The 144,179-nt window shown below is 36.9% G+C and overlaps 1 protein-coding gene across 3 annotated transcripts; it reads left to right on the top strand.

Annotated features, from left to right (window-relative positions):
* Positions 1-9,350: 9,350 nt before the first annotated feature.
* On the top strand, positions 9,351-115,570 carry LOC149822635 (primase-helicase Twinkle, chloroplastic/mitochondrial-like). Of its 3 annotated transcripts, none has more exons than XM_089979934.1 (22): positions 9,351-9,817; positions 10,037-10,170; positions 34,754-34,809; positions 34,918-34,975; positions 35,114-35,215; positions 61,385-61,468; positions 61,541-61,621; positions 61,725-61,790; positions 61,871-61,987; positions 74,144-74,191; positions 74,281-74,366; positions 74,457-74,517; positions 79,145-79,327; positions 105,693-105,824; positions 105,908-105,969; positions 107,194-107,277; positions 107,474-107,605; positions 108,100-108,196; positions 108,293-108,427; positions 108,494-108,561; positions 114,862-114,977; positions 115,240-115,570. In XM_089979934.1, the coding sequence occupies exons 1-21, from the start codon at positions 9,547-9,549 to the stop codon at positions 114,905-114,907; spliced, it is 2,103 nt and encodes a 700-aa protein (XP_089836060.1). In that variant the 5' UTR covers positions 9,351-9,546; the 3' UTR covers positions 114,908-114,977; positions 115,240-115,570. The 3 variants fall into 3 exon arrangements, with proteins under 3 accessions (XP_089836060.1, XP_089836061.1, XP_089836062.1); XM_089979935.1 differs by having other exon boundaries at positions 114,862-115,032; positions 115,240-115,302; XM_089979936.1 differs by lacking the exons at positions 108,494-108,561; positions 114,862-114,977; positions 115,240-115,570 and having other exon boundaries at positions 108,105-108,196; positions 108,293-108,339.
* The last annotated feature ends 28,609 nt before the right edge of the window (positions 115,571-144,179 follow it).

Below are 144,179 nucleotides of genomic sequence, written 5' to 3' on the forward strand. Positions count from 1 at the left end.
GTTTGTTGCTTGTCAATATTTAATGCTTTTGTTAATATTTATCTATATTTGATTGGAGTTGGGATTGACTGTGCACAAACATTTGATAGGGGTTGGTTGTGTAGGGTATTATGGTTTATTATGGATTGTTAGTTTTCATAGTTGCTAACTGAGTGATACATTGTGTGGTTGGTGTAGGCAGTTATGATAGTTGCTGAAATGGTATTTGTAAATTATTGTAGTACTGAGCAACCATTTTGGAGATCGATAATGGTCTCTAAAAATAACAACTTTAAGGAATTTACAGTATTAATGTCTCATAAAACTAGATATATGAAAGAGTTAATGGTCCTCCAGTATAAGTGCACTCCGAAATTAGATGGTAAAGATATATGGATACATCTCTTGGATGACGTCAATGTTATATAGAAGCAACATTTACTTAGTTGCTAGTAAAGCTATATGAATTGACAATGTTGCAAAGTTAAACAAGTTAAAGGATGCATAGTTAAATATCAAGTGGGAGTCTGAAGTGATATACAAGAATGGAATGATGAAAATCTTGTGAATTATTTGCATTTATCTCAGCCACCAGCTATTGAGCTCACTCCTCTAGCGAACATTCCACCATTCTCAACAGTTAATGATGAGAGGATCACTGCAAATGATGTGAAACCACTGGAACAAACCAGTGTTGGCAATCTTCATCGCAGGATGTTGTATAAAACCCAACCTTCCAATGCAGATAACAAATCTAGGTAAAGGATGAAACTCTTTCTAATTTATGCTTGAACTGAAGGTGTTATTTTTTTGGTTAATTTTGATAGTTGGGATTGCATGAATGTTGCATTTTTTTAAGCAAAGAGAGCCATAGATACTATGAGTTTTGATTTACTTTGTGCAGTCAATCAGTCATTTTGAGCTAGCAGCGATGACAAACACAATGTAGACTCAGATGATAGCAATGATTTTGAGTATACCATGTCGGTTGAGTCAAACTTAGAAATAATAGGGGGGGACTAAATTAGTGATGATTTGGAATAAGTATTGGTGGGTGAGAACGATGTGCTAATGTCATTTGGAAAGTCAAATCCTTGGTCCTCAATGAACGGATTCTCATTCAATAAAGAGCAATTAAAAATAATTGATGCAATGGATTCTCAGTTGTATGATGAGTTGCACAACAAAAAACTTAACAAAGACAAACAGTTTCAACACCTAACTACAGAGTCAAACGATCATGAAATGCTTGCGGCAAAAGGTTTACTGATCTTGTGCAATGTCGCGAGTTTTTGAGAGATCATGTAGTTAGGAATAACCTTAAAACAAAATTTGTGAAGAGCTACAGTAACAGAGTTACTCTTGTATGTACGAGAAAAAGCCTATGGACTATGGTAGATTGCCCTTGAAAGATCCACTGTACAAAGATGTGTGGAGCAACATTCTTTAAAGTGAAGAGGTATCAAAGCAAGCATACATGTAGTGGATCAGTGGGCAACCTTGTTGCGAGAAAAAAGCCTTTGAAGTGAATTTCATGTGTTATTCATGGATGCTTGCACGATAACCCGAAGATGACTCCAAGACAAATCATGAACGAATGTAGGTGTGGAGGTTTCTTACAAACATGCATGGCGTTGACGTGAATTGACTGGGTTGATGTTATGTGGTTCATTCTAGGAGTCTTCCAGGAAGCTTTCCATTTATTGTCATCATTTAATGATGGCTAACCCTGGATCCATAGTGTTCATTGAGACTGATACAAACAATAGTTTTTTGTACATATTCATGTCCTTCTGGCCATGCATTGATGGGTTTGTCAAAGGATGCCATTCACTTATGTAGATGGCACTTTTCTAAAAGAAAAATACAAGGTTATTTTGTTGTTTGCCCACACTATTGATGCTTCTAGTAATATATTTCTTGTAGGATTTAGAGTGGCGGATAAGGAGTAGAAGAATTCATGAAAATGGTTTTTGAGGCATTTAAAGAACCAAATAAATATCTACAACAATGATAAGTCCAAGGTTAAAAATAGTTGATAGTTATCGCAGATAGGCACAAAGGGCTTTTGTATGTTGTCCCTCGCATGTGACGTAATTGTCATTATGGATATTACGTAAAGCACCTGATTGGTAACTTTTCAAAAAAAAATTGGTGCATCACTTAGTGCATAGTAGTGGTGGCTGCCAAAGCACCCACGATATGATGTCATTTTTATATTTCCACGATATTTGAGCAAAGTGAAGAAGCATATAAATATGTTGATGATAAGATAAAACCATTACATTGCTCTAACTTTCAGTTTCTTGCTAAAAGGTATGAGTGCTTAACCTTTAATATAGAGGAGTGCCTTAATTCATGGATTCTCTCTAACCAGATCTTAATTATCAAAAACAATAATGCATAAATAGGAAATATGCCTATCTTGGGCCCCTTAACAAAATTAAGAAAGTGGGAAAGATGGGAAGATGCTCCCGACTTTTTTTTTCATTCTTGTTCCTTCCAAGTTGGCGTCCCACCCTATGGGCCCCATGGGTCTTCCTCTCCTTCAAAATGGTTGGGACATGTGCCCTTTGACTTTTTTTTATGGAGAGAAACAACATCAACAACCACATCACCTCCTTGGGCCCCACTTTAACTTGGGAGACTCCCTTGACTGGATGAGATGTTATTTGAATCATAGAGCAATGAATCTAACATTTTTTCTGATATGATTATATACTTGCATGATATTATGATATGCAGGATGATGATATGCCTACATTCAACATGACATGATATATGTGAAGCATGGTGATATGCTTGTGTACATTGAATGCATGATTGAATGACTATTGTAATACATACACAAAGTAACTTACGTGTTGATGTTATGTTTATTGTATGTGTAAGAAATTATGATGTGACCTATCTGAACATGAAAATGCATGTGTAAATTATATTTATGAAAACTCAATTGGATTGGATTAACTGTTGAATAAGGCCTAATTGAACTTATGCATGCTTGAGTCCGGATGGTGTCTATGCCTATGCTCGATCAAAATGACCCTTGTCATAGATCTGCTTCATCCGTTCTAGACATTCGTAATATTTTGCCTCAATGTAGCGAGAATCTCATCTCACATTTTCAAGTCACGATCAACATCGAGAGATACAATACTCTTGTCCTCATATGCAGCCACAAATAGGGGAGAAAACCTGTACAATGCCTCGAACGGAGTCATCTCGATGGAGGAGTGATAATTCATGTTATATGCATACTTCACTCATGACAAAAAGTGGTGTCACTTGTTCAGGTGGTTTACTATGAAACAAAAGAGGTAAGTCTCTACTGCTTTATTCATGATCTCTGTCTACCCATCCATCTGAGGGTGGTGAGAGGTACTATAATTCAGTTTGGTGCCAATTAACTTGAAGTATGTGGTCTAGAACTGTTTAAAAAAGATCGAATCTCGATCACTCACTATGCTTCTTGGCACACCGTGGAGTTTCACCACATGGCTCAAAAATTGTTTGACTAACATTTCGACAGAATACTTTTGTGGCAATCTGATGAAATGAGCATACTTGGAAAACATATTCAACACGATCATGATGACCACTTTTCGCTCACATGAGAGTAGGGCTTCCACAAAACCCATGAAGATATCTTGTCACACTTTCATAGATCATCAAAGGTCGTAGCAACCCAGGCAATTTCATTGCCTTATATTTGTTAGCCTGATGGACCATGCATTGGTGCACATATTCCCAGATATATCCCTTCTTGCTCAGCCAATAAAAGAAGGTTTTCAGCCTTTGGTAAGTCTTGGACACACCTTTGTGTTCTCCACTTGAAGTGCTATGCACCTCATGCAACAGATTCTAGATCATGTAGCTTCCTGACAACATGTAGATATGTCCTTTATAGAACATGACCACACCTCTAACTGTGTGGTTAGGGTGGCTTTTTGGTTTCTTAGCCAACTCACACACTACCATTTGGATTCTACTATGGCTTGTTTGGGAATTACATACCTTACTTCAAACATCACATTCAACAATGGTGAGTGTGTGTAAATTCAGTACATCCTCAAATTGTTAGGACGGTGCATTGGCCGCTTTATTCTCCATGCCCTTCTTGTATCAGATCTTGAAGTTATATCCCATGAACTTTGCAACCCACCTTTGTTGGCCGACAGTGGTGATCTGTTACCCTAATAAGTACTTAAGGCTTTGGAGGTCAGTTTGCATAATAAACTTGCACCCAAGGAGGTAGGAGCACCATTTCTCCACCACAAGAACCGTTGCAAGCATTTTCTTGGCATAAGTGGATAAGACACAGTTTTGGTTATGCAAATCCTTGCTTATAAATGCAATGGGGGTGTTCCTCTTGAGAGAGGACAACACTATCATAGCCAAGCTAATCTAAAAAGAGTCAAAGTATACTTTTGCCAAAGTCTATCACACTAGTCAAAAATTTGAAGCCCCAAAATAAGTTAGATTAGAAAAGTTATTTCTTATTTGTGATTTTGTTTTTTTTATCAGCGTCAAATGGTCGCACGTCAGCCACAGGGTTAGGCTGCTCAAAGAGATTTTCTACTAGGAGCTCTTAATACTCTGACTGAGACGTGTCAACACCTTGCCAATAATAGAGATAATGGCAATGGGAACCATGAAGGAAACCATAACAAAAACCAAGGAGGAAGAGTTAGCTATAAGAAGTTTATGGATCCCTCATCGTTCAATTGTTTTTGTTCTAAAAATATGGAGACATTATCTGTATGGAGAATAATATGAAGTCTTATTAGACCACAAAAGCCTTAAGTATATCTTCTCGCAGAAGGAGTTTAATATGAGGAAACATAGGTGGTTAGAACTTCTGAAAGACTATGATTTCTCTATCTCTTATCACTCTGAAAAAGCTAATGTAGTTGCAGATGCCCTAAGCAGAAAAGAGAATAAAATATCATATCTCATTTGTAGTGAGTGAGTGAAAGCTTTTAGAAGATTTCATTCAATGGAGTCCTTTTAGATCTGAGCAAGGCAAGATCAAGATCACTAGTATGGTTGTTAGAATTGATATTATGGATCATATCATATTTAAGTAGAAGGACGATCCACAATTTAACAAGATTATAGCAGTCTATCAGTAGGATGAGTTAAATCTCCACCGAGAAAAAGATGGCAGTATATGGTATGGACAGAGATTATGGGTGCCAGAAGATTCATAATTAAAGAAAGAGCTATTAGATAAAGCACATTGATCCAAGTATACTATTAATCTTGGCAACACCGAGGTGTTCAAAGATATACAGAGAAATTTTTTATGGAATAGAATGAAAAGAGAGATTGCAAAGTATGTTGTCAGATGCTTAGTGTGCTAGCCGGTCAAAATTGCGCACCAAAAATCAGGAGGACCAATGCAGACTATAGAGATACCCTAGTGAAAATGGGATGATATTACCATAGACTTTATGACGGGACTACCCAAGACTAAGCATTAGTACAATGATATATGGTTGATTGTAGACTGCCTTACAAAGTCGATGCACTTCTTACCGATCAGGATAAGTCAGACCTTAGCGAGTCTCACAGATCTATATATAGATGAGATCATCAGGTTACATGGTGTACCTGTACCAATCATTTCTATTAAAGATCCGAGGTTTACGTCAAAGTTCTGGGGACAGTTATAGAAGGCATTGGGGACAAAGTTAAAGTTTAGTACGATGTTTCATTCTAGGACAAATAGACAGTCAGAGAAAACGATCTAGACATTAGAAGATATGTTGCAGGCTTATGAATTGGACTGAAAAGGTGATTGGAGTAAACATTTGAAATTAGCAGAAATTGCGTATACCAATAGCTATCATTCAAACATAGGTATGGCTCCGTATGAGGCATTGTATGGACGACTCTGCAGATCGTCTGGTTGTTGGAGTGTGGTTGGTGATCGATCTATCGAATCCCCGATAGTGCTAAAATACTATATCGATCATGTATAGTTGATTTTTAAGAAGCTTTTGATCTCTCAGAGTTGTCAGAAAAAGTTATGCAGATACAAAACAATGTGAACTTACTTTAGAAGTTAAGGATCATGTATTCATCAAGGTTTCGCCAACTAAGAGTGTGTTATGATTCGACAAGAAAAGAAAGCTTAACTTGAGGTATGTGAGACCTTTTAAGAGGATTTGGTTGGCTTAAACATTTTGTTTGGGGATAGTTTTGAATCTGGACTATTATAGATGATTTGAACTTTTATTCAATTCAATTTAATTTATAAAGATGTACTTTCACTTTTGCAATTTAGTTAGTAAATAGTTTGGTACAACAACTATGACAATCCCAATTTGCATGTTTACGCTAAGTTTTAAAAAAAAATCACAAAAAAAATCTAATTATAAATTAGGGTCATTACATTCATGATTATCAAACCTCACTAAAAAGTCATTATCCATAAGAGAAGAGATGATAGACATGGAGCTTAGCTTCCAAAGCTTTGAAATATAAAAATCACACTTCTTAGGATGGGTTTCCCACTTGCAAACTAGAGAATTTGTGAACTTCATCTTCTCATCATCATATGAGCTTTAAGGAATATTAATAGATTTCTTGTTGTCTTCCTCAATCATTGGAGGCAAGTCTAGATTTGACTCTATCAAACTCTATCAAGGAGCAGAAAAAAAATTGCACCCAAGACTGTCTTTAGTATCTTGGTCATTCAACTGATTATGACAACCACCAACTTGGGAGCTTGGTCCATCACCACCACCATCAAAACCATCTTCCGTCAACAAGAGTTGGGTCCAAGCTCAACTTCATGAAGGCCGCTCAACCATGCTCCAATAACAAAAGAACAACCAACCTTTACCACCAGACTTCACTTCCTTGAACCCTAGAGAGGAAGTAGCTGGCGGAAAGGAGCATACTTGAGGGCAAGCTGTGGTTAGGCATACCCCTACTAGTTATACAACTATACCATTGGCTCATGAACCTCTGACGTGCACTAGCTGCTCCTACCAGACAAGACAAGCTGAGCGCCCCACCCCGTTGGTACTCAAGAGGGACCTTCACCAGAAAGCAAAAACTGATGACAAAATTGTCAGCGCAAAGCCAAATCTCTAAGGATAGCCAACAGAAGAGAAAGCCTAACAAGTGCTAGGTCTTAGCCTTTGTAATATTTATAAACACTATATTTTAGAAAAAAATTCATTTAGGGCCCAATCTTTTGATTCTAAATATGGGCCTCACGTTTCAAAACATTTCATGAAAACATTCAAATAAGGACCTAGGTCAACATCCATCATATTGGAAAATGTGAGTCCATTTTGGTTTATTATATTGTCCTTTGAAAAATGAAAAGCACTCATTCATCTTCATAAAAAAAGAAAAAGTAAATAGTTTAAACTCTTAATGCACTATTGTAATTTGACTTATGATTTAACTTGGGTATATATGCAAGTCCTTGTTTGGTAGTTTCCTGAAAAAACAGAGGCCCATCTTTTTTTTGGATTTATAACTCAAAGAAAACGCACCAAACACAGAGACCTGGTCTCACTGCTCAGCTTGCCATACCGACAGTCATCGTGTCTACAACACGTAAAACTACGAGGCTAGGACCCCTACCCCAGGGCCAACGCTACGTATTGGCTTGTACGGAGGGGCGACACCCATGAAAATGGAACCTTGACTGCCTGTCTAGCAGCCAATGCCCCACCCCACTAAGCCAACCCCCCATTGGGGCAATGGCTCATCTTTTGAATTTGAAAAACATGTGGCTCATTTTTTAAATTATGGGCAAAAGGTCCCTAAATGAAAATTTCCTTTTTTTTAAATGAATTACAAAACTAAAACAAAATTACCAAAAAAAGAGAAGTATGCGGTCACAAAGACACGTGATGTGGATTCCACACGTAAGTTTATTTTTGTTTGAAAATCATGATACGAGGAGATGAATTTTTTGAATTTTTAATCAATAAAACAATAATTTGTTGATACTTTAATATAAAAATGGGATTTTATGGAAATAGTACCCAAAATAATGAAAATAATATTAAAATATTAGCTGTACGTGATAGAGAATGTGTCTGATCATGTACACTCGTGTCAGGGTGACACTACCAAAATACAGCGTGCCTGTCGCATAAGAATTATGTAATTGAAAGAAAAAAAAAAGGAATAAAGAAAAGAAACAGTGCTAAACTTTATTTTTCAAATTTAGTGCATAAAAAAAAGTCTCCAAGATATTTGCAACATAGATCCTATGAAGTGTAAGAGTGGCATAGCAACTCAGACTAAGGGCACATTTGAAAGCGCAAAAGATGTAAATAAAATGATGCAAAATAAAAAAATTGTTTGTATTTTCTTACCCTTTCAAGTAAGAGACTTTTTCGCTGAGCTTTTCTAAAAAGTATACACTTTGATAAGAAACATTTCTCCACGAGGGGACAGAGGAATGTTCCCTATCAAGAGAAAATTTATTTTACACTCCCACAGCCCATCTCACACATCTCACCAACATAACTACCACCCACCATCTCACCGTCACCACAACCGCCCATCTCACTACCACCCACCATCTCACCATCACCTTCCTCTCTCATTTTTTTTACGTTTTCTCACTTTGTTTTTCTCATGCTACACAAACAATCAAAAAACTTTTTTGAAATATAAAAGACTCTCGTGGGCAAAACTTTCTTTTTCTACGAGACTTTTTGTCTCTTCCAAACGTACCCTAAAGTTGATTTCATTCTATCAGGTAATCAAACCCAAAACTCATCTCCCTCGGAACGACGATCAACTATCTTGCATTAACACTGCACACTAAAAGTGCTGCTGCACCTGGGAGAGCCCACCAACTTGTTGTTGGGCCTCACAGCCTATCCCAAGATGGTGGTTCTCAAGTGCAAAGATGTAGGAAAAGTGATGCAAAATAAAAAAGAAATCCTTACAGATTTTCCCAATCCTACCAAATGAGAGACTATTTCACTAAAAGAGTTTTTCTAAAAAGTACAATTTTTCATAGAAAACATTCTTTCACAAGAGAAAACATGTTTTCTACCAAGAGAAAATTTATTTTTACACTCCCCACCACCACCATCTCACCATCACCACCACCATCTATCCAAACACCACCCTCCTCCTCTCTCATTTTTTCATATTTTCTCACTTTATTTTTTTATGTTATACAAACAAGCAAAAAAAAAAAACTTTCTTTTAAAAAACTTTTCTCATATGAAAAACTCTCATAGGTAAAACTTTCTTTTATTATGTGAGTTTTTCTAAACTCCAAACACAGGTGTGCTATGCGATACACCCGACTTGTAAGTTGCAACATCTGAGAGAGGAGAGGAAACTTAGACCATACAGATCCTTTCCCTTCCTACTGCCCGAGGGAAAATGGGAGGCAAATCCCCACTTTCTTAAACCCTGAACTTCTCTCTCTCTGAACAGCCCTTTCAAAAACTGCCCAGCCGACAGTACAGTAGCCCTCCTCTTCCTTCCCTCCTCCCACTCCTTACTTCTGAAACAGACCACTGCTTCCTCGCCTTCTTTTGATAACCACCCTCTACTACCAACTCCCAAATGCTCCTACCCTCTCTCGTATCCTCCAGCATAGCGATGAGCTCCAAGTTTTTCCTCAAGACCACACCTCACGGACCCATCCCACCACCATCCTTCCTCCTCCTCCATCACATACACTCCTCGCTCATCCACACCCTCAGTATGGACAACCACCATCTTGGGGCAGTCTCAGCGTTGGGGTGTACTACCTTGAACCCGCAAAAGCTCACCCTCTCAGTTCATCACTCGCCCACCAGAAGGCCCCTCACTACTTTCATGGTGGCTAGGCCGGGTATGCCCAGCTCTCTCTCAGAAACCGCACACACCCACCCGTCTCTTTCTCTCTCTAGAAACTCAACACATACATCTCTTTCTTTCTCTAGAAACGCTAGAAACTCATGCACCCATCTCTTTCTTTCTCTAAAACCACGCTGACCCGTTTATCTCTCTCTCGCTCAAAATGGTCCATTTTCGACTTAATTTTTTTTCTAATTTTGTTTTAGTGTTTTAGTTCATTTGCTAGCTAGGAAAGCGGTTATGGTTGAGTCGGAAAACTTGCGAGCATTGAATGATAAATTGGAGAGTGAAGGAATTCCATTAAACGAGTGCAAGATAGGGAAGTACAACAGAATACTCTGCCCCAAGGTAGTGCTTTTTCTCCAGTTGAGTATTTTCTATTTTCTTTTTATTCGACTAACTTTTGTTGGTGTTTGATACGTGACTCTGGAATACTGGTTTGCTTCTGTGGAGACTTGCTTGAAGATGTTAATATGAGCAGGGTGTTTTTGGTTCTTGGTGTTTGATTCATGGAAATTGCTGAAAAGTGCAGTTTTAGAGTTCGGATTGAGGAATTGCAGTTCTCTAGCATGTTTCTGTGTTTTGTGTAGGTTATGGACGTTTATTATTATTAATATTTCTTTTTTTTTTTGTTGGGGATATTTGATGCATTTGCTTGGTCTAGGTTCTGCGGAGTTTCATAGTTCGTTCATTATGTTCTATGATCTTTTATTTATGAAGATTCTGTGATCGTTAATGAATCATATTGTATCCCTGGATTTTGCCAATTGGTAGTGGAGTTACCTAGCTAAGTAAGAATTAGAATCTCTGTTTGATTACCAGGTATCAGATACTGTATTCTCTGCGATGGTGATTTGTTTGCTTTGAAGGAAGAAACATGCTTTTCTTGTAGTTCTGATGAAACAAATACTTATTTTGAAGCTAAACACAACACATCGCTTCTCTATCTCTCTGCACAAGTGTTCATCGAAAACTGGCACAAACCAGCCGTTTACTTCCATGTTCATTCTTCTGTTGTCTAGATGTTTGCATTCATCCATCTAACTGGAATTTCAATGCATATGATCCTCTTAAGTTTCACGAGAATATAGATTATTGGCCCTTGAGAGCTTCAATTACAAATGATGTATTCACAGTCAATATTGATTAGTGTTGGCTCTAGCATTATGGATTCCATTTGCAAATTTTGGAATCTATTACTGTGAATAATATTTCATTGAGATTCATATTGTTAAATAATATTTGTTTTCATCCTTCTTTTTCCAGATCTTCCTTGATGTCACTTGTTTCCATTCTTCACATGATTCATAGGTATTCTCAACAAAAATGCTACTCTCAACTTTACATACAACATCTTTGTGACATGTTGATCCACAATGTGAACAATAAGAAATCATATAATCATATTCAATAACCTGTCAATAGCGTGGACATTGGGTCGGGCTGGGCCGGCCTGATAACCGGTCCATAAAGGCCCGACTGACCTGACTGGTCAGAGGAGCTCCCTAAAGCGACTCGACTATTATTGGGTCGGGCTTGGTCTGACTTTAATTGTGTCGGGCTTCCAAGCTGGCATCCGTCACCTACCCAATAGGCCCGAGTCTGGCTGACTGGGCGGTTGGTATATATATATAGGTGCTGGTGCGGATGCAGTGATGCGGCACTTTAAAAAAACTTGGATGCGGGGGTGCGGGGAGGGTATATATATATATATATAATTTTTAATAGTTTTAAGTTAACACGTGTATGTGTGTGCATATATATATATATACATATATATAACTGGACTTGGTTAGGGTTAACTGAATCTACTTTTGGACAGAAATGGACCTCAGTGTGGTTGACTTCACCAGACACAAAGGCAGTCATGTGCAAGTGTTGCACCTGCATGGGTGCGGGTGCGATGCTGGTGTGGTGCCCTATTAGAAGAGTCCATGTTACATGGTATATATATATATATATATATATATAGAGAGAGAGAGAGAGAGAGAGAGAGAGAGAGAGAGAGAGAGGCAAGCGTACCATATCTTGATAGATAGAGAAGGGGAGTGTATTAAGTCTGCGCAAAAAAAGAGAAAGAAAACACTTATCACACACTTCACCCCTCATGTCAGATCTCACCTCATATCAGCCTGCCAAAGTCATTGATGAGGCTAGATCTCAAAAAAATGTTCACTTTTTTTCGATTTTCAAACTCAAAATGTGCATGGGCAGATAACAAATATATTTTACATTTTTAAGGCATTTTGAGAGGGTTTTAGGGTTTCTATTTTTCTTTCTTAAATCTTAACATCTACTTTTTTTTAAGGAACCCATAAGGGATCGATTCGGGCTGGCACCTGTGCCCAAGCTGTAATGGAATGAAAATTACACAATAAGGTGCCTCTTATGGGCTTACAATCATACACAGAGAGAACAAGCAAAGACCACTTATGGGTCAATACAAATCACAAGCACAATAGCCTCTAATGGGCTTGAAGCACAACATAAAAATATAAGATTTTATATATTCAAATGTGCTTGAAAACAACCATACATAATAAAGGGAAAGACACCCTTTATATAGACAATAACTATAAATATAGTTGTTGGGATGCTCCCAACAACTATAATGGTCAATGACTATTAAGCCCTTACAAGGAAAATAAAAGACAAAAATAAAGAAAATAAAAATAAGAACATACGAAGGACTAAAGTGCCCCCAGTGGACATAGTCTATTACATGATTTAAAAGACCAAAATATCCCTAATGGGTATGACCTATTACAATGATATATATATATATATATATATATATATATATATATATATATATATACAAATCCTAATATATACAATTTAACACCCCCCTTAACTTATTGTATAATCACCGAAAGTTTGTCAAGTAAGAAATGAAACCATGGAGAAGGAAGTGCCTTGGTGAATAAGTCGGCTAACTAAAACTCAGATGCTACGCAGGGCAAGATGATAATCCTCTTGAGATACTTGTCACAAACATAATGACAATCCATCTCAATATGCTTGGTCCGTTCATGGAATGTATGGTTGCTAGTGATGTAGATGACACTTTTATTATCACAACAAAATCTTGAGGGTGACTTCATATATACCCCCATGTCTTCTAATAATCTCTTCAACCATACGATTTCAGAAGTCGTGGCGGCCATGACACAATATTCAGCTTTAGTCGACAACATGGATACTTTTTTTTGTTTCTTGCATTTCTAGGACACCAACGAGTCACTTATAAATACACAAAAACCAGTGGTTGAGCGTCTATCATTGGGATCCTCTGCTCAATCAGAATCATTATAAGCAATTAATTCAAGTGGAGAGGAAGAGGATAATATTAGCCCTCTTGAAACAAAGGTTTGCAAATATCTAATAATGCGCATACCAACGCTCATGTGCACAGTCGTAGGAGAATCCTGAAATTGGCTTGCTATGTGCATGATATGAGAAATGTCAAGTCAGTTGATAGTCAAATATGTAAGAGCTCCAATCATTTGTCGATAAGGAGTAGGGTCGTTTAAAAGGGTGCCATCATCAATTTTTATCTTAGCGTTCACCATTCAAAAAGCCATTTTTAACATTCATTTGATAAACAAACCAATTCTTAATGGCAACTACAACAATGAGAGTCCTAATCGAGGTCATCCTAGCCACAAGTGCGGAAGTCTCATAATAGTCTATATCGTATTCTTGCGAATAGCCTTTGGGGACTAGCTTAGCCTTATACCGTTCTAGGGAGCCATCACTCTTAGTTTTAACCTTGTAATCCCACCTAGAACCTATAGACTTTTTTTCTTGTGGTAGATCTCCTATTTGCAAAGTGTTAGATTTTTCTAAGGCTTCAAGCTCATGGTTCATTGGCTTCTATCCATTCGGGATGACTTTTGGCTTGTTTGTAGGAAGTGGGTTCGAAATGAGAAAAGATTTTAGCTAGACATGCTCGGTACTGAGTAGAAAATGAGTCATAGGAGACAAATCTACTTGGTGAGTCTAGATTCCCTAGTAGATCTCCTAATACTTTGTCGCTTAAGGTTAGAGTATTGATCTAAAACATTAAGTTGACTTTCATTGCCTCTTCTTCTATATTGAATTATAGGAGGTTCACTTATATCTATATCATGATCCACATCACAAGGGGTATGAATAATAGGTTCTTCTTTATTAATATTCAAAGAATCTTCCTTAGGAAGCAGCGTTGTGAAAAACGTTGAGGCGTAGCGAGGCGCTCCACCAAACATGAAATAAAAAATCTCAAATAAATACTGAAAAAATATGAGATTAACATGTAAAAGTAACATTAATCCAACAACTTAATCTATGTAAGTATCTAAAAAATAAAACATGGGCATTCATTAAATTTAAAATTAACCTTAACAACGAAATGCATCTTAGCATTAACAATACAATGTCATAATTAGAAAATGCATGTCAACATTAACAACCAAATGTTAATATATTTGTCTAAAACTCTTCAAAATGAGAGTGTTAACATTCGCAATTGCAATTGAAAGACCTAAAAAAATATATAAATGGCCATAGCTATTGTTAAAATGTAGCTCCTAAAATCATTGTAAATATAAATATATATATTTATATACATAGAGATATATTTACATATAATATATTATATGTACATATATCTCTATATATATAAATATATATATTTATATATTTTTACCCGAAAGGGCATTTCTGTCATTTCCTGTTTTGCGCATATTCACTTTTAGAATATGCTGTAATTTTCTTTTTATTTTTACTTTTGTAATTTCTTTTTTTCTTTTTTATTTTTTGATTTTATGTGCATTGGGGGTCCCCCAATAGAGTCGTTGGGGGCCCCAACGGTCACAAATGTGACCGTTGGGGGCTCCCAACGACTCCTTTGGGAGCCCCCTTGCACCTTCTAACATTTGTATAAATAGGGGTGTTCCCCCCTTGTATTTTCTAAGCTTGAGAGTCTCAAGCATTTGCTTTTATATATTGAAATACATGCATTATTGCATGTTTATTATTTATACACTTTTTGTGTATTTTGTTCAAGTGTTGTGAGAGTGCTCTTGTGCACTTCTTTTATAAAGTTTTTATGCTTGTTTATGGATTGTCTCTTCGTAGACAATTTCACATGGTATCAGAGCTCGGTTGGTGATTGAAGATCGTGAGATCCGCCTTTGTTCGAGTGCCTTGAAAACCGTGCCTTCGGATTTTTTGAGATTGAAGTGGTGGATCTTGCTTCTCAAATATTTTAGAAGGATCTTGTGCTAAGAAGAAGTTGAAACATCGTATTGGTACGTCTTTTTTCTTCTTCTCTCCACGTCTTAATGGGTGAGAAAGAGTCTCACTTTGCCCTTGGCTTCAAATTGAATGGGTCCAACTATCATATTTGGGCCGGGAATATGGAGGCCCACATAAAAGGAAAAGGATTGTGGGGTTATGTGCAAGGAACGATTCCGGAGCCGGAACCCAAGATAACCATAATGAATGGAAGTGAAATCAAGATTCTTGAGGGAGAGGAAAGGATCAAAGCTCTTGAAGAATACTCAAAGAAACACGACGAATGGGAAATGAAGAACTTCAAGATTCTTTCTTGGTTCTTCGCATCCGTCGAAACAAAGATTAATGCCAACATTATCAAATTCAAAAAGGCATCGGAAGCTTGGCATTATCTCGAGAAGATGTATACATCAAGAGACCTATCTCATAAGTATTACCTTCAAAAGAAGGCCCTCTCCCTTACTCAAGGTGAAATGTCTATTAGGGAATATTTTGCCGATCTTTCCTCTATTTGGGATGAGCTCTCTATGCTTGAACCGAAATGGAGTGGAGAGGCAATTGAACTCCGCCACAAGCAACTTGAAGAAGATCGTTTCTTCAATTTTTTGAATGGGTTGAGACCGGAATTTGAGCAAATAAGGTCATCACTTCTATCCTCATTTTCTCCTCCCTCTCTTGAAGATGTTCTCACCAAATTAAGTGGTGAGGAGACTCGTATGAATTTATGTAAACAAGGACCAAGTGTTCTTATGGTTCCTTGTAATTATGAAGAAAATAATGAGGTTAATGCCGTATCAAGACCCGGAAATAATGTAAAGACCTATCGTCCTCCTCACTTTAAATTCCAAAATCAAGGAGGAGATGGTGGACAAAGAGGGAAGCGGGACTATAGCAAGACTATATGTCACTTTTGTAAAGAACCGGGGCATATCAAGCCAGTATGTCCCAAATGGAAGAAGCTTCTTGCTATGGCCACCACCGGCGCACCACAAAAGGAAGAGGCATCATCAAGTGGGTCACTCTCGTTGAACCAAATAATGGAAGCCCTTCAACCTCTTCTCAAGGGAGCTACATCCGGTGCCGCCGTGTCTACTTCTTCCATTCCAGGTAAAGTCCCTTGGCTTTTGGACTCAGGTGCATCCTTTCATATGTCCCCAAACATGTTTTCACTTTCCGATTATTCAAAAAATGCTTCTCCATCCTTTGTTTCCACTGCGGATGGAACTTCTCTTGAAATTAAAGGAATAGGTAATTTTGAAACTCAAGATTTTTTTATTCCAAAAATTAGATTTATACCTAAACTTAATTTAAATCTTCTTTCTGTTTCTCAACTCTCGGATCATGGTTGTGATATTAAATTTTCATGTGATAAATGTTCAATACAGGATCGCCTGTCCGGGAAATTGATTGGGGAAGGCTTTAGAAAAGGCGATTTATACTACATGGAATCTCTTCGAGTTCCAAAATCTTTTTGTAATGTTGCCCGAAACAAAGATATAAACATGTGGCACAAAAGACTTGGTCATCCTAATATCACCAAGTTGTCTTACTTACATTTTGCAAAAGACCTATGTAAAAGTTCTTTTTCTTGTAATGACTGTATTCTCGGAAAAATGAAAAGTTTACCTTTTGAGCAAAGAACTATGTTCTCATCAAAACCTTTTGAAATTATGCATTCCGATGTTTGGGGACCAGCACCTGTTGTCTCAAAAGGAGGTTTTTCTTATTATGTTATTTTTGTGGATGATTTCTCTAGATATTCATGGATCTTTTTTCTTAAATTCAAACATGAAGTCTTTTCATGCTTTAGAACTTTCCATTCGATGATCAAGAATCAATTTAATAGTAACATAAAGATTTTTAGAAGTGATTCTGGAGGAGAATATCTCTCCAACCAATTTAAAATATATCTTGAAGATCAAGGAATCATTCACCAAAGATCTTGTCCTAAAACCCCCCAACAGAATGGGTTGGCCGAAAGAAAACATAGACATATTATTGAGACCACTAGAACCCTTCTTATCTCTCAAAACATACCAAAAAATTTTTGGGCTGAAGCTGCTCTTGCTTCTGTTTATCTAATAAATCGTTTGCCTTCTAGAATATTAGGAAAAATATCCCCTTTTGAGATCTTGTATAAACTCGAACCAGATTATAATAGGTTACGAGTCTTCGGGTGTAAGTGTTTCATTCTTACGGATAAGAATGACAAACTCTCTCCCAAGGCTATCCCCTGCGCTTTTCTTGGATATTCCGAAACTCAAAAGGGATTTCGATGCTATGATCTTCGAGAAGATAAATTATATGTTTCTAGAAATGTAACTTTTTTGGAAAATGAAAGTGGATTTGAAAAAAATGTTTCTCAACAAGAAAATTTTGATTATTCCTTCCTTTTTGACTTATTATCTAGTAATGATGATACATCCAGTGATGATGATATGTCATCAAACCATGATGAGAACATTGAAAGTAATATCGAAGAGCATAACCAACAAGAAGACAGGATTTCTAATGATCCTATAACATACTCTCGTAGAAACCAAGACACCTTTAGAAGTGCTATTGACCAATATAGTGAACTCACTCCTGTTCTCGATCACCGAAGGTCTGAGAGGAATAGGAGACCTCCCACTCGTTTTGTCTCCTTTGATTCCTTTTCGCCCCGGTATAGGGCTTGTCTTAGTGCCATTCATTCTTATTTTGAACCAAGAAACTTTGAAGAAGCAAAGAAATGTATAGAATGGCAAGAAGCTATGCAAAATGAACTTAGTGCTCTTAAAAGGGCTGAAACGTGGGATTTTCAATCTCTACCTATAGGAAAGAAAACTATAGGTTGTCGATGGGTATTTAAAGTTAAAACTAAGAGTGACGGATCACTTGAAAGGTATAAGGCTCGCTTAGTTGCAAAAGGGTATGGACAAGAGTATGGGACTGATTATGAAGAAACTTTTGCTCCTGTAGCCCGAATGGTTACAGTTAGGTGTCTTATCACTATTGCATCTATCAAAAATTGGAATATCTTTCAAATGGATGTGAAAAATGCCTTTTTAAATGGTGATCTTAATGAAGAAGTGTATATGGATGCTCCACCTGGCATGGAGATCCCTAAAAATAAAGTCCTTCGTCTTCGAAAGGCCCTTTATGGTTTGAAACAAGCTCCCAAAGCCTGGTATGACAGATTTACCAGTGTAATGCTGGAAAATGGTTTCTCCTCATGTTATACTGATACTGCTCTATTTACTAGAAAATCTAAAGCAGGGATTGTAATATTGTTATTATATGTTGATGACATGTTAATCACAGGTGATGATATACAAGGAGTCAAGGGTATTAAGTCCGTCTTGACTTCAAAATTTGAGATGTCAGACTTAGGTTTTCTGACATATTTTCTTGGAATTGAGGTTGCCTATTCGCAACGTGGTTATTTTCTATCTCAGTCTAAACTTGCTTGTGAGATTATTGACAGATCAGGGATTTCTGATGACAAAGTATGTGAAACTTCTGAAGTTGTGGGAGCCAAAATGAAGATTGACGACGGTGTTCCTCTAACTGATCCTACTCCTTACAGACAGTTGGTAGGTTCTTTAATGTATCTGAGCATTACTCGACCCGATTTGTCACATGCTATACACATCGCCAGTCAGTTTCAACATGCTCCTACAACCGTCCATATGGGTGCTGTACTTCGCATCATCAGATACTTGAAGGGAACAGTGAATAAGGGAGTATTCCTATCCTCTTCTTCTGAATTAAAATTGCTTGCTTATACTGACTCAGATTGGGGAGGTGACCCTAGTAACCGTCACTCCACCACTGGTTTTTGTATTTTTTTAGGAGAATCCTTGATTTCGTGGCGATGTAAAAAGCAACAGAAGGTCTCCTTATCATCCACTGAAGCCGAATACAGAGCCATGGCATCTACCACCATGGAAATAGTATGGATTCGACGTCTTTTGGAAGATATGGGAGTAGTTGTCAAAGAACCAACAAAGCTATGCTGTGACAATAAAAGTGCCATCTACATTGCCAAGAATCACACATTTCACGAGCGAACAAAGCATATAGAGATGGATTGTCATTATGTCCGAGAGGAATACTTGAAGAAGGTCATTGATCTGCCATATGTGACATCTGAGTATCAACTTGCCGACTTCTTCACAAAAGCTCTATGTTCGCCCAGATTTCATTTCCTTCTTGACAAACTTGCGGTTATCACACCGTAAGTTTGAGGGGGGGTGTTAAAATGTAGCTCCTAAAATCATTGTAAATATAAATATATATATTTATATACATAGAGATATATTTACATATAATATATTATATGTACATATATCTCTATATATATAAATATATATATTTATATATTTTTACCCGAAAGGGCATTTCTGTCATTTCCTGTTTTGCGCATATTCACTTTTAGAATATGCTGTAATTTTCTTTTTATTTTTACTTTTGTAATTTCTTTTTTTCTTTTTTATTTTTTGATTTTATGTGCATTGGGGGTCCCCCAATAGAGTCGTTGGGGGCCCCCAACGGTCACAAATGTGACCGTTGGGGGCTCCCAACGACTCCTTTGGGAGCCCCCTTGCACCTTCTAACATTTGTATAAATAGGGGTGTTCCCCCCTTGTATTTTCTAAGCTTGAGAGTCTCAAGCATTTGCTTTTATATATTGAAATACATGCATTATTGCATGTTTATTATTTATACACTTTTTGTGTATTTTGTTCAAGTGTTGTGAGAGTGCTCTTGTGCACTTCTTTTATAAAGTTTTTATGCTTGTTTATGGATTGTCTCTTCGTAGACAATTTCACAGCTATATAATATAAATTAGGGCCTAGACTCTTCTTGTGTCTCATCATCATCAATATCTAAGTCTTCAATGTCATCATCTGAGGAATCCATATAAATAGGTTCTCCTTCATCTTCATTCTCTGACTCTTCATCATCTGCACTTTCTTCCTCCACATCCTCGATCACTTCTTTTATTTTATTTTTCCTGCAATAAAAAATCATGTATTAAATACTTATTTTATGTAATTAAAAAAATATATTTATATTCATAGCAAGGTCAAATGAATTTAGCTTTACCTCGATCTCTTGAAGACCTGTCTTGCCTAGAACCAGTTTGTGAATCATGAGTTAAAATAACTTTTTCAATAGGCACATGCTCAATGGCATTTATGGCGAAGTTCGGATCCAACCATGAATCTTCAAACCAATTGGGATCACTAGGCAACACTGGATCTTCCTTCTCCACAATCCACTCATCGTCTGAGTGTATATGATTTAGACATATAGGGTCTTTGGTAGCCTTCCTCCTTATATTTCTCTCTCTTAATTTCATATTGTACATTACAAAAACCAATGCATTCATCTTCTCTTGTTCAAGTCTATTCCTCCGTTTTATATGCACCTATAATTTCAAATAATTGATAATCAATTATAAGATAATTACACTTATAAAAATATATTTCGCAAATAAAATACAAAGTCATAAACCAATGAGAAAGTACTCCAATTCCTCTCATAGCCCGATGCACTGCATGTCAAACTTAGAATTCAAATTGCAAAATTCATCAACTCAGGATTTTTGTGCCCAAATGAACTCCACCAATCAACTGCATTCAAATAAAACAATACAAAATTGATGAAAACATTAAGAATGTCACAATTAACCAAAACATAAAAATATTAACAAATAACAAAATAATTGCAAACTTACCAGGACTTTTTAATTTTCTTGTTGTAACAACTGGCTCTCTACCAAACAACCCCTTTGCCTTTTTAAATGCATCAATTTGTGTTATAATTTTCAACCAAACATTTGCATCAAAAACCAATTTCTCAACACAATCATAAAAGCCACTCATAACTTATTCATTCGGATTGAAGTTATCAACATAATGAAAATGTGGATTTAAATAATAGACAGCTGCATGCAAAGGCTTATGAAATTGCAAGTGCCATTGTCTATCAATGATATCCCAAATAGGTTTATATTTTCTTTCAACCTTGTCAAGGTTTGAAGTAATTTTCTCCTTTGCTCTATCCATTGCTTCGTACAAAAATCCCATAGCAGGTTCATCTGCATCAACTAATCGTATCACTTTCACGAGAGACAATGTAGCTTTAATTGCATATGACATGGTAGACCGAAACTTATGATTATTAAGAACAATATAAGAAATGTTCTTAGCATCTGATTTCTTATAATAATTAGATGATCTAAAATTTGAAGATAAGAACATCGACTTATAACATCCAATACTATGAAACGTGAGATATATTGTGGCAAAACGAGCGACGACTGAACGTAGAAGTTCTTTCTTCTTTGTGAACTTTCTCATCAAATTTAATACCCATGCATGACTATAAATATATATTGTATTTTTTTTGCCTTTTTCACTGTATCTTTAAAAATTAATATCTTTTCAATATCTTCTAACATAAGATCCAAGCAATGCGTCGCATATGGTGTCCAAAAACATGTTTTTCCTGCTGTTAACATATTCCCGCCATATAATTTGGTGCATTATCTGTAATGAATTGCACCACATTACTTTCACCAACTTCTTCAAACAACTTACACAAATTTGCACCAGTTTTTTCCATGTCGCTAATGTCAACGGACTTTAAAAATACTGTCCCAGATGAGCTGTTCACAAGAAAATTAATTAAGCTTTTTCCTTTTCTGTCTGTCCAACCATCTGTCATAGTGCTACAACCAACATTTGACCATTCTTTTTTGAACTCTTTTAAAATTTCGTGAGTACAATCTACCTCATCCTTCAAAATCTACGTTTTAATCTCGTGATAAGAAGGCGGTTTGAACCTTTGCCCATAATTTGTAATAACTTCTACCATTGCACCAAAATATGGATTGTTGCAAAGATTAAATGATGAGGCATTTGATTAAAAAAATTTATCAATGACCCAACATACATTTTTTATTTCATTCCTTTTGAAAGCAGTGTTTATTGTGGTTTGCGTGTTTCTTTGTTCACAAAGAGGTCCATAGGACTACCTGTGCTTGTTTTTGCATTACTATCTGATCCACTGATTTCTTTGTTCACATTATCGCCTGTTGATGATCCAAAATAAACACTCCTCCCAATATCCAACTTGTTTTGTTCTTTTTCTTATTTTTTTGCTTCTGATCCCTTAGATGATTCTGAAAAAATCTTTTCACATCAGGTGAGACCGATTCGCACATGCTTACACCATGTTTTGTGCCAGCTAAGTGATGCTTTAACCTATAGATGTCTCCTGTAGTCTGTTTATGACAGTAATTGTAAATTACATGTCCTACGAGTTTGGGATCTTTAGTGGGATTTAGAACTTTAGTTTTATGATCCCATCTTACATCTTTTCCCATTGTTCAACTGTAAAAATGCATATAAAAAAATATATATTAACACAAAAAATTAGATTTATATTCAATAAGAATCAACATATACAACTTGAAAACTAATAAAATAACTTGGAAATTATTAAGAAAACCATCCCATTATGCAAATAACATTTAAAAGAGTGCTAATTACTTGCACAAACACAACATAACTTATTTATTGCTAACCATGTTCTAGTGACAGGGCTTTCTAGCAGATCATGAACTCCTGATTGAAATCCACAACTCTAAGTTTATGAAACCAAATGCTTTTGGCTTTGACAATACATATTTTATACATGAATTTCATTAATGGAGAAAAGACCTATATTTAAAATGTCCTATGTGACAGTGCTAGGTTCAAGCAGGCCAATATATCTCAAATCTGATGAGAGATATCTTTGCTATATCTGTTAAACAAGGATGCATTCATCCAGTTCTGCCATTACAATATCACTATTATACATCTGCAGAAGTTGGTTTGATGTCAGCTGATTGAGGGTCTTCTGCTTCCACCACTTGTATGGTATTGCGTGGGTTCAAAATGATGAGTTGTGGAGCCTGATTCAGAGTTTTTTCCCTTGCAGAAAGGGGAGTCTGGGGGGCTCCCCCCGACGCGGGCCCCGCAGCGCGTTCAACGGGCGGGGGTCCAGGGGGGGCCGCCCCTGGCAGGGGGTCGTGGGGGGCAGTGCCCCCCCGGACGATTTTTTTTTCTTGGGCTTATGTTTGAGACCCGATTATACTTTCTACATTGACAATACTGTCTCTTTTGTCCTTCCATGAAGGGTATAGTATATAATGCTGGACAATAAACAGAAGATCAAAGAAAACTACTTCCGGCAAAAATTATCATTTAAGTACACCAGCAAAGTCAAGCAAGTGATCGTCCATAACATAAAATGGAAATGGTTTTCCACATTAACTGAAAAAAAAAGAATAAATAGACCCAAGAATTATACTGGTTAACTATGATACATTTATACAACATTACCGAACAACCAAATTATCATTTTCAAGCAAGTTTATTAACAACAAAAGTAGAATCATTCCACTTTCTACAGCTGCATGCTTTCTTGAATTAAAAAAAAACAGAAAAAATAAAAAAAGATAAACATCGTACATCTGTGCATGAACTGCAACATTTTTTTAATTAGAATAGTTGAATGCATCGTATGAAAACAAAGAGAGACAAAATCCATCACATGCCATCATAAAAATGAGAAAAAAACAAAGGGGTGAAAAAAACAAAAATGAAAAAAGAGAGAGGGGCGACTGGATCACACACGCGCGAGAGAGAATGTTGTATCACGCGAGAGACGAGAGAAGAGATAAGAAGAAGAAGAAGAAGAGGCGAACGAGAGAGCAAAAAAATCTGTACCTGTTTCAGGGCTCCACCACGCGAGAGAGAATGTTGTAAGCCTGTGAGAGCTGTGAGGGAAAGAAGGCTTTGAGAAAAAAACAGAGATAGGGGGTGAGAAAAAAAATAAAAGCACATAAAGGGGTCGGTAGGGCTTTGTTTAAGCCCTAATTTTTTGGTCGAATGAGGGTTTTGACCCTCATTTGACCAAATAAATTGAGGCGTGTATGCCTCAGTCCGAGGCGCGCCTCGCCTCGAGGCGTGCACCTCAAGGCCTATGAGGCGCACGCCTCAAGGGTATTGCGCTTTACACATGCGCATCAAGGCATGAAGCCCCTTGCCTTGAGGCGAGGCGCGTTTTTTGTGCCTTGAGGCGCATTTTTAATAACACTGTTAGGAAGTAATTAAAAAAAGGAATACTTGTTAGCTTTCTTAGGCACATCATGATAAAAAAAACTTTATTTCTCTAAAAAAGTAACATTTCTAGAAATATATAATTTATTATTTTTGAGATTATAACACCTAAAACCTTCTTGGGTTTCACCATACCCAAGAAACACACATAACATAGCCCGAGAAGATAATTTTATCATTTTTATTAGTGAGAACCAAACATTTACATCCAAAAGTTCTTAATCTATAGTAATTCAGGGAGATTTTGCAAAGTTTTTCAATAGGTGTAATGTTTTGAAGTTTGACGAAAGGGATTCTATTTATAAGATAAACAACAGTAAGGGTGGCTTCGGCCCAAAACTCTTTTGGAACATTTTTTGAGATTAGTAAGGTACAGGTAGTTTCAACAATATGCCTATGTTTTCTTTATGTCAAACCATTTTGTTGAAGAGTATGAGCACAAGATCTTTGGTGGACAATTCCATTTAGTTCTAAATATTTTTTAAACTCATTTGACATAAATTCTCCCCCTGAATCAAATCGAAAAGTAGTTATATTAAATTGAAATAAATTTTTGACTAAGTTGTGAAAAGACTTAAATATCTCAAAAACTTCACTTTTGTGCCTAAGAAAGTAAGTCCATGTATAACGAGAATAATCGTCAACAAAAATCATATAATAAGCAAAACCACCCTTAGATATAATAGGTGTCACACCCCATACGTTCGAGTGATTTAACTCAAGTGGGTTAGAGGCAAAAAAGGTCCTTTCTTGAAAGGGAATGACCTTTCTTTCAATAATACAATCAGAACAATCAAAATTTTCATTACAAAATTTTCGTAAATGAGGTACATTGGATAATTTAGATATGCTAGGATGACCTAGCCTTTAATGCCACAAAACAATATCCAAATCTTGTACATTATAACAAAAAGGAGTTTTTGAAAGAATCAATTGATCCATGTAGTGGAGGTTTCATTCTCTATGGCCTTCTCAAATATGCATCTCAAACTGAAGATCCTTTACCAAACATTGGTTCGATGAAAAAAAGATTCTACAACCATGATGGACAATTTGAGAGACAAAAAAAAGATTTAAATTTAGTTTTGGAGCAAATCTGATTTTTTGTATGAAATTTTAAAAAAATTTTCAATACCTTTTATATCAAGAGAAGAGCCATCTGCAGTAAAAACATTAGATACACTTTGGTTTGTCATGCATTCAGAAAGCAAAGCATTATTAGGGGTCATATGAAACGATGCAGCAGAGTCCAAGAGCCAAGCAATTTTACCTCGAGGGGATGATGACGAAACCGTGACACCCGTGATAGAAGAGGAAGATCCCTTGAGAAAGAGTTGTAGAGCCTACACCAGTTGACACAATGACATAATTTCAATGGATTTAAAATCTCCTTTAACTATGCTCTTGTCATCATGTGATGGTTATACGCTCTTCGCTCTTTGCTCATCTCTTCCTTTGAACTTAGGGCAATAGGGCTTGATGTGCCTCGATTCTCCACAATTGTGACATAATTTTCTTACTCCATTGCTACAGTGCCTCTCAAAGTTTGATTTGGTGAAATGAGGAGGCTTGTAGGTATTACTAGTGTTGGCTCCGGGTCTTGAGACGACAAACACATTATCCTTAATTTCCTTGGGCTCGGACATGGTTTTTAACTTCGTCTCTTCCATACAAACTTCGGCCAAGACTTCATGTAGAGGTGGTGGCTCATCTTTGTTACAGTGAGTGATGGTGACCCTTGTTCATATTCGGATCTAAGGCCTTGCATAATTTGGAAGAATTGCTCTTCTAAGAGTTTTTTCTTCCTTAGACGAGCCATCATTAAATGTATCCCAAATAGGCTCAAAGTTAGCCATTTGGTCCTGAAGTCTTTTTAAAGATCCATAGTATTCTCTAACACTCTTGTCACCTTGTTTACAATTATGGATCCTGTTGCGATTTTTTCATTTATGGACACCATCCTTTTAAGTGTAGGTTTGTTTGATAAATGTCCAAGCCTCATCCACTCCCTCAAATTCAAGAATGTTCTCACATCGTTCCTCACACATGCTTCCCATAAATAGAGAGAAAACTTTGGCATGACCTACTTCACATGCCTTATATTCATTTTTATAATTCGAGAGAGCCTGTTCTCTCTCTTTCCCCTTAAAAGATCCCTCTTTAGTCTCACCATCTTCTCCCACAATATTTTTGGTGAAATTAGGTTGAGGTTCCGGTGTGAAACCATCAACTAAGCGCCATAGTTTTTTTCACTAGGATTCTTTTTACCGCGGTGGCCCACATGTTGTAGTTGGTCCCATCAAATTTGATGAGAACAGGGGTTGCAACTTCTTTGTCGGCCATGGAGGTAAAGAGAAAGAGAGAAAAAAGAGAATACAAGGAGAGAAAAAGAAAAGATGAAGAAACTTGATGGCACACTCTCCGAAGCAACGAACTGACGTTCCTCGGATCTTCACGATCCACCACGCAATCTTCAAGAACACAATACAATGATAAAGCACCAAGGCTTTGATACCATGTAATGAAATGAAAACTACACAATAAGGTGCCTCTTATGAGCTTACAATCATACAAAGAGAGAACAAACAAAGACCACTTATGGGTCAATACTAAGCACAAGCACAATAGCCTCTTATGGGCTTGGAATACGACATAAAAATATAAGATTTTATATATTCAAATGTGCTTGAGATCAAGCATACATAATAAAGGGAGAGACACCCTTTATATAGACAAAGGAGACTGCTGTTGCGATGCTCCCATCGCCCATCGGCTATAAATATAGTTGTTGGGAGCTCCCAACAACTATAATGCTCAATGACTATTAAGCCCTTACAAGGAAAATAAAAGACAGAAATAAAGAAAATAAAAATAAGAACATACAAAGGACTAAAGTGCCCCTAATGGACATGGTCTATTCATGGACTGAAAGACCAAAATAGCTCTAATGGGTATAACCTATTACAATGACAGAAAATATATATATATTATATACATATTTATATGTATATATATATATATGTATAAATCCTAATATATACAATTTAACACGAGCCTGACCCGATTAGTTATCAAGTAGGGCCCGACCTGATGTCCACCCGTACTTGTGAAAAGAGTTGGGCCCTCTTAATCTAAGCCTCGGTCTCCGTAATTGGCTTGAAATTGATTGTAACCTGAATACAAATTTCGAGCAAGAAGTAACTGATGAAGATATGCTGTCATCCCCATGAAAAAGTCCACTGTTGTAGCTCGGTTGATAGCTTTGGAAGTCTGAACCAGAGTTACCGGAAACTTCTTAGGTAGGTGGGAAACACGCTCCCTGGAAACTCACTTTGGAAGCGCAGTACTCCTCGCTTTCGAAACTTCATGAGAATCTCGATTACCCCACGCTTCTTTTATGCTTCCCAAATGCATGGTCTATGCTTTCTATATGTTTTCTCAAATTTCTTTCCATGTTTTCATGTATTTTCTCTCACACTTCCACTCACTTCCCATGTACTTTCTCTAAATTGGTAACCATCATTGTTAGATTTTAACAAAAATTTAACTCTTTTACTAAAAAAATATGAAATATAAGGACAATGATTTATTTTAGTTTTTATTTGTTTCTTGTTCATTTCCTATTCCGTTACCATATTGCTTCATTTTTTATTCCTATTTTGCTTTCAAATTGATATTTTGCTTCCCGCTTCCTAGAAATTTTAAAATGCTTTGCTTCTTGCTTCCGCTTCCCATATCGTTTCCCGCTTCCGCTTCCTAGTTTGACAACCTTGTTCTGAACCATAATGGGATATAATATGGTTTTTAGTTTCCATTACACCTGGTTGACTATCAAAGTGCATCCAACAACCTTCTTAACACTCTTTTCCATGATGTGCTTCATATCTACTTCCTTCTTGACATTGATGAAGAACAAATGGCAGATTGGAAACTTAATATTTAAATTTCTTACCATAGATCACATAAATGAAGGAACAACTTCAAGTTAATATTTAAACTTAATATTTAAATCTCTTATGTTTAGAACCTCCTTCAAGTCTCACAAGCATCATCCATTGTAGCGGTTGAACCATTTGCTGGTAATGATCCTTAGGAAGGAACAACTTCGGTCCGCCATCTATTAGTTTTTGTTCCAAATCCGATTGCTTCTTTAGTTGGGCTCCAAATCAAATCTAATGTACTTTTATCTTCAGTCACTAAGAGAAAACTGACCTCATCATTTGATTGTGCAATACTAGCTTCTTCTGTGGTGTCATTCTCTTTCTGAACTTTACTATTATCTTTCTGCTGCTTGTTTTATCTTCAGTCACTAAGAGAAAACTGACCTCATCATCTGATTGTGCAATACTAGCTTCTGCAGTGGTGTCATTCTTTTTCTGAACTTTACTATTATCTTTCTGCTGCTTGTTTTTCAACTTAAAACATTCATACTTGATGTGCTCCTTGTGGCAATAGTTAGAGGTCAAGTTCTTATGTTTTGACTTGGATCATGACTTATGTTTGCTCTCTCTCTTTAGTCCTTCCCCTAGCAACCAAGCCCATTGAATGATCTTCACTTTCATTAACTGTTAACTCTTTATCAATTTTGTCTTTGTTCATAAGCTTGGTCTTAACCTCATCTATTGTGAGGGATTCCCTTCTGTAACTCACGGTACTTCTAAATTTCTTATATGAGAAAGGCAAAGAACACAATCACAAAAGGGCTTGATCCTCCTCATCAATCTTAACATCAATATTTTTCAACTCCATGTTAATAGAACTAAATTTATTGATGTGAGATTTAATGGCCATACCTTTAAACATGCAAATCATATACAATCGTTGCTTTAAGACCAAATGATTTGCGAGGCATTTTATCAAATATAACTCCGCTAACTTCTCCCAAGGAACAACAACCGTCTTCTTCATAAGAACCTCTTGGAGAACATCATTCGTTAAACAAAGCTAAATAGCGCTTAGGGCTTTGTCATCCAACTAGTTCCAATCATCATTGGTCATGGTGGGACTCTTCTTTCGCCTTTCGAAACAACGCCTTCTTTAAACCGGTTAGAATCAGAATAACAAGCATCCTCACTTGCCACAAATTGAAGTTCATGACACTATCTAACTTCTTAATATCATACTTCATTATCGACATTGTGGATGCCCCAATGTGTAATACAACTCTGAAACCAGTTTGTTATGCAAACCACAACCAAATACGAAGCAAACTACAAGATAGAGAGAAGAACGAAAACAAGAGAAGACACAAAATTTATGTGGTTCAACACTCAGGCCTATGTCCACAGGCGAAACGAGGAGCAAAATTCACTAGCAAGATGTGAGAAAATACAAAGGTGAGATACAAAGCTCTCAAAACCCTAATCCTCAGTACACTCGAAACTCATGCCCAACTCTCAAAAGGAGGCGACTATACATATATGACAAAGTACATAAAACCCTAGTCAGTACAAAGGGAAAATTATGAAATTGGACAGGTCCATACTGTGGGAACTCTGCCCGGCACCCCAAATGATTTGTGGTGGGCTCCGATCTTAGACTAATTGTAATATCGTGTATTTTCCATGATTTTTAAAATTGAAAAATATAATTTTTAAATTTTATATTTATTTAAAATTGATAAAATCATGGGAAAATAATTAACATATAGGTGGCGTCAGTTGGGTCTTTACATGGCCCAGAGCCCTCTGCCATAAGCTATTTGAGTTAGTTATAATTTGAGAAAATTTTCATTTTTAACCTTTAAATTCCAGCGAAAATCAAGTTAAACCGAAATCAGATTACGGTTGGCCCAAAAAATGCATTTTTAAAAAATGAGGAGCCTCTATTTTGAAACTTTTTCTGGATTGGATTGGATCCGCTTCGCTTGATCTAAGTTAATATAGATCTGGACCCAGTCTAGGATCTATATTGACTAGGATCTCGTCCAAGTAAGATCCATGTAGATTTGAATCTTGGATCTAGATCCGAAATCCATCCATAGCCATTTTAAAACTTTAAAATAAACTTTTAAATTAAAGATAGGATGAGGTAGAGTTCTACCTGGGGCAGAACTCTACCCCCATAAAGAGTCTTTCAGAGGGGGCGCCACCCTCTGGAATATTCTTTAAAATATTAATTAAAATAAAATAATTAAATAAAATAATAAAAAGAAAGGTATCTAGAAGAGGTAGAGTTCTACCTTCGGTAGAACTCTACTCTCTAAAGAGAGCTCTAGAGGGGACATCACCCCTATCTAGAAACAACTTAAAAAAAACAAAACATAATATAAAAGGGGTTATGATCTCTCTCTCTCTAGAATTCATATTCTAGAGAGAGAGAGAGAGAGAGAGAAATCGTGAAAAATTGTGTGAGGGCTTAGAGAAGAAAAAAAAGAAAGAAAGAAAGAAAGAAAGAAAGAAAGAAAGAAAAGAAGAAAAATAGTTTTTTTTTCAAATCATCCATCTATTTTCTATCTTTTTACGATCTTCGATTCAAGGTACGAGTTCCTCTCTAATTTCTCACGGGAAGGAATTGGTATAATCTGATTTAGGCATAGGTCTAGAGGGGAAAATCTAAATCTAAAAGCGATATATATAAAGAAATATATTGTCGATTATATATATATATATATATTTAATGTTTTTTTTATGATTGATGATTTTCCCTTGTGCATCGAAATCTGATAATATGCATGTCGATACATATATGCTGATTTTCTTGGCCCTACATCTAAAGATATGCATATAGTTTCAGGCCTGTCGATTTAATATTCATGCATCCGATTATGTAATGGTTGTTTTCAGATTTGTCGATTTTCTCATGTTCATGCAAATCTGAATATATATATATATATATATATATATATATATATATATATATATATATATATATATATATATATATATATATATATGTGTGTGTGTGTGTGTGTGTGTGTGTGTGTGTGTGTGTGTGTGTGTGTGTGTGTATTCCAGGCTTGTTGATTCTTATAAATCTGAATATGTTTTGTGATTTAGATTTATAGATCGTGCATATGAATATTTTTATTTATGATTTAGGTGTGTCGAACATGCATATGAATTTATATTATGGTTCAGATTTGTTAAATTTCTTTTTGCTCATGCATATATATATATATGTTCAGGTTTGTTATTTTTTTTAGATATGTACGCATCTGAATATGTTTTACTGTTTCAAACTTAACAAGTTGCATACACAAGAATCTAAAAATATATTTTCGGTTCAGATCTGCCGAGTACATGTACATGTAGTTTTGATTCAGATCTGCCGAGCACATATTCATATAGTTTTGATCTAGATCTGTCGAGCGCATGTACATGTAGTTTTGATTCAGATCTGCTGATCACATGTAGTTTTGATTCAGATTTGTCGAGTACATTTACATATTGTTTTGGTTCAGATTTGTTGAGTTCATGCTCATTATTTTGATTCACATCTGTCTAATTACATGTCTAAGCATCAAATTATTTTGTCTTGATTCAGATTTAGTCGAATCACATGCTCATGCATCTGCATCTCATGTATATGTGTAGCCAATATGCTGTACATGTTGTACACATGACTTCTTTTGGTATGGCTGACCCATGTACATGGATTAGTATGGTACAGGTCTGGCCGACCCATGTACATGATTAAGATCATGTATATGGACCAGCCATCAGGCTGTATATATGATTGTTTTGGTCTGGCCGACCCATGTATATGATTATGATCATGTACATGGATCAACTAGAATGTTGAATACGGGTTGTTTCAGTTCTGGTCGACTCATATACATGTTTACGATCATGTACATGGATCAGCCAACATGTTGTTAACACGTATTTTTCAGCTTTGCCGAACCATGTACATGATTTTGATAATGTACATGGATCAACCTGAGCTATTGGATTGATTATCGGACCAACAGAGGTGAAATTTCTGCATAGTTGATTTGAGTACATGAAATTGGTCATGTACATGTTAAAGATTGATATATGTATTCTTTTTGAGATGATACATAAACCTGATCTTGATTTGACCAATTTGCAATTATGGATATCATACGCATTAACCAGAAAATGAATTGATGTTTGCATGACTATGATCATATGCATGTTTGGTTGTTTATGCATGAAATTGATCATGAATGGTGTGTTCCTCTAGCATCTATTTGCATGCGTATGTGCTTGGCTTAATGTGCATTCATATTTTGTGTATTTTAAATGTGCATTTTGAATATGTTTGGAAACCGTGTGTGTGTTACATGTTCACCGAAATTTTGCAAGTTTGCATAAATCACTTTTGAGATGTGTTGGTGGTTAGATGTGAACTACTGCAGGCCATAAAGGTCAGGAGCATGTGTTGTTCCAACTGTTGTTGATTTTATTTATTCATGCAAAATTTATTTCTAGAAATTATTGGTTTTTCAAATTTAATTACACTATTAAATTGTGAGGGCTAGAGCCCCGAAGTTGTTTTTGCATGTTGATTTGCAAAATGACTATTATGTAAAGAACTTGAAAATTTATTTGAAATGGTAAAAGATACCACATAATGTAATTAATCTCTTTCTTGATGTCCCTTCTATAGTGTTGGAATCTTGGATGCTAGTCATGGGGGACCGTGAGGATACTAAAACTTTGTGTGTGATTGTGCCTCTAAACTCGATATGGTAGTTCACCTTCTGGCCACAGTTTTAGGGAGATTTCAACCACTTTGATTGGGGGTGTTGTTGTTGACTCAGTTGTAGTTATTGGTATACCACGAAAGTAGCGTCAATGAATGTTGATTTTCCTGATATCCCGGCATTAGATGTTGATGTTTAATGTTCTGATGGATGATGTTGATTCCTGATATCAGTTGAGGAATACAAGTGAAACCTAATAATAAAATACAAATTGTGTGTTAAGCTATAACTGAAAACCTAACTTGAATTTTGAGAATTTATGCCCGTTTTGAGTATCTGGGGGTTTAAAAAGAAGTGAAAATTAAATTTGTGTGCATTTAAATAGGGACATGCATGCAAAAACAAGTCTAATAAATAACTTAATAAGTTATTTATGCATGTGCATTAAATCATGCATATTTTACTGTTCAACATTAGTTCATGCATTCATGCTTATTTGATTTTGCATGATGTTTGTTTCTGCATGATATTTGGTTGAATGCTTGAATGATAAAGTAATTGTGGTAAGTTATTGATTCTGATATTCCTCAGAAATTTATGCATAAATTGGTTCATGCTATTTTCTTTACTGTTTAAATTTTTAGAGGAATTCGTACGAGGACTTCTGTTCTTCTCCGTTTTCTTAAAACTGTTTTACAGGCTCGAATGCTCAGTGATGTCTCAGATTGGCTAGCTAGAGGCTACGAGAGTTGTGACTGGTTTCTAGGTTCTAACAGGATGGCTCGAGTGATATAGATGACTTTTGTATCTTAGACTATTTGATAGTTTGATTAAATTAATAAAGTTTGATTTATTCTTTTGTTGATTTAATGCATGATATGATTTATGGTTTGGTATATTAAATCTGTGATGCCCTAGATCCTTGGGTGAGTTTCCATAATTGTTTTTAAAAATTCCACTATTTTTATGAGGGTCAGTTGGGGTCATTACACTAATGGTCCGAACCCGTCACTCCCACTACAAACCCCATCGAAAATCCCCATTGTACGATCAAAATATTTCAGATCCGATCATTGATCAGAATACTACCACAACCCCATTGAAAATTCCCATTGTACGATCACCGAAAGATTTCAGATCGGGTAATGGATCAGAACATGCCCAAAATTCAAGACACTCAACAGTTTGCATTACATGCATGTTGACACACTACTACTTAATGTGTTAAACTTTTATGAAGACACTCCGACACTTGAGATTTTCACCTATTGTATGTCCACTCAGTTGGTTGAAGTGTAAAATTTTTCATATTTATTGACATTATAATATAAATATTATTTATATTTTTTTCTCTTTATAGCCATCTCCTGCAATACTTGGACAAAAAAGGGTCTTGGTTTGACTTTTACAAAAGAGCTAGTGTAACAAAATGAAGTATGTTACAACTTTAGCAGATTATATGTAAGATGTTATCTAATGCTAGAACTCTTTTTCGTAAATAGTTTTTCTTCATATAAGTTGCAATTTATTTTTTCTTGAATCAACACTTCTAATGCATTGTTTGATTCTAAGGTTTGTGTTTAGTATCTTACCATCATCATATGTGGCACATGTGCATCCTATTGCTTTCCACTTTTCATTGTATTAAAGAATCATTTATTTATTTTTAAAAATTTCATACTACAGTTATAGTTTTAAACTGGATTACAAGAATTAAGATATGTTGCATCATAACTATTTATATTACATTTTGACTTATAATTTATTCCTTTCATCTGTTTAAAATCATTGTTTGATTTAGATGACCTTCTGGTACATTGTAAGCTGTCAATCTGTATGTGTATCTTCAGCTAGTGTCTCATGCTTTCTTGCCTTAATAGTGTCGAGGTGGGCAATCAAGTGAAAGGAGTTTTTCTGTTTTCATTCATGAAGATGGGTCAGTTTTTTTTTCTTCCTCTCTCTCTCTCTCTCTCTCTCTCTTTTGTCCATTAATGTTATAGACTAGTCCTCAACCATCTAATTTTTGTTTTTCCTTGTTGTACAGATCTTTGGCAACCTGGTCATGCTTTAGAGCTAAATGTGGTTGGAGAGGTCATGTTCGAGTAAGCACATTTATAGATTTCAAAGTTCAAACAGTGTCATGTCATCCGTTTTCCTGTCTTTCTGAATTTGTTTATTCAACCACATGTAGTGAGTTGATCTTTTTTGTAGTTTCCCATGCTTGTGTTTTTTATTTACAGGCTTCTACAAGCTTGAGCCATGATGGTGAGCTGCCACTCAAAGCAAAGCAGAATAGGGTATTCACAAAAGAGAGCCTTGGTCTAGAATCACCTGGTGATGAGGTTGGTTTGCTATTGGCAATGCATTCTATAATAAAGAGAGTGAAACTGCTGTCTATTCTTTGAGAAGCCTTATTTTATATGGGCATTGTTGTTGACAAAGGATATCTTTTTCCATTTCATGTATATTTTATATATGCTTATTTTCTGTATCTCTTTTGTATTAGGCTCTTGTATTACCAGTAACAAATGGAAGAATTCCACAAATAACCATCCTATTTTTCTGTTCTCTTCGTTCTTCTCTTTTTCATTGCTTCTTTCCTTTCCTGTTTTTGGCATAGTACCATGTCTTTAGCCAGCTTCCTGCAATCAAATTGGATGCATTATTAGGCTGAGCCTGATACTATCCCTTACTCATGAGGTCCTAAACTGAAGGTTCTATTATTAGTGGTGATTGATAGCATTCATCGGAACATGCCAAATGAGTTCTTTCAAAAGCACTATTAGTCTGGGAGTTGAAAGATCGGGCTTCTGGAAAAGATTTGCTCCTCCTGGTTTTCTCGATATGATCATATAAAGTTGGTGGATTAACTATTCAGGGTAGAGACACTGAAAAGAAAGTGAAGGTGCCTTCACTATGAGTGTGTTGTACAGAGTGTACCATGTCAGCATGCTTTTATTGTAATAGGAGAATTTCAAGTAGTCCACCCTAATGAATCTGCTGAGTAGCTGCATGTCTCCTTAACTACATGATTGATGTCTTCTGGAGGGTTAACCCTACAAACAAATTTTCAGAAGTGTTGTTAATTCCTGTTAATCAGGGGCAAATGTACGCCCATTCTGTTTTCCTGTTAGGTCAATGGGGACCTGTGACCTCTGCCAAGGGATTGGAGCTTTGCTCTCACGTTTATTTAGGGCAAAGTGTGTTCTCAGGTCAGCCTCTGAAGCCATACAACTGGACACATGCATGTGGTTTATGATCCCATTCATCATATTTTCTACAGCTGCCCTTTCATAAACTGGCTCTTCTGATTAGCGTGGTCAGTGAAGAGAAATTCTTGGACTTGTTAAGGATTGTGGATCTCTCTTACCTAGCAAGATCGCATGAAGAGAAAGAGTTGGGCCAGAATTGGGATCTGGTGGCTTCAGTCAGCCTGGTGGTACATGTGGCTGGAAAGAACACATGTCAAGAAGGTTATTTTCTCTGTGAGTGCTATAAAATCAAATTCAGAGGGTCATTGAGGATCTGGCCTCTATTGCTTAGCCTGATGTTGATGTTGGCTGGATTGGGATTACCTGTGTGGGATCCTTTTGATTTCGTTCTTTTTCCCTCTTTGTTTACCACATATCACCTTCTCTCTTTCCTCCTTTGAACTCTTTCTTTGTTTCTTATGTTATTGTCAATGCATCAAATTTTTTATTGCCTCAAAATGAAAAAACACCTGAAGAGGGTTATACATTATAAATCTAAAAGTCTAAGCTACAGTTTTATAGGAACGAGATTGGTTGTTTTGATTATTTTGTCAACATAGGTATGATAAACTTCTTCCATTCGGTTATAAACCTTCCTAGATAGAACCTATTTAGGAAAAGCTAATTATGGATGAAGGCGAGAAGGAAGGTGTTCACTGGCCTATGCAACAATCCTATTGGATCATGGTGAATCTGGGTGGGGACTGGGGAGAACATGGACCTTTTGTATCTGCAGGCTGACGTTTCTTTATCAAATGATTGTTCACAGCGGATATTGTCAGAGAACCAAAACAGACTAAAAAATGAAAACATAATCTGTTTTCAAGGGTTACAGTTGGAGAAAAAAAATGTTTATTTCTCAAGATAGATACAAGGAAATACTTAGGCCCTTTGTTTGGATGGTAGGATTCTTGAGAGGGGAAAACCACAAAAAGATTGTTTGTTCCTTGAGGCAGATATAAGGAAATGCTTAGGCTCTTTGCATGGACCTTGTTGGCAGGATTCATGGGAGGGGAAGATCGTCAAAGTGTGGAGTTTTCTTTCATCTTCAAAAGCCTGAGAAAAATCTGGTCTGATATTTCCTAATTTCAGATTTGTTGCAATCAGGTTTTTTTCATTATTGGGCTTGATCGTGAAGAAGGCATGCCTGCTTTCATGAGTTTGGAACCAGTATAGATTGTTGGTGGAACCCGTTTAGTGAGTCAATGGAAGTCAAACATAGAATAGAAGCTGGATTTAAACTGATTGGCTCCAATACAAATTAAATTATTGGCTATCCTAACTGTGATTTGGACAAAATATTTCTTTTGAGTGAGTGACAAACTATATTGATTCTATATACTTGGAGGCCGATCTATGTCACATAAGTGCGGGTGCGGTTGTGGATGTGGGTGCAAAGGGTGCAACACAACATTTAAAAAAAAAATTAAGTAGGTGGGTTCTAATATATATACACACACACACACGAGTAATGTGTAGGTTCCAGACCATTTATGTCTCAGACCATCACAGGCCCCTTTAAAAAATCTACTTGCATGTGTTTATCATTATTCAATAAGAACCATGATTTAGATCCTTTCAATTTAACAAGAATTCTCAATTTTTAGTTAATCAAGTTCTTGGTGTAATATGATCTGTTGATCTTTTTGTTAAGCTAAAAACACATCTAAACATGAAAAATGTTTAAACTAATGCATGCTTTCTACTAAATAAAGCATAGAGACCACATCTACAGGTATAAATTAAGTAAAAAATACATGAAAACATGCTTTTTAAAGTAGGGGACGGACTAGAAGATAAATGGTCTGGAACTTATGTATTACTCTATCTATACATATATTGTGTTTGTGCGTGCAAAATTGCAAATACATATTTAAGTATATACTATATATAAAACTGGACTTGGTCAGGGTTAACTGAGACAAGTTTTGGACGGAATGAACCCTGGTGCGGTTGACCACACCTGACATTGCAGAAGCCATGTCCAAGTGTCGCAGCTGTGCGACACAGGTGCGTTGACCTTTTAAAATGTGACATGGGTGCATTGACCTTTTAGAAGAATCCGTATTACACAAAGGCAAATTAATATATTAGAAACATTGAGCATGTGCATTACTTTCATGTCAAGATTGCAGTTCCCATCAAGTTTTTACCTGCACATAGAATTGAAGTTGACATTGGTGATGGTTTTGATGGAACACGAATTGGATCTGGATCTCGATCCAAATCTAGTATAAGTCCACACTTGAACCCATGTCTAGATGTGTGTTACAAGAAAACTGTTTTTCCCTATTGTTCAAGGGTCCTTTTCTTGCATTAGTTATGTAACCCCTCCAAGAGGGTACTCTTGTAATTTGGCCATGATATTCATTATAAATACATCAATGAAGGGGCGTCCAGCCCAAAGTTACCGGAAGCGCCTAGCTTAGTGGGGAAGCGCTCTTCCCCGAAGCGCATTTCAGAAGCGCGACGTTTCGCGCTTCCGAAATGCGCTGGGAAGCGCCAAATTTTTTTGGGAAGCGCGTTTCCCTTTTATAAGAAACACACTTCTCATTTATAGGAAACGCACTTCCCCCTCACTTCCCCCGCACTTTCCCCCCTTTTTCATTTTTTTGTATTTTTATTTTTATTTTTTTTCTCTTTTTTCGCTTCCCCTCGCTTCCTCCCCACTTCCCAGGTCTCTTTCGGTTCGCTTCCTAGGTCGCTTCTTAAGTCACTTCCGAGACGATTCTTGATTCGATTTTAATTCGTCCCACGCTTCTTGCTTCCTAAAATTTTGAAAGTGCCTCACTTTCCGCTCCCGCTTCCTCGGCTGGCAACCATGGTCCAGCCTCATCACAATATAGCGGCAGGTTTTGGATTCTAGATATTATCTTCTACCTTCTCTTAAATATTATCTTGGTATCAAGACACGTTTGCTCCTAAACTTTTCTTTTAATCCTTATCTCTTATGCTTCTTTTCCTCTCTATCTGTTGTTTTCTCTTTTTGCACCATATCTAAGTTGCAGATCTAAAACCGGATCTGACCATAAATGAGATATTAAATCAAATCTAATAAACTTGTTTTGCTCTAAATCAAAGCTAAATCTCTCTCTTTTCTCTTTATCAAGAATCATGAAAGAAAACTCAAGAGGAACTCAAAAGAGATGAAGAAGATGAATATCGCAATCCATTCAAGAATGACAGAATACAATCCTCTAAAAAGGAACAACTACTTTGTTACACTACAAGACAAATTTTGTTGACCTCACTACTTAAGATAGTAGTATAAAAATACCCCTATAAATTAAACTATATACACTTATGTGGGGTAACACATGACAACATGAAAACTATATTACATTCTAACCTATGTCACATGGGTGCGGGTGCGGGGATGCAACACTTCCAAAAAACCCGGGTGCGGCAAAAAAATAAAAATAAAATATATATATATATATATATATATATATATATATATTGCTGGTGTGTTTGTTTGAAGACTTGTTACCCACATTCTGCTTGTTGTGTACTTTGGCGCAACGGGACAAAATTGATGAACCGAAAGGATTGGCAATCTGATCGACCCAGCCTGCTGTGTTCTGCTGACTGTCATGATTCAATCATGTCTGAAACTCCCTGGTCTTCACGAAAAAATTATAAGCGAAAGGTTTGATGTGGTTTGTTGGAGAGAGAGTCTTCACGAGGCCTACGGCTCCATCGCCACTGCCACGCCACTGCCTAGGGTTCTTCAAATTTCATTTTATATACAGTTGCACACATATCTCCAGTCTGGACTCTGGATGACAACTAAAAGAAATTTATTGGATTTGACATGTGGAAAAGAGAGGTCTACACCAGGCTACGGCTAGAGCACCCATCTCGTCAGGAGAAAAGTGAATACTAATAGCCACCAAGGCTACCACCACCATTATCATTTATTATGGAGAGAGAAAATCCTTGACGAAGAAAGATCTGGATGGTTGAAGAATAAAGACTTCAAAAGGCTCTTGAATTTTGGTTTTAATTTTTGAGGAAGATGGATCATCATTTCCAAGTTAACAGTATGTTTTCCTTCATTGTTTGGAGGCAGGAATAGCATGGGATGCCAACAAAGCTCGTCAGATGTTGTGGACACAAGTGCCCCCTTTATAAAACAAGAGCAACAACAACAAGCAGGCATCGACTGTTCCGTCCTTTCATTCTCTCATCACTACCTGCAAGGATCCAGCAAGGGGTGGGGAGAGGTGAAGAATCTGGAAGTCCTCGTCAGGGAATAGGCAACTCTAAAGAGACCGAAGCTATCAAGGCCAAAATCAAAATCAAAATCCAGCAAGGGGCGGGTCCCGTTGCGCGGTCAACTATCAACAAATTCTTTTTTTAAATTCCGCAGCCCATTTCACAGGGCAAACTTTAAAAAAAAAATCAAAAAATTGGATCAAAATGACCCTGGGTGCGGTCAACGCACCCAGGGTCGGGTTGACCGCACCCAGTGCCGTACCCGCACGCGCACCCGCATCGTGTCGATGCGGGTGCGACACCTGTCTGGCCGAATCCCTGTGACATAGATTCTAACCTATGTCACATGGGTGCGGGTGCAGGTGCGACACGGGTGCGGCTCAATTTCAAAAAATTTGGACATGGGGACACGGGTGCGGCTCAATTTCAAAAAATTTGGACATGGGGACACGGGTATATGTATATATATTTAAAAAAATATATCTATATATATATATTTAAAAAAATATATCTATATATATATATATTTAAAAAAATATATCTATATATATATATATATATTTAAAAAAAATATATCTAAGACCAAGACTGTACTGAGCACAGTCTGGTAAAGACTGTACTGAGCACAGTCTTGGTAAAGGCTGTGCAAGTGTGCAGAGCACAGTCTTGGTAAAGATTGTGCTCAACACAGTCTGTGTAAAGACAGTCTTTACGACTATGCAGAGCACAGTCTTTGGTAAAGACTATGCTCAGCACAGTCTGGTAAAGACAGTCTTGGTAAAGACTATGCAGAGCACAGTCTGGTGAAGACTGTGCTCAACACAGTCTGGGTTTTAAAAGTATATATATTTTTAAAAAAATATATAAAAGATAATTTTTTTAGTTTTTATACATTTTTTGTCCTAAAAAATGGACAAAAATAGACTCGGTCAAAGTTGACCGAGTCCAAAAAGTGGACAGACTCGGCCTCGACTCGTTGACCGTGTCCGACTCGGCGTTGACCGAGTCCGAAGCCGCACCCGTGTCCGCACCCGTGTCGGGGCGTGTCGACTCGGGTGCGGCGCCTCCTTAGCCGAGTCCGTGTGACATAGATTCTAACACTCCCCCTCAAACTTGAGATGATGCTAATGGATGTTAAGATACTTTGTACATGTATATATATACTTATATATGTTGTTCTATGATATATATGTATAATATATATATATATATATATAATGTATGTATATTATATATATAGTTGTTTATGTAAATGTAATAGGTAATACCCTATAGGGGTATTTTGGTCTTCTCACATATTGTAGTAAATTTTTTTAAAATTTTTGTTGTCTTTTTTTCTCTTTTTTTTGGGGTTAGGTTTTGTGTCAAGGGCATTGTCTTGTTTCTTGCTTGAACCCTATTAGGTCATGGACTGTGAGAGTGCTCTCATTTCATTACAACGGAATCATTCCAAGTTTGGAAAGAAATGTCTTAAAATGAGAAGGTGAAAGACTCTTGGTAAACACATCAACAACTTGCTCTTTAGTTCCCACATGCGAAAGAGATATTATTCCATCTTCATGGGCACATTTGGTGAAATGACAACAATTTCTATGTGCTTTATCCTCACATGAAATTTAGGATTTTTTGCAAATTGAATGACAATCATGTTGTCACAATAGAGAGGAGTCTTCTCATGAATGTCTACACCAAGATCCTTTAATAAAACCACATGATCCATTTAAGTTTTGCTGTCACCTGTGCCATGGCTCTATATTCGGCCTCTATACTAGACAATGCTACTCTGTTGTTTCTTGCTCGTCCATGAAATTAGTGAACTTTCAAGAAACACACAAAATCCCAATGTAGATAATTTATCTCTGGTGGATCCTCCAAAATCAGCATCACAATATGCTCTAAAGATCACATAAAATAGAAGAGAAGAACATTTCATAATGCATTGAATCTCCAGCATACCTAATTATCCATAGTACTGCAGCTAGATGTACTGAACTTGGTGCACTCATAAACTGACTAACAACATGCATAACACATGAAATATCAGGTATGGTGATGGTTAAGTAAATCAAGCTTCCAACCAATTGTTTATACAAAGTAGGAACTTCCAATGCTTCCCCATTCAATGTTCTTAGTTTTGCATTTGCTTCCTTAGGGGAATCCAATCTTTTTTCATCTTCAGCTCTGTCACATAGACACGACATATTGGCAGCCATACCCGTGTTGACACGGCTCAACACAAATGCCCGTATCGAACGCAGCACGGGTACGTGCTGGTCCGAGTCGGGTCGGGTTCAAACCTAACCCAACCAAACTTTTTTTTTTGTTTCTTGATCAAAAGACAAGGAGGAGGAAGAAGAAGAAGAAGAAAAAGGAAGAGCAAGAGGTTGAGGAAGAAGAAGAAGAAAAGGAAGAGGAGGAGGAAGAAAAATTAGAAGGAAGAAGAAGAAAAAAAGAAAAGAAAGATGAGCAAGACTAGAAACCCTCTCCTTCCAACCCTCGGCAAAGAGGGAGAGAGAGAGTGGAAACTAGAGAGAGAGAGTGAGAATCAAAGAGAGACCGAGAGGGAGAGTGTGTGAGAAACCCTGAGAGAGAAATAGCAAAAATGAGAAAGAGAGAAAGAGAACGAGGGTGAGAGTGTGAGAAACCCAGAGAGAGCAAAAGAGAGAGAGAGAGAACCTACCTCCGCTCCTCTTCCTTTTTTTCTTCTTCTCGCTGAAATGAAAGGGCAAGAGAGAGCGAGAGAGATAGAAAAGGGCTAAAGGCTATGCCCTTCCCCTTTTATATGGTAAGTTTGGATATGGATCTTAATATAGATCCATATCCAAACCCTCTCTTTCTTAATATATATATATATATATATATACACAACAGTGTTCCTGTACCCTCAATTTTTGAAATTACCGTGTCTTACCCTCCGGACCCGTACCCATGTGACATAGATCTTCAACAAGCCTTGCTTTTGATACTAGCTCTATTATGCTAGGCCAAATAAATTCTATGCCTTGTGTAACGACCCCAACTGACCCTCGTAAAAATAGTGTTTTTTTAAACAATTATAGAAACTCACCGATGGATCCGGGCCCTCATAGATTTAATATACAAATCCACAAGCCAAACCGTCCATTGAACCAAATGAAGAAATAATTCAACTTTATTAATTGAATAAAATGTCAAATAGTCTGGACAAAAAAAAATCGTCTATCTTAGTAGAGCTACTCTGTCAGAAACCCAAAACCAGTTACAAGGCTCGCAGTCTCCAGCCAGCTAGTCAGGACATCACTGAGCATCCGAGCCTGAAAAATAGTTTTAAGAAAACAGGTAAGAACTAAAGTCTTTTGTACAAATTCCTCTAAAAATCCAAATAGTAAAGAAATAACATAAACCAATTTCATGCATAAATTTCAGAGGAATATCACAATTAACAACTTACCACAATCAACTTACCATTAAAGCATTTAAACAATATCATGCATAATCAAATATTATGCAAAGTCAAATATGCACAATGCATGAACTAATGCCGAACAGTAAAGATGCATGAACAACTTATTAAGTTATTTATCAGAGTTGCTTTTGCATGCATATCTCTATTAAATGCACGCAAATTTAGTTTTCACTTTTCTTTAAACTCGTGGATACTCAAAACGGGCACAAATTTTCGAAGTCCAAGTTAGGTTCCCAATTGTAGCTTAACACATAATTTGTATTTTATTACTCGATTCCACACTTGTTCTTCGATCGATATTTAGAATCCTCACTTTCATCGGAACATTAGGAATCTTCACATAATGCCGAGACATCAATGAAAATCCTCAACCATTGACACCACTTTTTTGGTATACCAAAACTACAACTGAGTCAACAATACCACTCCTAGGCAAAGTAGCTAAAATCTTTCTAAAACTGTGGCTGAGAGGTGAACCACCGTATCAAGTTCAAGGGCATAATCACAGACGAAGTTTTAGTATCCTCATGGTCCCCCATGACCGCCATCTAAGATTCCCACACTGTGTAAGGGACATCAAGAAAGAGATTAATTACACTGTTGGGTCTTTTTTATCTTTTAAATAATTTCTTTAAACAAGAACCGTTTTGCAAATCAACATGCAAAAACCAAATTTGGGCTCTAGCCCGCACAATTTAAAATGCAATTAATTTTGGAAAACCATTAAATTTTCAGAAATAAATTTTATAATGCATAAATAAAATCAAGTGGAGCAACACATGCTCCTAGCCTATACAACCCGTAGTGGTTTTCATCTGACCACCAACATATTTCGAAAGTGATTTATGCACCTTTGCAAACTTTCAGTGAACGTGCAATACACTCATTGTTTCAAAACATGTTCACAATGCACATTTAAACACATAAAATGAATGCACATTAAGCTAAACACATACGCATGTGAATAGATGCTTGCAGAACACATTATTATGATCAATTTCGTGCATAAACAACCAAACATGCATATGATCATATTTGTGCAATCAAATAAATTTCAGATTCATGCGTATGATATGCACACCTGCATATCAATTCAAACTCATATTTATGTATCACTTCAGAAAGAAGGAATACATCAATCTCAAAATGTGTACATAATCAAATTCATGTACTAAATCGACTATCCAGAAGTTTCTTAACGATCCAACAACTAGTACTTTCCTTATACATGATCAAATACGTATACATGGGTCGACCAATGCTGAAAGATACATATTTCCAGCGTACTGGCTGATCTATGTACATGATCATAATCATATACATGGGTCGGTCAAACCATAAGGAACCATGTGTACAACATGCTGGTTGCACTCGTATATGAGTACAAAAACAATATAACTGTATCCTATAATTCTATGAACATATAATTTGATTAACATGAATTGAAATATCATATTCGAATGCATGAGCATGCAGTTGGACAAGTCTAAATCACCATGAAACATGTAATCAAATATATAAGCTTACAGCCAAAATGAATGTGAACCTGTACTTGGCAAATCTGATTAGATTTACATACTCATGAATCTCGACAAATCTGATCAGATTTACATACTCATAAAACTCAGCAAATTTGATCAGATTTACATACCATGAAACTCGACAAATCTGATCAGGTTTGCATGAAACTTGGAAAATCTAATTAGATTTGCACACATGTGAAACTCGACAAATCTGCTCTGAAATTGGTGTGCCCAAAACTTCATAGATCTGGTCAGATCTGCACATATGTAACTTGGTAGATCTGATCAAATCTGCATGCACAAATTCGGCAGGTCTAGACCAGATCTGCATAGTTATGCTACTCGGCAAATCTGTCAACCTGTGCTCTCGATAGATCTGTCTAGATCTGTCGACATGTGAAAACATGGCAGATCAATAAGCACGAGATTTCCAACAAATCTGAAATACATTAAAATTTTCAGAAACAATCAACAACAACAACTACGCCTTCATCCCAAAACAATTGGGGTCGGCGATGTGAACCAAAAAAGAAAATCATTCTGGGTCTTCCACATGAATCCTTCTCCTCCAATCATTTCTATCCAATGCCATGTCCTCGGTGAGGTTCAAAGCATTCATATCCTTTCCTATCATCTCCATCCATGTCTTCCTAGGCCTACCCCGACCTCTTTTAACTAATATATTTTCCCATTTCTCCATCCTTCTAACTGGAGCATCATTAGGCCACGACCTGGAGGCTTGCTTTAAGCCATACAAAGCTCTGCTCAATTTGTATACATATTCTTTTGGGTCTCCCTCTGCATAGCCTTGAGGTTGCTCCATGTAGACCTCTTCCTTTAAATTCCCGCGAAGGAATGCATTTTTAACATCAAGCTGACTAAGAGTCCACCAATGTTCAATGGCCAGGCCAAGAATAATACGAATGGTTCCCATTTTCACTACTAGGCTAAATGTCTCATCATAATCTTGACCCTATTCTTGAGTGAAACCTTTGGCAACAAGACGTGCCTTGTATCGTTCAATGCTACCATCAGGTTTATATTTAATCTTATATACCCATTTTGAACTAACAACATTTTTATCTGGGGGACGACCAACTATCTCCCATGTTTGACACTCATGAAGTGCCTCAATTTCTTCATTCATTGCTTCAATCCATTTGTTGGATTGAATAGCTTGACGAAATCCAAGTAGTTCCTCGTGTTTTTCAATCTTGGATAGAAAAATCTGAAAATCCATAGAGAAGTTATCATAACTCACCCATTTCTCAATAGGGTGCCTTATCCTGCCTGATCTTCTTGGTCCCTCTCTGTTACTAGACAATGCTACCTGTTCTTCAGTAGGTACATCAGTTTGTTCTCTGGGCCTTCTGGTATAGACATTTCCTCTATATCTCTGACATTCTGTTTCTGATGTCTCATCTGAAACTATCTCATCGTTTATGCTTCTAGGAGCCAAAGTAGTATGTTCTGCAGCATGTGAGATGAGTTCAGTACTTAGCCATGGATCATACCAATTGACAGATGCGTCAATATGTTCATAATCATGATCTGCTTTATTTTTCATAAAACTATTTTCATCAAAAATAACATTTTTGGAGATTCTGATCTTCTTGTTGGCAGGGTCATAGCACCTGTATCCCTTGTGTTCATCTGCATAACCTACAAATTGACATATAGAAGCTTTGTCCTGAAATTTGGTTCTCACAGATTTATCAACATGTACATAACACATGAAGCCAAAAACTCGTAACTCATAATGTACTCCAAAGAGAACATAATAAGGAGACTGGTTCTCAAGAATAGGCATATGAAGACGATTTATCACATGAGTGGCAGTATGAAAAGCTTCTGTTCAAAGACTAATGGACACGTTAGAGCCATGCATCATGCTCCTTGCACTCTCCACAATATGTCTATGTTTACGTTCATCAACTCCATTTTGCTGTGGAGTGTATGGGCAAGAAACTCTACGATGTATCCCATTATCTTGAAGAAAATCTAAAAATTCTTTGGAGGAATACTCACCACCCCCATCACATTGGAGAATTTGAATATTTTGAGAGAATTGGGTATTAACGCAGGCATGAAAATGACGAAAGATAAGGGAAACCTTTGATTTGTGTTTCATAAAGAATATCCAGGTAAAGAGAGAAAAGTTGTCAATAAAAGATACATAATATTTACTTCCAGAAGAAGAAGGATTGGGGTCTGGGCCCCAAACATCAAAACATATTATCTCAAAAGGCATGAAGGCTCTTTTATTTATTTGATGAAAAGGAAGTACATGACTTTTGTAAACCTGACAACTGGAACACATCTTATTCTTCAACGAAGGTGGAACAGACTCTGGATGAAATCCATTGGACACTAATTTTTCAATAAAGACTTGACTACAATGACCAAGACGAGAATGCCAAATTTCTGACTTATTACATTGAGATATACTTAAAACACTTCTAGAGACGTGATCGGAGTTGGAAGGCTTCAGAACATTGGAGGCTGGATCTTCATTAAAGATATATATGTTTCCCCGTCGCTCTCCTTTAGCGAACGTCTTCTTCGTTTGAAGATCCTTGACAAAGACAAAAGTAGGAGTAAATTCAACAGATGAATTGGTAGAATCAACAAGCTTGGAAACAAAGACTATATTTTTCTTTATATTTGGTGCATGCACAACATTAGATAAAGGAATGGATAAAGATTCGGACAAAGGAATGAAGACGTTGCCTACGTTTGAGATAGAGTGGTGAGTTCCATCTCCAGTTACAATATTAGATTTTCCAAAATAAGGGATCAAGGTAGAGAACTTACCTGCATTGCCAGTGACATGAGCAGCTGCCCCAGAGTCGACATACCATATTCCATCATCATTCTGCTTCAGGTTCAAGTTAGCCATAACTGACAAGAGAAGATCCTTAGCATCATCACTGACACGAAAGGTACCCGCAGATCCTGATGTAACAACATTTCTATTGTTTTGTATTCTATTGCGATTTTGAGGATTCTGAGGATTGAACCAGCAATTGGCTTTGATGTGGCCACGTTTGTTGCACTGGTAACATGTGGGAACATTCCTTGTCAGACTGGGAGTGACATTTGGTGTAGGTAGCAACCCACGTCCACTCTGGATTTGTACTCCCCTACCTATGTTGCCACGCCCTCCTCGTGTACGATCAGCAGTCATCCCGGTGGCAAGGACATCATGCATAGATGATTGCCCTGTTGAAGCATCAGAAATGCTTTTCAAGGACATCTCATACTGGAACAGTTTAGCACGCAAATCTTCAAAACTAGGTAACATAGGCAAGCACAGTAAGGAAGTCACAAGGACATGATACTCTGATCCCAAGGCATTCAGGGTCTGCTGCACTTTTTCTTTATCGGACACTGGATATCCAACAATGGCTAGTTGATCTGTGATGCTTTTGACTTGATTTAAGAACTCAATAATAGTCATTGTCCCTTTTTTTAAAAGCTGAAATTCGCGTTTGAGAAACAACACCTTAGCCTCTGATATTTGAGCATAAGTCTGAGCTAGATTCTCCCACAATTCTTTAGCTGTACAATCATCAGGAATAGAAACTAGTACTTCTTGTGTTAGTGTCGAAGTAATGTACGCGACGAGAGCTTGATCGCGCTTCATCCAAGTAACAAAAGTAGGATCACGAACAATGTTTGGTAAGTTTCCATCTTCTTTTGCTTCTTGTGGAATAAATTTTGGAGGCATTGGAGTAGAGCCATCCAAGTGGCCTAAAAGATCTTGGCTTCGGATGAAAGGAGTGATTTGACGTTTCTGGGTCAAATAATTATTGGTATTCAATTTTTCAGAAACCAGTTGTCCAAGAAAATTGGAGGAAAGCCCCGAGTTGATTGAATTGTCCATTTGCAAACTTATGATAGAGAACAGTTTTGTGGCAGGGCCCGACACACAAAGGAGATTATGTCACTAGTCACGACAGAGTAATGGAGAATCAAGAAAGAGGAAAGCAACTTTACGTCAGCAAATCTGCGTAGGGTTCAGATCTGACTCAATCAATGAGAAATGCTAACATTGATAGATAACAGTGGATAAAAGAAAAGGAATGTAAAGACTCGGTTGCTGCGTGCTTGAGCAAATTTGTATAGGGTTCAGATCTGACTCAATCAATGAGTAATGAAAATGAGGAGACTCGTATGAGAAAATAACGTGATACAGATGATGTTCACGTGACCAGGACAGGTTACGTGAAATAAAACCAAAGGACTCGTATGGAGAAAGAAGATGTGAAAACAGGGAAAAACACGACTGACGTGAACAGGAGGTGTTCACGTGACCAGAGCTGAGTTGCGTGGACCAAAGCAAAATTAAAAATAAAAATAAAAATAAAAGGGACTTGTGTGACCAGACTTTACCAGGTGTCACATGAGATGAGGAATCAAAACTGTTCCAGGGCAGCTTTATTCAGATGAGACAAGAAGAATAAAGGAGTAAAACCTGACAAGAAGAAAGAGGGTGCAACTTTATTCAGATGAGACGAGAAATAAAGGAGTAAAACCTGATGGCTAGAAGACAAGGGTGCAACTTTATTCAGATGAGACAAACTTGATGGCTAGAAAACCAAGACAACAATGCAGCTTTATTCAGTCAGCAGCCTTTGCGTGAGACAAAATGGAAGACAAGAAGTTGGGGAACACAGCTTTGACGAGAAAGGGAACACAACTTTTCTCGGTTCCGATGAAGGCCCTTTTTATTCCCAGAGGGGTCGATGCTCTGATACCATGAGAAAACTGCTGCAAGGATTGAGAAATGAGAAGAGAAAGAGAAGAAAGATAACTCGGGTACCTGTTAAGAATCGACAGCCGCTCTAATCTCAATTGGCTGCATTAAAACATTGTTAAGTTTAATAGGGTTACAACTTCTTTTGCATGGACAAAACTGCCCTGCATTAGTAATACAAAATACATAAATATACACGTGATATGGATCCTTCAATGGATCCATATCCGATCCATATTCTAATACTTTATACCTCTCTATACTTCCATTTGCCTTATGCTTCACTTCGTACACATATTTACATCCTACTTCATTCTAATCAATTGCTTTCAACAATATCCCAAGTATCATAGTAGTGTACGACACTTATTTCTTCATTTGTTGCTTCAAGCTTTCAACCCATCTATAATCTTTACTTGCCCTAACCCCCCCACCAAACATGATTTTGTTCAAGTTTTTTTTTTACTTGGACAGAAATGGACTCGGTCATAGTTGATCGAGTCTATTTATGGACATCTATAACCCTGAGTATTTGTTGACCGCACATTCTTATGCTAGCTGCACCTGGTGTTGCACCCACGTTGCGTCGATGCTGGTGCAGCGACCCTAAAGAGTTCGTGTGAGGTTCTCGGGTATCTTCTATTGCTCTTATTGGGACATTATTAAGAATCATGTTTGTAATGATGTCTCGAAGTTTTTCAAGGTAAGATGCTGTAATGAAACAAGGTACAATGAAACAATAATGAAACAAACACAATGCCAACAAAGGGATTTAATAAACTCACTTAAAGGTTGGTCACTAATGGACCAAATACAATCTCAAAAGAGATAAAAATAGCAAACAACGCAAGAGGCATACACGCCTATAAGATGAGAAAAAACTCTAGAGAAAACCTTCAAATGCTTCTAAGAGCATTGAGGAATAACAAGGGAGTGAGGCTCTATTTATAAAGCCTCACTACAGCACATGGGAGGCAGTCCAGCTCTTTGCACTGCCTTCCAACAGTCATATTATGACTGTTGGGCAGGTTATTTATTACAATGCTAAATTACATTTCAGTCCCTAGTGGACTGTACTATATGATAAAAGACAGAAATACCCTTAGCGGGTATTTGAATACAATTTTATTTTTAACAGATCAATAATGTTTCCATTGTGTTGATTCATAAGAAGATGAAGGCATCTCTGCTAACCAATTATCAGCCAATTATTTCGCTTGATTTTATCTACAAAATTATCACTAAAATTGTGGTTATCCTGTTTGTGTTGCTAAGACAAGAGCTGGTCTAATGCCTCAGTTGCCTTTGCCTTTGCTCTGTTCTTTATACCTCCCAAACTATCTTCTTCTTCCTCTTCTTTAATCATCATTACAATCATTTTATGAACAACAATATATTTCTCATCATGATCATCATAATCACCTTCACCACCTCCAGCATTGCTATCACAATCATCCTTTTCTTCTCTCCTTTTAGTCTCACACTTCTTTCTCTTAATCATCAATGCCATCATAGTTAGTCTTCTTCTCAGCTTCACTTGTCCAGAAAATGTTTTGAGATGAGTTGAAAAAGGAAGGGTGGACTTTGGTTGGGGGGGTGTAACACCCCCAAAATTTTAACCTTAATTATTGTTCAAATGCTGAAATTTCGAGACCAATTTTTTTTGACATGTATAAGTAAATCAAATCTTATAATGTAGAAATGATTTTAAAAAACGGTTAAGACTTTGGGAGGTGTTACACTAAAAATAAATAGCAATCAATTCAAAATGTGCGGGATATACACATTTCAAACCATGTACAATATAAAACTGAAATATGAAGAGTTTTAATTTAATTTCAAATCAGAGTATAAAAGCAATAGTTCAGTCTCTACATGATCAAGTACTTAAAACAAAAAGATCATGTCATGATCGCAAGGTAAGAGTGGACCCTCGAGGATGCAGCTCGACCAGTCCTTTGCTCCAACTACTCATTATACTTTACCTGCATTACATATCTCCCATAAAACAGGGTCAAACTCACTAAAGTCTGGTAAAGCATCCCAAACTCAAACATAAAGAAAACATATCAAGCATTTAAAGTTAAAGACATGATATATTATTCATCAATCGTCAAGTGATAGACAAGGGAACAATGTCCTATGAGTCATTTATTTCAAGCATTCGAGCATAAAGCATTTAAAAACATTTTATCACTTAATATCCTATTCAACCTTAACTCATATAATAAAGCATAATCTATATGCATTCAAGTTATACAAGTCATCACATATATATATACAACAACAACTACGCCTTCATCCCAAAACAATTGGGGTCAACGATATGAACCAAAAAAGAAAATCATTCTGGGTCTTCCACATGAATCCTTCTCCTCCAATCATTTCTATCCAATGCCATGTCCTCGGTGAGGTTCAAAGCATTCATATCCTTTCCTATCATCTCCATTCAAGTCTTCTTAGGCCTACCCCGACCTTTTTTAACTAATATATTTTTCCCATTTCTCCATCCTTCTAACTGGAGCATCATTAGGCCTTCGCCGAATATGTCCAAACTACCATAAACAATTCTCTCTCATCTTATTTTCAATGGATGCAACACCTACCTTCTTACGTATCTCCTCGTTTCGAATCTTATCTTTTATTGTATTTCCACGCATCCATCTAATCATGCACATCTCAACTACACATTTTTTGAATATGATGTCTCTTGGCAGCCCAACATTTCGTACCATATAGTAAAGCGGGCCTAATTGTCGTCCTATAAAACTTTTTCTTCAACCACAATGACATTCTACGATCGCACGACACTCCAATTGCACTTTTCCATTTCATCCACCCAACCTTTATCCTATGATTTACATCTCCATCAATTTCTCCATACTTTTGAATTATAGATCCCAAATATTTGAAACAGTCATCCACCGGTATTTCTTGCTCACCAAGCTTCACTACACTCCCATCACTACTTCGTTGCTTACTAAACCGACATTCCATATATTCTGTCTTACTCTTACTCAACTTAAAACCTCTTGCTTCCAATGTCGGTCTCCATAATTCTAACTTAGCATTAACCCCAACTCTAGACTCATCAATCAAAACAATATCATCAACAAACAACATACACCACGACACATTTTTTTGAACTGATCTCGTAAGCTCATCCATCACTATAGCATATAGGAAAGGGCTTAATGCAGATCCTTGATGTAACCCAACCGTTATAGGAAAATTGGTTGTCATCCCTCCACAAGTGCGGACATTGGTTACTACTCCTTCATACATATTATACTAATGTACTTGAGAAAAACACCTTTCTTCATCATTGTCCACCAGAGAACGTCCGTAGTTACTCTATCGTATGCCTTCTCCAAATCAATAAAAACCATATGCAAATCTTTGTTCCTCTCTCTATTTCTCTCAATAAGTTGTCTAAGAAGATGTATAGCTTCCATAGTTGATCTTCCAGTCATAAAACCAAATTGATTCTCCGATATCATGACAACCTTCCTCAACCTAGACTCAATCACCCTCTCCCAAAGTTTCATAGTATGACTCATGAGTTTTATACCACGATAGTTTGTGCAATCTTATATATCACCCTTATTCTTATATAGAGGCACCAAAGTACTCTTCCTCCACTCATTAGGCATCTTATTTGTTCGCCAAATCTTGTTAAAAAGATTTGTCAACCATTCTAAACCTTTCTCTCCCAAGCATTTCCAAGCCTCGATAGGTATACCATCTGGGCCAACTGCCCTTCTTGATTTCATTTTCTTCAAAGCCTCTGCAATTTCTTTCTTTTGAATCTTGCGCATGAAGTCACAATTCATCTCATGAAAATGAATGGAGAAGTCTCCAAGATCCTGAGCATGACTTCCATTAAATAGCTTATCAAAATAATCTTTCCATCTCTCCTTAATCTCCTCATCTTTGACTAAAACCCTTTGCGTTTCATCTTTGATATATCGAACCATACCCAGATACCTCGATTTCCTATCTCTCATCTTTGCAAGCCTATAAATATCCTTTTCGCCCTCTTTGGTATCCAACTTGTCATAAACCTCCTTATATACCTTATCCCTCGCGTTTCGAATTACTTTTTTAGCTTCCTTCTTTGCTATCATATATTTCTCCAAATTCTCGTTATCACGACTCTTACTTAGATTTCTATAACACTCTTTTAACTTTAATAGCTAATTTGACATCCTCGTTCCACCATGATGTATCCTTACCTAGCGGTGCACCGCCTTTAGACTCACCCAATACCTCCTCAGCCACCTTTCTCATGCCACCCGCTATCTTATTCCACATTGATTCTGAATCCTCCTCGAGACACTCATCAACTTCCTTAACTACCTGCTCTACAAACATTCCTTGTTTAGCTCCTTTCAGTGCCCACCACTTAATTCTATGATCTATCTTATGTCTATCTCTTTTGTGGCATTTTCTAATTCAAAGATCTAAAATTAAGACTCTATGTTGTGTAGCTACACTTTCTCTTGGTATAACCTTACAATCGATGCAATAACCCCTATCTCTCTTTCTAAGTAGGAGAAAATCTATCTGACTCGTATTAACCCCACTTTTAAATGTTACTAGGTGAGACTCTCTCTTCCTAAACCAAGTGTTTGCTAAGATCATATCAAAGGACAAACCAAAATCTAAAATCCTTTCTCCACTTTCGTTTCTTTCTCCTATACCATAGCCTCCATGGATACTCTCAAATCCATCCCTACTAATGCCTACATGTCCATTAAGGTCACCGCCGATGAAAAACTTTTCTCCATAAGATATTCCTTGTACTACTCCATCTAAATCTTCCCAAAATTGATGCTTAATGGAATCATCTAAACCTACTTGAGGTGCATAAACACTAATAATATTAATAATATTTGTACAACAACAACAACTACTACGCCTTCATCCCAAAACAATTGGAGTCGGCGATATGAACCAAAAAAGAAAATCATTCTGGGTCTTCCATATGAATCCTTCTCCTCCAATCATTTCTATCCAATGCCATGTCCTCGGTGAGGTTCAAAGCATTCATATCCTTTCCTATCATCTCCATCCAAGTCTTTCTAGGCCTACCCCGACCTCTTTTAACTAATATATTTTCCCATTTCTCCATCCTTCTAACTGGAGCATCATTAGGCCTTCACCGAATATGTTCAAACCACCGTAAATGATTCTCTCTCATCTTATTTTCAATGGGTGCAACGCCTACCTTCTTACGTATCTCCTCGTTTCGAATCTTATCTTTTATTGTATTTCCACACATCCATCTAAGCATACGCATCTTAGCTACACTCATTTTTTGAATATGATGTCTCTTGGCAGCCCAACATTCCGTACCATATAGTAAAGCGGGCCTAATAGTCGTCCTATAAAACTTTCCCTTCAACCGCAATGGCATTCTACGATCGCACAACACTCCAGTTGCACTTTTCCATTTCATCCACCCAACCTTTATCCTATGATTAACATCTCTATCAATTTCTCCATACTTTTGAATGATAGATCCCAAATATTTGAAACAATATCCGTACCTAATACTAATTTAATAAGTAAAATCCTATCACCCTTCCTACGGACCTCAACTACATTATCTATAAACTCACGACTAATAACAATCCCTACTCTATTCCTATTCCTATTTATTCCTGTATACCAAATCTTATATCCCCAAGGTTCTATCACTTTTGCTTTCTCACATACCCATTTGGTCTCTTATAGACATAAACTATCCATCTTTCTCCTACACATAACATCTACTAACTCTACCAACTTACCAGTTAAAGACCCTATGTTGGCTAACCTAATTTTATGGTCTTGAACTATCTTCTTTACCCCCCCCCCCCCGTCCAACAAAGTGAGGGAACCCTTGCCTATTTGACACCACACCCGGGCGCCGGTGTGACGCGTCGCTTTTGGGCGACGACCTAGCAACCCTTGCCCATTTATCATCGCATATATATATATATATATAATATTCAGATCATTGCATCATTTTCATATGTATTCATAATTCTTATAAACAATAAGTCAAATCACATTTGACCATTCCAGCGTGAAACACACGAACATACTTTTTAAGTAATTTAGTTAGATATTCATGATACACATCAATCATGATACATAGGTGTGATATATTCATTCAAACAATCATAATGCAATCATTTGCAATGAAACTATGTAAGCATGATTAATATTCACCTAATAAGTCAAAACTAGTCATTTATAAGCATGTGTCATTCACCTATACGCTAACATAAGTATCACAATCATAACCTCATATCAAGATATAAAATCAATAAGGATCTGATTCTCACATATGTGTTCAGTATATAATCATGTTACAACAAAAGAACTAAATCTATAGATTCATAACTAGCTATCTCAATCAATTCAGAAGATCACCATAATTCATCATAACATTTCATTTAATCATATAAATATTCACAAGATCCATGCCGGATCGCCTAGTCAGTGAAATGTACAATCTTACAAGGAATTACCGCCCTAGACGGATGGTCTGCCTGATTTTGAACAATGTACTTCTTCATAGGAATATACCGTCTTCGCGGGCTACCCGCTCTTGGACAATGCACTTCCTCACAAAGATTTACCGCTCTAGCTGGATTACCTGATCTGGTCATGCACACCCTCATAGAGAATGCTTTGGGAACAATTTCTCAATGGGTATCATATCCAGTGAAAACTATTGTGATGCATGCATCAATAAAATTGACCACTCTAAGGGTCGATATCCACCAATACAGACACACACATGCATACAATCAATATGCATCACATCATACATCACTTCGTATGACACTTAAATCATAAAATCACACATTTAACCAATAAGGTTCTATGAACTTTAGTTCACTATTGAACTTAAACATTTATCACATGCATTCATAATTTCATATCACGTGACATTTAAATCATATCATACAAAAGCATATTATTCTACGCATCATATCATCATCACAAGAAACATTGCATTTCGTAAATTGAACCTCAAAGCATGCGTAACCAAAACATGAGTTCTATGCATGCATACGTGAGCATGCATATTTTATAATACGAAGCAACTAAACCTCAACATACGTAACTCCTACGTAGTTCGAGTTATGCGCACATGACTTAAGTGATATATACATTGTTTCACCACATAAATCATTATGCAAAGCAAGCATTTCATGCATAATGTGTTTCATATATATATATATATATATATATATATATAGCATTCACAAAAATCATGGTTTGTTCATAAGAGCACGGGACGTATCAGTCCATGCATAACGGTATTTGCATAATCCTATCATGAATATGATTCTATCACTCATGCTTTTGTGCATGATTACACAATTATTATTTCACACTAGCATTCAATATGGTCATGTCAAACACATCAATTTATGCAACATTCATTCATACAAATGCATGCTTAAACATGTACCTGCAACAAAAATACTCCATATTTTGCAATCTAAAATCATGACGAGCATGATCTCCGAACTACGACAAGAAAATCACTTCTATTCTCATATATTCAAATCATTCTCAGCATGATCTCCAAACTACAATCATAACAATCCTAGATATCCATAACTAAGTGGTGCGTGTGAGTAGGAAAGTGTTGCATACAATAAAAATAAATTTATTGGGTGATGCATTTGCACCATATGCTTACCACAGGCATTTACCTGATTTGCATTTCGCATTGCATTCAATCAGTGTTGTGAAAAGCGTTGAGGCGTAGCGAGGCGCTCCGCCAAAATTTGAGGCGAGGCGTAAGCCTCGAGGCGCAAAGCGTAAGCCTCAAAATTTTTTTGTATTAAAACTTAAAAAAAACTATAAAAATTATCTAAAATTATAAATAAATAAGAAATGCTTTATTGATGAAGCAACAACTGCTGTTTTTTTGTCCAAGTTTACTAATTCTTTCCTTTTTATTTTTGTTGTTTCTTTGGACCCTGAGTGGGTAAAGGAAAAGGGTCAGGGTCGTGTATTCTTGTTGATGCAAAACTGCTGTTGGTTGTACTTCAAGAAAGTTCGATTACTTAGATGAGCAAGACAGTGAAGTAGATGTGGTGTTTGTGTAAATATATTTGTGATCAATTGTGTGAATATTATTTCAAAGTCGCTAAGTTCTCTAATCTCAGATATTATACCCAAATGTGTCTTTCATGTTTTGGTCATCCTTGAAATTCTTCCGGTAGCACTCAACTGGAGCTTTGTGTGTTGCATGGGTGGACTTAAGCCCCTCAAGTTGTAGCAATTACCTCTAGTAAGTTTCTAGCATTCCCTAACAAATCTGGCTACTTAGAAAATAAATATGAAACTTACCTATCAAGAAACTAACAAGAATCTGCAGAAATGAAGAAAAAAAAATGATTAACCTAACTATATACTGCAGCACACACGTAAAGCTAATAATCAATAACTTCACCGTTGATCATGCTGAACTGACCTAACAGTGCAATCTGCTGATTTCGCAGGTCAGCGTATAGGAGAAAAAATATTTTCAATACTTATGCTGAATGTCAACGATCAACAGATCTAGACTCGCAGTGATCTGATCCACGCTGGTGCCGATATGCTACCGACCCAAAACAAGAAATAAAAAAATTTACGTTTTGTGCAGGGTGTTCAGATCTGAGCAAATCTACGAGTGTATATCAAATTGATTCATTGCAGACCACGACTGTATTAATTTTTTCGTTATGCACAGGGCTGCAGATCAGCGATGATCTGCAGCGTGATGTACACAGGTTGCTGACGCTCCATCGCACTAAATCAGAGTTTTTTTTTTACGAAGTGCTCACGCTGGCTTCATCTAGCCGATAATGCGAGGCAGATTGAGGACCAACTGCGCTCTCCCAAACTACTAGATCGACTGCTGCAGACCAGACAACTATGGTCTATGAATCACGCACATCTGCATGATTCGTAGATCAAGATTTTCTGACATAACATATATGGCTAAAAAAAAACAGGAATCTGCAGATCTTTTTGGGCGTACTGCGAGATCAAACACCCTGCGTGAGTATGCAACTCACGCAGATTTGTTTGCAGCCCGGGAAAGAAATAAGATATGCATGCTGTGTATACTAAAAAGATAATTAAATGCCAGACGAAAGTAAAATAAACTAAAGGGTCTTCTTCTTCATTCCGCACGATTTGGTGGTTGCATTCTTTCCTTGCGAATGCTTGTCGAAGAAGATCAGAGCAGGGTGGTGCAGGAGTGGAGATCAAGCCTCCCTGCGATACAGAGTACCCTATGGCACCCAGACGCAGGAGACGGTGGACATGGGATGGAGCCAGCCGAGGGAGTTGCTCCGCCTCATGTTGTGGCGAGGACCGTCCCCTCCGAGAGGGAGCTGAGGAGGCACCTCAGTTGGAAGACCTTTGGCTTGCTGCTGGATCACCACCGAGAAGGAGGTGGCTCAACTACCGAAACAGGCTTTCGATCTTGATCTATGATCTTCACCACCACGGAGGCTTCGAGCCATTGCGCCACCGATAGAGGTCGATCATCACCACCCGAAGTCTGCCCACCCAACGAAAAACTTCTGGCTCCGCCACTGTGTGAGAGCCGAGAGAGTGTGACTGTTGTGAGAAAAAAAACAGGCGTAAGAAAAAAATGAGGGTTTTCACCCTCATTAGAGTCGGGGCGTTTATTTAAGCCCTAACTTTTGGTCAAATGAGGGTTTTGACCCTCATTTGACCAAATGCATTGAGGCGTATACGCCTCTTCCTGAGGCGCGCCTTGCCTCGAGGCGTGCGCCTCAAGGCCTATGAGGCGCACGCCTCGAGGGTTTTGCGCTTTACCCTTGCGCCTCAAGGCATAAAGCCCCTCGCCTTGAGGCGAGGCGCGCTTTTTGCGCCTTGAGGCGCGTTTTTAATAACACTGCATTCAATACACATTGGTTATAGCTGTTTTGATACTTAGCGTAAGTATCACATTTTTAGTATATTCTACACTCAAATCAGTTAAACATATAGGCAACCATAGTACTCCTAGATATCCACAACTACGTGCGGTGTGCGCGCATAACTTGTATTTGCAATTCAATGAAATATTTAGTACAACATCATGCTTACACAATTAGTGCCTAAATATGTTGTGTACAAGTTTAGTTAAGGAAATTTACTTTAATAATATGAAAAACAACAAATCGAAACTCAAAAGACCGAGGAGTTTCGAAATCCACAAAGACTGCTCAAGCAACGATGCACCAAACACTTGGTGCGTAGTCAAAAATGCAAAAAACTCTAAAAATATGAAATCCCAAAAAATCCAGAAAAATATGGTGAACCACCAATAAATATTAACTGTTCAGCAGAAAACGCCGTATACATCAACATCTCCATCTCACCAATTTTGGTTACTGCAAAACATAGATCAAATATTTTAAATAATTCTTTTGTTTAAAATAACCAAAATGCCCCTTGGTTAAAAATTAAGATTTTTAACTTGCTAAATTCATTTAGTAAATTTCAAAATTCAATGATATCACACCAATATTTTACAAAACTCTTAAAAACATATTTTTGATAAGAAGTAATATAATTGATTGTTAAATATTTGAAATAGTTTTAAAATTACCAATTTTACCCTTGTTAGCCAAAAATGAGTAATTGAGCATTTAAACACCAATAAACGAGATTTAAACGATAGAAACACATTTCTAACTCGAAGATAAAGACGAATTATTTATTTATTAATAATATCCAAAATATAAAGGTTTTACAAGGGTGTGATTGGGGTGTTCAGCCCCAATTAACAAAGTCAATCTCGATAACTGGCTGACCCATTTTTAGGTCCAGAGCAAGTTGTATGTTGGGAAAAACTAGGTCATCACCATTATCCAAACACAATGCGAACTTGTTTTTGCTGAAACGCTTGGTTATTCCCCCTTGTTTTTTTCTTTGCTTTTCTTGTGTGTTTAGTATTGTTTGTATCATTACTTCATCACTACTTTTTCTTTTCATTTGATACAACAACAACAACAACAACTACGCCTTCATCCCAAAACAATTGGGGTCAGCAATATGAACCAAAAAAGAAATTCATTTTGGGTCTTCCACATGAATCCTTTCTTTTCATTTGATATAATAACTAAATGACAAATACAGATGATCTTTCTTTCTTATCCATCCTTTTTTTTTTTATTTTTGCAAGTGAAGGTTACTGTTCTTAGACAACAATAAAGCTATTATCTGTTGCTTATCAAGAACAAAAATGCATTCTGATGTAGTGTCTTTCCCTTATTGTCTCTGACTTCTTGTTGTAGATACTCAGGTACTTTGCTGAGAGAATGATTACTGGGGAAACCTTGAGAAGAAATGGAGTTATGCAGACTATAAGAAACAAGGAGGTCCTTATGACTGTTTTAGTCACTGTCTAACATTTTTGTTATCTTGGCTGACTATCTGCTTTCTCTTCATAGATTACTATTGCTTTTCCATACAGCCGGAATGAGCAGATTGTCAGCTGCAAGTACCGTGGTCCTCAAAAAAAATTTTGGCAGGTTCTGCTAACAATTTAAAGTTTTGTGTATTTTTACATATATATATATATTATAATAAAACTAAACTTCATTTAATGAAATGTTGATCTAAATTTATCTACAGGAAAAGGATTCTGAAAAGATATTGTATGGGCTGGAAGATATCAAACTAGCAAAAGATATTATCATAGTAATATCTTGATCCCCGGTTTGCACTTGATTATATTTATGTTTTTTCATGCCCCTTATTGTCTATGAATTTCCTTCTAGGTTGAGGGAGAAATAGATAAGCTTTCAATGGAAGAAGCAGGTTATCCCAATTGTGTGAGTGTTCCTGATGGAGCACCTCCAAAGGTTTCAGAGAAAGAACTGCCTTCTATAGAAGAGGTTTGATCTAATATTAAATGTTTAAATTTTATTCCTTCTGTGTTCATTAGGTAATAGGTATATGTTTAGTTTTGCATTGGGATGTGAAATCCCAATTTCTGCATCTTCTACGAAGTAAACTTGCTGTTTGTTTGTTATGTTTAAATTTCTTAGTGGTTATGGTTCTTTTAGAGTTTAGGCTGCATGCTAGAAAGTCGCCCAACAATATTTATTTATTCTTTTGGGCCTTGGGTTGGAGGCTGGATATTTTGCTTCCTCTTTCTTGACTCTCAAGCCAGGATATGCCAAAATGTTATCTTGAATCACAGCATCTGCGTTTGATGTGAATATTGGTTTCTGCCATATTCATGCTCTACTGTAATATCTTGATTTTCAATATTACAAGAAAACACCCATTTACCCCCACATGCTATGATGTTTATGATTGGATAAGAAGCCTCCCCCAAGTTATTTGCAGTTGGATACCTCATAACAGTAATTATGGAGCATCTGGGATATTGTGGGACCTATCATGTCAAACAGAATATGGAAGGATAAACCTCCTGGATGGTTCCTTTGTACTCATGATTTGTAATTTTGTCGTTTTTATTGTTTTTTTCCTTATCCTAGCAGGGATCTGCCTAACCCTAGTTTACATATCACAAAAAAAAGAAAAAGAAAAGAAGGTCATTTCGAGCTGCTTGTCATTGTGTCGAATTAAGGACATATTGGTACCGATTGTAATCTGCCTATGTATTCCATGTTGGATTCAGATTCTAGTTCAGCTTTTTGTCTAGTCAGATATGATTTGGTGCAGGTGACCGGATCAATGATAATTGAGCACATCATACTTGAACCTGGCCGATTGGATATAATAAAATAAATCTCGAACCTGGAAAATTTTAACTGGATCTTCTTTTCTTTGTACAAATTCAGTTTATGGATTCAGATGGGTCAGATGTCTGATCTAGACCCAAGCACTTGGCATTACTAATTTCAAGGCCATGTTCCAAGCCGACCTCGACCACCATTACCCATTAGCTACCCGGTCGAAACCCAGCCTGTTTGGGCTGAGCATGGGTCAGCCCATGGGCTATTGGTGTGACCTGGCGGGCCTGACTTACCTTTATATATATTATGTTGCATAGTGGGTGAAACTATATGAAGAATTGAAAAACTATGTTGTATTCCATAGCTATAGGGATTAGTGTTCTGAACTGTATTTATGATGGTTTGGACCATTGATATCGACTTAGGCCAACCTTTTAGATTTTTTTTATTGTTTACAAACATAAAGAAAAACACATTTATAAGGAAAAATCTTGTCTTCATTTATAATTAAGTGAACGGTTTCCAATTATCCATGTGTTTGTGACAAATCTGCTGCCTCAGAGTGCGTGCCTGCAGTTTTCTTGTAGGAGAAGATAGAAGAGTGAAAATAATGAGAATTTGGTAAAAAGAATTTGGATTGTGCCTCTCTCTAGGTCACGTCCTCTTTTATATTAACTTATGATCAATAATTACAAAAATTCCCTTTTACACAAGATAATAACACAAGATTACCCTGCAATACACAAATAACATAAATGCTCACAGAACATAGGCCAACAACATCTCTAACACACCCCTCAAACTTTTCATGGGTTTGTTATGACCATCTACAGTTTGCTTTTAAGATCCCAATATCTAGCACATGAGAGCGACTTTGTGAATAAATCAGCTGCTTTGTCATCTCACTTCTATTTTTCTTTGATTCTAACTTATTAAAAAAAAAGAGGCTGACGTTAATACCTGTTAACACCAATATCTGTTCTCTTCCTTTAGCATTGCATTCAGCTGTTACCTATATTTACCCTGTTTGCTTTCTTTCCTTGTTATTTTCTTATTCGTCATGTCTTCGAGTCCTATAAACTCCTCTTTTCTGGGTCACTTGGTGACTGAAAAATCGAATGAATCAAATTTCATCAATTGGAAAAAGCAAATGGTTCTTTTCATCAGCAACCTTGACTTGATGGGGTAACTTGATGGTTTTGAATCTCGGAGATCGTGTTTAAAGAAAGAGGACCAGCAAGCACAACATGAGGTTATGATGGTGGGAAATGCCTCTCTCGGACAATATTTTGGTGGTAGATTAGGAGTTGGACATGGCCGAAGTTGTGAAGAAAATGCTGGTTGTGGTCTCCTGCTTATACCTCCAGGTTGACCACACCCAAATATTACTTGCCAGATCTGTGGGAAGAAAGGACACACAAGTTCGGACTGCTAAAGCCTCTTATTGTTCCTTTTCCCCCATGCTTTCGTGCATATCTGCCTTCCACAGCTCTGAGGCCAAATTTATTTCAGCAAACCATGCCAAACTATGCAACATCTATAGCAAACTCCAACCAGGATGTCAATGCGTTGAGCATGGCCTTTAGTCAGGTTGAATTACAAAAAGGAGTTGCTAGACAATGAGGTGTTTCAAGAGAAACAGGTGGAATTCATGGCACAATGTACCCGTTTGGACTACTCTTCAGTGCCACAATAGAGTACTTAACATTCATGGTTGGTTGACTCCGGTGCTGCACATCATGTTACAGGTGATTCGGGAAAGCTTTCAAGCCTTGTACCTTATCATAGGAAAGATAGCATGGTCACTGGTGATGGAGAACATCATCCTGTCACGTATATAGGCACAATCATCATTCCTACACGTTGTGGTAGTCTGTCTTTCTAATACCTTTCTAGTTTTCAACATTCTCCTTGTCCTATTCTCCTCTTGCCTGGCCAATAAGGAGCCATCCAAAAGAGGAGGATGGGCCAAGGTAGGCGGCGCCTCCTTTCCAGCCCGATGAGGCTTGAGGAGAGGTGGCTAGCCCATGGTTGGCCACACAAGTGGCCACCTCCCTCAAGGCCCAAACGAATGAAGCCACTGGTCATGTGGAGTTCTATCAAGAAAATAGATTCAGATCCGAATCTTAAAAAATAAAAATCTATTCATGGACCACTACACCCTCTAATACCACAAAACGAATCTTATCGGGTACTAGAACTATCTGGATACGTAAGATCCAGCTCCTACCAAAAATAAAAATAATATAACATTGTTCGAGGTTCCAAGGGACATCATATTCAAAAAATGAGTGTAGCTGAGATGCGTATGCTGAGATGGATGTGTGGAAATACAATAAAAGATAAGATTCAGAACGAGGAGATACGTAAGAAGGTAGGCGTTGCACCCATTGAAAATAAGATGAGAGAGAATCATTTACGGTGGTTTGGACATATTCGGCGAAGGCCTAATGATGCTCCAGTTAGAAGGATGGAGAAATGGGAAAATATATTAGTTAAAAGAGGTCGGGGTAGGCCTAGGAAGACATGGATGGAGGTGATATGAAAGGATATGAATGCTTTGAACCTCACCAAGGACATGGCATTGGATAGAAATGATTGGAGGAGAAGGATTCATGTGGAAGACCCATAATGATTTTCTTTTTTGGTTCATATCGCCGACCCCAATTATTTTGGGATGAAGGCGTAGTTGTTGTTTGTTGTTGTTGTTGTATTGTTCGAGGTTCCAAAATTCACAAAATAGGAACCAAATACAAAAATAAATTTTCTGAGATATATTACAGAAAATTCTTATAAATTTTTTGTGGGCAAAATTACTAAAATACCCTTAGGTCCCGAATTGGCCCAAATGGATCAAAATTGGATCAAGTAAGTTTGGATTAACATTTTGGATCAAATTTTTGGATTCGGATCTCACTCCCACCCCTCGCATGTGGGGGAGTAGATCCTGATGCTCCTGCGATCGTGGATGGTTGTTGGATGTACCTTGTATATGGAAACCTGGGAGAGATGCTTCCTACCTAAATTTCATCTGATTTCAGTGTCTCAATTGCTAGATCAGTCTAATGCTCATGTCATCTTTACTCCTATTTATGTTTCTATAAAGGACCTCTGCACGAAAGCGACCCTCGCTGAAGGAGAGAGAAGCAAACTTTATGTTATCAACGAAGCTCAATGCTATTTGGTGAATAGGTCGTGCCGTAATTCTCTCTTTCTTGTGTTTGAAGTTCGTGTTGATAATAAAGAACTAAAGTTGTGGCATCGTATGCTTGGCCACTGCAACTTCAAGTTCATTCAGCCCTTGTGTATTGATGGACTTATTTCTTTAAAGAATAAATCTATCAAAGAGTCTCATTTATGTCCCAGTTGTCGTTTATGTAAGAGTTTCGTTTCCTCTTGAGTTGATCCATTTTGTTGTGTGGGGACCAACCTCAATTATGTCTTTGTCTAAATGCCAATTCTATGTTATATTTGTTGATGACTTTGCAAAAATTTACTTGGATCTATTTCTTGAAACACAAGGATCAAGTATTCCAAATGTTCAAAAAATGGAAATCTTATGTTGAAACCATAGTCACTGATATCGCCGATATTTTGAAAATATCGCGATATTATTGGCAATTTCAAGGTTGTGGATAATATCGGGAATATATCACGATATTTTCAAAATATCATGATATTTTCATAATAAGTTCACGATATTTTCTGAGTTTTTTTTTAAATTAAGTTTGCATTTCCTATGTTTTTGTTTCTTTTATATTTTAAAATATTTAAAACATGTTTATTTATATTTTTGAAGAAAAATAATACAAAACTTATTATTTTCTTAGTTTTTTTGTTGTTATTTATATTTTTTTCAATTTTTTGAACTCTCGAGAATTTTTTGAGATTTATCAAATTTTGAAAATCTCTAAGAGAAACCTCTAACGATACAAGTGACTATGGTTGAAACCATGGTTGCCAGTTGAGGAAGCGGGAGCGGGAAGCGATACGGGAAGCGGGAGCGGGAAGCGAGGCACTTTCAAAATTTTAGGAAGCGGGGAAGCGGGGGACCACTTAGGAGCGATTCGGGAAGTGTCTCGGAAGCGACCTAGGAAGCGTCTCGGAAGCGACATAGGAAGCGTCTCGGAAGCGAGGGGGAAGCGAAAAAAATAAAAATAAAAAATACAAAATACAAAAAAATTGAAAAAAACAGGGGAAGCGTGGGGGAAGCGAGGGGGAAGCGTGGGGGAAGCGCGCTTCCCATTAAAGGGAAGCGCGTCCCCCATTAAAGGGAAACACATCCCCCATTAAAGGGAAGCGCGCTTCCCAAAAAAGGGGGACGCGCTTCCCAAAAAAGGGGACGCTTCCCCCCACGCTTCGGAAGCGCGACGTTCCGCGCTTCTGAAGCGCGCTTCCCCTTTTAGCTAGGCGCTTCCGGTAACTCTAGTTGAAACCCAATTTTCTCGTAAAATCATGCATTGTCATAGTGACCGTGGTGGTGAGTATATGTCCATGTTTTTATTTTTAGTTTTTGCATGATAATGGTATAATGGGAGAAGTGTCTTTCCCTAAGACACCCCAACAAAATAAGATGGCTGAAAAGAAACATCCGCATATTGTAGAGACAACATTGACCATATTGATTGAGTCACGGGAGATGAGTGATTTATGAAAATATTTCATAGAGTTGTGTATTGTATCAATCACATGCCTCTTTCTAATCTAGGGTGAAAATCAATGTATTTTCTTCTCTTCAATTAGCATTGATCATGGTTTTAAAACTCGTTTACTCGTCACTAAGCTCATCCTTGAGTGACCCGTGACTCGACCGGGTCATGTTAACTTTATATTTTATATAAAATATATAAATATCTGTATATACTATGTATATTTTATAGTATTTTATCAATATATTATATATAATATGCATTATTTGACATTTTTTATAATATATTTAATGTATAATTTTATTAATTTATGTATAACCATACTTTTATATATAATATACATAATATTTATATTCTATTTCATAATATATATATATATATATATGACTCGCCCATGACTTGGCCGGGTCAACTCGGTAACTCGACCGAGTTTTGTACAAAACGAGTTTGTACTCGTTTTTGACCCAGTAACTGGGCGTTCCCGGCCAAGTCAACCGAGTCACTGGGTTGACCCGACGAGTTTTTAACTAGGATCCTGATTGCTCTATCATGCATGCTTTTGGCAGTAAATGTTATGATTATATTCACTGGGCTCATTAATAAATGGTCGATCACTTCTAGACTGTCACAGTCAAAGCCCGATGGGTCATGCAGAAATAGGCCCGGGCCAGTGCTCAGCGAGCCCAATGTGCACCGCTACTTGGAATTGTTGTCCACAATTTTGTGCTTTATGTGCTTGAATACTGTTAAATTATGTATATATATATGTATATATATATATTCTGTGTATGTAAAATGAAATACCCATCAGGGGTATTTGAGTCATTTCAACTATGTAATAGGTGTCGGTCCACTAGGGACTGACTTGTCTTTTTCTATTTTTTATTTTTCTGTTTTTTCTTTTTCATTTTGTACCTTATGGTTGTTGGGGCTGGTCTTGGACCCATCCCAACGACTGTAAATATAGCTGTTAGAGCTGGTCTAGCCATTGGGACTGGTCCAATGGCTAGTTGGGCCAGCCTCCTTGTGTCTTCGAGTGCCTATTTAAAGGCATTCCCTCTCGTATTTTTTCAATGCTTTGTTAAGCATTTTATGAATCTAATTTATGTTTATATCTTTTGTGTTGGCCCTTTGTGGCTATTGTGTGTGTGTTGTGTTATTGAGGTTATTCTCACTTTGTGATTGTATTGTCCCTTGGTGGACTAGCGTATGCACTCTCTTTGTGTTCTCTTTAAACCTTGGTATTAGAGCCTAAGGCTCTTGGGATTGTGTAAAAGCTTCTCCAAAGATCATGGTTGCTTGGCAAAGATTCTCCATATTCTTTGGTTCTTCTCTATCAACATGGGCGTAAAAGAATCCATGACTTTGATCACATTCAAGCTAAACGACTCCAACTATTTGATGTGGGTTGTCGCTATGGAGCATCATATTAAAGGCAAAAAGCTACGGGGGTATGTGAGTGGTATTATATATGAACCATAACTCATACTCACCAAAAATGATGGTGAGCAAGTTAAAGCTCTTAATGATGAAAAAAGAGAGAATGCACTAAAAGAATACTACATCAAGGTGGAAGATTGGGAAGCCGAGAATGCTCAAATTCTCTCTTGGTTTCTTAATAATATGGTTCTCAAAATTGCGGCAAGTATAGTCAAATTCAAAAAAGCATGTGATGCTTGGATTTTTCTCAAAGATATGTTTGTGCAAAAGGATTTGTCACAAAAATATTTTCTTCAGGAGAAAATTTGGATGATTAAACAAGGAGATAAGAGTGTGAGAGACTACTATGGTTCTCTCTCACCTCTTTGGGATGAATTAACTTTATTTGAGCGTAAGTGGGAAGGCCCCGCTATTTAAACAAGGCAAAAACAACTTGCGTTGGAACACTTGTTTATATTCCTATTCGGGTTAAGACCCGAATTTAATCTAGTTAGGTCCAATATCTTACATAGGACTACTATCACGTCTCTTGATGATGCTCTTGGAGAGGTGTACCAAGCCGAGACCCGACTTGGCATGACTAAAGAGAGTGAGGAGGTTCTAGCCTTGTCAAGACCTGACAACCATGTTAAAGCATACAAACCTCCTCATTTTTGGAAGAATAACAATGGAGGAAGGAGGAGAGTTATTTTTCATTTTTGCCAAGAGTCGGGAAACATCAAACCAGAGTGTCCCACGCTAAAAAAGAAGGTAGCAACTGTTGAAGAGACATCACCCAAAAAAGGTGATGAGGCTATCATGAAAGGAGGGGACCTTAAAGATTTTATTCATCATTTAACAAAAGCGTTACAACTATTCCTTAAGACTTCCTCCACATCTACTTATGGTGCTGCTATACCTACTACCTTTCCTCCATGTACGCTTTCTTGAATTCTTGACTCCGGTGCCTTCTTTCACATGAGTCCTTTAGAATCCCTCTTATCCGAATGCACGAGACTTTTTTCTTGTGTTTCTACGGTTGATGGAACTAATTTAAAAATTAAAAGTATTGGAACTTTCTCAAACATTTCAAAAAATTTTCAAGTACCTAAAGTTGTGTTGTTCAAAAACTCATTTTGAACTTATTATCAGTTTCTCAAATTTCAGATTATGGGTATGATGTCTCCTTCTCATCAAACAAATGTTGGGTGCATGATTGACAGTCAGGGAAGCTGATTAGGGAAGGCCATAGAAGGGAAAATCTCTACTACATGGATTCTCGTCATCTTCTAAAAGAATCATTTTGTAATGTTGTTAAGGAAAAAAATATTTCTATGTAACATCAAAATTAGGTCACCCTAATGTATCTAAATTATCTCTTTTTTCATTTTTAAAAGACTCTTGTATTAAAGAGTTCATATGTAATGACTATGTTCTTGAAAAAATAAAGAAAATTCTTTTTGGCTCTAAAACTTTTATCTCTACTAAACCTTTTGAACTTGGGCATTCAGATGTATGGGGACCGTCTCCGGTCATGACAAAAGGAGGGCTCTCTTATTATGTTATATTTATTGATGATTATACTAGGTATACTTGGATCTATTTCCTTAGGCAAAAAACCGATGTATTCTCATGCTTCAAAGAATTTCACAATATTGTTCAAAACCAATTTCAAACCAATATTGTTATCCTTCGGTTGGACTCAAGGGAACAATATTTGTCTAGTGATTTAAACAATTATATGAAAGAAAGCAAGATTTCTCATAAAAAAATCTTGTCCAAATACCTCTCAACAAAATGGCTTAGCTGAGAGAAAGCATCGTCATATCATTGAAACTATGGGAACTTTGCTTATCTCAAAAAATGTTCCGAAAAGGTTTTGGGTTGAAGGTGCATTAACTGCAATAATCTTATCAATTGTATTCCTTCATTCTCTTTACAAAACATGTCCTCAATTGAAAAACTTTATCAATCATGTCTAGATTTAATTTGACTATGTAAATTTTTTGTACTTATTGAAAAAAGAGACATTATCCCCCATAGTCATTAAATATGTATTTCTTATGCTAATAACAAAAAAGGGTATAGATGCTATGATAAGAAAAATGACAAATTATATGTTTCAAGAAATGTAAAATTTCTTGAAAACGAAAATGGTTTTATTTTTTATAAGCTTAAGGATGAGCTGAGTATTCCTTTTTGTTTGATTTGTTGCCAAAGAAGGCTTCTGATGAAATTATACATGTTGATGATGATCTTGATGATATGCGTATTGATGACTATGGTGTTCCTATGGAGAATACTCAGAATCATGATGTTCAAATCTATTCTCGAAGAACTGTTGCATACTCTTTGTGTACTTGATAGGTATTCACAAAACCAAATATTAGGATAAACTAGTGTTAGGAAATCTAGTAGAACATCAATACTTAGAGGTTTGTGTCATATGAAACTACCTAGATATAGAGCCTGCCTTATGTCTTTCCATTCCTTTTACGAACCCTCAACCTACAACGAAGCTAAAGAAATTTTTGAATGTATTGATGCCATGAATCTAGAGCTAGGAGTCATTGAAAAGGCCAAGACATGGGAAATCCAACTACTAAGAGAAAAAGACTATAGGATATAGGTGGGTTTATAAAGTCAAAACCAAAGATGATAGATCATTAGAAATATATTCCCAAGAGTATGGAATAGACTATGAAAAACTTTTGCTCCCATAGCTCGTATGACTAGTGTTAGAACACCAATTGCCTTAGCTTCTATTAGAAAATAACCTATTTACCAATTTGATGTCAAGAATGCATTTTTGAATGGGGACCTAAATACGGTAGTGTACATGGATCCTCCTCCCAGTTTTGAAATCGAGAAGGGAAAGGTTCTTCTGTTAAGAAAAACTTTATATGGGCTTAAGCGAGCCCCCAAAGCTTGATAAGATATGTTTAGTAAAGTTATGTTAAACCTGGGTTATAAATCTTGTTATTACTGACACTGCACCTTTTGTCAAAGATACATGTACTGACATTGTTGTTCTTCTATTATATGTTGATGATATGATCATTACAAGTAGTGACAGAAAGGGTATCAGTGAACTTAAAAATATTCTCAAAAAACATTTTGATATGTTTGACCTTGGTTTTCTAAGATATTTCTTAGGTATTGAAGTAGCTTATTCACCTAGAGGATTGTCTCAAATGAAGTTGGCTACATATATTGTTGCCAAATCTGAAATTTCTAATGATAAGAAGGTGGACACGTCAGAAGTTGTAAATGTAAAATTAAGATTGGAAGATGAAACTCCTCTTGAATATCCAACTCCATACCTATAACTGATTGAATCCTTGACCTACTTATCCATCATAAAACCAAACATTTCTCACGTGGTACACTCAACCTGTCAATTTCATCATTCCCCATCTACGGTGCATATTAGTGTTGTTCTGCGAATTGTCATGTATATCGAAATTTCTATAATTAAAAAGGCTATTTCTATCTTCCTCTTCTTCTTTAGATTTAATTACTTATATTGATGCAAATTTGGGAGGTAATCCTAAAGATAGAGTCTTAACTACTGGTTTCTGTGTGTTTTTAGAAGACTCTTATATCTTGGAGATGTAAAAAAAGGCAGAAAGTTTCTCTGTCATCCACCGAAACTGAATATCGAGCCATGACAAAACTATGAAGATTATTTTGTTAAGGAGTCTACTCAAAGATATAGGCTTAGTCATCTCTAGTCTTTCGAAGATGTGCTGCGACAATAAGAGTGCTACCTACATTGCAAGCAACCATACCTTTCACGAACGAACCAAACATATAGAGATAGACTACTGCCACTATGTTCGAGAAGAATTTTGTGAGGAACTATTGAATTGCCTTATGTGACTTCGGAATATCTGTTGACAGATTTCTTCACTAAAGCTTTGGCCTCACCTCGGTTTATATCTCTTCTTAGCAAACTTTCGGTGATCACACCGTAAGTTTGAGGAAAAATGTTAAATTATATATATATATATATTATTCTGTGTATGTAAACTGAAATACCCATCAAGGGTATTTCAATCATTTCAACTATGTAATAGATGTCAGTCCACTAGGGATTGACTTGTCTTTTTCTATTTTTATTTTTCTATTTTTTTTTTCCTTTTTATTTTGTACCTTACAGCTGTTGGAGCTGGTCCAACTAGCCGTTGGACCAGTCCCAATGACTATAAATATAACCATTGGGGTGGTCCAATTGCTAGTTGGGCGAGCCCTCTTGTGTCTTGGAGTGCTTATATAAAGGCACTCCTTCCCTTGTGTCTTGGAGTGCCTATCTGAAGGCATTCCTTCTCTTGTATTTTTTTAATTCTTTGTTAAGCATTTTATGAATCCGATTTATATTTTTATCTTTTGTGTTGGTCTTTAGTGGCTATTGTGTGCATGTGTTGTGCTATTGAGGTTATTCTTCCTTTGTGATTGTATTGTTCCTTGGTGGACTAGTACATGTGCACTCTCTTTGTGTTCTCTTTAACCCTTATTGGGTTCTCTCTTGTTTCTTTACAAACACATGCACACATTACACGTCGGTGGCCATGTCCCAGTTGCCTAGATTTATGACATTCCATTAACAATAAAGTGCATGTGTGGTATCCCTCGTGTCCCTGTGTATGTGATATTAACACTGTCCAAAAACTAGAGCTGGGAGCATTGCCTCTTGAAGTTCCCTTGTTGATAAAGGAGCTTGGAATCACTTTACTTCTGCCCTACTTTTTCATTTTTCGGTTCTGGCTAGGCAGGATATCACAAATCCTTGCATCTTTGCTAGATGATGCAGCTCATGTCAAAATATATCCATATTGGCAGTATAGAAGTTTTGGAATTGAAGGCTTGCTTAAACTCTTATGTTGTCATCTTTTAGAGTACCACTCTCTAATGCACACTTGCAGATTCTGGTTTTTTCTAAGATGTCACATAGAATGATGCTAAAAAGTGGTGAAAAGAGGAACAGAAACACAAACTATTTTATCCCACTTTACAACCCACTACTATGAGGATAACATCACCAATCCGACTGGCCAAAATGTGTGTTTGTTCCTCCTATCTTCAAAGAGGGTACTTATAGTGAAAACATAGATATATTTTGCATATAGTTTGATGATTGTTTCCTGCAGCCCATCGGATGTGTCTTATATCATCTTTGTGATTTTTTTTTAAATTGGCATTCCCTTGGATTTTGTGTTTGTTTTGTTGCATTTAAATTCAACCTTTACATTTCTATAGCATTGCTGATTAATTGCAGGATAAGAAGTATGAATATTTGTGGAATTGCAAGGAATATCTTGATAAGGTATCTTTTCAAGTTACAGTTTATGTGTGATATGTCTGCTTTAAAGAACAATTCATTGTTTGATGCCATAAAATCATGATACCTATTAGGCATCTCGCATCATCTTAGCTACAGATGCCGATGAACCTGGTCAAGCTCTTGCAGAAGAGATTGCTCGACGCATTGGTAGAGAAAGGTCCCTTATTCTAAAAGTTTCCTCCATCACATGTTTTTGAACATATTTTGGGATAGTTATGTTGATGTCTCTTTGTTTTCCATTTAATAGATGTTGGAGAGTTACGTGGCCAAAGAAGAATGATGACAACGTCTGCAAAGATGCAAATGAGGTACTCTGGTTGCAATATCAGTCAAATAACCAGTTTTTTCTTAGACCGATGGCATATATATTTCATTACATTAAGAACTGAAATTATAAAATGGGATACATGATATGAAACACTTATATCATATTGCAAAGAACTGGCCAACCAAGTCTGTCCTAGAGATGATGCTATGAATGTTTGACCTTTGCTTTTGTATTAGCTGTTGCATTGATAAAAAAACTTGTTTGATTTGCAAAGAACTGTACAAAGGTATATTTATAAAATTATTATCCATTTCCTAGCATTATGTATATTAAAGGAATATAATGGACGTTCAAGTTCAACCATATCAAACAATCTCCTTTTGGATATGCAAGTACAAAGGTGTATTTATAAAATTATTATCCATATCCTAGCATTATGTATATTAAAGGAATATAATGGACGTTCAACCATATCAAACAATCTCCTTTTGGATATGCATGTACTCTCCATTTTTCTTCTCTAGGATGTCTTTACTAACATGATTTTTTCATGATGTTAGAACGGAGCACAATCACACTGAGGTAGGCCCTTCTTATTTGTTCTTTTTTCTTGTTCCTTATTTCCATCACCCTTATTCTTCAAGCTTCTAAGCCTTCCTTTTGTCAATCTTTGTCATTCCCTTCATCCCTTCTTTAAATTTATTTTCTCAAGGGAAAAGGGAACTTGATTGTTAAAGGATTGACCACAAAATAAGTCCATCCCTTTATATCGGACTAGCATTCAAAGTTCCGTACATTAAAAGAAAAAGAAAAATCATTTCAGTTTTGACATCACCCTCTGCAGGTTAACATCAACTTGATTCTTCTTCCTTTGGACTTTTGAGTAGCACTACCTTCTTTGTGTTTCTCTATTTCATTCTCTTTTTTATTGGAACTTCAGGGATCTTGTCAAGGAAAGCTTTTTTATTCTATTTGGTTTTATTCTTGTTTATTTCATAATTGGTGATATGACTTGAACTTGTTTAGAAGCAGTCACAAATATTACTGAAATTTTGAAAATTTTCAAACGGTAATATTATACCAAAAATCTGATATTTTCAAAATATCACCTATTTTGAAAATATGATAATTTTACCTGATATTGGCATCATAAATAACTTTCTCAATATTTTATATTATTTATATATTTATGTATATATTCTATAGGGCTGCACAACGAGCCGATCTAGCTTGGGCTTGACCCGTTTAAACTCGGCTGGGAAATTAAATGAGTTGAGCTTGAGTAATGGCTTAGGCTCAATAGTTTGAACAGGCAATCAAGCCCGGATATGCTCAATAAGTCTGATTAGGGTCGGTTCACATAGTTTATAAAGACGCAAGTTTCCATATGCATGTATTGTTTTGTTAGTTCAAACAATAACAAAGGGTCTTACCCTGATGGCTTAGCTGTTGGTCGCCTGGAAAGGAAGTGTTAAGTTCTAATCCCACTACTGCCATAGTTATTTTAAAGGCCTTTTTACACGAATTTCAAAAGCTCTTTTATACTAAAGAATCCCAGCTGATGCTGAGCCGAGTTTAGCTCAAGTTCTGTAATATCTCATGGAATTTTCCCAATTTTTAAACTTGATAAATATGATTTTGTTAGATAAATACATATTTTTTTTGGCTTGAAGTGGTATGTATATATATATATATATATACATATATATAAATATATAGGGGCATGGTCCTGGATCCATTAGCCGAGACCCATATATATATACATATATATAGGGGCTGACGTCAATATGGATTTGGACATGGGTCATGGATCCATTAGCCAAGGCCCATAGTCCATCCATGACAAGATAGATAGGTCTAAAATAAATAGCAAATTTAAAACTAGTTAATAAGGACAAGATATATATAAATATATTCATATAATTAAAGAGTTAGAATTAGAAGGAGTTCGATTTTCATATGGAAATAGAACTCTATCTAATTAGAGAGGGGCATCACCTCCTTGAGGAGTCCCTCTCAAGTTATAAAACTCTATAGCAATGTTGTTAAAAGCACGCCTTGAGGCGCAAAAGGCGCACCTCGCCTTGAGGCGATGCCCTATGCTCCTCAAGGCATCGGCTTAAGGCATGTTTCATCAATAAAGCATTTTTTTAGTATTTATTTTAGATTTTCTATTTCTTATTGCTTGTTGCTTCATCAATAAAGCATTTTATTTATTTATTTGTATTTTTAGATATTGTTTATAGTTTAATACTTAGTTTTTTTTCTAAGTTATATAATCAGTTTCATGTTAATCTCTCATATTTTTTAGTATTTATTTTAGATTTTTTAGTATTTTATTTTAGATTTTCTATTTTTTATTGCTTGTTACTTCATCAATAAAGCCTTTTATTTATTTATTTGTATTTTTAGATATTTTTTATAGTTTTTTTTAGTTTTCAAAAAAAAAATTGAGGCTTACACTTTATGATCAGTTACTTTTACATGTTAATCTCATACTTTTTAGTATTTATTTAAGATTTTCTATTTCTTATTGCTTGTTGCTTCATCAATTAAACATTTTATTTATCTATTTGTATTTTTAGATATTTTTTTATAGCTTTTTTGAGTTTAAAAAAAAAAAATTTGAGGCTTACGCTTTACGCCTCGAGGCTTACACCTCACCTCAGTTGTTGGTGGAGCGCCTCGCTACGCCTCAACACTTTTCACAACATTGCTCTATAGAGTCCTCTCCCTCTCTCTCAACATCGGTTTTGATAGAGAGGGAGAGAGAGAGAGAAGGAAGCTGAAAAAAAATAGAGGAAGTCTGTACTGTGAGGAAGAGAGAGAGAGAGATTGGGTGCAGTGTACCTCCTCAACGTCACCATCTTCTTCTTCATCTTTTTTTCCTTCTTCTACTCCTTTCTCCGCAAATCTACAAGAAAAGGTACGGGATTTTTTCCGTCCAGCTTGGTAGGATTTAGTGTAGGCTGATTCAGGCATGGGTTAGAGTTGAGAATATAAATCTAGTTCTTACTGTTGAAATCTGCATTTTTATTGAGCTGTGTTGATGAAAATCTAGATGTGAAACCTGCGATTTTATGGGGTTGTATTCTTTAATGTAAACCAGTTTGCAAATTTGTGTTCAGATTAATCTGTGATCTTTCATGATAAACCTGTTTTCAAACTGTGTTTGATAAAAAGATCTGTATGTTTATTAGGGTAAACCAGTTTGCAATCTGCATTCTGGTTCAATCTGTGATCTTTTATGATAAACCTGTTTGCAATCTGGGCTTGATTAAAAATCTGTATGTTTATCATGTTAAACCTGTTTGAAATCTGGGCGTGATTAAAAATCTGTATGTTTATCATGTTAAACCTATTTGCAATCTGTGTTTAATTAAAAATCTGCATGCTAAACCAGTTTGCAAACCTGCATTTGGATTAAATCTGTGTTACTTTATGTTAAATCAGTTTGCAAACTGTGTTTGATTCAAAATCCGTATGCATAATATGTTAAACCAGTTTGTAAACCTGCGTATGGATTTAATGCGTTCTTTTATGTGAAATCAGTTTTCAAACCTGCATTTTGGATTAAAACTGTGACTGATTAAGAATCTGTATGCTTATTATTTTTAACCAAATCTGCTGAACCAAGAATCAATCTTGTGGATTCAAGACAGATTTTTGGGCTGACAGATTCAAGACAGATTCTTGAATTCAGCCAATATATATATATATATATGTGTGTGTGTGTGTGTGTGTGTGTGTGTCAGTTCTTTACTGTGTCAGTCCTGCTGAAAGTTCTTTACTGATGTCAGTTATGCTGTAAATTATTTTACTATGCATGTATGTTGTCAGTTCTTTGCTGTACCTGTTATAACCCACCAAGAATTGGGTTCTTGATTAGCTTGATGACTCAGAAATTTATATATATATATATATATATATATATATCGGTCAGCATATATATTAGATATGACAAGTAGGTGGGGACGTCCCACCCTACTTGGGTTAGTTTGACCAAAATTGGATCCACCCCATATTGGGATCCAGTATCTAATAGGGTCCCACATAGGGGCGTCCCACCCTATGGGTCAAATAACCAAAAATCGAAATTAAATCCAAATTCGAATCCAGTGAAATTCCAATTTTCAAATGTACATTTAGTCTAGATTCAAATCCAATTAAATCTCCAAATTCAAATTGGAGTTCAATTTAACTCGAAATCCAAATTAGCTTGGGATTCAACTCTAACAAAATTAAATTTTAAATTGAAATGCAACCAGTATGAGACATAAATTTCATTCTTTTATTTATCAAATATTAGGGAAAATTCACAAGTGTTACATTAGTCATATTCCCTTGCAGTATATGGATCTGGAGTTGGTTGTCTGTTCTTTCCTTAATAAAAATCCTAGTTACATTCATAACTTTGATAATTACTTGTAGGAAAAACATACTGATATTGTTGGTGGTAGGAACCTGCAAAATGCTTTATGCATCAGATGATGGATGATCAGCTGGTGCTGCTCTTTTGGTGGCATTTCCTTATGTTTTTTTTCTTTTTGGGTGTATATGTTCAATTCACTTCCTGGACTCTAAGTTATCCTTTTGATCTGTTTTTTCTTGGATCATTGTTGGGTTCTTGACAATTGTACGACATCTGTTTTTGACATGGTGTACAGGTGCTTATGTATTTAGGACCGGATGCACTAAAGGAGGTAATTGAGAAGGCAGAATTGTATCCTGTACAGGGTTTATTCAATTTCAGTCAGTATTTTGATGAGATTGATGCATACTATTATGGTCTTCATGGAAATGTACTTGGCATTTCAACTGGATGGAGATCTGTGGATAATTTATATAGGGTAAGTGCCTTTTATATCCATTTTTATGGGCCTGATTTAATATTCTATATCCTGGATTGGTGGGTAGTCTTCTTTTATTGGATTCTGCTGCTGAATATTTCTATTTTTTAATGATTCATCCGTGAAGTTAACTAAAAGAAGCTAATGCTTATTAGTGTTATACAGTTATTCTTGGTAATGTTTTTTATTGCCATTTTCATAAGTATCTGATGATTGTACCTCTATGTCATACTTGGTGCTTTCAAATAAGAAAGATCCAAGAGAAAAAAGTTGAAAATGTATGTAGCTTATTCAAGACAGTTTGAAATCTTTGTCGCATGGATACGCGTATGGAAATGTGATGCGACATAGGTACAGGTCACAAGAGCGCCACATTTTCAAAAAATAGGATTCAAAGATGTGTGTGTGTGTGTGTGTGTGTGTGTGTGTGTAGGGTGCTTCAATGGTGGTACCATACCACCATAACTTATAATGGTACATAGATCTAAGCTCCAAAAGCAAAATCTAACATTTGGATCATGTTCAACATATTCTATTTGCCATTTTCATGTCTTGAATTTGTCTCAAATATGATGTTTTATGCCATTTCTAAATCATCCCTATTTTCATGAATTGTGAGGTGTTGTTTTTCACCATCGATCATGATAAAACCTTGTAACATAGTAAATAAACCATACTAAATACATATGCATAGTTAAATATATGATTTGGTGGCTAGATCCATACAAACAAGTGTATACCACTGTATGCTATGTCACACGGATACGGCTGTGGATATGGGGATATGGCCATTTTTACGAAGTTTTCCAATATGACTAGTATATAAGGGGACACGATACACAGGAAAAAATGGAGTGTCCATGTGACATAGGTTGTATGGTATCATGGTATAGAACCATCACATATGTATGTATGTATGTATGTATGTATGTATGTATAACAAGGGTGTAATTGGGTTGGTATTATCAGATCTGATTCCAAATTGGGTCTAAAAGACCCAAACCCGGCCAATCTAATTTGGGTTCGGCTGCAGTTAGAAATTGGGGACCCATATTGATTAACGAGTTTGGGTATGTATTTTGTCGGGTGTAATCGGGTTGGGTCTTTAATAAACCTGTTTTGATTTGGGTCTGGTTTGGGTTTGGGTATTGCTGAAAAAGTAGACTCATGGGTTAACGGGTTTGGTTATGATTGTTATTGTTAAGGAATCATGTGCAGCAGGCTTGTATTTGTGTGTTTGTATTATATTGCTTGATGAGTGTATACTTGTCTTTCAAGTTAAAATCCTCTTATGTAAGGGCATTATTGTAATTTTCACATTGTTTATTATAAAAGAGGAGACGCCCTAGCCCTAATCTTTATGCTGGACGTCCCTTCAACTCCTTTCTCTCTTCTCGTTTATTGGCATCTTCCTATTGTATAATCTTCGAGGCACAACTTCACATGGTATCAGAGCTCGGCGAGAGGTAAGTTCCACTGAGGATCTTTGGCTGCTAAGCTATCTTATCTCTTCTATTTCTTCTATACCATCTCTACCTTTCTTCTCTTTCAATCTATTATTTCTTTGTTCTTCTAGTTTCGTATTCTTGTTTTCTTCAAACCCTAGTTTATTTCTTTCTTTAAGATTTTATTTCTCCTTTTCGTATCTCTTTGTCCTTATAAAAAAATAAATGGATTAATCGATTTCGTTTCTTGTTTCTCTGCTGTTATCAGATCTGATCTGAACATCAGATCTATTTAGAACACTTGTGAAGTCATGCAAAAAAAAGGAATCGTGTAAAACAAAAATCAGATTCCTAGACCCTATTGAGACTGACGTGATCGGCTCTTATAGATCATGTCTGATTCATAAAAAAAAGAGGGGTCATACTTGCTGACTTCAGTAGCTCAGGCTTGCAGGCACCTGAACTAGATTCAAGTTTGATTCTTGCGTCCCTTTTGGTGGTTTCTCTTCAGTTCTATACTTTTGTTCTTCTTTGAGTCTGACTTCTGGATCTTCCCTAATTTCCTCTTCGTTTCTTAGTCAACTTATTTATGAAAAACTCGATTCTTCCAACTTTATGACCTGGAAGAAACATATAATCCTTTTCATAAGCAACTATGATCATATGGGAGATCTTGACGGATCGATCCAAGAGCCTCCGAAGACCGTGCATAAAAAGGTTGATGTACGAGAAAGTTAAGATGGGAGCACAATCCCTAATATAGCAAAACTAAATCCAAAATTTATCTCTTGGAAAAAGAAGAATAAGATGGTCATCACTTTCATCACCGCCACAATTTCCAAAGAAGTGCTATTACACATTCCTATGGGAGTGTTGGCTGAAGAGCTGTAACGCCCCCAAAATCCCAGACTTGTTAATCAATCATTTATCAGAGTTTTAAATAGTAATTCAATAAAAAATAGTGTCTTTGATATAACAAGTCAACGGGCCTTGGGCACATTACTTGCGAAACCCTTCCTTTACACAACGGATTTGAAACTTCGTACATTCAAAACCAAATAGATTAAAAAGAAATGCAGTTTTAATAATTTAGAGTTTATACAAAAGAGAAATTTTCAAGGAAACCCTTATGCAAAATTACAAAAATGTCGTCAGGAGCGAAACGTCAGGGAAAGAGTCTCATCTTGATACCATCACGTCATCGTGCCATCGCTTGTCGTATCGACCTAATCATCACTTGTACCTATAAAACGGGTCAGTTTCATGAAAAACTGATAGGTACACAAGTATAACAATTTAGAACAAAACTAACACATACTTTATTTCATACATGATATGTAATTTAACATAAGTAAAAATAAGTATGTTAATCTTGTTTTTGTATTGTTTCAATATTATCAGATGTCTCCAAAGAGTGAGCAAAATGAGCAAAACGAGCATAATGAGCATGCTAACAAAATCCAGAACCAAACTAACATATACAGTGTTCCTTTCACGGTGTGCAAGTTCAAATAAGTAAAGCAAACATGATAACTTTGTTTCTATATTAGTTGTCCTGAGGGTACACACAAGAGAAATGTAGAAACAACTGAGACTGTCCGAGGGTTTGGTATGCTTATGTATTTTTGATACCCCAAACAGCTAACTGAGTCCGCTCTTAAGGGGATGGCCAATGACCGAGAGAGAATTTCCCAAAGGCCACTTGTTTAAGGGATGCATTCAACTTCTGCAGAAGTCCATGAGATTTACCACCTACGATAATTTTTGGTAGTCCCACTCCCTAATTTCGATGACTGGGGACAACGAGTCATTTGCCCGAGGGGTAGTTGTTAACAACCTGTCCATCGGAGTTTTTGTACCATTCGCTTTCTTGACAGAAACAAAGAGGCGAATGAGTACGTCATGTTTTATTTAACTGAAGACCCATTCTATATGCTCTGGTTTTTCAATCCAGCTTGAGCATCTTGCTTGTGAAGGCGATCATCACCATTTATGTGATTTCAATAATGTGCCTTTTGCACCCTTTGAAGTTACCATAAACCTCTCATCCAATCATCGTAGTACTAACATGTTGTGCATGTCTGATAGTAACGCTACGAAGAGAGGGGTATAGGTTTCTCAGAAAGAAACCCCAGCTCAATTGTTTCATGAAAGAAATAGTGTAACCATTTTAGTTTAGTTTGACATGAATTGGTCCTTTAAAACACTTTTATATCATTGTGCACTTTGCACGATACGAGATTGCCACAAATTTCTCATCCATCCAATCATCGTAGTACTAACATGTGCATGTCTGATAGTACCGCTACGATGAGAGGGGTATAGGTTTCTCAGAAAGAAACCCCAACTCAATTGTTTCGTGAAAGAAACAGTGTAACCATTTTAGTTTAGCTTGACATGAATTGGTCCTTTAAACCACTTATATATTGTGAGAGGAGGAAGCAACCACCTGTGTAGAGAGAGAGAGAGAGAGAGAGAGAGAGAGAGAGAGAGAGAGAGAGAGAGAGAGAGAGAGACGGCTGCACAGAATCTCAAAAATCGTTAATTAGGCTAGGGCTTCTCTCTATATTAAATACAGAGAGGCAAAAAGGAAAAAATACATATAAGCCCTTATAAGAACAAAAAATTCAGAAAGCCTCTAATATAAGAGAACTTAACATAAAACCACCTATTCTCAACACTCCCCCTCAAGCTGGAGCATAGATATCAATCATGCTCAGTTTGTCACAACATTTTGAGAAGTTTGGCCTAGCAAGAGGTTTTGTACACATATCTGCAACTTGGTCTTCCGACTTTAGGTATTTTGTTGTGATATGACCAAGCTTGAATCATATCTCTTACATAGTGACAATCAACCTCAATGTGCTTTGTTCTCTTATGAAAGACAGGATTGTTTGCTATATATGTTGCCGCTTTGTTATCGCACATCATTGTCATTGGAGAGGTAACCTTCACCTGGAGATCATGAAGAACAGTGCGAACCCATATCAATTCAGCAGCTGTTTGAGCCATAGCCCGATATTCTGATTCTGCACTCGACCTGGAAACCACATTTTGTTTCTTACTTCTCCATGAAATCAAGTTGTCTCCCAAAAACACACAGAATCCTGTGGTAGACTTTCTATCTACTACAAATCCAGCATAGTCAGCATCAGAATAGGCTACTATCTCCAGAGTTCCACCTTTCCTGAACAATAATCCCTTTCCAGAAGAGGATTTTAGATATCTGAGAATCATTATGGCTGCATTCCAGTGTACATCAGTTGGTTTGTCCATAAACTGGCTAACTTTGCTTACTGCTAAAGCAATATCCGGCCTGGTCACAGTTACATATAATAACTTCCCTACTAGGGAGCGATAGCTTTTGCTATCAACAGGTTTTGACCCTTCTTCAAACAACTGAACTTTATGGTCCATGGGAATATTAGCTGATTTAGCTCCCAACATGTCTGTTTCCTTTAATAAGTCAAGAACATACTTCCGTTGAGACAAAACCATCCCTTCACGGCCTCTAGCAACTTCTATACCCAGAAAATACCTGAGTGAACCAAGGTCTTTTGTAACAAAGTGTTTTTGAATATGAGCCTTTGTGGCTTCAATAGCTTTCACATCATCTCCTGTAAGAATGATGTCATCCACATATACTACCATAACAACTATGCCAGAGCTAGTTTTCTTTATAAAAAGGGTATGATCTGCTGCTGATCTATTAAAGCCAAAGCTTGACATCACTTCAAACAACTTTTGAAACCATGCACGAGGACTTTGTTTCAAACCATAAATCGCCTTTCTCAATCTACACACCTTCTGACACTCCTCCTCAACCTCGAACCCTGGAGGTTGTTGCATGTAAACGGTCTCAGATAGATCCCCATATAGAAATGCATTTTTCACATCTAATTGGCACAAGCTCCAACCATGTTGAACAACGACTGAGAGAACAAGACGAATGGTACCCATCCGTGCAACAGGAGAAAATGTTTCAAAGAAGTCAATTCCATATGTCTGAGTATACCCTTTCGCGACTAATCTGGCCTTGTACCTTTCAAGAGAACCATCAGATTTATACTTTATTGTATATACCCATTTACATCCAACAATGTCAGCATCAGCTGGGGAATCAACCAGATCCCAGGTATGCTGAGATATTAAGGCTGTCATTTCTTCTTGCATAGCCAGCTTCCAGCGAGTATCAAGTTCTGCCTGTTGATAGTTCAGAGGAATAGTTTCAGCAGATAAGGCTGAAATAAAAGTCTTCATCTGATGTCCAATGCGGGCATGGGAGACAAAGTGAGATATGGGATATAAGGTACATTGTCTTGTCCCCTTTCGTAGAGCAATAGGCCTGTTATCATCATCCTGGAGATCACTATTGTCAGTAGAACTTACCTCAGGAGAAGAAAAAGATGAAGGCTCTTGCGGAAGTGGAGCTCTACGCACATATACCAATGGAGGATTATTAAATTTGGACGTGGATGAAGTTTGGTTCGGTAATGGGGGCACAAATTCCAAAGGAAAAGGAGGTATAGGTAATGGAAAAGACTCAGCTGGATCAACCTGCAGCGAGGAACTGGAAATAGAGTAATATGGAGAGGATTCCAGGAAAGATACATCCGCACTGACATACTCTCGGCGAGAAATAGGATCGTAACATCGATAGCCCTTTTGATTTTTTGGATAACCGATAAATATGCATTTTGTAGCTTGAGCGGCTAATTTATCACGGTCAGGGCCAAGTTTGTGTACAAAACAAACACATCCAAATATTTTTGGAGATAAAGAGAAAAGGGGAGCATTAGGTTTTAGGATATGTAATGGAATTTGATCACCCACAGAAGATGAAGGCATGCGGTTGATCAGATAGCAAGCTGTGGTAATCGCATCACCCCAGTATGACGCAAGAACATTGGATTGAATCATAATGGTCCTGGCAACATCAAGGAGATGTCGATGTTTTCGCTCAGCCACCCCATTTTGTTGAGATGAATAGGCACAGGAAGTTTGGAGTTGGATGCCATGATCTTGGTAAAATTGTAACAGACTTTTTGATTTAAACTCGAGAGCATTATCAGTGCGAACAATCTTGACAATAGATTCAAACTGAGTTTTTATTTCAAGAATTAGGGATTTTATAATACTTGGAACTTCAGATCGTTCTTTTATTAAAAATACCCATGACAACTTAGAGAAATCATCAACAATAACAAGATAATAACAACACAGAGTCCTAGTAGGAATCTTACTAGGACCCCATACATCTGCTTGAAGAAGTTCAAAAACTTTATTACTAGACTGACTCTGACTCGAAGGAAACGAACTTCGATGATGCTTGCCCAACTGACATGCCTCACACTGAAATGATGTGGTGGAAGGAATCTGAGGAAAGACCGACCGAAGCTTTGACAATGAAGGATGACCAAGACGACGATGCCACTGAACATGATTGAATAAATGTTCCACTGCAGCATGAACAGTACCCATTGGATGATGTAGGTAGTAAATTCCATTTTCTTCATAGCCTCCACCAATCTTCTTCCCCGTCAGCAAATCCTGAAAATGACAACCCATTGGATCAAATATTACTCTACAGTTTTGTTCTTTTATAAGGCAACTAACAGAGAGTAGACTTTGAGGAAAATTTGGAGCATGAAGAGCATTTTTCAACTGTAATGAGGAGGATATAGAAATATTTCCCTGACCAACAACCGGGGAGGAGCTCCCATCGGCTAAGGAGACTCCAATCTGAGCCTTAATATCCTTTAGATCTGAAAAAACACGAGAATTGCCACACAAATGTCTGGATGCACCAGAGTCAATAACCCACTTACTATCAGTCGGATGAAGATGATTTCTGGTTGAATATGCAACACCAGCTACAGGAGGAGTGGAACTCAAAGGTCGAAGTGCGATCAGCTCATCATATTCCGCACGACTAAGGGTGATACTACTCTCATTTTCAGCGATATTCTTTTGTACATTTGTAGCCTCGATAGTAGTCACATTTGCTTTAGGAGTATATGACTTTGATGAAGAAGAGGTTGGCCGACCATGCTTATCCCAGCAACGATCTTCTAAATGTCCAGATTTTCCACAGTATGTACATTGAAGCTTTCCTCTGCCACCCATACCACGTCCACGTCCTCGTCCTCTGATATTCTGAATATTTCCACGCCCATAACTAGATGGAACCACAAGAGCAGATGACTGAGTTATTTGCTGAGATTGTGGCAGTGAGATAGCAAGTCTACTCAGACGATTGTAAGCATCAGCAAGAGTGGGAACATCTGATCCAGTCAACATTTGAACTTTTGCAACAGAGAAATCTGAAGAAAGACCTGTAAGAAAACGAGCAACCATGGTTTGTTCTTGATGATCCCTTTGCTTCGAGCAACAAAGAGGCCTGTGAGTATTAAGTCTTTCAAACGCAGCTTTGACAGAGGCATAGTACTAGGCCAAGGTCTGATCTCCCTGTTGCAAATTATATATTTCCTGTTCGACTTGCAGGATACGACTCACATTCGTTTCTTGTGAGTATGTATCACGAAGATTGTCCCACATCAGTTTGGCTGTATTATAGTAGATCAATCCATCTGCAATATGGGGTTCAACACTATTCATGATCCATGACATAACAATGTCATTATCTTCATCGCAAGTAACATATTTTCCCAATTTCTCAGTGGGTTCGCCTTCCAACAAAATGTGTTTTCGACGATGTCCAGATACCGACATCATAAAGGTTCTGGACCACCTGGCATAGTTGGTTTCATTCAACCTTACAGAAGAGCCATACGAGAAGGGGTTGGCAAAAGCCTTATACTCCCCAATCTGTTCCATTTTAGAATCACTTTTCGAATTTTCAGCCATACTGTTCACTAGAACAGCAAGAATCCAAGAAGAATTTTCAACACTGTAAGGAATCAGCCCCGCTGTTTCCAAACAAGAAAACAGTCCACAACCAACAGGTAATCACTCCTGCTGCTGTTACGACAAAGGGATAGCTGCACCAAATACACCACGGCCGACAATAATATTCAGTTGCAACACTGATGAACTCGACAACTTCTGTTCCCCAAACATATAAAGCATAACTACCAATAAGTCTTCAGAAGACAATTAACTAGAGCAATCATATCTCTATCATACGCAGCAAACACAAAAAAAAATCCAGAATCACGCAGCAACACAGAAGCTAACAGCTCACGGCTGAACAAAAGCCAAACAGCAAGAACAGCCAACAGCTACAGCACACACCAGCAGGCCAAACAGCATGCTGGAACGCAGCAACACATAAGCCAAACAGCATGAACAGCCAACAGCTACAGCACGCACCATCAGGAACACGTCAATCTCCAGAGAATCATGACAGGAGATGACAAAACAAACCCCACGAAAAACAAATATTCAAAGGAAATGGTTACGGCTCCAGGGAATCATGACAGGAGGAGATCCATCCTTAGATCTGACGACAGAGAGCGTGACAACCATGACATTCACGATACCACAGCATGCTGTAAATCACTACTGCTAACCCAGGAGGTTCATTTCTTCAAAGAACAAACAGCCATACGAAGGAATACAAATCACGACAGGGGCACGATAGCCAGACCTGAATATCGCTCCCTAGTTGGTCATTAGATCTGATAACAAATCTGGACCAGATCTGTCATCAGATCTAAAAAGTAAATCCACACCTGGTTCGAGATCGTTGCAGCAGATCACGCTCCTGATGTGGGTCACGCTCCTGGTGTAGATCACGCTCCTAGGATCGTAAGCTCTGATACCATGTGAGAGGAGGAAGCAGCCACTTGTGTAGAGAGAGAGAAAGAGAGAGAGAGACGGCTGCACAGAATCTCAAAAATCGTTAATTAGGCTAGGGCTTCTCTCTATATTAAATAGAGAGAGGCAAAAAGGAAAAAATACATATAAGCCCTTATAAGAACAAAAAATTCATAAAGCCTCTAATATAAGAGAACTTAACATAAAACCACCTATTCTCAACATATATCATTGCGCAATTTGCATGATACGAGATCACTACGAATCTCTCATCCATCCAATCATCGTAGTACTAACATGTTGTGTATGTCTGATAGTACCGCTACGATGAGAAAGGTATAGGTTTCACATAAAGAAACTCCATCCAATTACATTCTCATGCTCCCAACCGGAGATATCCGAGTCATATCGGATATTAGACCGAAGTTAAAACATTTCCTCCTATCATGTCGCTTTGGAAAAAACTTAGTTGCAATTAGGCAACCCCCAAGTATTCGAAGCTTGCTTTTCAAAACTATGCATGTTCTCACCTTCCATCTTTCAACAATTCCCATTCCGATACATTTCTGAGCTCTGACCGGTGTTCCTCCTACTGTAGGGGCTTCTTGCGAGAATTGACCTCCATTCCATCCCCACTTGCAGGCTCCTTAGTTTCATCCTAGTTTATATGCTCCTTTCGACACAAGTGGGTCCACAAACTATTGGACACTTAGTGCATCTTTTGGAGACACAAGCCTCCAACATGGGACCGTTGTTTATCCTTGACTGCCTAATGTAAGAGGTCAATCTAGCAATATGATGCAGCTAGGAAATATGCAACATACCTTTTCATCAAATGTGTATGGTATTTGGAGTCCGTAGTAGCACACCACATTAGTGGAGACCGAGGTAAGGTATCTCATGTTGAACCATATCGTGGAATTGTAAAAGTGATTACAAGTGCTGGTAAACATCACTACATCACTCACATAGGCACTACCCTTGTCCCTATTACTCATGGTCCACTTCATTTGCATCACTTTTCTTGTTCCTAACATGCAAAAGAAATTGATTTCTATTTCTCAACTTGCTCGTGATACTAATTGTGCATCTTTTTTTCTCCTATTTTTGTGAATGATATTCACGAATTTGATGTTCGCTAAGGAAAGGAGGTGTGAGAATCTTTGTTTTTGGTCTCCCTTTCTAAAAGGGCTGGAGAGTCTCCAATATGAGAACTCTCCCATTGTTTCCATTTTTTTTTAAAAACTTCCCATGTTGACTTTTTCCACAATTGGTATTTTTTTTTAACTTTCCAATTCTTTTAAAACTCTCATAGCCTCTCTTAAGTAAGAATAAGGACTCTTTTAAGGAGTCCTAGTCACTCCTAAATTGAATTTTTGGAATTAATAAAATTAATTTAATAATTAATTAAATAAATTTCGAATTTCTAAAGTTAGTTTAATTACTCTAAGAGTCTTTTTAACCCTAACTAACTTTATTTTAAAGTTTTAAACTGAATTTAAAGCTAAATTGTTTTTGGACATGAATTTGGATTCGAATCCGGATCCAAAAAATCCAAATCCATATCCAAAACAAAATTGGATCAAAATCTGGATTAAACCCAGATTAAAGTAGGTCTTAAATAAGATCCAAATCCATAATAATTCGAATCATATGCATTGGATCCAACTTCGGATCCGTTTCGACAAACTACTCAATTTTTGAAAAAATAGGATTTTTGGGCCAACTGTAGCCCGAATCAAGTAAAATAAAATATTGTTGCGCTCAGAATTTTGAGACGCATCCAACGACATATTACACAAATATCAAATTTCGAATTTCGCCTGAAAATAACTTGAATTTTGCTTGAATTTAAAGGTGAAAATTAGAACTCTTTATCTCGCTTCGATTGTCTCGTTATGATCTTGTCGATGGGATTGGGCCAAGCCCAGACTCAAAAACATCAGTCTAAAATCGAGAATCAAACGATTTTTCTCTCTCAAACTTAGCCAAATTTTTGAAAATGACTAGGTACGAAAATATGCGATATTACAGTACTATTTCTAGACTACCCTTATTTTTATGAGTTGTGAGCTGTTGATTTTCACTGTCTAAAAAATAGGATCTTATGATGTATTAGACATGATAAAACCTTCTAACATAGTAAAAAAACTATGTTGAACACATCTGTAAGGTTAGATATACCATTTGGTGGCTAGATCCATACAAACAAGAGTGTATCATTATATGGCATCATGGTACAAAACCACCTTATATTTGCCCATATATGTGTGTGTGTGTGGTAATGATGTTTATGGTGTTGATGATTTTGGCAGACTGAATCTAAGTGGTCTGGTTTATTTTATCCACATTAAAGTTAATTTTTTTAGTGTTGACTTTTATGGTTTTGACCAAGTTTTTTGCCCTAGAAGCTAAGGTCAAATTAGTAATATACGATGATAGATGAAAAAGTTAGGGGTTTACGAGTCTTAGCCAAATAATAATCTCTTTGGTTGAGACAAAAAAAGGGTTGGATACAATCAAACCATGTTGGATTTGATTTGACCGTATCCTGTCTGTATCCGTTCATCATGGTATAGGGGCCAAAATGGCATGTTATTCTGACATAATTAGAGATTGAGGATGGTTTTCTGGTCCTCTGAATACAAAGGAGTTAAAATATGTGATGTAATCTTGGTAACGTCAAATATCTTCTTTCCAACTCAGGGTGGAGATGCCAAACCTATGAAAGTTGTATATTGCATTCATGAGTTTATATTGCTACATATGCATAAGCTGAGGGTGTTCTGGTTATTCTTCTTTGTTTGTTTTCTTTTCTTATTTCATATTGGGACAAGAGCTATGTCACACGGACAGTTCACTTATCATAGTGTATCCTGTGTCAACACAAACATGACACTCAGACACTTCATGGACACGACACTTTATGGACATAGTCAAACCAGTATCAGACAGTCAACATTGTCTCATTGACATTTGTTTTCTTTTATGATCTTGTTCACTGATTCACTTTGAGTTTTTTTTTCTTTTAAAATTTGTCATCAATTGCATTACTTTCAATTTCAACTTAATTTCATTACTTGTTCTTAATTATAGTGATTTAAAATTATTGTTTTATACACACATTGAGACACATATATCTATGTGTATGTAAGGCAATGTCCCTGTATCCTAATTTTTGAAATTTACCTTATCGTACCCAGCATATCTGCATTATGTCCTGCTCTCACATTCGTATCTATGTAACATAGGATAGGAGTTAATTTTGTAGCAAAATATCAAAGGTTAAGTCCAAGTTTCCCTCAAAGAATATTATCTTCTGCTTACTTTTCACATTGGCATGGAGGATTGGTTTTGAATGTGATGCTCAGGTTTTCTCATACTCAAACCAAAGTTTCTTCTGCACTTTCCATCAATGATAATATTTTAAAGTCAAATATACTTATGTGAACTGTGCTCTCAACAGTTACTAAGGGTCTTATTTTTTGAGCAAGCTATTGTTATCTTTAGTTTAAAAGATTGGAATAATTGTATATCTAAGAACTTCTAAAGCACATTTAAAAGGAAAATCTAACACTTGGCTTGAAGCAAGCTCCTAGAGCATGGTTTGACAAGCTTAGTTCAGTTGTCAAGAGATTGTGTTTCAAGCAAAGCTTCCATTATCCCACTTTATTTGCGATCTTGTCTCATAGAGGACATTACATACTCTTGTTGTATGTGGATGCTAGAGTTGTGATTGAGAGTGAAGAATCTATTGGTTGAGAATTTTGAAATGAAGGATTTAGGAAAGCTGAAATATTTTCTGTTATTGTTAGTTGCATACTCAGAGAAAGGTTATTTATTGACGCAACACAAGTATGCAACAAATCTAATTAATAAGGCAAGACTGGTAGATAATAGGAAGCAAGTGGATACTCCCATGGAAGCCAACTGCAAACCGAAGCATTTAGATGGAGAGCTTCTTGATGATCCCACTATATATAGGTAGTTGGCAGGGAGGTTGATTTATTTGATCATTTCCAAACCAGATATTACCTTTCCAGTGGATGTAGTGAGCCAATTCATGAGTGTCCTTAGATCCACTCACTTGGTGGTAGTTCTAAGGATCATTAGATATGTTAAATGCATTATGCATTATGCCATATTCTTCTATGTGTCACAGGCATTAGAGTCAAGTGCTTATTCTGATGCAAATTTTGGAGGGGTGTCCATGGCATGCATTTCACCACTGGATTTTGCATATTCTTAGGTGTCTCTTTGATATCATGGAAAAGCAAGAAGCAACAAGGAGTTGCTCTTTCCACAATTGAGGCAGAATATCGAGCCATAGCTCAGGTCACCACAGGGATTGCATGGTTGCAATGGTTGTTGGAGGATAAGAGAGTCAAAATTGATAGCAGGATTCGTTTGCATTGTGACAATCAAAGTGCTATTCACATAGCAAAGAATCTTGAGTTCCATGAGAGGACAAAGCACATTGAGAAGATTGTTACTTCATTCATTAAGCATACTTGGAGAAAGTCATTTTCTTGCCATACATTGGGACCACTAGTTAGATTGTAGATTGCTTTATCAAGAGTTTGCCATTAAAGACTTTTCAACGATTCCTCTTCGAACTTGGAATGATTGTGTTTAATTCGTCCCAAGTTTGAAGGGGAGTGTTAAGGAATGTAATATATGTATCACTGTTATGTGTGTTACCCCTCCTTGTACATATTATTTTTTATAGGGCTATTCTTGTAATTGTCCAAGAATTGCTGTAAAGTCAATGTTTTGTCTTTTAGTGAGCTAAAGTGGTTGAGACTCTTATATTGTTGTATCTATCTAATTGTTCCTTAATGAAGTTTCTCTCTCTCTCTCTCTCTTGTGCTAATACATATATATGTGGAAGCACCCCACATTAGAACCTAGAACTATCATTATTGACATTGGCATGCATTTTGCAAAAAGTGAGAAACCTACATCTCTTTTTTTTCCTAGAAACACAAAGGCCAACTCTCTTTCTAATGCTTTTCCTTCATTCCAAATCCACCCCTAAATGCCCTCCTTCCAGACGAGCACCGAGGATGATTTTTTATCCATATCCCTCAATGCTCCAAGTCTACTTGGCTTCCTCCCAAAACAAAGGTTAGTAAAGGAATAGGGAAGTGGGAGCTATAGGAAGTTTCCATAATTCCATATTCCTTTGTTTTGCTTGTTTTAATCCTTAAGATGGGAGGAAACTGAAATGTTTGCTATTAGTGCTTATCTATGTAAGATGGACACTTTTGTACCTCCAAAGTGCCTGTGCAACACAGTATGTCAGGGGTATGGATGTGGGTGTTGTAATGAAATGGTGATCTTCCACGAATGCGCTCGGATCACTCAAAAGGAAGTGTCTAAAAGACACTTTAAGCAAGACCCATAAAATGGTAAAAGCGGAAAACCACAAATAAATAATGCAATTTTATTGAATTAGATAAATGCTTAAAAAGCATTTTGAGAAGTTATTTTACAAGAGGGGCTGCACCCCTATTTATACAAGAGCAAGAGGGAGAACTCATAAGGAGCTCTCCCTTCTAGCCGTTGGACTAGTCCAACGACTAGATGTTTGGTTAAGTTCCGGTTGGAACTTAACCAAACTATATTATCTAGTTCTATATGAACTAGATAATATAAAATACATAAAAATAAAAATAAAATAGAAAAAAATAAAAATAAAATAGAAAAAAAATATATATAATATATATATATGTTATATTTTAACACTCCCCCTCAAACTTACGATACAATGAGCGAAAGTTTGTCTAAAAGGAAGTGAAATCTGGGAGCTTCGAGAGGTTTGGTGAAGAAATCTGCTAATTGATATTTTGATGTAACATATGGCAGATCAATGGTGCCATGCAAATATTATTCTCTGACGTGTGACAATCCATCTCAATGTGTTTGGTGCGTTCATAGAAAGTCCGGTTACTTGCGATATAGATTGCACTCTTGTTGTCACAACACATTTGTGAGGCTTGTGTTGCTTCAACTCCCATATCAGCGAGCAATCTCCTGAGCCAAACAACTTTCATTGTGGTGGTTGTCATGGCTCTATATTCAGCTTCAGTGGAGGAAAGGAAAACCTTCTGCTGCTTCTTGCACCTCCACGATATTAGAGATTCACCTAAAAACACACAGAAACCAGTGATTGAGTGCCTATTATTAGGATCACCTCCCCAATCAACTTCAGTATAAGCAATTAAATCTAAAGATGACGATGCAGACAAGAAGAGTCCGCATGAGAGAAAACTCTTTAAATATCTAATAATGTGTGCTCCCATGTGAACGGAGGTGAGAGCATGCTGAAACTGGCTAGCTGTGTGAACATGTGCAATGTCTGGTCGAGTGATAGAAAGGTAGGAAAGTGCTCCAACAAGTTGTCTAAACGGAGTGGGATCCTCTAGCCGTTCCTCATCATCAATTTTCATTTTAACATTTACTACTTTTGGAGTGTCAACTTTCTTATCATCGGTAATGTCAGACCTGCAAAGAATATCAAAAGCGAATTTAGATTGAGATACTAAGTACCCACGAGGGGAATAAACAACTTCTATTCTTAGGAAATATCGTAAAAGTCTTAGGTCAGACATTTCAAAATGAGTTTTAAGAAGAGTTTTGATATTGGCTACTCCCTGTTGTCACCTCCAGTGATGATCATGTCATCCACATAAAGAAGAAGAATGATGATATTTGCATCAGATTGCTTAATAAATAAGGCAATGTCAGTCAAACAAGAACAAAATCCAATATCAGTCATAACATGACTAAATCTGTCATACCAGGCTTTTGGTGCCTGCTTAAGGCCATAAAGGGCGTTCTCAAGACGAAAATTTTACCCTTAGGAAGACTGATACCAGACAGAGCTTCCATGTATACTTCTTCAATAAGACTCCCATTTAAAAATGCATTTTTGACATCCCTTTGAAATATAGGTCATTTTTTGATAGAAGCTAAAGCAATTAAAGTTCGAACATTGGTCATTCGGGCCACAAGAGCAAAGGTTTCTTCGTAGTCAATGTCATACTCTTGAGCATAGCCTTTGGTGACGAGTCGGGCTTTATATCTTTCTAGGGTCCCATCACTTTTGGTTTTGACTTTGTAAACCCATCTACAAACCCATCTACAGCCTATAGGTTTCTTTCCAAGTGGCAAGTCTTGAATGGACCAAGTGTTGGCCTTCTCTAATGCATCTAATTTAGTTTTCATAGCTTCAATTCATTCTACATGATTTTGGCTTCAAAGTATGATGAAGGTTCAACATAGGATTAAATTACTGCAAGGGCTGCCCTATACGAGGGTGAAAAAGATTCATAAGAGACAAATTTTTTGGGAGGTTTAGAAATTCTAGAAGTCCTGTGAGGAGGTACTTCGGAGAATCTTTCTAACGCACATGGAGGGCATTGCTCTCCAATTCTTCGTCTTGAATACTGTAAACCAACATCCCTACTAGTTTGGTCTTCACTATCATTTTCAGAGATAGTAGGACTTTGATCATTGTCAAAGTTATATTCAAAATCCTCTTCGTTGGATTTTGAAGTTAAATCAATTAAAAAAGAATATTCAGTAATATCTTTGGATTTTTCACTTTCAAAGAATTTTTTTTTCAAGAAAAGTCACATTTCTTGACACATACAATTTACCATTTTGAAGATTGTTGAGAGTAAGAGGTTTCTAGTTTAAGTTTTCTTAGATTAGATGTTATTTGAAATTTTAAGTTAATGAGGGACTTATATGTAATTTCTCCTTTTTTGGCATCTCTCTATTTAACATAGAGAGTAGCCCTAATATTAGATTAACGAGTTCTCCTTTTCTAAACAGCCGTCTCTCTCTCTCTACCTAGGGTTCAGTGCATCTCATATATTCTTCAACATGGTATCAAAGCACTGATCTCGGGAGCGTGATCGATTGTGATCAATCTGCAATCGATCTACACCAACGAGAAAAATATTGGAACCAGGTGTGTATTATATTTTTTTTTCGTAAGATCTGATAACAGATCTGGTGTCTGACTATGGTCATGACCCAGATCTGTCATCAAATCTAAGAGACATCGTCGTTGTGTATCTTCAGGTCTGGCAGCCGTAACCCTTGAGCCCTTGAGTTCCACCATTCTTCCTTGAAACAACTGTCGTGATTTTTGGGTTTGGGAGCAGCGAAAATCTCTTTTCATATGCTGCTATTTGTGATCGAGCTCGAGATGTGCTGTTGCCGTGATTTTTTTTATCGTGTCCCCTGAAGAAATGAGATTCCTCTTTTTGGCTGTCGTGCTTTATTTGTCTAGGAGCAACTGTCGTGATTTACAACACCTGTCAATATGATTCCTGCTGTGTCGTGATTTTTTCTTATGCTGTGAAAGAAGCATGTTAGTATCAGTTGTGTTCATGTCGTGGAAGCAGTAAGCGTGAGTCCCTGCTGTGTTGGAAAATATCCCTGTTTATGTGAAAGTTTTTCTGCTGTCGTGGGATTCTGTGTTGGGCAGCAGGCATGATTCTCTGCTGTGTTGGAAAATATCCTTGTTTATGTGAAAGTTTTTCTGCTGTCGTGGGATTCTGTGTTGGGCAGCAGGCGTGATTCCCTGCTATGTTGGAAAATATCCCTGTTTATGGGCTGTTGTTCATTACTGTCGTGGCATTCTGTGTTGGGTACAACTGCTGGTTGTCATATTGGCTGACGCGTGATTCTAAAATTTGTTGTTCAAGTGAGTGTTTTTTTTTTCTTTTTGCAGCTGAAATAGTATTAAATCTTCAGTATGGCTGAAACTTCGAAATGTGATTCCAAAATTGAACATATTGGGGAGTATAAGGCTTTTGCCAATCCCTTCTCGTACGGCTCTTCTGTAAGGTTGAATGAAACTAACTATGCCAGGTGATCCAGAACTTTTATGATGTCGGTATCTGGACATCGTAGAAAACATATTTTGTTGGAAGACGAACCCACTGAAAAAGTGAGAAAATATGTTACTTGGGATGAAGATAATGACATAGTTATGTCATGGATCATGAACAGTGTCGAACCCCATATTGCAGATGGTTTAATTTACTATAATACAACCAAACAAATGTGGGACAATCTTCGAGATACGTACTCACAAGAGACTAATGTGAGTCGTATCCTGCAAGTTGAACATGAGATATATAATTTGCAGTAGGGAGATCAGACCTTGGCCCAGTATTATGCCTCCCTCAAGGCTGCGTTTGAAAGACTCAATGCTCACAGACCTCTTTGTTGCTCGAAGCAAAAGGATCATCAAGAACAGACTATGGTTGCTCGTTTTTTTACAGGTCTATCCTCAGAATTCTCTGTTGCAAAAGTCCAAATGTTGACTGGATCAGATGTACCTACTCTTGCTGATGCATATAATCGTCTGAGTAGACTTGCGATCTCTCTTCCACAATCTCAGCCTGTAACTCAGTCATCTGCTCTAGTTGTCTCCTCTGGTTATGGGCGTGGAAATCTTCAGAATATTAGAGGACGAGGTCGTGGACGAGGTATGGGAGGCAGAGGAAAGCTTCAATGTACATTCTGTGAAAAATCTGGACATCTAGAAGATCGTTGCTGGGATAAGCATGGTCGGCCAACCACTTCTTCATCAAAGCCATATGCTCCTAAAGCAAATGTAACTACACTAGAGGCAACAAATGGACATGATAATATCTCTGCAAGTGACAGTATCACCCTCAGTCGAGCTGAATATGATGAGCTGATAGCTCTTCGCCACTTGAGCTCCGCCCCTTCTGCAGCCGGTGTTGCCTACTGAACAGGGAATCATCTTCCTTCAAATGACAGTAAGTGGATTATTGACTCTGGTGCATCCAGACACTTGTGTGAAAATTCGCTTGTTTTTTCAGATCTAAAGGATATTACTGTTCATCGAGGAGTCTCATTAGCCGATGGGAGTTCCTCACCGGTTGTTGGTCAGGGAAACATTTCTATATTCTCCTCCTTACAGTTGAAAAATGTTCTTCATGCTCCCAACTTTCCTCAAAGTTTACTCTCTGTTAGCTGTCTTACAAAAGAATTAAACTGTAGAGTGATATTTGATCCGATGGGTTGTCATTTTCAGGATTTGCTGACGGGGAAGAAGATTAGTGGAGGCTATGAAGAAAATGGAATCTACTACCTACATCATCTAGTGGGGACTGTTCATGCGGCAGTGGAACACTCATCCAGTCCTGTTCAGTGACATCGGCGCTTGGTCATCCTTCATTGTCAAAGCTTCGTTCTGTCTTTCCTCAAATTCCTTCCACTATATCATTTCAGTGTGAAGCATGTCAGTTGGGCAAGCATCATCGAAGTTCGTTCCCTTCAAGTCAAAGTCAGTCTAGTCATAAAGTCTTTGAACTTCTTCATGCAGATGTATGAGGTCCTAGTAAGATTCCTACTAGGACTCAGTGTCGATATTATCTTGTTATTGTTGATGACTTCTCTAAGTTGTCATGGGTGTTTTTAATAAAGGTGTTTTTAATAAAGGAACGATATGAAGTTCCAAGTATTATCAAATCCTTAATTCTTGAAATAAAAACTCAGTTTGATTCTATTGTCAAGATTGTTCGCATTGATAATGCTCTTGAGTTTAAATCAAAACTTCTGTTACAATTTTACCAAGATCATGGCATTCAACCCCAAACTTCATGTCCCTATTCATCGCAACAAAATGGGGTGGCTGAGCGAAAACATCGGCGGCACCTGCTTGATGTTGCCAGAACCGTTATGATTCAATCCAATGTTCCTGCGTTATATTGGGGTGATGCGATTACCACTGCTTGTTATCTGATCAACCGCATGCCTTCATCTTCTGTGGGCGATCAAATTCCATTCCATATCCTAAAACCTAATGACCCACTCTTCTCTTTCTCACCAAAAATATTTGGATGTGTTTGTTTTGTACACAAACTTGGTCCTGACCGTGATAAATTATCTGCTCAAGCTACAAAATGCATATTTATAGGTTATCCAAAAAACCAAAAGGGATATCGACGTTATGATCCTATTTCTCGCCGAAAGTATGTCAGTGCAGATGTATCTTTCTTGGAATTCACTCCATATTTCTCTAGTTCCGGTTCCCCGCTGCAGGTTGGTCCAGCTGACCCTTTTTCCTTACCTATACCTCCTTTTCCTTTGGAATCTGTGCCCTTGGTACCTAACCAAACTTCATCCTCTTCACGATTTAATAATCCTACATTGGTAGAGCTCCACCTCTGCCCGTGCCTCCACCATCTTCTTCTCCTGAGGCAAGTACTACTGACAACAGTGATCTTCATGATGATGATAATAGGCCAATTGCTCTACGCAAGGGGACACGACAATGTACCTTATATCCCATATCTCATTTTGTCTCTGATGTCAGAATTGGAAATCAGATGAAAAATTTTATTTCAGCCCTATCTGCTGAAACGATTCCTCTGAACTATCACCAGGCAAAGCTAGATAACCGCTGGAAGCTGGCTATGCAAGAAGAAATGGATGCTTTAGTGTCTCAACATACATGGGATTTAGTTGATCCCCCAGTAGATGCTGACATTGTTGGATGCAAATGAGTATATACAATAAAGTACAAATCAGATGGATCTATTGAAAGGTACAAGGCCAGATTAGTAGCAAAAGGATATACTCAGACATATGGTATTGATTTCTTTGAAACCTTTTCTCCTGTTGCACGAATGAGCACCATTCGTCTTGTTCTCTCAGTAGTTGTTCATCATGGTTGGAGCTTATGTCAATTAGATATGAAAAATGCGTTTCTATATGGGGATCTATCTGAGACTGTTTTCATGCAACAACCTCCAGGTTTCGAGGTTGAGGGGGAGTGTCAGAAGGTGTGTAGATTGAAAAAGGCAATTTATGGCTTGAAACAAAGCCCTCGTGCATGGTTTCAAAAGTTGTTTAAAGTGATGTCACACTTTGGCTTTAACAGGTCAGCAGCAGATCATACACTATTTATCAAGAAAACTAACTCAGGCATAGTTGTTATGGTGGTATATGTGGATGACATCATTCTTACAGGAGACGATGTGAAAAATATTGAAGCCACTAAGGCTCATCTTCAAAAACACTTTGTTACAAAAGACCTTGGTTCACTCAGATACTTTCTGGGTATAGAAGTTGCCAGGAACCGTGAAGGGATGGTTTTGTCTCAACGGAAGTATGTTCTTGACTTATTAAAGGAAACATGAATGTTGGGAGCTAAACCAACAAATATTCCCATGGACCATAAAGTTCAGTTGTTTGAAGAAGGGTCAAAACCGGTTGATAGCAAAAACTATCGCTCACTAGTAGGGAAGCTACTATATGTAACTGTTACCAGGCCGAATATTGCTTTAGCAGTAAGCAAAGTTAGTCAGTTTATGGACAAACCAACTGAGGTACACTGAAATGCAGTTATAATGATTCTCAGGTATTTAAAATCTTTTCCTGGAAAAGGGTTATTGTTCAGGAAAGGTGATAATCTGGAAATACTAGCCTATTATGATGCTGACTATGCAGGATCTATAGTGGATAGAAAATCTACCACAGGATTTTGTGTTTCTGGGAGACAACCTGATTTCATGGAGAAGTAAGAAGCAAAATGTGGTTTCTAGATCGAGTGCAGAATCAGAATATAGGGCTATGGCCCAAACAACTGCTGAATTGATGTGAGTTCGTACTGTTCTTCATGACCTTCAGGTGAAGGTTTCCTCTCCTATGACCATGATGTGTGATAACAAGGCTGCCACATATATAGCGAACAATCATGTCTTTTTTGAGAGAACAAAGCACATTGAGGTTGATTGTCACTATGTAAGAGATATGGTTTAAGCTGGTTATATCTCTACTAAATATCTAAAGTCGGAGGACCAAGTCGCAGATATGTTTACAAAGCCTCTTGCTAGACCAAATTTCTCAAAATGTTGTGACAAGCTGAGCATGATTGATATCTATGCTCCAGCTTGAGGGGGAGTGTTGAGAGTAAGAGGTTTCTAGCTTTTCTTAGATTAGAGGTTATTTGAAATTTTAAGTTAATGAGGGACTTATATGTAATTTCTCCTTTTTTGTCATCTCTCTATTTAACATAGAGAGTAGCCCTAATATTAGATTAACGAGTTCTCCTTTTCTAAACAACCCTCTCTCTCTCTCTACCTAGGGTTCAGTGCATCTCATATATTCTTCAACAAAGATCATAGCATCTATACCCTTTTTTATTTTCAGCATATCTTAAAAAGGCACGTGAGATTGCCCGAAGGGAGAATTTATTGTTCTTGCTTGTAAATACAAAACATTTGCAACCAAACACTCTTAATCTGGAGTAGTCCGAAGCTAAATCATAGAGTTTTTGAATTGTAGATATATTTTCTAAAGAAGAAAATGACATTCTATTGATTAGATAAGTGACAGTTAGAGTTGCTTCAGCCCAAAACCCTTTTGGCACTTGGCTTGCTATTAGCAAAGTCCGAGTAGTTTCCATAATGTGGCGATGTTTGCGTTCCGCAAGACCATTTTGTTGAAGGGTGTTTGGGCAAGATCGTTGATGAATAATGTCATATGAATTAAGATAGTTTTTAAATTCTCCATACATAAATTCTCCCCTCGAATCAATGCGAAAGATGAAAATATTATTTTGAAATTTGTTTGTGACCATTTTATGAAAGATTTGAAAGTGAGCAAAAACTTCAGATTTATGTTTAAGAAAATAAATCTAGGTATGTCTAGAAAAATCATCAACAAAGATAACATAATATGCATAACCGCCTTTAGAAATAACTGGTGCGGGTCCCCAAACATCCGAATGTATTAGCTCAAGAGGTTTTGAAGAAACAAAGGTTCTACTAAAAAACAATAATCTTTTCAATTTTCCAAGAATGCAGTCTTTACAAGCAAAATTTTCAGATTTACAAAATTTTCCCAAACTTGGAAAGTATTGAATTTTAGACATGTGAGGATGGCCAAGTCTTTTGTGCCATAAGTCTGTTTCCAATTTCTGAACATTTAAACAAAATGCATTCTTTGGTAGTTCCAAAAAGTGTATGTAATATAGCCCTCCTTCTCTATGGCCTTCCCCAATCAGCTTCCCTGACTGGCGATCCTGTATCCAACAACCATCAGAAGAGAATGATATATTACATCCATAATAAAAAATTTGAGAAACAGATAAAAGGTTTAAATTCAGTTTTGGGATATATCTAACTTTTGGAATACAAAAAGTTTTGGGTTTTTCAAAACATCCAACTCCTTTTATATCGAGAGATGTTCCATCTGATATAAAGATTTTTGAAATATTTGAGTTATTTTTAAGACATTCGGATAAAAATTTGTAATTTGGGGTCATATGAAATGAGGCACCAGAATCTAAGAGCCAAGGAGAGTTACCTGGACCGGATACAGATGCGACTGCTGCTCCAGTTGAGGCTTCAGCGGAAGAGGATACCCTTTAGAGAAGGGGTTGAAGGATCTCCATTAATTGAGCCATGGAAACAAGTGCATCTTGATCTTTTGGCTCGGCTTCAACTGATGCAACCTTCTTTTCATCTCTCTTTTTTAACTTTGGACATTAGGGCCTATAGTACAGTGATGACAAATCACTTTTCTTTTGTCAAACTCGCCATTCTGCCTCCCAAAATGGGGTGACCTATAAGCACGAGTATGATTCCCAGGCCTAGATACTGCTAGGACGGAATCATCATCAGCTTTAGAGGAACATTTTCGGAGACGATTTTCCTCCATTGTTAATTCTTCAATAGTTTCCACAATAGAAGGAACTTTTCCTCAGTGAAGGAAGGCCGATTTGGTTGACTCAAATTCCAGCCTTAACCCAGTTATAAATTGGTAGAAATGTTTAGCATCAAGTTGCTTTTGGTGAAGCTCAATATCTTCGGCACAATGTCATTTTGGCTCTAGAAGAGCTAGTTCTTCCTAAAGTTCGGATAACCCATTGTAATATTCTCGAATTGATTTGTCTTCTTGGGTCATCATCCGAACCTTTTCTTGAAGAGTGCACACATGTGCAATATCTTTAAGGGAATACATATTTTTAAGGTATTCTCATGCTTTATCGGCATGATCAAATTTGGCAAGACTAGAGCACTTTTTAATGTCAACATTATTGATAAGCCATGACATTATTTTCGCATGTCCCATTCTCCACTCTTTTCACTTTTTTTTCATAGGAGGCTAAAGCCTTTATTTTCTCCTCTTCTGATAATGAGACCTTCTTATCTTTCTCTTTCTTGGTAAGGGATAGTTTAGGTTCCGAATCGGAACCATCCACGATCCCCCATAAGCCTTTACCCCATATGTGGTGCTTCATGTACATAATTTGTGTCACTTAATTTCATGGGGATGATGGTGACTTTATCATTGTCATCCATCGTTTACAAGAGGAGAAAAAAGAGAAAGAACAAGAGAACAAAAAAAGAAAGTGGGAAGGAAAAGAGATACAAAACAAAGATGTTGAAGCCCTTCAAATGATGCGATTTGAAGTCGATAATGAAGTGATAAAACACCTCTCTCTAAGTGACGAAACACTTTGCAAGAACAAGGTGATGACACGCCTTTTGCATAAGGGACACGAAAACCGAGGCGGCCTTTCTCCAAGATCTAATAATCCCGTGGCTTTGATACCATGTAATGAAATGGTGATCTTCCACGAATGCACTCGGATCACTCAAAAGGAAGTGTCTAAAAGACACTTTAAGCAAGACCCATAAAAGGGTAAAAGCGGAAAACCACAAATAAATAATGCAATTTTATTGAAGTAGACAAATGCTTAAAAAGCATTTTGAGAAGTTATTTTACAAGAGGGGCTGCACCCCTATTTATACAAGAGCAAGAGGGAGAGCTCATAAGGAGCTCTCCCTTCTAGTCGTTGGACTAGTCCAACGGCTAGAAATCTAGCCGTTGGACTAGTTCCAACGACTAGATGTTTGGTTAAGTTTTGGTTGGAACTTAACCAAACTATATTATCTAGTTCTATATGAACTAGATAATATAAAATACATAAAAATAAAATAGAAAAAATATATAATATAATAATAATATTATTATTATGATATATATATATATATATATATATATATAATGTGTTACATTTTAACAGGTGTGGCACCTGATAGGGCTGGGTGCAGATCTACAAGTGTCAGGTTCAACCTACACCCTACCATTTTGGTTCAATTGTGAACTTGGTCAACTTTGACAAAGTCCAACGCTGTTCAAGTTTTAAATTTTTTTATAAAATTCTAATTGTGTAATTGTAAATGCATTCCCCCCCCCCCCCCCCCCCCACCACACACACACACACACGCACCCCGCAGCCAAGTCTTTTGAAATTGGCATGTCGCACCCTTTGCACTCGTACCCGGACCTATGATATAGGTGCCTATGTGATCCATATAAGCAACAATTTTTTCTAAATAAAATACTTACTTCTGATGGCCTATTGGAAACCTTCAATCATAATGTGCTTCCAAAGTCCAAAAGGGGGGGAAATTGGCACCTTTCTCATTTCTCTCTCCCAATTCCTGGACATAGGATTTGCCTCTTTGCTTAGAGAAGCTTATTTCATCTTCCTAATGCATTTCTGGCTTACAAGTTTTAAATTTTTTCATATTTGTTTGTATATAGTGATAAATCCTGATATCTTGAGTTTTTTTGTGTTTTTGTCAAATTTTCTTTTTTATGAAGTTTTTGCCAGGAGCATCACTTCTTGAGTCTTTTCATGAATCTGTGAATTGCTTTTTTTTCAGATTTCTTTACTGGGTAATCTTCTAAAGCATATTTGCATTTACATGAGAACATCTGATCAGTGTTTGAAAATCAGTTTATTTATCCTCCTAAGCTCAGAATTGATTAGTAGCAACTGGAAGTTGGAATTAGAATGCTTGTGTAGTTTGAATAAAGATACTTCAAAGCTCCATATTCATAATTCTCATGTAATAAAATGGACAGCTATTGCTTATCCTATGGGTCAAGAACAGCTGCTATAGCACATTACTTTTAGTCCAGTATCTCAAGTGCATGATATTGATTCTGTTTTTTTAATTCAACTTGGTGCATATGCAATAAATGAATGACCCCTTGTAACTTCTGCCTGAAATTTTGTAAAATTTAGTTGAAATTAATTTTGTGCATTGTGTGACTTTGAGCAGGTGGTTCCTGGAGAGGTTACTGTTGTAACTGGCATTCCCAACTCTGGCAAGAGTGAATGGATTGATGCTCTTCTATGTAACCTTAACAAAAGTAAAGGCTGGACTTTTGCACTGTGTTCCATGGAAAATCAGGCATGGGGGTTCATCCTTGGATTTCTATTGTGTTTTACCTTGCAAGTAATTGCAGGCTAACCCCACCTGGTTTATATATTCAGGTTAGAGAACATGCAAGGAAGCTTTTGGAGAAGTACATAAAGAAACCATTCTCCAATGCCAAGTAATAAAAAAAATTATCTTCTCTAAGAGCAGATTGGGTGTTTCATTATGTAGTTGAATATTTATTTTCCTAAATTGAGTAGCCAATAAAAACTTCAAAATATTGCGATATTTTTAAAATGTCATTGTAAACATAAATATTCTGATACTATTATTATATTTACAAATTTTCTTATTTTATTTGTTTTAAGTCTATACTTTTTCTCATTTCTTGTTTGTTAATTCTAACTGATTTTAATAGTTCATAAGAGAAATAATGCTAAAACCTATTCTTCCTTATCCTTTTTAGTTTTGTTTAACTTTCTAGTTTTTTAAAACATCTGAAATGTTTTCGAGAAAAAAAAACTCCTGAGAAATTCCCATGAATGAGATAGGCGACTATGATTTATGGTATTTTAAATGTTGAGGTCACTGGCTTGTTGAGATATCCAAGTGTTCAAAGCTATGTCATGTAGGTGTTGGTGCAGGTGTGGGTGCAAAGGGTGTGAGCATGGCAATTTCAATCTGATCCTGTAGATGTGTTCAGCGTAGTCAAATTGTTGGAGATCAACCCTTGGATCTTGTTTTCTTGACGAAAAGAATACCATTTTTTTAAGTCACGAAAGATTGACGCATTTATGACCATCGTTTTGAATAACTAAAAAAGCCTGTATTCACACCGGATTCCAGTAATTTAAAAGTCCCGCCGAACAAACCATGTAGATCATATCTATAAGGTTAGATTCACTTAAAAGTGCACGAGCAATAAGATATTGCTCATTTTAACTCATTGATACCGTATGCACATATGCAGCAGAGATTTATCCACACACACAATTATAAGTTTAAGTTTTTAATTGTTTTTTTGAACTTGGACACTTTTGGACCTATGTTACATAGGTGTGGTTGAGGGTGCGGTAATATGTTGATAATTCTTGGCTGGTAGCATCCTGGCCACCTGTCACTTTAGGATGACAATTGTTCTCTTTCATTGCTTCTTGATCATATGTTTTGGAATGAGATATGGAGACTATGTTACTAATTCTAGTGTCTTTTGCATGTGTTCATGTTCTAACATCTCCAGTTGGTAAATTTTTTTATGCTTCATTGATAATTATTATTATTTTTAATGTGCTTGCTTTTTTGAGATGCTGGGATTACCATAGACCTTTTATCCATGAGCTGCTTGTTGATGGTTGAAGTGATAAACAATCTTTAATGTTCATGTCCTCCCTGTGTTTGTTAGGTATGGAGAATCTATGCCACGGATGAGTCCTGACGAGTTGGAACTGGGGAAGCAATGGCTGTCTGAAACTTTCTATCTCATAAGGTGAACAATGGGAACCAACTTAACTTTAGGCACCAATTTCTTTTTAAGAAAGTGTAGGACAACCATTTGATGTTCCATGAATACCTTTATGATATAGCATGCTTCTTTGCACTTAAAACTAATTTTTGATATCTGATACATATGAAAGATCTGCCTGTCTTTTCTTTCCTTCAGTTGTTTCACTTGTGTTGAGCAGGTGTGAGAATGATAGTCTCCCCTCTGTCACATGGGTTCTTCGACTGGCAAGAGCAGCTGTTATGAGGCATGGAGTGCGTGGACTTGTAATTGACCCATACAATGAACTTGATCATCAAAGATCGCCAAATCAGTAAGTTGTTTCTATGATGTTTCTGGCCTCATATTTTCTTTAATACTAAAATTCCATAGTTCAATCATGTTGCTAAATCCATCAATAAGGAAATGATCATGGTGGCTTGAAAAGGGCCTGTCCTGTATGATACCTGATCACGTTGGCTTTGTATTTTCTGTAGTGATCCACTTTAATGAAATTAGAATCTTGTTCTGGCCTCTGCCCCCAATCTTTTGAGTCGGTGCTAATCTTTCACTAAATTCATGGGTCCCTGCCTCCTAGCCATATATCTGTCCACTCTTGATTCCCATTCTCTTAGTACGAGCTTCTACTTGTTTAAATGTTGGCAATTCTTTATTTGTGTGGATTGATGTGGCTACTGTCCAATAGTACTGATGGAAGCCTCTTTATACTTTCTGTTACCGTGTATGATATAATGAAACCTCTTTAACTTTCTGTTGGTGCATTTGCTTTTTGTGCCTACCTTTTTTAATGCATGTATGCTGAAACAGGACAGAGACAGAGTATGTTAGTCAAATCCTTACCAAAATTAGACGCTTTGCTCAACATCATGCATGCCATGTATGGTTTGTTGCGCACCCACGACAGGTAGAGTGAACATCTAATTTGAATTAAACCACTGTTTTTCTTGATTTTTGTTTTTTAGCATAGGCGATATGCACTTTCATCATTCTCTTTTTGCAGCTACAAAACTGGCAAGGTGATGCTCCTAGTATGTATGATATCAGTGGAAGTGCTCATTTCATCAACAAATGTGACAATGGGATTGTTGTTCATCGCAATCGAGATAAAGAGGCTGGCCCACTTGATCAAGTGCAGGTCTGTTATGTTTTAAAACACATGATAGTTTTCTGATTACTGTTTAACCTTGCACTTTTATGACAGATCTGTGTGCGGAAAGTACGAAATAAGGCTGCAGGAACTATAGGCGATGCCATTTTGTCATATAACAGGTGCTTTTGTATCTTTTGATCATGTTTCATGATTCTAATTCTGTTATTTCTTAGAAAGTTTTGCATAAGACTTCAATTTTCTTTTGATGTATCTCAATGAGTATTATATTAGGAGTCTTGGCTACTAGCAGGCATCAAAGATGCTACCACCTTTAAAAGTTCATGTTAACCATCTTTCCCCAAAGTTTAAAGGCCTTTCTTGAAAAAGTGTGTTTAGGGTCTGATTATCACATCAGACCCGAGTTCACAAACCCGGACCCATATTGTTAATGTACAGTTTGTATAGCCTTGTTCTTGTATAGCCTTATTTTTTCATTCTGGATCTGGATATTATACCAAAGTTTTAAGGCCTTTCTATTATTTGCTGTCCAGACCTACTGTGTGATAATAAACACATAATAGACTACTGTCCAGACATACTCTGTGACCTACTGTCCAGACCTATTGTGTGACCTACTGTGTAATTGACCTACTGTGCCCTGTCTCGCAACATATTTCTTCTCGCTGCCACAGGTGGTATTCACATTGAAAATACAATCAGCAAAAAAAAAAACTCTATTCGTGTGAGAAATCCCATTGCTTAAATATCAAACCTTATAAAAGGTGGAAGGGAAAACTTAGTTTTTTTTTTCTCTGACAGCCTCTGGTCTCCAATCTTTGAGGTTACTCATTCAAAAAAAAAAAAGGCGATCAGCAAATCTCTCTGGCTGTAGACTGAGCTTTTCGTTAATACTCCTGTTAGAATTCCTTTCTTCATGGATCTTCATTCTTCTTCATCCAATCTTTCTTCGAGTTTTCTCAATCAACTTGTTTATGAAAAGTTAACCACCTCAAACTTCTTGATTTGGAAGAGACAAATCATCCATTTTATAAGGAGCCAAGGTCTCTTAGGTCACCTGGATGGAACCACTCCAGTCCCGCTAGAATTTGTTACGAGAGAAGAAAAAGTTGACAAAGGGGTAAGTTCAATTGTGTATGTCAAAAATGTAGAGTACCTCAACTGGGAAAGGAAATATCAGTCAGTGGTTGCATACATCACTTCTACCTTGTCTCAAGAGGTCCTTGTTGCAATTCCCGACAATTGTACAACCCTGCAACTTTGGGAGAAATTGGTTCAGACATATTCACAAGTTTCACAGGCGAGAATGGTTTTTCTCAAGAGGGAATTTCAGATGCTGAGAAAAGATTCCATGACCATCATGGAATATCTAAACAAGATGAAGACTATCACAGACCAACTTGTAGTTATAGGATGTACCGTGAGTGACAATGATATGGTGCAACAGACTCTGAGTGGATTGGGATTCGACTACAATATGATCGTCACTTCACTATTGTGTCTGCCTGCCCTTCCTATCTTTGATGTGCTACGAGCTAAATTAATTTAGTATGAAATGACTCTGAAAGGTTTTTCTGAAGAAACTCATGTTCATACAAATTCCTAAGCAGTTTTTGCCACAGGGGTGACTTACAGTCGAGGGCGAGGAGGACAAGGGCGAAGTGGACACGGAGGACGTGGATTGCTCTTCACTCCAAATATGTCGATTCATGCTCAGGGACAAAGATCCATCCCCACTTGCTTCCTTTGTAACAAAGAGGGCATATCAAGGCGAATTGTTGGCACAATCCAAAAAATAAAGTAAAGGCTCCACAGGCAGAACCCAAAAGTAAGTCTACCAGTATTAGTAACAGTGGAGAGATTAAAGATCTGCTGATATCCGCCTTGTCAGAATTGAAATTAAAGCCAAATGATCAAGGCACTTGGTTCGTTGACTCAGGGGCAGTGACTCACGTGACTGGTGATGCAGGTAAACTCTCTAATCCTATTCCTTATTTTGGCAAAAGCAAAATTGTCACTGGAGATGGATTCCACCATCCTATTTCCCATATTGGAAAAACTGTCATTCCCATGTCACATTCTACTCTTGAGCTTTCTGATGTCCTACATGCTCCCAACATCAAGAAAAATATTGTCTCTGTTTCTAAACTTGTTGATGATAATCATGCTTCAGTCGAATTCATTCCCTTCTCTGTGCAGGTCAAGGACCTTCACACGAGGGAAACATTCGCTGAAGGAAAGAGACGAGGGAATATGTATGTTTTTGAAGAAGATCCATATCACTCCATCCACCCTGCTTACCTGAATTCGAAGACTTCATTAGAGTCGTGTTCCTCCTCTTCTACAAATGTTTTTAGTATTTCTGAATGTAATAAGTCTTTCTTATGGCATAGTCAATTAGGACATTGTGGGAGTCATTTTATTGAGAAACTTGTTTCTAATAATCTCATTCCAAAAGAAAGTCTCAATGTGGATGAGAAAACTCAAAAGTGTTCCAATTGTCTTTTATGCAAAAGTCACGTATTGCCTTTTCATTCTATTAATAAGAGAGCTTCAAAACCTTTTGAGGTAATATGTTCTGATGTATTGGGACCTGCCCCAGTTGCCTCTGGATCTGGAAGTAGATACTACCTAATCTTTGTCGATAGCTATTTTCGATACACTTGGATATATTTCATAAAAAATAAGTTGGAAGTTTTCCCCTTGTTTCAAAAATTTCTTTCCTTAGTTAAAAATCAATTCTCTGAGTCCATCCAATTCTTTCAATGTGATGGAGGTGGGGAGTTTTCATCTAGTGACTTTATTTCTTTTCTTCAAAATAATGGGATAGGAAGAAGGGTGTCTTGTCCACACACTCCTCAACAAAATGGAATTGCTGAGCGAAAACATAGGCATATCGTTGAAAGTGCTATGAATATGCTCCATGACAGTAACCTTCCTATCAATCTGTGGACAGAAGCCTTTCATTCTGCCGTATATGTGATAAGTAGACTGCCCATGGTTGTCCTGGAAAATAATTCTCCTTATTACTGTCTTTTTGGAGCTCATCCTAGTTATTATGATTTGTGTGTCTTCGGATGTGTTTGTTATGTGCACATTGATCGGTCCCTGAGAAACAAGTTTCAGGACAAGGCTCAGAAATGTAGATTTGTGGGATATGCAGACGACTACAAAGGGTATAGGTGTTATGATCCCATCAACAGGTGTATCAGAATTTCAAGAAATGTTATCTTTGATGAACAAAATTTTGATCACAAAGCTGGCACAACGGATATGTCCCCTACCATCACCAAATTTTATTATCCTTGGCTGAATTCCGAACTTTTTGCTAGTTCCAATGAAGCCTGTTCTCCAGATTGTGGACAGTATGAAGAAGAAACCTCTGAGACTATTGACACATCGGAATCGCATAATGAGGGAGAAATACCATTCGTACCGGGTAGATACAAGGGCATTTGCTATACTAGATAGAGAACGACAACGCAATATCTTTCAAATCACACCTCAGCAGTTGCATCTACTTCCTCTCATACTCCTGAGGTCAGAAGATCCAATCGCTTACGGCACCCTATTGATAGGTGGGTCAGCTATAACAATTTCTCCTTAGATTTTCAGCTCTTCTTAACTGCCCTGCATAAAGAAGATGAACTTATCATGTACTATCAGGCAGCCAATTCTACCAAATGGGTAGAAGCCATGAATGATGAAAAGTAAGCTTTATATGAATGTGGAACCTGGGAAATCGTTCCCAGACCACCTGACAAAAATGTTGTTGGGTGCAAATGGGACTACAAAATAAAGTATAAACTAGATTACAAGGCAAGACGGGTAGCAAAAGGGTTTACTCAAGAAGCAGGGCAAGATTATGATGAAACCTTCAACCCAATGGTGAGAATGGGAACAATTTGAATTATTCTTTCCTTGGCCGTTGAACATGGATGAAAGTTGAGTCAACTTGATGTAAAGAATGCATTCTTGCATGGGGATTTGAAGGAGGAATTCTACATGGAACAATCCTCTGGATATTAAGAGCAAAATTGCAAAACACATATGTGCAGGCTAAAAAGAACTATCTATGGCCTAAAACAAGCTTCTCGTTCTTGGTTTGACAGCTTCTTACTTGAGATTCAAAAGCATGAGTTTTCACGCTCTCTACTGGATCACTCATTATTCATTTTTAGAAGTCAGAATGTGATCACTCTATTATTAATTTATGTTGATGATATAGTTATCACAGGAAACTCTGAAGGTCACATCAAGGAAGTAAAAAACCTATTAGGTCAAAGGTTTAAGATGAAGGATCTCGGGGCCTTGCGCTATTTTCTTGGCATAGAAGTCGATAACTAGGCTCATGGCTTGACTCTCACTCTGCACAAATATACGATAGATGTTCTCAGCAGGGCAGATATGAAAGACTGCAAACCTTTAGCCACTCCAAGTGTGCTCCACCAAAAATTAAGTACTCATGATGGAGACCTGTGTGAGGATCCCACCAGGTACCAGCCTAATAGGGATGTTGTAATATCTCACATTTACTCGACCTGATATTGTTTATTCAGTTAATCAAGTGTCTCAATTTATGCATGCACCACGTACCGGACATATGGAGGCGGTTAAGAGGATACTAAGATACCTGAAAGGGACCATTGGAGATGAGTTGATATATTCTTCACAATCGTCTGGCAAGGATGTGCGTGAACTTACTGTATATTGTGATGCAGATTGGGCAGGAGATCCTGATGAGCGAAGGTCTACGTCAGGATATTGTGTCTTTATTGGACGAAATTTAGTCTCTTGGAGTAGTAGAAAGCAAAAGGTTGTTGCTAGATCAAGCACTGAAGTTGAGTATAGATCCATGGCTGCCGCTACTGCCGAAGTCACCTGGGTCAGGCAATTACTAACTGAAGTGGGAGAAACGATCTCTCTGTCTACCTTGATGTGTGACAATCAAAGTGCTTTCAATATGTCATTCAATCCAGTACATCATAGTCGCACTAAGCATATTGAGATCGACCAACATTTTGTGAGACAAAAAGTTGAAGAAAAAGAGATCGAGCCTGAGTTTGTCAATACTGAAGACAAGTTGCAGATATTTTTACAAAGGGCTTGACAAAAGATCGTTTTTGGAAGCTTAAAGGAAAGTTGTTCATGGTTGAAAACCATGATCAACTTGAGGGGAGGTGAAAAAGTGTGTTTAGGGTCTGATTATCACATAAGACCCGAGTTCACAGACCCGGACCCGGACCCGGACCCGGACCCATATTGTTAATGTACAATTTGTATAGGGTTGTTTTTTCATTCCGGATCTGGATATTATACCCGACCCGGACCGTACATCATATATTAATAGATTGTTTAGGTCACGATTTCATATTGAAATCGTGACTGCCACAACTTCCCTTCCTCTATTCTTTTCTCTTTCTCTCAACGCTGGTTTTAGAGAAGATTTTGACATTTCTTTCATGATTGATGACGGGTTATCAAATAGGTTAAGCTTTGAGTCTAAGTCGATTTTAATAATTTTCACCTTTTCATATGGTTGGATGAATCCTCGAAAAGAACTCCCCATTCTCTTTTGCTATTTCATTCTTTCTTCCACCTTTTGTGCAGTTGCCATCTGGCTAGGCATCATGAGAAAACAGTGAAATTGCTTTATTCTTACCATAATAAATCAGCATAGTAAATTGCTGAATCCCAAGCTGTGCAAAAATGAAGACAGGATTTTTTTTTCATGTTCTTAATCAGAGAGTAATGTTAATACTGACATTAAGCAATTATCATATTGATAAGGTAATCAATATTTTCAATATAGAAGTGGGGCAAATTATATTGATTTCAATGGCTAGATATAATTTTAATGAAAATTAACATAAGAATAGGTTCGTGTACAAATAAAACAATTAACTCCATTTCTGTAATCATAATATATATATATATATATATATATATATATATATATATATATATATGTGTGTGTGTGTGTGTGTGTGTGTGTGTGTGTGTACATATATGATATTGATCATGCATAATTAAAGCTTTAAACAAGTGAAAATATGAGGGTAGATATGTTTGGATTGGGTTGAGTCGGTTGACTCAAGTGAGTCATTGGGTCAACTCACCGGGTTTTTAAACTATGCTCAAAAGAATCATAGCTACACCAACTGGAATAGTGATTAACTAGTTTAAGGGTTGCACAGATTCACTCTTATTGTACAACTGTAAATTGTTTAATCATGGGGACATGCATCTGTAACCTGATCAAGACTGGAGAACACTTGAGTCCATGATTTTTATCTTTATTTGTCCGCGGTCTCCTTTTTGTACAACTTTCAGTTTTTACTACTGTTTTGGCACCCAGAAAAGAGGAGAAAACTCAATTTTATCTGTTAATTTGCATGACCTTGCCAAGCATGTGATATACTGTTTCTGTTGTCATTCTTGTTTGGATTGCTTGCTTACAGGGTAACAGGAGAATACGCTGATGTTAGCTCCGGCTATGGTAGATGATGCTGTATTCTGATATTGCAAGTTTCAAAGAAAGTGATAGCCGGCTGAAGCTCCCTTGCACACTTACCAAGTAATTGCTTCTGCTCACATTGGAAAGCTTCAATCATTTTCTAAAGATGTCCAAGGTCGTTTCCTCTGTAATTTCTGTTTTGGTTCTTCATATGTTTGGGTGCTTGTGCTTCCTGATGTCTAGTCAATATTCAACACTGATTCTTGGTGGCTGTTGTACATATCTATCTTTTTGATGATGAAAGGAAATTGCAGAAGAATCTAGTGAGTATTGAATATTGACAGTGTTCCTCTGATGTTCCTTGTTTGTTTTATTTTGGTAGGTAGCAGCCATGTGCAGCTGTCTGTGGAGAGAGAGAGAGAGAGAGAGAGAGAGAGAGAGAGAGGGAGAGAGAGAGAGAGAGAGAGATGTCAAAGGTCAGTTCCGTAAATTTGGGTTCCGTTGATTACCTGTCAGCACTTTGTCACAGCTCGATATGTGGTGGACATGAGCACTAAACTAATGGAAACCAGTTATTGTTGGGTCCTAAAGTGGAAATCCTGAAGAAATTAAGGCTTCAAGCTGATACACAGGAGGCCAGATCACACGGCACCTCATACTCCAGAATTATCAATCTATATTAAATCTAATTTGTCTTTTTATGAGTTTTTAACCAGTGTTGTGAGAGGCGTACGCCTCAGTACCTGAAGCGTACGCCTCAGAGGCGAGGCGCACGCTCAAGGTACTGAGGCGTTGCTGTGATGCGCCCCTCATCAACCTCCGACCAGTTGTGACCACCGACCACCGGAGTTGCTGTGCTGCAGCTGCAGCTGCTGCTCAGTCTTCTCCGACCACCGGACGACCGGCATATCCCTCGCTTCCGTACCAGCTGGGCGGTGGTCCTTCTCTTACTGCCTCCCCTCCCACCGCTTCACTTCCATTCCAGTTGTGAGAGGCGTACGCCTCAGTACCTGAGGCGTACGCCTCAGAGGCGAAGCGCAGGCTCAACGCCTCGCTTCGCCTCATCGCATTTAACAACCTTGTTTTTAACACCAAAATTGTTTGTTTGAGCCTGGAGTCATAAATGGTCTAAATTGATTTTGGATATGGGTTCACTAAAGCTTGATCTAATCTAAGTTGGACTGGGAGATCCAATAATCGATGTTTTTTTTCAGAAGAAAAAAAAATGACTTCAATAATTGGATTCAGGATATGTCCATATTCTTATGAGATCTTAATAATGTAAAGTAACCTGTCACAAAGACACATTTATGGAGGCATGGGCTGCGTCCTTTTTGTTTTAATTTTCTTTTAGGAATAGTATGCATGAGGGCACGACACGGTGGTAAATTAATGTATCCCTGTGACAGAGAAGGTAACCTATCCAATTTTGGATATTGGATGCTTTTTATCAAGATTTACCAAAGCCTGCCATGTATGTATTCAGGAGTGGAAGGGGGTTGCGGACTGATCCTATTGAATAGGTCTAGGTTATTTGCGGGTCTGTGAAAATCCATACAATCTACTTGCATAGTTTTAGGATATAGTTTTCAAATCAAAGTGCAAAACAAACCTTCTGCTTCAAGTGGTTTTCTCAAAATTATTGCTTTATGTCAAAACTTTGCTTAGTTCCATGTGTATTGCTTTGTGTTACACTGAAATAGTGTTATTGCAACTCTAGCAACCCAAAATTGAGATTTTTTGTTACAGAAAATTGCCTGTACAGAAAAAATGACACGTTTTTCCAAATGCCCCACAATTTCTGAAATTTGCTCCAGGTTCAAAATTGCAAATAGTCAATGTGTGAAACTCACAAGGTTCACGTGTGATATCGTTTATGCTCATCGGGTACCATAAACTTCCTGTTAAAAGGAGGCCTTTATGTCTTTATTTTTCAGACATTACGAAGTTTCCATAATCATATTTGTGAATATTCTATTAAATTCAAACTTTAAAACTTTGCAAATACCTAATTAAGTTTTCATAGACAATAAGAAATTTGCATAAAAAATGTGTAAACCACCTGTTAAACTCAACCTCATAACCTTGCAAATATCCACTTAATCTGCATGTACCTCATGAAATTCGCATAAAAATATTTGTGATTATGTAAAATTGAATCTCGTAATTAACTTTGTAAATATTGGATTAAAGTCGAATATATGATACTAAATTTGCAGAATATCATGTGAACCTTCTTTTAGTAACAAGGAGATTTATAAATATGTGGCTATCTGCCCAAATATTTGGCATGCGAACTTGTGTAACTTTGCATGCTTGCCGAATCATATATAAACTCATTTTTGTTCATTTTTTTTTGTTTGTCTGAAAAAATTCATATTTTTCTTTTTTGAACCCTCAACAATGTTCCTCCCCCCTTGCAATGAAGGTAGAGTGCTTTATGATGTTGCATTCTAATGATGTTGTGGTATTATGATTCTCATCGAATTCTCTAGTTAGGTCAAAATGTGAGTTTTATACAAACAACATATATTTATACTGTTTTATTTCACTCTGAACTTTTTTGTTGTAGATATGATCATTTATAGCTCCATGCATATTGATGTTTTGCTGTTATTGTGGATATTTTTTGTATGTTTTCTTGTATTTTATTTAATATTTGCCACCAGATTTACCATTTAAAGTTTATTATGTTTAGGGTTATTTTCATATATATATATATATATATATATGTTTGTGTTATAGATGATTTATGTTTGTTTCTTTGTCATTTAGTTAATATTCATTATTTTTTATATTGGTATAATGGGGCTAGGGTTCACTGTGCATAGGCATTGGATATGAGAAGAGTGTTTGTTATAGGTAGTTTTGTTAATTGAATGTATGAAGTGTATATGGATAACCTTTTCTCACATATTAGTTTTTGAAGATAAATGATATGTTGTGTAGTTGGTGTAAATAGTTAATGATGCCCTCTGAAAGGGCTAAAATATACTATTGCAACATAAAATCGGATATGCCGAATAGTCAATGATCCTCGGTATAGTTGTTTTTTGAACATAGATAACTAACATATATAGATAGCTGTGTTGGGTGATGGTGATGTAGAATTGATGTTATTTAATGACGACATTTAGTTGTTCATAAAGTTGAAGAAAAAGTTGTTGCTTTGAGAGTTAAACAAGAAACAGTTGATAAATGAAATGATGAAAATCCTATGAAAATTGTGTATCTATCTAAGACACCATCTATCGAGCCTAGTCCTTTGGTGATCATCCAACTATCCCAAATAGTGAATAATATTGATGTCCCAAATATTGAGCTTAGAAAGACACAGGCCATGCGGTTTTTCAAACCAGTTAAAGATATAGATGTTCGACATGCATGCAATGAAGAATGAATAATTGATGTTGTATATGATCAAAGGATCACTGTAGAGAATGTGAAACTATATGGGTAAACCAGTGCCAATGACTTTCATTGTAGTAATTTCAATGACATTCAGCCTTTTCGGGCATATGATAAGGTTATGCACAAGTTGTTAGACTTTGTAATTTATGTTTTAGATATACGGGAAATGATAAATATAAAGTTTTTATTGTTAATCTTGAATGTTGAAAATACAGGAATATTGAATGCATGGAAGCGAAGAAAGCAATAAATACAATGAATTTTGATTTAATTTGTGCAACCGAACAATCAATTAGTAGCAACAATCACATTGACAATAAAAAATCAGATGCTATCGATGATAATGCCTATACCATGTTGATGCGAGATGATGCAAACAGTGATGACATGGGACAAATAATGGTGGGTGAAAGCGATTCACAAATGGCATTTGAGAAGTTGAACCATTGGTATGTTGTATAAACTATATAAACATTTGTTGGGCAGTATAACTATTTTATATCATTACACTAACGAGACGTGGTTGAATAAGTTCTCATTCAATGGATTCTCCTATAATAAAAAGCAATTCAAAATCATTGAAACATAGACATCTCGTTTAGATGATGAGTTGCATAACAAAAAACTCAATGATTGTGAACAATTCGAGTAGCTAACAACAGGCTCAAACGATCAAAAAATTGCTTTCAACAAAAGGTTTAATGATCTCCAACAATGTCAAGAGTTTTTGACAGATCATGTAATCCAAAATAACTATAAAGCAAAATTTTTAAAGAGCTACAATAACAGAGTCATTGTCGTATACACAAGAAAGAACACATAGACTACGATTGATTGCCCCTAGAAGATCCATTATACAAAGGTACGTAGAGCAAAGTTCTTTCAAGTGAACAAGTATCAAAGTGAGCATACATGACTAGACAACCTTGTAATGAAAAAATATTTTTCAAGTAATTTTTTGGTGTTATTTACAAACACATGCACGATAACCCGAAGGTAACTCTAAGAGAAATTATTAATGACATCAGTTGTGAGGAAGATGTGATGGTTACTTACAAATAAGCATGGCGTGAATGAGAACATAGTAAGGATGCACTATATGGTTCATTCGAAGAGTCCTTTAGGATGCTTTTCACCTATTTAGATTATTTGATGAATGTTAACCGAGGATCTCTAGGGTATATTCAGATCGGTCAGAAAGATCGATTTCAGTACTTGTTTTTAGCCTTTCATTCCAACATTGATGGATTTTTTAAAGGATACCCTCCAATTTTTGTAGTAGATGTCATGTTCCTAAAAGAAATATGCGTGTGTATATTATTGTCATCCCATAGTATTGATCCTTATGGTGAGATATTTTTGTTAGCATTTGCATTTGTTGATAAAGAATAAAAAAAATCATGGGTATGGTTTTTAAAGCATCTAAAGAAAAAACTTATACACTTTGATGAGTTTAGAGAGAGAGGAGTATTGAAAATTATCTCAAATATGCATGAAGGTCTAAAGTATGTTGTCCTCCATACATGGCCTACATGTCATGTTAGATATTTCATGGAGCATTTGACGTAGAACTTTTCTAAGAAATTTGATTCACCACAAAGTGTACTTTGGTAGAGTGCAACTCAAGCCGTCATGAGACTACAATGCAATTATTTTCTTCAAAAAATTTGAGAGCAAGACGAAGCTGCATACAATTACGTTGTCACTGACGTGAAACCATAACATTGGGCTAACCATCACTTTTCAGTGAAAAGATATAAGTATTTAACGTCAAATATGATAGAGAGCTTTAATTCGTGGTTTCTTGTCATACGTGACAAACCCTTAATTCCTCTTATTGAAAGACTTTGTCTTATGCTGATGAAATTCTTTGAGAAAAGAAAGAATACTCAGCAACATATGTCAAGTGTTGTAGTGCTAAAGATAAAAGAAAAGGTAGAGGAATTGAAGAGAAAGGCACAATAACTACGTGTACAAGTAGTATATTACCACCGACATTGGTACGAAGCTCGCACTTGATCTCACAATTACAATGTTGATTTCAAAAGCATTTGTGCTCTTGTAAAAAGTGGTAGGTTAGCAGGATTCTTTGCAAACATGTGATCACATGCATTTTGTACGAGGGCAAGCTATCCAAGGATTATTGCGATAAGTTCTTCATAGTTGAATCATTTTGAGCTGCATATAATGAATATTTATTCTTTTCGATGACTTATAATGTCTCATACATCGATCCATCTACTCTTGTCTATCTACCAAAAAGATGTTCATAAAACAGTGTGACCTAAGCTGAAGAGATAGAGAACAAAATACAAGGATGTTGTGTCATACAAGTGTAGTGTATATGTTTAGGTTGGCCACAACAGGTGGAAGCACGAATAACAGTATATTAAGTATGTATGCTTTGCAAAATGTAGAATTTATTAAGAGTTGTTTAATGAATTATTTATTTGTATTTATCTAGTATTTTTTAATGAATTATTTTAATGTCTTATGTCTTCTGTGTATATGTTAGTCGTATTTTCTATGTATAAACATAAAGAGAAACATAGCAGAAAGGGAACCCAACCTCCATCCTTACACCCAATCAAGGAACCAATTCTGGTACTTGAGATATAATCAATATCTCGAGTAATGTATATATTTCTCCTACTGTATATGTATGTGTTTATATACATCGATTGGACAACTAAGACCATGAAGGATACTCCTCAACAACAAAATGGTTTATTACTTTACATATGTCTGTTAACTCAATTCGTATATAAACATGTTTTTGACTTCATATATGATTGTAATATATTTGTTCTATTGTACATGCAATACTTGGACAAAAACTGTGAATTGAACTTCACGTAAGTATGCGTTTATATGTCATGTTCTGTTCAATTTTTTGAGAAGTAAGCTATAGTTAGTTATTTGTTAATAACTTTTTTTAAAAAAGATGCAATATAGTACATGAAGCGTATGATCAAATTCTATTAACACATGAAGAAGGCTTTGGTGGGTACCAAAAAGAAGGTTGACAGAGAGACATAATGAAAATAAACCACAATAGAACATAAATAGTACAAAGGCTAATGAAAAAGTGAAGGTTGAGGAGACATCAGTCAATGAGATGTTAGCTGACGAGGTCTTGATAGCTGAACTGTAGATAATTATGAAAAGTTTAGTTTGAATAGTCAATGCAAATTTATATGAATTGTCAAACTTTAAGGATAAAAATTATGAGTTTAAATTTTGAATGTTCTTTAAATATTCTATATTTTGTAAATTATGTTTTCTATGTGAAGGATGTTCTTTAAACAATTAACAAGGTCCTATAAATGTTGTATATTTAACTTCATTTCATATGTGAATTATGTAAATACTGTCAATTTGAATTATGTAATGTAAATAAGTAAATTGTGTAATTCTAAATAGGTGAAACTGTAAACAAGTGAATTGTGTAAATGTTGGAAATAAGTGAATTGTGTAATTGTAAACAAGTGAATTATGTAAATGTCAATTTGAATTGAATAGGTAAAATTATAAATTTATTAGGATAAAAAAGTCTACATAAAATATACGTGAATAATATCCAATATTAGCGAGGATGAGGAAGCCTGCATAAAATATAGGCGAACAATGACCAATATTTGTGATGATGAGGAAGTCTGAATAAAATATAAGTGAAAAGTGATAAATATTTGTGATGATGTGGAAGTCCAAAAAAACATTGGCTAACAATTGACCAATACATTTGTGAATTCCTTCTAAGTATATGATTTCCCTCCTACAAAGAGTTGTGAGGATTGAGAATTTTATAACAAAAAATATATGATTTTTTCCTTATTCACATGATTTTTTTTGTGGAAGACCTATTCCTCGCAACTCTTTGTAGGAGGAAAATCACATATTTATGATGAATCTGTAAATGTATTGGTCAACTATTCAGAAATTCATTTTGTAAACTTCTATATCCTTGCAAATATTGGTCATTATTCACAAATAATGTATACGACATTCTTTATCATTGTAAATATTTATCATTTTTTGCATATTATTTTATGCGAACTTCCTCATCCTCATATTGATCTTTTTTTTCTATTATTTTTGCGGACTTCTACTTCCTCACAAATATATAGTTTTACTTGCTCAAATCAAATTGACAACATTTACTTAATTTACTTGCTTCCAATTGCAATCTAAAATTAAAATATACAGATATAACAAATTACTCATTGCATTAAAATTCACAACATTGACACAATTCACATGTTTACAATTATAATCTACAAATATAAAATCTACAATTACAATTTCATGAAAAGCTTTAGCATTTAATTAATTCACCTGTTACAATCAAATTTAAAACACTTATAATTCACATGTTTACAATTAAAATTTAAAACACAGACACACGACATAGGTTATTGAAAAAAACATTACAAAAAAATAAAAAAAATCTTATTGATAACACAAAAACCTGAATCATTAAGGAAACAACAAAAATATTAAACAGTATTCTCAAAATACCATGTTTATCATACAAGACACAATATATAAACAACCAAATTGAAGGATAGAGGCATATGAATCGTTTAAACAAATTAAATAAGTTATTAAACATGCAAAGATAACTTAAAAATCATGCAATTCTTTCATAAAATAATTAATCCATGCTAGTTGTGAAAAAAAATAATTGATTCATGCCATAATAACTGATTTAGCCGTTAAAGATGTGCTTATCAAAAAAAATCCTCGTCGATGATTCTAGAATACTCCAAGATAAAGTGCCGCCATTGCTAGAAATAGTTGCCAAAAAATTCATTGGTGTTAAGCAGGTTGGGTACCACAAAAAATCCTAGTTTATGCGAAAATAGCCTTGGGTGTGGACAATCAATTTTTATACTCAATCGTTTAGGAGTGCGACCTTCATGAGGTATATGTGTTGATCGCTACATATATACGACTTAATCCAGTATTTGCAAAGTTACGATGTTAGGTTTAACAAGAGTTTCACAAATATTTTTATGCGTTGAGGCATATGTGAAAGCAGGATATTTATGAGGTTCTGATTAACTAGAGGTTGACATTTTTTTATGTAGATTTTGTATTATATATGCACTTAGTTAGGTATTTGTGAAGTTTCGAGGTTTGCATTTAACAATAGATGTTCATATGATTATGTGAACTTGGTGATGTACACACAAAAAATGTGGACCTCCTTTTAAGTGAAAGTTTGCGATACCTGACCAGTGGAGAGCACGAACTTCGTAAGTTTCACACATATAAAGGGTAAAAAAAGTCATAAGAAAGTTGGCTATTTATGATTTTGGGTATGAGGTAGAGTTCAAAATTTGTATGGCATTTGAGAAAACACGTCATTTTTTTCGTACAACACGATAATTTTCCATTTTTGTTATTGGTGAGAGAAAATGTGTTGATAGATGTTTTATTTGGGATAATCAGGGAAAACCATCTTACTCATAAGATCTCTTGATAATTGATAAAAGTAGCACTTTATTTTTTTGGAGGGTTAGGGGCCAGAGAAGCAATGCCAGAAAAATCTTGGCATATTTAAAGTATGATAAAACATAAGAAATAAGTTAACTCGACAAAATAAAATCTATGTTCAAACTGACTTGCTCCAAAGAGATTTGGTGTAGTGTGATGGGACTTAGGCCGTTAGTCTGGTGGTCTAGGTTCAAAACTCATGGGTGTCGCTCCTTGTGCAAACTGAACATGACGACTCCTTGGGGGCAAGGGGTAAGCATATTTTAAATTATTTGAAGTCCCGCCACACGGAGACATGCACTGATAGCTCCTGCCTACCAAGCCGTTGGTGAGTTAATATATTTAAATGCTTAAACATATTTTAGAAAATTTTACAAAGACCTGCGTAGCTTTTGACCTAGTTACAAAGACACACCTGACCTTTAAAATATTGCAAATGGATAACCGAGTTATGAAAATAACTCTCAAAGACCCATCTCCTCTAACTTGAGTGGGTTTACTATGGCCAAACAGTGGTTCTACTTGGTGGATTTACCAGCTTGCCCCATGCTCTCTTTTTTACCATCTTTTTCAATGCCCGCCCTTAAAAACTGAAGCTCGTTTGGTTGTTGAAGACTGATTCTCTGTCAGCTTGTTTCCTACTTACTGCCTGCAAACCCACGCTAGCGTTGGTAATGGATAATTTTCAAATATGGCAGAGAACAATCAACACACAACACTCTTGTTTTTAGGGTATTCTGCATGTTTCCATTCACTTTAAAGAACAATAACAAAAGCTATTACACAGCAACTAGTTTCAGGAACTCTCATTCATAAACAGGTGCTATTACACAGCAACACATCTGTAATGGGTCCATAGCCATGAACTTCATTAGGAGTTTGTAATGTCCGATCATCTTAATAAACAGCAGCAAAGTTAGAGGTAGGAGCGCAGAGCACTAACAGTTTGTAACCTAGTTTTACATCTTTGAGCTTCTTAGCATATAGACACTCATTTCCTTTTAAAAAAAGTCATTTCTCAATCTGCATCTTTTACCCCAAAGGGGTTTCGCGTAGTGGGATGAAACCTAGGCTGCTAGGCAGGTGGTCTAGGTTCACATCCCATGGGCGTCACCCCAGCAAACTCCCTGGGGGTAAAGGGTAAGCCCACAAGAGTTCTACACCACCAAGATAGTGACGGTAAGTACCACAGGCAAAGCCGGCATGGCTATGTCTCCGATTTTAGGGGTGGGTTTTTCGTATAAATACAAAAAAAAAAACTGCATTTTCTTATGATATCTCCAACATCCATCCTTTTTTTGAAAGAATAATAAACACCCACAAAATTTTTGGTTATTTTCAATTAACTTCAAAACTTCTGGTTTGCTAGATTTTTATTAGGGAGATCCTAAAAACCCAAAATGAAAATAGGATAATTGAAATTTAGGGCAAAATATTCAAGCTTCTTATATATATATATATATATATATATATATATATATATATATATATATATATATATATATATATATATATATATATATATATATATATATATAGAGAGAGAGAGAGAGAGAGAGAGAGAGAGAGAGAGAGATTATTAAAACTGTTTGCAACTTATATATCAGTAAAAAAATCAATCTATTTTCTTTCATAAATTGTATACCCATGTCCAACTTATTGCCCATTTATAGAAAAAGTTCCTCTATTATTTTTATTAATTGTATTGTTTTTTACATTTTTTTTATTTTTCCCAATATTTTATTGCAATTATCCCAGTTTATATGGACAATTGATGAAATTCAAAACTCACCATTACACACACACAAAAAGATGGGTGTTTTTTCCTTTTCTCCCAACACGTAGGAAGGAAAAAGAGAGAAAAAAAAGAAAGGATTTCCCAACATACTGTGATCATTGCAAAAAAATTTCTCCTTGTTCTTCTTTTCCTTCTCTTTACCTTTCTAACCTCTATTCTCTTTTTTGAAGGAGAAATAAAAGATAGAAAAGAAGAGAGAAAAGAAAAAAGAAAAAAGAAGAAGAGAGAGGAACTCTTTTGCAAAAGTCTCACTTGACCTTAATTTTGAAAATATTTTGAAATTACTCGCCTTCGTTTTTTAAAGTTTGCAAAAAAATGGAGAGACGGGATTCACTCGTCAGTACGAGGTTCGACCGTTCCTGGCACCTTTACCAGGAGTAATCGAATCAAGGATCGAACTTATGCTTTTTGCTTTGCCTAAATATTGTCTAAGAATTTATTCTAAGTCTAGAATGTACAAAGAATCATGCTTGTGAAAGTGCAAAGATGTATGCTCTTTGAGAAGAATAATTCAGAAATTTTGAGAATTTTCCATGTGATTTTGAAATAAATTTGAGAATATGGTGGTGAAATGGTTTTTGAAAGTTGAAGATTGAATTGAAAAAGTTAGATTTTGAAAAAGTGGTTTAAAATGGAATTGAGTTTTGGAAAATAGAAATTGAAATTAGAATCTTGAAATCTAGATGAGATTTTGAAAATTGAATTGAGTTTGGAATTGGAAATTAACTTGAAAAATGAAACTAGATTTTGAAAATTTGAATCCTAGATGGAATTGGATCCAAAATCTGAAATACTAGATAGAATTGGCTCCAAAATCTGGAATCCAAGATGGAATTGGATTTGAAATCTGGAATCCTAGATGGAATTGGATTTAGAATCTGAATCCGAGGTAAAATCGGAATTGGATATCTGGGATCCAATATGAAATTAGAAGGTAGATCTGGGAATCCAGATGGAACTTGGATTTTTTATTCAAGAAATCAAGATAGAACTTGAAGATGGATTTGAATTTAGGGAAAATCAAATTTTGAGATTCAAAATCAATCTCAAAACCTTAAAAATGATTTGAATTGAGAACCAAGACTTAATCTTTAGATAGAACTTTAGAGATTTTGAAAAATAAAGAATAAACTTGATTTTAAATTTGAATTTTGAAATCAGGAGATGAATCTGGAAATTCCAAAGTTTAATTTGAACTTTGAAATATAATCTGGGATATTGAATTGAATTTAAAACCGAATCCTGAAAATGGAAGTGAATTTGAATTTTCAAAGTTGAATTGAACTTTGAAATTGGATTTGAATTGGAAGTTGAACTTTTGAATATAGAAGTGAATTTGAAATTTCAAAGTCAAATTGGACTTTGAAATTGAAGTTTGAATTTTGATAGAAAAATGAATTTGAATTTTATAAATAAGGATTGAAGATTGATTTGAGAAATGAAGAAGATATTTGAAGAATCATCTCAAAATCACTTGGATTTTGAAATAATATGAAAAGAGTTTTGAAAATATGATGTAATTCTATCCTACATGATGAATGAAAAAAAATTTAAAATTGGGTTTTTGAAAAAACATATTTAATTCTTTAAATGAATTAAAATAAGATTGAAGATATAATACATTTTCGACTATGGTCATAAAATATATTATATAATAATCATATTTAAGTTCAGATAAAGAATAAAATACATTTTGGTGCCTTTATAGAGTTTGAAATGAAATTAACTCTCAATATATCTTAACTATGACCATTGATATATATTTTGAGTTAATTTTAAATTAAACTCTGATAAAGGAAGAAAATATTTAGAAAATATGATGATTTTTGAAGAAGATCCAGTGCGGATCCAATGTTATTCCATAAAAGATGAAAACTCTAAGTTTTGTTCACATTTTGACTATGACCATAAATGCAAATCATCAACTTAGGATTTAATCACCTTTTATTAGAATGGTGCACGTGCCATTCATGTTCCCATTCATGATTTTTTTTTTTTGAAATAAAAAAAAATGTTATGAAACAAGTAATATTCACATGCCCATACATTCTAATCTAGTGCAGGAAAGTAAATATTCTCATTAAGGTCTAGCTGTTACAATCTTGAATTCTAATTTAAAATTTTACAAGAGTCTCTAATTCTTAGAAAAGAGGATAACAATTTCCATGCATTTTCTGCAAGATAGGTTTAGCATAAAGAAAGATTGCAAAACGTGAAGAACGATGGAAAATATGAAGCAACATCTAAGTGTCATGCTTATATTACATGGAAGATGCATATGCATTCACCTAAATGCCTATGGAAGTGCAATGACTACCTTTATTGATGAAATGTATATGATTATACTCATATTAAAAGTATGTGTTTACCGAAGATATGTCATGAGTATGATGAAGTACAATGATCTATATTGATAACATACCAATTCTTGATGGAAAGAGAATGCCTATTCATGAGCTAAGGTGGACAAGGGGGTGCACACGGAATGAAGGCTTTGTTATGATAGGGCATAGATGGTAAATGATGTAATGAATGAAGGAGGCAGTTGTAAAAGAGAGAATCACAAGGAAATTGAGCATATGTATTAATGATTGTTGTGTTGTATTGGTGTTGCAGGGATGTATATGTGAGTGTAGGTAGGTGTGTGGGGCAGGGTTATGCATTGATGATGAAAGTAGCAGCAGGTGAAGGTCTCGCTGCTGTGTGTGTGAAGGGATGCCAAAGGTATAACAGGTATGTGACAAGTGTGAGGTACTGGGAGGTAGCTTAGTGAAATGATACATGCTGAGAAAAGTGGAGTTACATCTATGAAGTGGAAGATGGTAATGGTGATGTGGGGAAATGGAATGTAAAGAAGGTGTATAACAGATAAATTCAAATACATGAATGCAGCAAGTAAGGTAACAGTGAGAAGCAAGGTGGTAGCTGTGTAGCAGGATCAGTGATGTATTCGAGATGCACAATGTATGATATGTTGAGGAATATAGATGGTGAAGATGGAATGTAGTGAAGGAGGATGATACAGTGTGATGGAAGTGCAGTATGGTGTAGCAGGGATTGCTGCAAATGAACTTACAGGTAAGTGTCGTGCACATCGAAAAGAAGAAGGGAGCAGAGGCAGCTGGGGAAGTGAAGTTCCAAATGCTATGAAATGCTCAGTGAGTAGGTGTTGAAGGTGATGACGTGCAACAGGAAGTGAGGGTATAAAAGTGTTGTTGTGAGGATATAGTGAGCAATATAAGTGCCAAGGAGTGAAATAGTGTATTGTAAGTGGGATGAAGAGGTAAGTTTACAATGAATGAAAATGCAGTGTGGTGCAGTGAGGTGAGGCTGCAATAGGTATTAAAGCTAATGCCTATATTATGTTGGGGCTGAAGATGAAGAGATAAAGATAGTGAAGGGGGTTATGAGTAGGTGTATAACAGGTAACAGAAGTTATGGAGTGGTGATAGCAGAATATAGTGAAGGGTGTTGTGATTGTGGCAATGTACTGGTGAAGAAGTGTTGGTGTCATGTAACTGATGTGGAGTGTAGGAGTGCTGAAGGGATGGACAGCAGGGATGTGCTGCAGCAGTGCAACAGGTACGTGGTGAGTGTAAGGTGGTATGGCAGGTAAGTGGAGATAGTGTAATTAGATGGAGGTGCAAAAAAAGATGAAATAGCAGGAGGGAGTTTTAATTCCTAACGCAACCTCATGATTGCTTAGAATCAATTACATCACAAGAAGCAAATTTCATTGATGTGCAAGCGATCTAGCAAATTTGGTATGACCCATTTCACATTTGAAGGAACTGTAGTAGTTGTCTCATGATTTGATGGGCGATTTCGTGTTTCACACTTGAGAGTTCCAATCATATCTAGGACTTCTTGGACCATGAGGTGGATTTAGCGTAGAATCATGCAATGACAGATGAACACTAGACAGAGGTGGTGATGTCTGAGTTGATAGCTTCGACTAGAACTTTTTTGTAATTTATCCACTCCTAGCCGCAACTACAGAAGTAGTGCTTCTTTCTATTCCAGATGGTGACAGATCCATACCTCCTGTCTTATTACTGTCAACCAAACTTCCTCTGGCAACAGGACCCTCCATCTCTGTGCCTGGGCTGCATGATCATACCTAGGACTTCTTGGACCATGAGGTGGATTTAGCATAGAATCAGGCAATGACGGATGAACACCTGATAGAGGTGGTGATGTCTAAGCTGATAGCTTCGACTAGACTTTTTGTAATTTATCCACTCCTAGTAGAAACTACAGAAGTAGTGCTTCTTTCTATTCCAGATGGTGACAGTTCCAGACCTCCTGTCTTATTACTGTCAACCAAACTTCCTTTGGCAACAGGACCCTCCATCTCTGTGCCTAGGCTGCATGATCATGAGTAGGGTTCTCGCAGATTGTGTTAGATGTTGTTGATATTCGGCTTGAAATTTTGAAAGCACATATAGAAAAGTCTGAGTTAACCATACAAAATTAATATGATTGGACCTAAAAAAAAATTATATATATATAAGGAGATTTCACGAATATAGACAAATACCATCCTGCTTTTATGTAAATCCTCCTAAACAAGGGCCTCTTAGTAAATTAGTCTGACTCTATCAGTGAATCAGAAGTTAAAACTTCTGCTCCCATTTCTTCACTTGCATCAGTAGCTTTTATAGACATACGAGAGTCAACATCTTAGGAAATAGAAACTTTGGATTCCAAAGGAAAACAAACGAATACACAGATGACCTAACTATAGATGAATGTGCATCTTACAGAAAATGGAAGTGGATGATGAAAATATACAGTCACGGTGATGACGCTAGTGAGAACGGTGTAGTGATTGTAAATGTACAGGTGCTATATTCAATCCTTGTAGAATGCATGTAATGGGTATGTAAATGCAATGAAGTATGGGAAAGTGAATGTCACAGACATTGTGATATACAGACGATTGCAGGAATAGTGGGGCCATTTACATTCAAACTCATGCTGCTGAAGGTTACAAACCTATAAAGGCAACTATCAGGTTGGTATTGACAACATTACAGATTTCGTAGCGTAATCAATGTTCCCCTGGTTTTGCTGTCCCAAAATGAGAGTTACTTGCCGAAAATTTTCCACCTAATCCAATAACTCGTGGCAAACACCACTATACCTTGTCCCAGATGTAATGTGCAGGTGTAGGCCAGAAGGCAGAGATCAATATACAAAATACAATAAAATGTAAAGGATCAAGACATACGATAAATCAGAGAGAGCATTAAAATCAAATATAATGTGCCAATGGAATCACACCGATGGAGAAAGGTCTTGATGAACTGATGTCCAGGTGAAAGAGGATAACACACAAATGTTGTGTGTGATGCCTCAGGTTATCAAAATCAAACAAGAAATTTAGATCAATGAAAAAACAAGAATTCTAAAATCAATAGGTGATCGATATAAACCGATTATTAAAAATCAGATGTGAATGAGAAATAGAAATCAAATCATCAGAAGGAAATACAAAATGGAAAAGGGAAATTGACATAATACAGAAATCAGAACGCAATGTAGATGAAACAGAAAAAAAAAAGAATACAAGATGTTGGAACGAGATCGTTCTGTTTGCTGTTGCACAAGAGAGGGATTGGTATTGCTATAAGCAACCCAACTCCCTCAAGGGTGCGTTAATGGGGACTGAAAATAGAAAAATCAAAAGAAAACAAAAAAAAAATAGAGAAATTCAAGAAGGAAGAGGGATACTCACTATGGTTTTTGCAGGACTGAAGCAAGGGGATCTTCTCTTCGTTCTATTGTGGGGGGGGGGGGGACTTCCACTACTGGAGAAGAGGAGAGAATCAGAGGGAGATGAAGAGTGAGGGATCGATTGCAATGTTCATGGGTGAATGGCTGATTGATGGGATCCCTTCATCAACTCCCCTGAGGTCTCTTTTATAACGAGAGACTGTTGGTGAGTCTTATGAATCGAGTCCCCCATTTTTAAGTTTTTTTCAAAAAGATGGTTCTTTTCAAAAGGTTTTCTCAAAAAGTGGTTTTAACTAAAAGCATGCTCTTAAAAAAAAGAGGTTTTCAAAACTATTTCTTTCTGGATTTCTTTTTCCATTTTGATTTTTTTGTTCTTTTCTTTATGTTTTATATACCTTTTTTTCTGTTTTTGAAATAAAACTCTAAAACTATGGGAAAATAAGGGATTTTAAACTATTTTTTATAAAATTTAAAAATATTTACAAAAGAAGGGTTTTCTGAGAATTCAGGTTGTTCTTTGGAATTTTCTTTAGAAAACGGGTTTGGATCCAGGGTTTTGAGAGAATATTGTAGTTTTGGACCTCGAATCGAGAAATATGGAGCAGTGGATCCAAACGGATACCGGATGAACTGTTTGAGCCTTTCAGAAATTATTTTTGAATTTTTATAATTTTGATTCAAAAATTGGATAACAGAGCTCAGAATTTGGGTTTTTGACACTGGATTTGGATCCAACATCGAGTCAAATATAGGAAATAGATTTGATTCCAGTAAAATCAAAAAAATAAACTGGAATTTAGACTGAAACTGATTCAATTTACTCAGAAAATAAGGCCAAGGGCAATGTGGAATTTTTTTATAAAATTTTGAAAAATTTGGGGTGTTCACACATACCAACCTCGAGGGCATGGGTTGGTATGACATTGGAAGGAGGAGGATGGTGGGAGAGTGATGCATGATCGGAGCTAGACATGAGGTCCATAAGAATTTGTTTGGATCTACTTTGATGTTTTGGATTTTTATATCATCTGAATTATTTTTAGTATTTGGATCATTTTGTAATGAAACTTGAATCTGATATTCATATTTTATTATATTAGGATAATTAAGAATAAGTTTATAGTTTTAAGAGTTTATTATATTAAGTAGTTTACTTAGATTAGGATTTGAGAGACCTTATCTATAAAAAGATAAGAGCCCTACGTAGAAGGCAGATTGGAGTTGAATTGATTAATTATCTTAAATTTGATTTATCTTTTCCCTTTTTTCTCTCTAAACTCTATTATCTTACTTTTTCTTTGTAGTTGATAGGGTAAATTGTAGAGTAGATCTTTGTGAATCGAACAATCAATTTGCATCAAAGTGGCATCAGAGTCAGGTTGGCAGTTTAAGAATATGCGACATCACAGTCTTCAAAAAGCAAATCAATTGAGGCTATGAAAAAGCAAGTTGGTGAGTTGGAGAACAACATGCATGAGATGAACATAAACATGTGAAACATAAATAATAAGCTCAAAACTTTACAACTTGTAAATTTGAATGGATATAAGTTGTGTGAATTAGTGATTCTGTTAATTTCTCAATGTATATGATTCGAAATACAACAAGATATACTTTTGTAACAATTTTGTTACTTTTGTATTAAAATACTTGTAATGGGTGAATGTTTGAATTTAATGTATATGAGTTGTGTGAATGTTTAAATTTAATATGTATATAATAGATGAATTTATGATTCTATGAATTTTTGGATGTATATGATTTAAAATACAAAAAATGATTTTCTAAATATATACAGTGACTTTTTGAGGACATTCACATACAATTACATGAATGCCATCCATTATTTGCGAACTTGAGGACATTCACACACCATGATGCAAAGATAGAAAGGTTTGCATGATACTTATGCGAAGATACTTCATTGTTTGTAAAATTGAGGACATGTATGCAAATGTATTCTATTATTTACAAAATTGAGAACATTCACATTAAGTTTATATGAATATACATTATTTGCGAACTTAAAGACATTCACATGATTTTTATGTGAAGGTAGTACCATTATTTGCAAACTTGAGGACAAGTTTATGTGTGAATGTACTTAATTATTTGTGAACTTGATGAGAGCAAGGATAAGGAGGTATGCAAGATTTGCAGACGTCATTATATGCAAACATACTCTATTATTTACAAATACAACATGTATTTGTGAATGTCTTCGTAAATATACCAAGTTGAACATCCAACCTCAACACAACATACTCAACCCAAACTGAACATTAAAAAATGTTGAATCATTCTGTTTTATAATTCTATAGAACATTCAAGCCAAACTTTATAAAATCCAAAATTTACACTTTCAAAACATCCAAAATTTTGCATATACAAAACATTCAACTATGGACTATCCAAACATGCAAAGGAACCAGTTGAGTTCGAGATGTTCAAGTTGGGCACACACGTTTGGGATGAGTGGCTTAGTTCAAGCTAGGATTGGCTTATGATTGGCCAAGTCAAGCCGAACTAGACCTTGCGATAAGCTGAGTTTGAGTTGGTTCATTAAATAAAAAATGTGTTATTTGAAACATGAGCAAATGGATTTTTGAAGCCCCAAAGGGTTTGGTGTAGTGGAATGAGGCCTAACCTGCTAGGCAGATGGTCTAGGTTCAAATCCCATGGGTGTCACCCGTGGTGACTTCCTGAGAGCAAGGTGTAATCCCATGAGTTTTATGTTGCCAGGACAATGATCATAAGTATGGCAGGCAGAGCCAGCATGGCTAGATCTCTAATCCTGGGGGTGAATTGAAAAAAAAAAAAATTGAACCTGAGACTTACTATTTGTAAGCCTAAAAACATCCATTTGTTCTAAGAATCATAATAGAAAGAAACCTACAGACTTGATTTAGTGTAAAGCAAATCCATACATCCCATGCATCACCGATTAAAAAGTTTCTCCTATTATTAATTTTTATTTTCAAAGTTTTTGCCAAGAAATAAAAAATGAAAAATGACCTTAATGTATGGCTAATTTGACTTAATTCCCTAAAAACCTTATAATTTTTTATATTCTCTCGATATCCAAAATCGCAAATATCCGACATCGGTAGGACCCTTCATAAGTTATCTCACCCCTCATTAACTCCTTGATGGACTTCATAAGCTTTTTTGTTCCATTTCTCTAGCCTGTGTCAGTCACTCGTTTAGTATATATATTTCAAGTCTACATATGTTCTGTTGTCTAATTAAAGACCCTCCTGACCAAGGAACACTCGTTTATCGCATAAGAAACCACCAACTTCAAATTTCCTACCATATAAGTTCTAGTAAAAGTATCCTCTTTAAATTCATCACAATATTCCATGGTAGATCCCACTACCAGAATATGCCCATAATATGGTATGATAAAGCTTTCTAGTTGAGCCCTAAGCAGGATTCACAATATTAGCTGACTTAAGATGGCATGGGTTTGGGATGCCTAGCCCAAGCCCAATAAGACTGGGGCCCAGGTATCCAGCACAGCCTGACTAGCAAACAGGTTGGCTTCCTGGTAGGGGCGAAATGCCAACTTGATGGGGCCCAAACCACCCATTTGCTAGTCAAGTTTAAAGGGCAAAATTGTGCTTAATTTTATCTGTGGCAATTCCACCAAGATCTCTTTGTTAGTTGGAGGAAGAATCAACACAATGGACCAACCCACTTGGGATCCAGTCTGACCAGACCCAGGCCCAGCCTGAATTCGATAGATATCAGATCAGGGTTTCGGCGGGCCTGGGTCTCTGTTGTGTGTCGGGTCAGGCCCAGAGTAATGTCCAACCCTATACCTATTAAGCTTGCAATTTCGTATATTTTTATCTCACTCTATAGACTTTTAAGTAACAATTCTGATGTTCCTCATCACCATCATAACTCCCCATTGCTCATTCATTTAATTCAACTAACTGGAACCTATTTGAAAAGATGACCATAGAAATAATTACATAAAAATGAAGCCTTCACTTGGTTGGAATTCACATCAACAAGACTCAGATACCTCATTACAAAACACACTCTTAATCTTTACTACTTCCCAAACTTGGCGTTTGGGTTTTTCCAAGAATTACCCATTAATTTCACATACTGAAATTTGGAGCTCCACCGAGATCGCAGTACCATCCCCTAAAATCTCCTCGAAAGGGAAAAAGAAGTCCCAAACAGATAACCACAATCTCCTTCCAAAAATCTAAACACAATCACATTTTTTGTCTTTCCTACAGCAAGTTCCAGACTAATGACTATTTCTACCAAGCACATGGGTGGTGCTCTTCCTTTTTCTCTTTTCTTTTGTTTTCTTCAGGAGACACTAAACGGTCTGTTTGGGAGCTGGGATTCAGAGGGAAATTTAACCATTTGGAAAAGTTGAAGCCTACGAGCGAGAGAGAGAGAGAGAGAGAGAGAGAGAGAGAGAGAGTTTTCCCTTCTACTTTGTGATGTGGACTAAGGTATGCAACAATCTACTCCAAAAGCCAGTGGTAAAACTTCAATCCGATTTTTCTGGATAAGTGGTTCCATCCAAACTCCAAAAGAGAAAATCTCGAAATACTTAAATCCAGAACTGGAGGGAATGAATTCAACTTCTCGAGGGAAAAAAGAAAAGAAACAGAAAGAAAAAGAAGTTTGAGGCAATCAAAAGCACAATAAATCAAGATAACTCCCAAACATTCTGAAGCTCCACGAGCACAAACCCTAACAAAAGGACCATCTCTCAACCCCGAGAAAAACCCTTAAACCCTAACGAATTTCAAAAACTCGGCAACTTGAAAAGATCCAAATAAGATTTTTCAAGTTCCCCAGTTTCGATCAGAAGTATTAAAAAAAAAAACTAGAAACCAATGTTGGGATGGCTGGGGGTTTTCCGGCAAAGCCACAATCGGCTCCCCTGTGTGTTAGTGGCCCTGCATAAAAACAGAAAAGCAGAGCGGGAGTGTACCTGATGCCGCCATTGATGGAGCTGATGTGCTTACCGAAGATGGTCGTCGGTCGGTTCTCTGCTCAACCGGACTGCTGCCCTCCACGAGCCCAGGCTACTGGATGCAGTCAGTGAGTAGACCTTCAATTTCCATATTAGGGTCGCTCATGATACCTTGTTCTTATAAGCATAGGGTGGGAACGATTACACATTGTTCCCCTTTATCTAATGCTGATTTATCGGTAGAATCATCCCTTATCGGGGATGTATCCACATTGTGGATAACCACCACGTTAATCGTGGTGGTTAATCTAACATTCTCCCACTTGATCTGACGATAAATCTTTTTAACCAAAAAACCTTATGGAAATAACTTGATGAATATATTGGCCTTTATAATCTATTCTAAAGGTCCTTAGTTGAATCTCTAATCCTTAGGAGACTGACAACAACCATAATGAGAATCAAAAACTGAAAGTGATCACTTTATTTATATGCATATGTCAAAAAAGTTTAACAATCTCATCCTCATTACATGTTTGGAATATAATCCCGGTGCTAGCCCTTTAGTAAGAGAATCGGCGATCATCTTTTTGGTACCAATATTGACAATATGCACTAAATGATTCTCTGTCATTTCTTTAACAACAAAATACTTCAAATTCATATGCTTGCATGACGTAGTGCTTTTGTAGTTGTTCGAAAAGGACACCGCAACTTCATTATCACAGTAGACCTTCAGTGGCTTCCCAATGGAATCAACCACCTTTAACTGTGATATGAAATTCTTTAACCATATAGCCTGCGAAGTAGTTTCGTATAATGCAATGAATTCTTCCTCCATGGTATGGGCAACAGTGGTCGTCTGCTTTTCACTCCTCCAAGAGATCGCTCCCCCAGCAAGTAAGAAGATGTACCCAATAGTAGACTTTCTACTATCAAGGCATCCTCCTAAATCCGCATCTGAGTAGCCAATGACCTCGAGGTGGTCAACTTTATGATACGTTAACATATAGTCTTTTGTCCCTTGCAAGTACCACAAGACTTTCTTGGCAGCCTTCCAGTGGGGTAAACTTGGGTTAGACTGAAATCTGCCAAGTACCCCTACTGCAAAAGAAATATCTGGTCGGGAACATGTCTGCGCATACTGCAAGCTGCCAACAACTGATGCATATGGATAAGCACTCATCTGTGCTTTGTCAATATCGTTCTGTGGACAATCCTTTAGGCTTAGCTTGTCACCTTTTGATATGGGTGTAGAAGTAGGAGAACAATTTTCCATCCCATATCGCTTTAACATCTTTTCTATATAGGATCTTTGGGAGAGGCCTAGAAAACCTTTTGCTCGGTCTCGACGAATCTCAATGCCAAGAACATAAGCAGCCTCATCCATATCTTTCATATCAAAATGTGATGCAAGAAACTGTTTTGTCTTTGAAAGTAACTTTATGTCGTTGGTTGCAAGTAAGATGTCATCCACATACAACATCAATATAATAAACTTACTCCCACTTTCCTTAAGGTATATACATTGATCAATAATATTTTTTGTAAACCTGAAAGTCACAATGACTTGGGAAAATTTAATATACCACTGTCGGGAGGCCTGTTTAAGTCCATATATTGATTTGTTAAGCTTGCAAACTAAACAATCATTTTCAGAGAAACCAAGAGGTTGTTCCATGTATACCTCTTCATTCAGATCCTCGTTGAGGAACGTTGTTTTCACATCCATCTGATGTAGCTTTAAGTCATAATGAGCTAGGAGGGCCAAAATAATCCTCATTGACTTCTTAGTTGAGATAGGAGAAAATGTCTTATTATAGTCAATTCCCTCCATCTGGGTGAATCCTTTAGCAACCAATCTTGCCTTATGTCTCTCTATGTTACCTTTGGAGTCCTTTTTTGTCTTAAAGACTCATTTACACTCTACGGGCTTTACTCCTTTAGGTAACGTGACAAGATCCCACACTTGATTTTTAGCCATAGAAACTAACTCTTCTTTCATGGCTTCAATCCAGTGCGAAGATTGTTTGCTTTCAACAACTTCCATAAAAGTCAACGGGGCATCATCCATATCTATGAAATCACCAGGCTCCTGAAGGTACACCACATAATCAGAATGTATGACAGATCTCCTAATCCTTGTGGATCTCCAAACAAGTCGTTCCTCAGGCTCAGATTGAACCTGATCATCCTGTTCGTGCTTTTTCGTATTGTCCACAATAGGTTCATTTTGGATTTGTGCATTAACAATCGAATGATCAACCACACCATCATTAGGAATAACAATGTGGTATCTTTTGATGTTTTCCTTAACATGTGATGAAACTGGATCCTGTATTTCCTTAAAACCAATGCTTTGAAGTGCACTTAATCCTACTGAACCATCTTCTAGGAATTTAGCCTTATCCATTTCAACAATCTGTGGTGAGTGAGATGGGCAATAAAACATGTACCCTTTTGATCTTTCTGGATAACCAATGAAATATCCACTGGTTGTTCTTGGATCAAAGACTTTAATGTGGGGGTTATACAGTTTAGCCTCTGCAGGACATCTCCATATGTGCATATAAGACAGTGATGGTTTCCTACCTGTCCACAACCCGTAAGGAGTTTTAGGCACAGATTTCGTAGGAACCTTATTCAAAATATGCAAAGTTGTCCTTAAGGCTTCACCCCACAACTTTATGGGAAGTGTTGAATAATTCAACATACTTTGACCATTTCCTTAAGCGTACAATTTCTCCTTTCAGCTACACCATTCTGATAGGCACTACCAGGCATGGTATATTGAAGCACAATGCTTTCCTCTTTAAGAAATCGCGCTAATGGTCCTTCCCTTTGCCCCATCTCAGTAAACCTACCATAATATTCGTCACCTCTATTAGACCTGACTATCTTAATAACTTTATCGGTTTGTTTCTCTACTTCCTTCTTAAATTCTTTAAACATCTGAAAAATATCAGATTTTTCGAAAATCAAGTAGAGATACATATACCGAGAATAGTCATCAATAAAGGTGACGAAATATTTTTCGCCTGTGTAACAGGGAGAAAACGGTCCACATACATCCGTATAGACTATTTCTAATATCTCACTACTGCATTTGACACCCTCTTTATATGTGTTTGTATGCTTAGCCTTTATGCAATCAACACAGGGGTCATTGTCAGTAAAATCTAGAGATTGCAAGATCCCTTCATTTACCAGTCTCTTTATTCTCTTTTTAGAGATATGACCCAACCTTCGATGCCAAAGCATGTAAGATTTATCATTCATCATGCTACGTTTATTTCCAACTAATGCGTATTCAGAAGTCAAAGACTCCTGAGTTTGGATCTTCACATTCAATCTATATAAACCATCATAAACTGATGCAAAACCAATTTCAATTGAATTTCTGAATATGAATAATTTGGAATTTTCAAACTTAAAACAATATCCAAATTTATCCAACTTTGAAATTGAAATTAAGTTTCTACTATACGATGAAATATAAAAGACATTATGAAGATCTAAAACTACGCCCGTATCCAGAGTAATCCTGCAGGTTCCAACACCCTTCACATGTGAACGCATCTTGTTTCTCGAATAGATGCTTTTCTCATGCATTGTTGGTTCCCTTCTACTCAGGAACAACTGTTGACAGTTGGAAATATGAACAGTAGCACCAAAATCAATCCACCAACTATTTTTAAGAATTTATAATAAATTACATTCATGAGAAACAAATGACAAATTACCTCTCTTTTCCAACCACTTCTTGTACTTTATGCAATCTGCCTTTATGTGTCCCTTCTTCTTGCAAAAGAAGCACTTTATGGGAGCAGAGTTGGATTGCTTGTCTTGGGATGACTTATCCCCAGTTGGCTTCTTCCTAGCATTTTTCTTAAATGCATTCTTCCTTTGTCCTACCTTGAACGTATGAGAAGTCATATGTGCACTCTGCACCTTCTCACCTTTCATCCCCTCTTCTTTTTCAACACACTTGGGCATGAGTTCATTAAATGTTCATTCATCATGATGTGTGTTGTACGAGATTTTGAAAAGTTCGTATTCCAAGGGTAAGGATGTTAGGACTAAATGCACTAGGAAAGAATCAGAGATGGTGAGCTTCATGTCATTCAGCTGAGATGCTATGTTCCTCATCTCCAAAATATACTGGCGAATGTTTCCACATCCAGTATATTTCATATATATCAGTTTTGACATCAGGGTACTGGCTCTGGCCTTGTTTGAACTCACAAACTGTGCCTCAATGGCATTCATGAATTCTCTCACTGTTCTACATTGTGGGATGGCACTGTGAATGTTCTTAGTCACTTTAGATTGCAAAAGCAATAGGCTAAGCCTATTCGAGCGCTCCCACTTCTCTAAACCAATCTTTTGATCAGTAGTGCTCTGATCAGTGAGGGCAGCGGGTTCATCTATCCTTAGGGCCAAATCTAGATCCATATACCCTAATGCAAATAAAACAGTTTCTTTTCAATCACTAAAATTAGATCCATCTAGAAAAGGTATAGAACTAGAGCCTTCTAAAATCACAAAACTTGAAACTGCATGACAAAAGACATGTATCAAGAAACATTCATACGAGACTAAAACTTTAGTGGAAAAAGCAAAATAATAAAGGCTCTTGATATGCTTCTTTCCAGGCGAGTGAAGGGGGTCATCGGAGTCCTACTTTGGTAAGAGCTCTGACACGCGAAACCACTTCGCCTACTGACCATATTCGGTAAAAGTAAGGTTCTTGTGAAGATAGACCATCAACACAAGGTACCTTTAAATACTCATGTGTGATGTATCTCGACATATTTACCTTATTCTACCCTACTTAAATTCCAAACACAATAAAACTACCTTTGGGTCGTTTATCGTTTCATGAATATAAGTACAATGTGCATATCGGCTTAAACTGTATGATAGTATAAAATTCATTGATGACTTACGTGTATTCAGTCACTTTGGTGACATGGAAATACTGAGTCATCTAACTATCCTTAATGCTAATATGCAAAATTATATCTTAAAATGGTTCGTAACCCAAATGGACCAGACATATGACCCTCGAAATGGTTCTAAAACTGAATGAACCTGTCATATGTTTCACGAACCGGTCTTAAAGCACTATGAACCGGTCTGAAACAGCCCTGAACCGGTCATCCAAGGGTCTGAACCAGTTCTAAACCTTATGAACCGGGTCAAGTATGAACAAAAGTTCATAAAAACCCTATAACTGTATGCCAAAATCCCTATATTTTCTTATATTTAAGAAAACAGGGTCTTAGCATCTCGGAACCGGTGAGAAACTGGAAGGAACCAGCCAAAAACGGCTCTGAACCGATCCCGGAAAGGGGTTGAGTCAGTCCCTGATCCAGTTCAGGCCAAATAGTGCCTGGACCCTTCTGGATCCGGGTCAGACCCAACTGTAACCGAATCCGGGTCAGACCCGGAATTATCTGGATTCGGGTCGGACCCGGTACAGACTGGGTCCGGGTCAGACCCGATACAAACCGGATCCGTGTCGGACCCGATACAGATCTGGATCCGGGTCGGACCCGATACAGATCCGGATCCGGGTCGGACCCGGTAAGAACTGGATCCGGGTCGGACCCGGTTGTAACCGAATCCGGGTCGGACCCGGTACAAACCGGATCCGGGTCTGACCCGGCTCAGACTGGATCCGGGTCTAACCTGGTAATAATCGGATCCAGGTCAGACCCGGTAACCGCTGGATCCGGGTCGGACCCGGGGTTTACCTTATCCGGGTCGGACCCGAGCGGGTCCCCACCCGAATCCCAGATCCGATCTGAATCAACTTTATGGATCAGATTCGGGTGGGCGGGTCCGGTTCAGAAAATGAACCCGACCGAAACAAAAAAAAATGAAAAAAGGGCAGAAAACCCGATCTTTTAGAAAAGAGGGGTTTTCCCTTTCTTTTCATTGTCGGCGACTAATGTCGCCGATCGGCGACCAACGTCGCCTGTCGGCGACCCACGTCGCCTGTCGGCGACCCACGTCGCCTGCCGGCGAAGACTCTTGCCGACGACCAACGCTGTCGATGTGACGTCCGGCAGAAACTGACACCCGCCGGCGAAAAAAGAAAAAAAAAACAAAGGCAGAGTCTGGCGTTTCCACAGTCGTCGTCGACTACTCCGGCGGTTCAGCAGCATCCAGAAAAACGGTAACACCGCCCGATAGTCTCCAGCGACGGCGAAAGAACCATCGGCCTAATGGCCTCAGGTAAGAACCCTGAAACCCTTATTTATTTATTTATTTTTTGTCTGTCGCCCGACGGCGACAATCGCCGGCTACCATCGACATCATGTCGCCCCACGGCGACCTTCTGTCGACAGCCCGCAACATCGCCCCATGGCGATCCTCCTCTGCCGGAAGAAGCTCTGTCGCCTCATGGCGACAGTCGCCGGAAAACACTGTCTTCCAATGGCGACAGTTGCCGAAACCCTCGCAGCGGAAGCGTGGTGGGCCCATAACCCATTGTTGGGACGGCTGGGGGTTTTCCGGTAAAGCCACAATCGGCTCCCCTGTGTGTTAGTGGCCCTGCATAAAAACAGAAAAGCAGAGCGGGAGCGTACCTGATGCCGCCATTGATGGAGCTGTTGTGCTTGCCAAAGATGGTCGTCGGTCGGTTCTCTGCTCAGCCGGACTGCTGCCCTCCACGAGCCCAGGCTACCGGATGCAGTCGGTGAGTAGACCTTCAATTTCCTTATTAGGGTCGCTCATGATACCTTGTTCTTATAAGCATAGGGTGGGAACGGTTACGCACCGTTCCCTTTTATCTTATGCTAATTTATCGACAGGATCATCCCTTATCGGGGATGTATCCACATTGTGGATAACCACCACGTTAATCGTGGTGGTTAATCCAACAACCAATTCTCTCGACAAAATCGCAGTAAAAACGACGCTGGAGAACTCACCTCCTAGTAAGAGACCCCCTTGTTGTACCAATCCCTCTTCCTGGCAGGGTTATTCTCTCCAATCTCCTCGCTCCACATCTTCCTCGCGCTCTTGAACTCCAGGCCGTCGGAATCCGACCCGCCGACGTCCATCGCTCGCTCGGACACAGCCGCAGATCGTCGGAGAAATGACGCCCTCTGGTGGCTTCCTCCGTTTTGTTCTCTGAGGGGAGAATCTCGTAAATGGATCGGGTAAACGATAGAACTTCACCCGACTGATTACGCCGTTACGGACCGGGACCGAAGAACATAAACGGTCTGATATGGGTCTGTTCATGCTTGAACCGATATCGAATCCAAGTTTTTTTATTCCGTTCTGAATCCTCATTTCGAAATTTCAAGTAGTCAATCCATGACCCATTATGTTATAAGTTCTTGTCCTACTGGATCTAGGGATGGAGGAGCCCAACGAACCGAACAGGGCATGTTGGGGCTCGGCCCTTTTACCAGTGGATGGAGCTCGTGGCTCGGCTCGTATTTAGGCATGCCTAGTCACGAGCTTGAGCTCTGCTCTTAGACGATCCGAATAAGAGCTGGCTCATATGAAAACATTATATGTTAATTATACATATATTATATGTTATTTATACATATATTATATATTTTTTATATATTACTTTTAAAAATTATAAATTATATATATATATATATATTACACTTTGTTTTATGTTTTCCATTTATTCATCCCTTTTTACACTTAAAATATATAATATACATAAAAATATATACTTTTATCTATCATAGTTATCCCAACCCAAGCAGAACCAACAACCTATGTTCAGGTTCGACTCGTTTTAACTGGATGAGTTGTTCGCGGCTCGGCTTGCCAGCTATACGGATCAATCACTAACCAGATTGAGCCAAACCGAGTTGAGTCACGAGCTGCTCGGATCGTTTACGAGCCCTAACTGGATCCCTTCAATATGTGTCAAATCTTATGTGTT

This window comes from Nuphar pumila, chromosome 11 (genome assembly GCF_984573655.1).
Source record: "Nuphar pumila chromosome 11, dmNupPumi1.hap1.1, whole genome shotgun sequence".
Taxonomy (NCBI): domain Eukaryota; kingdom Viridiplantae; phylum Streptophyta; class Magnoliopsida; order Nymphaeales; family Nymphaeaceae; genus Nuphar; species Nuphar pumila.

What these genes read in the sequence shown, in the direction of transcription:
- LOC149822635 (XM_089979934.1), top strand. Translation starts at nt 9,547, where the DNA reads ATGCTCCTACCCTCTCTCGTATCCTCCAGCATAGCGATGAGCTCCAAG. An exon ending in CTCAAAAAAAATTTTGGCAG is followed by an intron (nt 61,622 to 61,724) that starts GTTCTGCTAACA and finishes ATTTATCTACAG; the next exon opens with GAAAAGGATTCTGAAAAGAT. An exon ending in TTGTTGCGCACCCACGACAG is followed by an intron (nt 108,197 to 108,292) that starts GTAGAGTGAACA and finishes CTCTTTTTGCAG; the next exon opens with CTACAAAACTGGCAAGGTGA.